At 46.0% G+C, this 121657-nt stretch overlaps 10 protein-coding genes and 2 long non-coding RNA genes across 29 annotated transcripts; 7 read left to right on the top strand and 5 right to left on the bottom strand.

The window, feature by feature from the left end:
- The first annotated feature begins 2825 nt into the window (after positions 1-2825).
- LOC118667755 (olfactory receptor 1J4-like) lies at positions 2826-3812 on the top strand. The gene has a single exon (XM_036331518.1). The coding sequence runs from the start codon at positions 2826-2828 to the stop codon at positions 3810-3812; it is 987 nt and encodes a 328-aa protein (XP_036187411.1).
- Positions 3813-11188: 7376 nt separating this feature from the next.
- On the top strand, positions 11189-13434 carry LOC118667756 (olfactory receptor 1G1-like). The gene is made up of 2 exons (XM_036331519.1): positions 11189-12097; positions 13420-13434. The coding sequence occupies exons 1-2, from the start codon at positions 11189-11191 to the stop codon at positions 13432-13434; spliced, it is 924 nt and encodes a 307-aa protein (XP_036187412.1).
- Positions 13435-22139: 8705 nt separating this feature from the next.
- LOC118667688 (olfactory receptor 5C1) lies at positions 22140-23144 on the top strand. The gene has a single exon (XM_036331474.1). It carries the CDS (start codon positions 22140-22142, stop codon positions 23142-23144), a length of 1005 nt encoding a protein of 334 aa, XP_036187367.1.
- A 5685-nt stretch (positions 23145-28829) lies between these two features.
- Positions 28830-43903, bottom strand: CUNH9orf43 (chromosome unknown C9orf43 homolog). 2 transcript variants are annotated; one of them, XM_036329945.1, is made up of 14 exons: positions 43330-43903; positions 41591-41790; positions 41338-41488; positions 38569-38647; positions 36654-36754; positions 34996-35059; positions 34158-34321; positions 33373-33520; positions 32923-33013; positions 32580-32650; positions 32254-32341; positions 30977-31056; positions 30235-30301; positions 28830-30021 (listed from the first exon to the last, which is right to left on the bottom strand). In XM_036329945.1, exons 1-14 carry the CDS (start codon positions 43335-43337, stop codon positions 29798-29800), a joined length of 1536 nt encoding a protein of 511 aa, XP_036185838.1. In that variant the 5' UTR covers positions 43338-43903; the 3' UTR covers positions 28830-29797. The 2 variants fall into 2 exon arrangements, with proteins under 2 accessions (XP_036185838.1, XP_036185839.1); XM_036329946.1 differs by having other exon boundaries at positions 28831-30021; positions 32281-32341.
- Positions 43904-44022: 119 nt separating this feature from the next.
- On the top strand, positions 44023-46753 carry POLE3 (DNA polymerase epsilon 3, accessory subunit). The gene is made up of 4 exons (XM_036329947.1): positions 44023-44199; positions 44301-44386; positions 44759-44877; positions 45177-46753. Exons 1-4 carry the CDS (start codon positions 44134-44136, stop codon positions 45347-45349), a joined length of 444 nt encoding a protein of 147 aa, XP_036185840.1. The 5' UTR covers positions 44023-44133; the 3' UTR covers positions 45350-46753.
- A 3946-nt stretch (positions 46754-50699) lies between these two features.
- On the bottom strand, positions 50700-51925 carry LOC118667161. The gene is made up of 2 exons (XR_004971171.1): positions 51548-51925; positions 50700-50829 (listed from the first exon to the last, which is right to left on the bottom strand). It is a non-coding gene; the product is annotated as an uncharacterized LOC118667161 (long non-coding RNA).
- Positions 51926-52014: 89 nt separating this feature from the next.
- ALAD (aminolevulinate dehydratase) lies at positions 52015-63979 on the top strand. 7 transcript variants are annotated; one of them, XM_036329957.1, is made up of 13 exons: positions 52020-52223; positions 58057-58097; positions 58203-58388; positions 59931-59981; positions 60465-60561; positions 60831-60966; positions 61078-61161; positions 61262-61350; positions 61625-61680; positions 61768-61855; positions 61944-62030; positions 62350-62479; positions 63128-63979. In XM_036329957.1, the coding sequence occupies exons 3-13, from the start codon at positions 58276-58278 to the stop codon at positions 63184-63186; spliced, it is 990 nt and encodes a 329-aa protein (XP_036185850.1). In that variant the 5' UTR covers positions 52020-52223; positions 58057-58097; positions 58203-58275; the 3' UTR covers positions 63187-63979. The 7 variants fall into 7 exon arrangements, with proteins under 7 accessions (XP_036185854.1, XP_036185850.1, XP_036185851.1 ...); XM_036329958.1 differs by having other exon boundaries at positions 52020-52218; XM_036329959.1 differs by lacking the exon at positions 52020-52223 and adding an exon at positions 55388-56386.
- Positions 52677-55160, bottom strand: LOC118667162. Its single transcript, XR_004971172.1, has 2 exons — positions 53995-55160; positions 52677-53093 (listed from the first exon to the last, which is right to left on the bottom strand). It is a non-coding gene; the product is annotated as an uncharacterized LOC118667162 (long non-coding RNA).
- Positions 63980-64971: 992 nt separating the features above from the next.
- Positions 64972-67855, top strand: HDHD3 (haloacid dehalogenase like hydrolase domain containing 3). The gene is made up of 3 exons (XM_036329962.1): positions 64972-65083; positions 66777-66884; positions 66921-67855. The coding sequence occupies exon 3, from the start codon at positions 66942-66944 to the stop codon at positions 67695-67697; it is 756 nt and encodes a 251-aa protein (XP_036185855.1). The 5' UTR covers positions 64972-65083; positions 66777-66884; positions 66921-66941; the 3' UTR covers positions 67698-67855.
- On the bottom strand, positions 65724-89338 carry BSPRY (B-box and SPRY domain containing). Of its 6 annotated transcripts, none has more exons than XM_036329950.1 (7): positions 89086-89337; positions 85531-85629; positions 79710-79940; positions 78497-78522; positions 73026-73150; positions 71127-71311; positions 65724-65858 (listed from the first exon to the last, which is right to left on the bottom strand). In XM_036329950.1, exons 1-7 carry the CDS (start codon positions 89284-89286, stop codon positions 65739-65741), a joined length of 987 nt encoding a protein of 328 aa, XP_036185843.1. In that variant the 5' UTR covers positions 89287-89337; the 3' UTR covers positions 65724-65738. The 6 variants fall into 6 exon arrangements, with proteins under 6 accessions (XP_036185843.1, XP_036185844.1, XP_036185842.1 ...); XM_036329951.1 differs by lacking the exon at positions 65724-65858 and adding an exon at positions 69808-70054 and having other exon boundaries at positions 89086-89336; XM_036329949.1 differs by lacking the exon at positions 65724-65858 and having other exon boundaries at positions 70603-71311; positions 78497-78519; positions 89086-89335.
- A 6060-nt stretch (positions 89339-95398) lies between these two features.
- WDR31 (WD repeat domain 31) lies at positions 95399-112552 on the top strand. 6 transcript variants are annotated; one of them, XM_036329966.1, is made up of 12 exons: positions 95399-95526; positions 98074-98167; positions 100086-100229; positions 100955-101087; positions 102571-102645; positions 103739-103883; positions 103981-104081; positions 105450-105517; positions 106697-106838; positions 108878-109040; positions 110670-110909; positions 111666-112552. In XM_036329966.1, the coding sequence occupies exons 3-12, from the start codon at positions 100114-100116 to the stop codon at positions 111758-111760; spliced, it is 1278 nt and encodes a 425-aa protein (XP_036185859.1). In that variant the 5' UTR covers positions 95399-95526; positions 98074-98167; positions 100086-100113; the 3' UTR covers positions 111761-112552. The 6 variants fall into 6 exon arrangements, 5 of the variants coding, with proteins under 5 accessions (XP_036185859.1, XP_036185856.1, XP_036185860.1 ...); XR_004971173.1 differs by having other exon boundaries at positions 95400-95526; positions 110698-110909; XM_036329963.1 differs by having other exon boundaries at positions 110670-112552.
- Positions 112553-119207: 6655 nt separating this feature from the next.
- Positions 119208-120892, bottom strand: RNF183 (ring finger protein 183; the record flags this gene model as incomplete). The annotated part of the gene is given in 3 exon segments (XM_036329972.1): positions 119208-119475; positions 119477-119669; positions 120566-120892. Coding segments are annotated over 2 exon segments (438 nt in total), but the record flags the coding sequence as incomplete, so codon positions are not given.
- Positions 120893-121657: the final 765 nt, after the last annotated feature.

Genomic DNA, 121657 nt, shown 5'->3' on the forward strand with positions numbered 1-121657 from the left:
TCATTTGTGGACTCATTTCTCTGGAGCCGGATAAGATAAAGGAAAGTCTGTAGAACTGCCAAGTCCCAAGATATTTTCTCTGTGTGTCTGATGTTAGGTCTCCTGAAGAAAACCTGAGAAGATGGGTGATAATCTGGAGCAGAAGGTGTCTGAACTCACCAATGAGGAGCCCAGGTGAGAGGAGCTGGAAATCTGCCTTTGCCGATGGACCTGCCTGTGTGCTACTGGGTTCATGTGTGAGGTTCTGTGTCCATGACCCTGTTTGTGTGCACGTATTGGATATGCTTGTATATGTGCTGTTTGATAGTTGTATGTATATGTGCTATGAATCTGACTCACAGTCTCATTTTAGCGTATGTAGACCAAGTTCTCAGCCTCCTGGTGTGTGGTTGGGACTCCTGATTCATGTCTGTGACTGTAAACACGGGCATCACAGCTGAACATCAGGAGTAACACTGTTGTCTCTGCTGCTGGACAAGAAGATGCCGACCTCACCAGGAACTAAGGTCAGCTCAGAGAGAGCTCAGACCTCTGCTCAGCAGTGTGTCGTGGTGCACATGTGAGCTGTGCCTGTGGGTGACACCTCGTGTATGAGAGCTGGAAGTTATGTTACTGGATTTCCTCTGTGTGTATGTGATCATGTGTGTGTGACCATATGCATGGGTGATGGTGGTGGTTTAATGAATGTGCCTGTGACTGAATAGACTTAACTGCCCCATGCTGACTGCCCTTCCCCAGCAAGGGGAAGGTCAGAAGAAAGGAAGCTCATTAATACATTCTCATTAATAGGAGAGTGTATACTTTTTGTTGTAGTGAGTGTGGCTGGGTGTACATATGTGTTGTGTTGTGTGTTTCTTGTAAAATTTTTGAATTATTTGTGGTCTTGTGTGCTTTTGATGAAGTGTGTATAGTGTCTGAGTTATGTATATGTAGTGAGGTGAGTGTTCACCAGGTACATCATGAAACAGGAGTATTGATGTGCATTGTGAGTGTGTTTTGGGCTGAGAGGTGTATTACTGTGTGTGAGTTTGTCCAACTTTCTGTTAATTCTAACTTGTATGTATGCATATGAGTGTTTATGAGATGAACCACATATTGGCTATTCTTCCTTTACGATGGATATTTGGTCAGCGGTGATGTACATTCTCAAAGCAGCTGTGTGTGTGTGTGTGTGTGTGTGTGTGTGTATGTGTGTGTGTGTGTGTGTGTGATCTGTATCGATGACTCAAGTATTTCCTAAAGTGTCTTCACTCTGGGGCACCATTACCTATGATACTCAAATTCTAAGTAACACCCTGGTTCTTGAAATGGATTTGCTATCATTTTTATGTACATGAGTGTGATTGAGCTGCTCAGAATTTTCCAACCTTTCTTTATTTTTACTAAACATCCCAGGGAAACAAACACACTAACTAACCTTAAACTCCAGGCATCATGCTGTGTGAAGGTGTTGGGCAGAATTACCATTAAATAGTGATGAGACCTTGGGGAAATTATATAAAACATATGTCTCACTTTCACGTCTATAAACTGGAAATAATGACACTAGTTTTGTGAATATTGCAGAGGCCCTCAGTAAAGAGTTATTGCATAAATACATCTTAATGTATTTGAGAATTTTTTGTCACTTGGAAAGTAAATAAATATGAAGGAATAAAATTATCTAGTAAAGGGAATAAAAAAATTTTGGACAACTCTGGGTCCTCACAGCTCTAAAATAATATATTGTGCTTTGCTCCTAAGCAAGAAAAGGGAAGTTCCCCTGTGTAACAGTTAAGAGCATGGTTTCTGATCACACAGACATATTAGACAGAATCCCATAAAGTAGCTAACACTTGATTTTTAATTTATAGAAAATGGTAATATACATATATATGTATATATCAAGTTATAAACAGTACATATCACATATGTAATAGATACTAATATACACACGTGTATTTGTGCGCCATTCTGTCCCTGCTGTACTGCTGTGTGCCTACAGAATTTGTGTCATTTATGTTTCTATTTCGTAAAAACTAAAATAGTACAAAGAATACAAATCCTTACAGCAGCTGTGAAGAGGTTTTAAAATCTGGCAATGTAAGGCTGATGTGTGGATTTAATTGGGAAATGTAGGTAAAGTCCTTAGCCTGGTACCCAAATGTTCATCAAAATGTTCAGCATTATTATGAAAGATACTTTGTGGACTATTCTGGTTTTGGAGATATTCTGGCCTCAACTGGGTTTCAATGGCCACCCAATTCCAGAGTGTCCCTGAGTTTACAGCTGAGGGTCAATGGGAGCCGGAAGGCTCACAGGAGGTCTGACAATGCTCCAACAACACTCGCTCAGCACTGGAGTCTCACATGACTTTTAGGCAGAAATGACTGACACCACTTTGCAGGGGCTCACCTTCTATTCCTGCCACAGTGAATTATTATGGTTTGGCTCTGGCCTGGTGTAGAAATGATCCCTCCGGGTTCATCAAGATGTAAACTCATAGAGGTGGGCACCTGGCTTTTCTTGCTCACTGCTGCAGTGCAGTCCTCAGTAGAGGTCCCGACTCAGTCATGATGTTAAAAGTAATATTTGAATCAACAGTGAACCCTCTTATTTCTATGTGATGAGGTCTGTGACTACGTTGGAGGTTCAATGTTTTCCTTGAGCCAGACTGGGAGAGAGGAAAGAGGCACACCTCCACAGGTGTGAGAAATTAATATGAAACTATTTAAAATTTAATGGTTTTCCCAATAATAACAGTATGAGATGAAATGTCCTGTTCATCCTTTCTAGGATCCTGAGACTCCCAAGCCTTCTTCATCCCCAGCAGACAGAAGAGAAGCATGAGGCCTGAGAACCAGAGCAGCGTGTCCCAGTTCCTCCTCCTGGGACTCCCCATCCCGCCAGGGCAGCAGGGCATGTTCTTCACCCTGTTCCTGGGCATGTACCTGACCACGGTGCTGGGCAACCTGCTCATCATCCTGCTCATCAGGCTGGACTCTCGCCTGCACACGCCCATGTACTTCTTCCTCAGCCACTTGGCCTTCTCTGACCTTTCTCTCTCCTCTGTCACTGTCCCTAAGATGCTCATGAACATGCAGACTCAGCAACAATCCATCTCCTATGGGGGATGTATTTCTCAGTTGTATTTTTTCATGCTTTTTATTGATCTTGACAATTTTCTTCTCACTGTGATGGCATATGACAGGTATGTGGCCATCTGTCACCCTCTGCACTACACCACCATCATGAGGGAAGGGCTGTGTCTGCTGCTGGTGGCTGGCTCCTGGATTCTCTCCTGTGTCATTGCCCTTGTGCACACCCTCCTGTTGGTCCGACTGTCTTTCTGTGCTGACAATGCCATCATCCACTTCTTCTGTGACCTTGCTGCACTCCTGAAGCTGAGCTGTTCAGACACCTTCCTCAATGAGCTGGTCATATTCACTGAGGGAGGAATGATTTCCTTTTTGTGTATTGGTATTATTTTGTGCTCCTATATCCGTATAGGGACCATCATCCTGAGGGTGCCCTCCACTAAGAGACTCTATAAAGCCTTTTCTACCTGTGGCTCCCATCTCTCTGTGGTGTCTTTATACTACGGGACAGCTACTGGTGTTTACCTTTTCTCCTCATCATCGGGGTCAAAAGAAGTAATTGCTTCGGTCATGTACATGGTAGTTACCCCCATGCTGAACCCCTTCATCTACAGCCTGAGGAACAGAGATATCAAACAGGCCTTAGAGATGTGTGTCAATAGGATTAAGTTCTTTAAGTGGCAATCACTAAATCCTCTGGTTGCAGTCTGGAGCACAGGGAAATATATCTCCTAAAATTACTGAATAATCAACATCTCCATATAACTTCAATGGAATATGCATTCTGTTGTCATGTACAGTGTGGTTAATATGTAAACTAGGTCAAGTTTGCCACATGGATTGTTAATAATGTTATATTCCCAATTAGTAATTTTTGCTTGTTCATCATCTCATAAGATATATGCAAAATCTTATGCAAAATATATTGCACAATTACAGATGTGGATTTGTCTTTTTCTCCTTTGAGATGTGTCAGCTTTTGCTTATGTATTTTTTATGCTATGTTATTGCTGACATCCTGATTTAGCCTCATGATTTGATTCTGGTGAAATTTTTTTCTACCTGATTCTTTAATGCTGGCTTTTGATGGCTTCAAGTTGATTGTGAGGATCTCTTCCCAACTGACATTCAGTGACATCATGTTGGTAGATTGCAATCAGCCATGATAATAAAATTACACTATGAAAAATGGCATATGCTACAAAATAAGGCTCTTCAAACAAGAGGGCCAGACATTTTTAAAATACAATCAAAACCACACCACTGCATTTATGATTAGGAGATGTTTCTAGAAATGGGCTTTACCTTAACTACTCATCTACTTCTAATATTACTATAGGTACTTTATATCTATTACTATGGATATAGGTACACATACAGATATACAAACAGACATATAGGTATAAATATACAGATAGAGATATTCATACTAGTATAGAATAGGTAGTAAAATGCAGCTTTCTTGCGCTTAGAGTTTAAATGGTATATTTTTCCCATCACTTTAAACTTTTCTTTTTCCTTATACTTCTGAGGTGCCCATTATTAACAATGTAATGCTGGATATGGGTCATTTATGTAGAGCAACAATTATTGTATTTCTGCAGGATTTTGTCTCTTGACATCTAATCCTATATAACAAAGAGGTAATATGCAAATTAACCCTCATACCCTCACAAGATGGCTGCCTACGACCAGGCTGGCAGTGGGGTTAGTGAGGGACGACCAAATGACTGAAGAGCAGGCTGTGTGAGGTGACCAGGCCAGCAGGGCATTTAGTGAGGGACACCCAAACAACTGAACAGCAGGCTAAATGGGGCAACCAGACAAGCATGGGGGCCTGAGGGGCGATTAGGCCAGCAGAGGAGGGGGCAGTTAGGAGCAACGAGTATGGCAGGGAGACTGTTAGGAGTGACCAGGCTGGCAGAGGGGGGCAGTTGGCGGTGACCAGGCCGGCAGGGGTGCAGTTAGGAGTGAGCAGGCTGACAGGGGGGGAAGTTAGGTGCAACCAGGCCAGCAGGGGGGGTGGGGCAGTTAGGAACAACCACGCTGGCAGAGGGGGGAAGTTGGGGGTGACCAGGCCAGCAAAAGGGGCAGTTGGGGGCAATTAGGCTGGCGGGGGGGATCAGTGAGGGGAACTAGGCTGGTGGAGAGGGGGAAGTTGGAGGAGACCAGGCAGGCAGAGAGGGGCAGTTGGAGGCAACCAGGCTGGCAGGGGGGGCAGTTAGGAGCAACCAGGCCAGCAGAGAGGGATAGTTGGGGGCAACCAGGCTGGTGGGGAGGGGCAGTTAGAAGTGACCAGGCCAGCAGGGAGGGAGCAGTTGGGGGCGACCTGGCCAGCAGGTGAGTGATTAGGAGCCAGCGGTCCAGGATTGTGAGAGGGACATCCGACTGCCGGTTTAGGCCCGATCCCAAGGATGGGGCCTAAACTGGCAGTCAGACATCCCCCAAGGGGTCCCGGATTGGAGAGGGTTCAGGCTGGGCTGAGGGGACCCCCACACACACACACAAATTTCATGCACTGGTCCTCTAGTGTAATCATAATACATTTGAATTTATATTTTCCATGTAACTATGTTTTTTATTTGATACATGATTCACATCTCTCTCTTATCTTCCTCCCTTTTGATTAAATCTATATTTTAATCCATTTCCCTCTACAGTAGGTCCTCAGGTTACATCGGAGATCTGTTCTTACAGCAAAGAACCCACCTATATAAGCACCTATGTCACTCACATGGAGCACATACACAGCAGTAATGAAGTGAAATAGTAAAAATAATTTAAAAGAAAGATAACAATTCCTGACCTTTATTTGTGGTAAATAAATAATAAAAACCATAAAGCACATATGTACATACGTCGAAATGACAGAACTTTTTTTTTATATAAATAAATGGGAGATGGCGATGTAACCATGAAACGACATATGTCGAGTCCGACATAACCCAAGGACTGTCTGTATTAACTTAATCATACATTATTATTATTTTTTTATGATTCTTCCCTGTGTTCTTAAGAGATCGCTTCTTAGACTCTCTTTAATTTTTAATTGTAGTTTGATATACAAAACATAACATTTACCATTCTAGCCATTTGAACCATTTAGGAAACTCATCAGCAAGATCTCATTTTACGACCACTAAAGTAGTCTTCACAGAATATCAATTGAGTATTTTGCAACTGTGAAAAAAAATAAGAACAAGGATATCTATGAATTAATACGAAGAAATAGTAAGATATATGGCTAAATGGAAAAAAAGCAATGTGTAAAAGAGCATTTATAGCGTGCTACTTCTCATGTAAAAATGAAGGGAAATAAAATATCCAACTGTCTGCCCATTGAGCAAAAAGAAGCACAGGAAGAATAAATCAGAAACTTATAGGATTTTTTATCTATAGGAGTTAGGGCAGAAGCAATGGGAAGATGGGGAGAATTATTTGTGTAGTTTTGACTATGTTGCTCTTGCAAGTAAAACATGAATAGAAAAGATGGCTAGTAAAGCAAAATAGACTAAAACAAATCAAATGAACATAACAAAATTTAAATTAACACCACAATTACACTAAAAGGGAAAATAAAATCAATAACCTAAGTAGTTCTTGAACCCAGAATTTTGTCTATATACGTTCACAATTTTAGAAAAAACAAACTCAAAACAAAGTTTTAAGTTGTGGTATGTTATTAACTGTGGTATGAGTTCAAGATTCTGAAACAACTCACCATGTATCCAAAGATTCAGAAAATAAGTAAACACTGAGGAAAAGATAGTGACTCTCACTCTCAGGGAAACGAGCTCTGTACATGGAAAAGGAGATGCTGGGGGGGAGGGGAAACTCTATGGTGTCAAACTAGAATTGGAGATATCAATTCAAACTCATGGGTTTTAAAATGTATAAACAGGTTGCAAATTATTTTTTATTTATTGTTTGTATATCAACAGCTATATTGTCCATCCCCCATTATTTGTGTCCCACTCCTGACCCACCTGCTGTGGGTAAACTTCTCTTCAGTTTCTTAGTTTCTAGTTTTTACTCCTTTTGTTTCTGTTATAAGTATTTCCCAGTTGGCTTCTCTGAGATCATTTAGAATCCTTGCAACCAATAAAAGCACCTAAAGCTACAAAATAAATAGTGGTAATGGATTATAACTCAAGAGAATAAGTAAGCATCCATGAGACCATAATGATATGAATGAATGAATGAATGAATGAATGAATAAATAAATGTGGGAAATAGGGTAAGTCCCTTCTTATAGGAGAATACTAGTATACCTAATAAACATACAAGAAATAATAGAAGAATCATCATTTGGCCACCACATTTGCAATAATTTTGTCATATAAGAATCACCAATAAATTTTTACAGAGAATTCCTTATGACCTCAGCATATTTTTATAGATGAGCCATATCTCTACCCTCTCGTATTCCAGGGAACAAGTTTGTTCACTTTTTCAACATACAGAACTATAGGAATTTGAAGACAATGATTGTGTGGACCACCCTATACCAAATCTGTTCAATTCAGTTATTTCTACTTATTTTCTGGTAAATAACAGATTTTCTTCTTTTTTCAATAATATTTCCTTTCAATATTATTTTTTTGTTGGTTTCAGGTATACAGCATAGTCATTAGACTGGAAATACGAGAAGAACACTATGTAAAGTATATGATTAGCTAAATAGTACGATAGGTTTTCTTTCAATTTTTTTATTTTTTTACTTTAAATAATATTTTCCAATTATAGTTAACATACAATATTGTATTAGTTTAGGTGTACAACCCAGTGATTAGACATTATATAACATACTAAATGATCATCCCGATAAATCTCATAAGCCATGTGATACCATACATAGGTTTTCTTTATGAGGACTAGAATCTGACTTGGAGAGCATAGACTCCATAGCAGGTTAGGGTAGGGGGAGATGGAGCCCTCCCACTCCCATGCCCAGGAAGGGGGTACCAAGAGCAGTGCTCTCAGGATTCCCATGCCTGGTCACACTGAAACAAAGGTGCTCCTCACACTGCTAGGACTCAGGGATCCTGGGCCCAAAGGGGACAGCTGAATGTTGGACATTTGCTGCATCTTGTCTCTAACTAGGAGGTCTGGGATTGGGTCCCCAGAGACACTGCCTTTGAAAAGTCCACAGCTCTTCCTGGCTCCTATGCCTGAGCACTGGTTTCTCCAGCCCGGGTCTTCAGTCCTGTGCTGCTGTTACAGGGAAAAAAGAAAACTGCGTCTTGTAGGGAACTAGGAAAGAAAAACCAAAGAGAAGAGCAGACCCAACACCTGGTGATGGTGATGGGATCTGAGGATGGTGTGAGGATGATCAGAATTTCCAGGTAAGACCTGAGGAGAGTAGATATGGGAGATACTGGTCTCTATACTGGTCTCTCTCTCTCTCTCTCTCTCTCTCTCTCTCTCTCTCTCTTTCTCTCTCTCTCTCTCTCTCTCACACACACACACACACACACACACACACACACACACATCTCCTATCTGATTTCTCCCTCCTTTCCTGCCCCTTCCTCTCTCTCAGCCAGGCATAACCTGGCTCTCTGAACCACCATGAAGAGGGTCTTGATTTAATATTCATGAACTCTATAAAATTCCAGCCTGAAGTCAATGCTGATCAGTCATCCCCAAGGACTTTCTTTGGCCACTGCATTAGAACTGTACAACAACAGTGCTCAGGACCCCTGTGCTATGCATGGACAACTCACTCTCAGCCCATTTGATCATGAGTGGCTTTCAGAGTCATTCTATGCCACCACCCAAGAGTAACAATCGCCACAAAAATCCACAGTTCAGCAAGCCCTGTTCCATGTTTTTAACTTGAGCCTCAGAATTATTTGAGGTAGATTCATTTAAGCTCATTTTACAATTGAGATTCTGAGAAGTTAAACGATTTGATCAAGATAACCCAGCTAGGACTCAAACCTGGGTCTGCACATATCAAAGTGAATACTTTATCTTAGTCCCACCAGGTCAGAGCCTTTGCCACACAAGGGTCATGATGATGATATTGGTGACAATGGCACTTACAATTCTATATATGAAACTTAACGGTTTTCAAAGCCCAATCTCCCACAGATGGTGACCAAGAGTCCAGTTTACCCAGGGCTGAGAAATGTCCAGTTTTAAAAGCAAGAAAGTCCTAGGCCAGTGGTTCTCAACCTTCTGGCCCTTTAAATACAGTTCCTCATGTTGTGACCCAACCATAAAATTATTTTCGTTGCTACTTCATAACTGTAATGTTGCTACTGTTATGAATTGTAATATAAATATCTGATATGCAGGATGGTCTTAGGCGACCCCTGTGAAAGGGTCGTTTGACCGCCAAAGGGGTCGTGACCCACAGGTTGAGAACCGCTGTCCTAGGCAAACACAGAGGATTATTTGGTCATTCCAGAAAGCACCCTCTTTTTGTTAACACCATCAAGAAAAGACAATAATGGCAGAAAAAAACTAGTATCGGACCAGCATTGGATATAAACTAGTTCTAGTTCTGTACAATCCTTATCTGATTTAATTCTCACAACAATGTTACGAGTTAGGTATTGTTCTTATACCCTTCAAGCAGATGCAGAAACTGAGGCCAAAAACACTGAGCAAATTTGTTCAATGTTCCAGCACACAGGGGGCTGGTGGACAAATGAGGGTTTGTCAGACCCAGAGGGAGTGTGTTTTATCACCGCATCAAAGAGCATGACATCAGTAGGCTGACACTGCCCGTGTGTTCATCCTTCCACACCACCCAAATGCATAAAATCTCCCATTTTGATTTTCTATCACAGAGTCTGAAATAAACCTTTAATTGATTGCGGCATTTTCATGCTTTCATCAGTCCTCTACTGTAGGTTTATGTCCACATCTCACCAATTAAGAAAATGAGGTAGAGAGGAAGTAAATAATTTACCCAACATATAAAAAGCAATGAGGATTTAGAGCTGTTCTCTGACAACGTCCAGCGCATCAGGAAGCCCAGGTTCCATTTTGTCTACCTAGCAATATTAATAACTGTTTTCACAATTTATTGAAAGCCTGCTCTATGCTAGTGTTTTAAATATGTCATATCCTTGATTATCTACAATAAGTGTACAAAGTAAGCACATAATTACAGGCCAGGAAACTGAAGCTCAGGATAAGAGGATGTGTAAGTTGCTGAGGCTAACACAGCCAGAAAGGGTTCCCATCTATTCTACAGGACACCAAAGCCAACACTCCAAAGAACTGATGACGATGACAGAAACTTTCATTTGCAAATGCCTTTGAGTTTATAAGGCAATTTTATCCACATTAACTCATTTCATGGGTCTTCAAAAGAAAAAGAGGGAAGATACTCCCATCATACCCAGAATATCTGAGTCTCGGCTATGACTTATCTATGTAATTAGTTATTTCTTTTCTAACCTTACACATGAGACAGAGAGTCAGAAAGAGAGAGAGAGAGAGAAACAGAGACACAGAGAGACATAGAAAGAAACCTGTGCTTAATAATTTTCTAGTAAATAAATATCCCCAAGATAACTTTTTTTTAAATCTGCACCCAAGGATATTTTCCATTGATTTTTTTTTAAGAGAGTAGAAAAAATAGGGAAAGATAGAGAGAAATATCGATGTGAGAGAAACACATCAATTGGTTGCCTTCTGCATGCGCCCCGACAGTAATCGAACCCAGGACCCTTAGGTCTGCAGGCCGAAGCTCTATCCACTGAGCAAAACCAGCTAGGCCAGATATCTTATTTTTCAGATTTCACAAGCCTATCAAATTGATAGCTTGCCTATTAGAAAAGGGGCAGGTGGGGAAGACCAAAACTTAGGAAGTTTCTTTCCATTTAATCTCCAGTTGGACCTCATCCAGGCGGTCTACAGGACAACGTACTAGAGAGCTAAAATGTGAAGGTCACGCTCAAAAAGATCTCCCGTTATCACTGTCCATAGACCTCACCTCTGTACATGTTTACATGCCTGCTGCCAAGAGACATCAGTGCATCTCTGTGACCTCTGAAAAGAATGCAGAAAACAGATGAAAGACTTTGAATGATATAACTTTTTGGAGTCTATGTATATTTAAGCAAGGTTTTCCTCCAAATGTTTTACTTTAAATGGGGATTAGAAACCAAACCAGTGTCTCTGACTTCCTGCTCCTGGGCTTCTCTGAACACCCAGAGCAGCAGCCCCTCCTGTTCGGGCTCTTCCTGGGCATGTACCTGGTCACCCTGGTGGGGAACCTGCTCATCATCCTGGCCATAGCTTCTGACCAGCACCTCCACACCCCCATGTACTTCTTCCTGGCCAACCTGTCCTTCATCGACACCTGCTTCTCCTGCTCCATTGTCCCCAAGGTGCTGATCAACATCCAGACCCAGCACCACACCATCTCCCACGCTGGGTGCCTCATGCAGATGTATTTCTTCATGGCATTGGCCCTGCTGGACGACTTCCTGCTGGCTGTGATGGCATATGACCGCTATGTGGCCATCTGTCTTCCTCTACACTACACCACGATCATGTGTCCCCAACGCTGCCTGGGGCTGGTCGCTATATCCTGGCTCTGCTCCCACCTCCTGGCCTTCTCACTCACTCTCCTGATGTCTCAGTTCTCTTTCTGTGCCTCCCATTCCATCCCACACTTCTTCTGTGATCTTCTCCCACTCCTCAAACTGGCCTGTTCAGACACCCATATCTTTCAGGCCATGATGTTCACTGAAGCAGCCCTTTCGGGTGTGGTCCCTCTCACATGTGTCCTGGTCTCTTATGCCCACATCATCCACACTATCCTCAGGGTCCCCTCTGCTGGAGGGAAACACAGAGTCTTCTCTACCTGTGGCTCTCACCTGTCAGTGGTCACTCTCTTCTATGGGACAGTCTTTCTAGTGTATTTCCAGCCCTCATCCTCCTACTCAGCAGACACTGGAAAGGTGGCGTCTGTGCTATACACAATGGTGACTCCCATGCTGAACCCCTTTATCTATAGCCTGAGGAACAGGGACATGAAGGGGGCTTTGTGGAGACTCTCGGGCTGGGGAAGATGTTCCACCCCATAAAAATCTTTCCCCAGAGTAGAAGCCCAGACTTTGCAGCAGGCCTTCTTTGCTGGACTTGACCATTATAAATTCGAAAGACTCGCATTCAAAACAGGATGGATGCTGAGTCTTACAAGCAGATGCAAGGAAATGAAGATTCTGATTTTGCAGGACTGCAACTGGGCCAACAGGCCAAGGACAGAGCTGCAGCCTGGAGAGAATGAGTGACCAGCAGTCCCTAAGGGGTGACTTGATGAGTGGGTATATGTGTCCAAGCAGATTCTATCCAGAGTTGGAAAAACCAAAAATGCCAGCAAACCCTTGGCTTCTAGAAGGAAACCCAATAGGAGTATCATGTAGGACTGCGAATTCTTCCCCGACACAAGAAATGAAGTCAAGACGGGGCAGGTCAGGACCTCAGTCAAGTCACTGGGCTTCAGGGACCAATTCTGACCTGGCCTTGGAAGAAACTCACTCATTGGTCTTAATGTGGAGAATATGATACCAAGTACACAGAAACTATGTGTGGCCTGAAAGGGCAAGAAGATTCTAGAAAAGGATGCTGGGCACAAAAAAGATTAAGAAATTTATCTACAGTCACATATCTGGGATTGGATCTCTGCTTCTGACAGGTGATTTCATTTATTTGTTAGCTGTGACCAGCCTTTATTCTTTACTTTTTAAACTCTGTTTTTGTTTTTCTCCAACTGAGAAATCATTTGTGTCATTACAGTGAATGTTTAAATTATAAAGAAAAAAATGTAAATCCCTTCTTTTAAAAGAAAAACACTGTAAATACTTTACACAAACTCTTATGGCCTTTGCTCTATATGTTTATCTGATATTGTGAAGATGCTGATTTTTTCACATGATCTTATAAGATTAATGTTTCCACACTATTATTATTTAATCTTAATAAACATTTCACAATTAATATTATAGCAGAAGCAAGTGCCATATTGATATATAATCTTCCATTTTGAGTTATTAACTTTTTCTAATTATTCTTACTATTATAAGTAATAACACAATGGAAATCATTGTAAATAAACCATCCATATAGACTTCCCCGGGTGCTTACCATAAATTTTCAGACGTGAAGTTGCTGGGTGGAACATTTTTCTGGCTCATGTTGCCAAGAGTTTATTAACTGTTAAAGATTTACATTCCAGTTGACATTCTGTGAGAGTCCTTCTTTCTCTGCATCCTACCAGTACTTTCTGTTTTAATTGTTGACTTAATTGCTGCAAATATAATAAGCCAAGAAATGTACCTCTTTTTTGTTTAATTTTTTTACTTACTAATTAATTGTTGTCTGTAAATAAATGTTATTCTTCTGTTAATTATTTCTTCATGTCATTTGATTACCTTAAAGACTTGTCTAAGTCTTCTCTGTATTAAAATTACACTTTCTTACATATGGTGCAAACTTTGTCCAATAACCTTTCATTCCTCAGTTTCTTTTTGATTTTTTGACGTACATAAGTTTTCAATTTAAATAGATTAAACCAATTTTTAAAATCTCGTGATTCTTCTGCCAGGGTTATCATTAGAAAATCCTTCTCTATGCAGAGTTTATATGAATTTTTTTCCTTTCAGTGTGATGTGTTATTTTTATTGTTTTATTGAGATATAATTCTTATACCATAAAATTCGCCCTTTTGTTGTCATTTTTTTAATTCGTCCTTTTAAAGTATACAATTCAGGGGTTTTTAGTATGCAATGTGTTTCTTTTTTACTGAAATAATATGTGACTTTTAGAATAATATCAAATATTAAAGTGATTCTCTCCCTCACATCTCTCATTTTCTACAAGAGTTTCCTCCCCATTTCAAGTCACATAATTATTTAAAAATGGGATGCTGACTGCGTCTGAACTCTTATTCACTCATATATACCATACACATATCTCCTCAGAGCCTTTTATTTGAATGCTATTTTCCCCTCTATGGCACCTTCCCCTACTCCAGGCCCACCCTATTTAAGTCCCACATCATCTGCAAAAAAGTACCTTCTCACACCAGTCCACTCTAACCACCTGGATATGATCATATAATCTACTTTTCTTGTGAGCGCCTCTATCCCTTTATCTAGCCTTCCTATTCCTTCCCTGATAAGATCAAGAATGACATAAAGATGACCACTCCTGTATATATATTACATATATATATGTTATATATATATTCCATTAGCAATAAAAAGTAATGAAATCTTGCCATTTGCAATGACATGGGTGGACATTGAGGGTATTATGCTAAGAGAAACAAGTCAGAGAAAAATAAATACTGTATGATTTCTCTTATACAGTATGTGGAATCTAAAAAAAAAAAAAATGAATAAGCAAAACAAAAACAGACCCATAGATATAAACAACAAGCTGATAGTTGCCAAAGGGGAGGGAAGTGGAGTGAAAAAAAACAATTTTAATTTAAAAAATAAAATATAATACTACATTTAAAAAGAACTCAGTTATTTAAAAAGATAATAAGAAAGATGTCCACTCTTGCCACTTCTATTCAACATTGTACTAGAGGTTCCAGCCAGAGCAGTTAAGTGAGAAAAAGAAACAAAAGGCATCCAAATTGTAAAGAAAGAAGTAAAATGATCTCTCTTTGCAGATGTCAGGTGTTATATAAAGATTGCTAAAAAAAAAAAAAAAAAAAAAAAAAAAAAAAAAAAAAAGATTGCTAATAAACACCAAAAAAACCCTATTAGAACTAATAAACAATTTAGATTTAATGCAATCCCCATCAAAAACTTTTTTGAAAATGACAGAATGATCCTACAATTCTATGTGAATGCAAGACACCCAGAATAGCCAAAACAGTCTTAAAAATAAACAGCAAAACTAGAAGACTCGCACTTTCTGATTTCAAAACTTACTGCAAAATTGTAATAATTAAGACAATGCTATACTGGCAAAAGGCTAGATGTATAGATCAAAGACATAGAATGAAGAGTCTACAAATAAACCTTCACATTTATGGCCAATTTATTTTCAACAAGGCTGCCAGGGATAAAGAGCAGTGTTGTCAACAAATGGTGCTGGGACAACTGGTTATCCAAAGGCAAAAGAATGAAGTGGGATCTTTACCTCACACCACATACAAAAATTAACTCAAAATGGATCATAGAATTCATGTAAGAACTAAAACTACACAACTCTTAGAAGAAAGCATGGGAGTAAGTTTTTGTGACCTATATTACACAATGGCTTCTTAGGTATGACACCAAAAGCACAAGCATTAATAGAAAAAGTGGATAAATGGGACATCATCAAAATCAATAGGCCTAGGCTTCAAAGATATCATTGAAAGAATGAATATCAACCCAAAGCAAGGTAGAAAATATATGCAAATCATATATCTGATAAGACATTTGTATTAATGTATAAAGAACTTTTACAACTCAATAAAAAGAAAACAATCTAATTTTTAAATGGACAAAAGAAAAGACATCTGTATGACACTTGCCAGTGCCTAGGAAATGGATATCAAGCATAAATCTATTAAATAGATATCATGAATTAAATGGTTCTTATTTTATAACATTAAAATAAATAAATAAGGACAAATGATTTGAATAGACATTTCTCCAAATAAAAAATACAAATGGCCATTTAGCACATGAAAAATGTTCAACATCCTTAGTCATTAGGAACATGCACATCAAAACCACAATGAGATACCACTTCACTTTCACTAGGATGGTTATAACAAAACAGCGAACAATATCAAAATGTTCGCAAGAAATGAGAGAAAGGTGAGCCCTTGCTATGTTGGTGAGATTGTAAAATAAAACAGCCACTTTGGAAAACACTTTGGCAGTTGCCCAAAACGTTAAACATAGAGTTACCATATGATCCAACAGTTCCATTCCTTGGTATAGAAACAAGAAACATAGGTCCACACAAAAGCTTGTACAGTAGCATTATTTGTAATAACCAAAGAACACAAAATTACAATAACCAAAGAAACAACCCAAAAAGCACACCACCATTGAAATTTTCTGTTGGCTATAGTATCAGTTCAGGTCCTACATTAAACAAAAGCCAAAACATAACTAGTTATAGGACATATATTGGTGGAAAGGCTTGTGAAAGGTAAAGGGAGCTTGGGTAGCTCAGTTGGTCGGAGCATTGTCCTGTACACCAAAAGGCTGCAGGTTCCATCCCGGGGGGGTGCGCACGGGAGGCAACCAATCTATGTTTCTCTCTCTCTCTCTCCTTCCCCTCTCTCTCTCTTTCTCTCTAATCAATAACAACATATCTTGTGGTGGGAAATAAAAAAAAAAAAAAAAAAAAAAAGGTAAAGGGAGCCCGACCACACTGGCTCAGCAGCTGGCTCAGTGGTGGAGCATCGACCTATGAACCAAGAGGTCACGGTTCAACTCCTGGTCCTGGCACAGACCCCGTGCGGGCTGGATCCCCAGGGCGGGGCGTGCAGGAGGCAGCCGGCCAATGGTTCCCTCTCATCGCTGATGTTTCCGGCTCCCTCTCCCTTCCTCCCTGGGCAATGGGAGGCTCCGCGCCCGCCCTTGGCCTTGGACTGGAAGTTCTCCCGGAGGTTCCCACTGAGGGAGCCATTACTTTCTGAAAACAATGCAAATTTTTTTTTTTTTTTTAAAGGAGGGGGAAGACACCCCCACACAAAACCGTCCACCTCCATAAAGCTGCCACAGAGGAGAGGAACAGAAAACCCACCTGTTGGTTCACAAACGGATTCCGGAACGCGGAGTTCAGGGGAGGTGAACAGGCACACGCGTCAGGTTGGTGGCGAGTGTAACAAGCGAGGCACTTACCTCGGGTCGGGCTCCTGCGCCGCCAGAGCCTTCACGTTTGCACAGAGGATCTGAAGGGTCCGTCGTGTGCATCTTCCAGGTGGTCTCAACACCAGGCAGTTCCCTCGAGGCCGCGTCCTTGAAAATGGCGCGCGCAGTGGGAACCGCGGGGAGAAGTGCGGTCCCAGGCCTGGGGCGGGGGGAGCCTCCCAGGGCCCGGAGGCAGCTCTGGGGTCAGCCTGCGGTCACGCCCGCCCAGTGACCTTGCTTACAATCTTATGTGCCCCCCACACGCTCTTCCACGGTGTGACCTGAGCGGTCGGCAAGGGGTGCCACTGGCATGAAGGGGATCGTTTGGCGGCTGACTGCACTGGAGGGAGATGCAACAGTAATAATATAGGCACATGCAAGAGAAAACACAGATGAAGATAATAATTCCCAAAATGAGTAACATTTTTTTCCACCTAGCGCCCCTTGGTCTGATCCAGTGGTTCTCAACCTTGGCTGCACATTAGAATCACCTGGGAATCTTTTTAAAATCCTGATTTCTGGGCCCTATCCTCTGGAAATTCTGTTTCTTTGTTACTAATGTTGTGGCCCCACCTCATAACAAAGAAACAGAATTTCCGGAGGATGAGGCCCAGAAATCAGGATTTTAAAAAGATTCACAAGTGATTCTAATGTGCAGCCAAGGTTGAGAACCAGTGGCTCTGATCACTGATTTATGAAGTCCCCCAGGCTGGGGGTCGGATTACTCAGGGTTTTCACCTGTGTCCCCATGTGATCTGCTAAAGAAGATGCATTCGCAGACTCATCAGGTCTGAACTCACAACACCCTGCTGGGATCCTGGCAGAGATGCCTCCTATTTGGAGGACACTTCTCTCATTTGAGACACCTGTGGAGACAGGCTTTGCTAACTATCCGGTAAGGCTTGGCGGGGGGTTTAGTAAGGGCTTCTATGTGTGCTATCATGCCCCCAGGCCCATAGAGAGAACAGAGCCGGCAGCCAGATGATTCTAAGTGGAAAACAGAATGTGTCCATCTGACCTTAAGGGGAGGGAGGTTGGCAATCTGTTACCATGGAATGAATGGCTTCTCCCCTGTATCCAGGGGAAAACCAGGATACGGCGACCCAACTACTTGGTTGGAAGCCATAGCCAAAGGTTGGATCATCTTTGCAGCTCCCCAATATATACCTGGGCAACACAACCAGTCAGTGCCAGACCTGTCACAGTCCTTTAATGTGAGAGAATGGCTACAGAGTTCTGATAATAGCCAACTCATATCCCTGGACAATTGGGTTGGCTTTGTTAGGAGTGATGTTTTTTTCTTTTTCGAACATATCGGTACCCAGGTGCTCAAATGTCCATAACTCAGGGTGAGCCACATGAACCCATCCCAAATCTGAGCATAGCCACCCATGGCTCAGATGGTAGTATTTTTTTTAATATATTTATTGATTTCAGAGAGGAAGGGAGAGGAAGAGAGAGATAGAAACATCAATGATGAGAGAGAATCATTGATCGGCTGCCTCCTGCACGCCCCCACTGGGGACCAAGCCCACAACCCAGGCATGTGCCCTTGACCTGAATCAAACCTGGGACCCTTCAGTCCATAGGCCAACGATTTAGCCACTGAGCCACACCAGCTAGGACTTCCCTGTGTTTTTATTTAGTTAATTCTGCCTCTTTCTCCCTATAAAAACCATGGGGGAGGGGGGGAGAGGGGGGGCGCAGGAGAGACCATGGCTATTTAATTCATCATTAAGATCTTAAGTTTAAGCCCAGAACATGGTAGAGTGCAATAAACATTAGTTATGTCAACTAATGAACACTCTGCTAACATGAATGACAGGTTGGCTATAAGATACAAATAGAAATGAGGGGATTTCAGGTTGCAACTTCCCACTCCATAACCATCTACTCCAATGATGGCGAACCTATGACACGCGTGTCAGAGGTGACACACGAACTCATTTTTTTGGTTGATTTTTCTTTGTTAAATTGCATTTAAATATATAAAATAAATATCAAAAATATAAGTCTTTGTTTTACTATGGTTGCAAATATCAAAAAATTTCTATATGTGACACGGCACCAGAGTTAAGTTAGGGTTTTTCAAAATGCTGACACGCGGAGTTCAAAAGGTTCGCCATCATTGACAGAGCAGCGGTTCTCAACCTGTGGGTCGTGACCCCTTTGGCAGTCAAACGACCCTTTCACAGGGGTCGCCTAAGACCATCCTGCATATCAGATATTTACATTACGATTCATAACAGTAGCAACATTACAGTTATGAAGTAGGAACGAAAATAATTTTATGGTTGGGTCACAACATGAGGAACTGTATTTAAAGGGCCAGAAGGTTGAGAACCACTGCCCTAGAGGCTAAGCCACACAGCCCTAACCTCAGGCTCAATTCCCATCTTTTGGGGAGCTGTTCTCAATCCTAGATGGACATCCTAAGGAGTTCTCAATCCTGGGAGCTTTTAAAAATTACCTCTGCCTGATGCCACCCCCAGGGGTTCTGATTTAATTTCCTGAGGGCTAACCTCATGCCTGGCCCTGGCCTCAGGTTTCTTCCAGTCTCCTGCAGCATCAGACTGTTACACTTCATTCCTGTTTCCAGCCAGGTGGTGGAGGCTGGGCCATGGCGGAGGTGGGTGGATGGGACATATTCCAACAATCGTGTCTCCTTGTCTGTGTTGGATCCATGCTCTATATGTATACGCACCTCCAAGATGCGCAGAGGAAAGAGTGGCTCTACCGTAGAGGCAGGAAGGCTTCAAGCTGAAGGTGACCTTTGAGCTGGTTCTGCAACAAACAGCCAGGGTTTTCCAGACAAGGAAGAGGCTGGACCTTTCAGCCGAGAGGAACTATGTAAAGGATTAGGAGAACCACCAGAACGCTTTGTGTTTGTATAGATCATAATGCATAATAAACGTATTGATTCCCAAAGAATGGGTGGAGAAGTGAGCCAAAGGGGCTCCTCTCATCAAGTAGCATGGCTGTCTTCCCCACACAGAGCCTGGGGACCCGCTCAGCCAAACTTCCCAGCCTCTCCAAGCACCAAAGAGTGAGTCATCCCCGGCATTCCCCTGCCACTAGCTGTCCCCAAAGGATGTGGGTAGAGAGTCTCCACGGCATCCCAAGAGCAGAGGAGAGGGAAGGAGGAGTCAGGAGGAAAACATTAAGAGGCCATTTCCTCAGGGACCAAGGAGAGGATAAGACCCCCCCCTGTTCCTACCTCTGGGATGAGACATGTCCCTGTTATCTCCCCTTGCCGTCCTCACCCTAAAAGCTGGCCCGGAGCTGCTCTGCCAGAAGAAGTCCCCACCCACCTCCGTCTTGTAGGTATGTCCTACCAACCCAATAACCACACACCATCATGGGGACAGCAGCTGGTGTCTGGACCAAAACATAGCAAATGTCTGTGTGCTGGGGAAGCATGAGCTAAGAACTCAAAGTTGACAGGAAATGGGCAAGCCACAGATTGAGAAATACCAGGTCAGCCTCCCCAGACTTAATTGTGCTCATGAGTAGAGTGGAGCCTGGAGAGAAAGGATCGCTCCAACCCAGACTGCAGCAGAGAGAAGGGCTGAGAGGCTAAGAGAACCTCCTAGAAAGCTAGAAACCTAAGGTGTCAGAGCTGGAAACGCTGTCCAATATAACCTAAAGCGTTGCTACTCAATCTGTGGTGCTCAAACCAACAGCAGCAGCAACACCTGGGAGTTTGCTAGAAATGCAGAAACTCGGGCCCCTGCCCAGTCCTTCTGAGACAGAATCTGCATTTAACAAGAGTCCCAGGTGATTCCTATGCACATTGAAGATTGAGACGCTCTGCTGCTCGGGGTCTCGAGTCAAAATGCACATCAGAATCACCAGGGGTGGGGGAGATGGGAGATATCTGTAATACTATCAAAAATAAAAAATGTGTGGGGTTTTTTTAAAAAAAGATTCACCTGGAAGATTTTTTTTCAAGTACAGTTTTCTGAGCCCTGCTGTAGACCAGCTGAATAAGAACTTCTGGACACTGTGCACTTTCTTTTTATAAAGCTCCACAGGTAATTCTAACAACAGGAGTCCACAGAGTAGACTGGGAACCACTGGCCTGGTGTGTTTTTCTCAATCTAAAGATGGGAGGACTGAGGCAAGACAGTGGCAACAACAGACTTAGTCTCTATTAAGAGACCTAAAATAGGGATTTTGCTTAGAGACAAAAAGAGTTCGATTTGGAGCCAGATCTGAGCTCAAGCCCTAATTCTACCCTTTCATCACTGTATATCTTGGGACAAGTCTCCTTCCTTCTTTGGAACTCAGTTTCTTACCTGCAAGGAAAGATACCCTAGATTGTCAGACTCACTCCTCCTGGGCAATAAGGAAACAGATAAATTAATGGAGAATTAACTCTATATGTTTTGTGTGTGCTCGCACACACACACACACACACACACACACACACACACACTTCATAACAGCTACTTAACTGAAGTTTGGAGGTCCTTGAGCTCAAATTTTCCATAGCAACTTAAAAGCCCTGAAGTCTAACTGTTCCCATTTTACAGATGGAGAAATGGAGAGGTGCTCAAACAGCTCCATTCATCACTTTGTGAAGGTGAGTAGTGTTTGCTTTCCATGTGGACAGACAGAAACACACAGGGGTTTGCCACCAACTGACTTCTGGATGCAGAATTCCAGCCAGTCGGCTGGCATCACTCCTGGAGAACATGTAGTTGGGTGGAGCTGGAACCCCAAAGTTTTCTCTTCCCCTAGAGGTTGTCTGAACTCCACTAGGGACAACCCCTCCACCCCCACCCCGCCACAAGGAAGAGGGGAAGACCCCTAAAATTCTGTGTTCCTAAGTATAGAGGAAAGAATTAGGCTTGGCCCAAAATGCTCGATGAGGTGAGGGACAAACACTTCCTTCATGTAACAAATACGTATTGAACACCTACTACGTGCCAGGCAGTGTCCTCAGAACTAATTCACTTTGGAATGCTTTAAAAGTAAAGCAGACAGACAGGGCTCCTGCGCTTATGAAGGTCAAATAGTGTGATGTCTCAGCATTAGAAACTAAAGTTTTAAGAGGTGATATGCTTGTGGAAGGTCACACAGCAATTTTGTTGCACAATGAAGACTGAAACGCAAGTGCAGCTGACTCCCACACGAAGTGCTTTCCTCCTCCAAGATGGTCATGACCTTTCTCTCCTTTCCCTCTTGCTGTGCCTCCCTTTCGTCTCTGTCCAGCAGGATGACTCCAGAGAATGTCACCGGGGCCAGGGTGGTCCCCGCTGAATTCATCCTCCTGGGCATCACAGGTCGCTGGGACCTGCGCCTGACCCTCTTCCTGGTCTTCCTGCCCGTCTACCTGATGAGCCTGCTGGGGAATGTGGGCATGGTGCTGCTGATCCGCGTGGATGCCCGGCTGCACACGCCTATGTACTTCTTCCTGGCCAACCTCTCCCTGCTGGACGCCTGCTATTCCTCTGCCATCGGCCCCAAGATGCTCGTGGACCTGCTGTTGCCCCGCGCCACCATCCCTTACACGGCCTGTGCCTTCCAGATGTTTGTGTTTGCAGGGCTGGCTGATGCCGAGTGTTGCCTGTTGGCGGCCATGGCCTATGACCGCTACGTGGCCATCGGAAACCCTCTTCTCTACACCACGGCCATGTCACGGCGTCTGTGTCTGACCCTGCTGGGAGCCTCGGGCCTGGGGGGCGCAGTGAGCGCCTTGGTCCACACGACCTTCACCTTCCGCCTGAGCTTCTGCCGCTCCCGGGAGGTCAACAGCTTCTTCTGCGACATCCCTCCGCTGCTGGCCATCTCCTGCGATGACACCAGCCTCAATGAACTCCTCCTCTTCGCCCTCTGTGGCTGCATCCAGACGGCCACGGTGCTGGCCATCGTCGTGTCTTACGGTTGCATCGCCGGGGCCGTGATCCGCATGCGCTCGGCCGAGGGCCGGTGGCGGGCGGCCTCCACCTGCGGCTCCCACCTCGCGGCTGTGGCCATGCTTTACGGGACGCTCACGTTCATGTACCTGCGCCCCAGCTCCAGCTACGCCCTGGACACCGACAAGATGGCATCTGTGTTCTACACCCTCGTCATCCCAGCTCTCAACCCGCTCATCTACAGCCTCCGCAACAAGGAGGTCAAGGAGGCCCTCGGACGGACCTGGACCCGATTCTGCTGCCCCTGGCGGGGTCCCCGGGGACAGGCCCGAGGGCGCTGTGTAGGACGGACTGTGACCAGATGAGGAGGACACTTTCTCGCCCCTGTCACTGTGAGTAAAGGCAGATGTTCCTCTGGCCTGAGTGTCCCTTGTCCTTATTTGAGGGACTGAAAAGGGAGAGAAAAGGAAGCTTACAGAAGGGAGGCAGGAACCTGGGGGGTGACCCAGGGCTACCCCTAGAGCCAGGACCAACACCATGTTAATGCTGCCGCTGAGCTGCCTCGGGTTCCTTGGTGTTCAAAAGCTCCCCGATGAGCAGTGACAGGTTTGCCACTGTACTTGTGTCTGGTTCCAAGAAATACCAGCGAAGAGCTGGGTTGGAAGCAGGTGTGTCTAGAGCAGCCATGGGCAAACTACGGCCCGCGGGCTGGATCCGGCCCGTTTGAAATGAATAAAACTAAAAAAAAAAAAAAAAAAAAAAGACCGTACCCTTTTATGTAATGATGTTTGCTTTGAATTTATATTAGTTCACACAAACACTCCATCCATGCTTTTGTTCCGGCCCTCCGGTCCAGTTTAAGAACCCATTGTGGCCCTCGGGTCAAAAAGTTTGCCCACCCCTGAGAGTCTCGTCCTTTTAAGGTTCTTCGTGACCAGTGGGTCTCTCCTGCCCTCTCTGACCCCAAGAAAACATCTCCAGAACCCACCTGCCAAAGAATGGGACTGACTCCGATGAGGCAGACATCCCTCCTGGTTAGTCTGTCTTGCATCTCTCGGGGAAATGGCTGAACAGCACCCAAACACACACAAGCTCCTTCCTAAAATCCCAACAGTTGGTTTAGGATTTGGCCCAGGTTAGATAAGCTCAGGCCTAATGCAGAGGTCAGGACAGCATCAGAATCATGGGTGTAGTGAGAATAGGGTTAGGATTTAGGGTTGAGGTGATGGCTATGACTAGGGTTAGGGTTAGAGTGGAGCCAGGGTTAGGTTTAGAATTTAAAAGCAATTGGGAAAATTTAGGATTGGGCTGACATTGTGAACATGTTGGGATTTGGGTTGATTTTCATTCATACTAGGTTTGAGGTACATTTAGGAGTCACCGTTTGGATAAACTTGAGCTCCTATTAGAAATATTTTAGGGTTAGTGTTAGAGTGCAGGACTAATTAAGGTTGGAGTTCAGGTTTTAGTTTTATTGCTAGATTAAATTTCAGCTAGAGTTTAGTTCGTGTTAGTTCCATTAGGCTTAAGTTAAGTTGGCATGTGGATAATGTTTGTGATAAGTTTAAATCAGAGTCTAGTTATTGTGATGGTCACCCTAGTTCAGAACTAGATGAGAGTTGGGCATACAAAGAGCATTTTAAGTGTCAAATTGACATGTTTGGAGCCTTAACTCAACAATTATGTAAAATTATGGATAATGGTTCATGTTTCCTCATGCTTAGGGTGGAGTTGGTTCCCTGTGGGTTTCAGTTTCGGCATTATGAGCATGCTTACATGCGCGTGTGCTCAGGTAGGGTAAACTGCACGTGTGAGGATGACAACACCCTGAGGCAGAGGTGGGGTTGGGAGAGGGAATGCCACAACACCGGCCTCTTGGGCAAAGTGCCCAAGCCTGAGGCCACACTGGACCTTTCAGACCCACTGCTCTTGCACCTTTCATCCCCAAGTTCACAATTTTGACAGATTGTGTTTCTGAGTCAGTTACATACAAATGGGCCCAAGGCCCTGCATTCTGCCTGAGAAGCCCTTCCATGTGGGACAGGATGGACCCTGGGAGTTAACGGCAGGCTTTTCCAAGGGGATGTGGAGCATGGCCAGAGCCAGAGGTCAGCTCCTGCCTGGTCCCCTGTTCGGTTCTCCAGATGGTAACTGAGATGAGGCTAATTCTGATATGGATTTCCCATTTAAACCTCCTTGAATACCACTTACGAAGACAGGCAATAAAGACAAAAGCAGTTTGGGTGGGGAAGATGGGAGTCTGATTTGGGGTACTTGCCCCTGTAGTGTGGGTGGACTTTAGGGAAGAGGCATTCCATGGATGAAGGACCACACACACAAGGGCATGGAGGGCAGATGAGCTCGGCTTGTGCAGCAGACAAGGGAAACCCACTTAACTGGCTTGAGACGGAAAGAAGTGGAAGGAAGTTTGAGGATGGAGGATCTGGGAACAGGAGGACAGCACATGGGTTGGATATCAAGTAGTGGATTTTGGACTCTATTCAGGAGGCAATAGGGAACCATGGAAAGTTCATATGGTAAGAATTCCTTCTTTTTTACTGCAATGTAGTATTCCATTGTGTAGATGTACCACAGTTTTTTAATCTACTCATCTGATGGGCACTTAGGCTGTTTCCAAATCTTAGCTATGGTAAACTGTGCTGCTATGAACATAGGGGTGCATATATCCTTTCTGATTGGTGTTTCTAGTTTCTTGGGATATATTCCTAGAAGTGGGATTACTGGGAGTTCCATTTTTCTTACCATTTGCAACAGCATGGATGGAACTGGAGAGCATTATGTTAAGCGAAATAAGCCAGTCAGAGAATGATAAATATCACATGATCTCACTCATTTGTGGACTATAATGAACATAAACTGATGAACAAAAACAGATCCAGAGACAGAGAAGCATCTATCAGACCGTCAAACCTCAGAGGGAAGGTAGGGAAGGATGGGGGTAAGTCGGGGAGAGCAACCAAAGGACTTGTATGCATACATATAGGCCTAACCAATGGACACAGACACCAGGGGGTGAGAGCATGAGTGTGGGGAGCGTGTGTGTGGGGCCAGTGGGGGGATAAGGACACATATGTAATACCTTAATCAATAAAGAAAAAACGGAAGCTCACATGTTCAAAATCAGCCTTCATGCTTGTTCTGACACTGTGTCAGGCAAAGCCGTGCCCACTCACAATGCTACACACAGGCACATTCCCTTACGCCACAGTGCACACACAGAAACACCCCCTCCAACACAGATCCAGTCCCCTGTCAGAAACACTCATGCACAGAGAAATACTATCATAGGGACAGCCACCCACACAGACACAGCTGCACACGTGGACACTTGCTCAAGCTCGTGGATATATTAGGTTGTAGTGACATGATCACTCTCTCTACACCAAGAATACAATTTTACAAACAGGCACAGTCACACACATAGTCAGTCACAGACACAGTCACAGTCACGCACACACATAGTCACTGACACAGTCACAGTCACGCACAGTCACACACACACACAGTCACAGACACAGTGACAGTCACGCACAGTCACACACACACACACAGTCACAGACACAGTCACAGTCACGCACAGTCACACACACATAGTCAATCACAGACACAGTCACAGTCACGCACAGTCACACACACACACACACACAGTCACAGACACAGTGACAGTCACGCACAGTCACACACAGTCACTCACACAGTCACAGTCACGCACAGTCACACACACAGTCACAGTCACAGACACAGTGACAGTCTCAGACACACAGTCACAGTCACACACACAGTCACACACACAGTCAGTCACACACACACACACACACACAGTCATACATATTGCCACCGTCACCAGAGGCACAATCCCTCCCACATTCCTACACTTCCAATAAGTCAGCAAAAGCTGAGGGACAGGAGGGCTGGCCCCAGAAGCTACTGCTATAGACCCTGGGCTCCAGTCCCTCTACTTAGGGCAGTGGTTCCCAACATGGGGCACACGCCCCACAGGGGGAGCAATTTGATTTTTAAGAGGGGCAATTAGAGAATGAGTTATTAACAGTGAATTTTTTGCATTTCTTATGGTTCTAGGGGCCTCATATACAGTATACAAATATATATTGTGACATATTTATGCATTTCAGTTCTCTATTATATGTTTTGAAACTTTATTTGCTAATTTTTCATATCACTTCATATTATTATTTTTTAACAATTTCTTGGTGATTTCTTCCTCAGTACTTCAACTGTCCTTTCGTTCTTTTCTTTTTCTCTTTCATGGATGCCATGTTCTTTGGAAGCTTGTTTTAGACCACGTGAATGGCCTTTTAGGCTTCCTCTATGTGAATAGTTCACTTTCTGAATAATAAGAATTATATGTCAGGGGGGTGGGGGCAGCATTAGGATTTTAGAGATGCTTAGGTGGGGCATGGCCAAAAAAAGGTCGGGAACCACTGACTAGGGTTAAGCCTGACACTCACTCTACACTTCACAAGGAGTCAGTCTGACACTCTCTCTCGACTTCACAAGACTTGAGGAGCAACTGCCTCACCATGCATTGGTCTCTTACATGTCCCCTGAGTTGTAAGCAGCACCAACCACCCTCTCCCCCATCAAATTGGGCCCTAGAGAGGAAGATAACAGCCCAGCTGTCTCCTGCCCCAGGGGTGAGGGCCAGGGGAAGGGGGATGTTGCCTCTGCACAGAAGGTGCTCCCCAGGTCCTCAAACCCCTAAGTGTGGCCAATAACTCCCTCCTTGGACCCTCCAGTGACAGGCTACACCTGCCCCCTCCTGCTGTCACCTCCTGTGATGTGGAAAGGCCACCAAGTACACTTGGAGCCAAGAGCCAGGCTTGAGAGTCTGCAGATCTGTCTTCCTGTGTCTGACTGAGAGCAGGAGTCATATGTGTGAGTGTGAGAGTATGTGCTGCTTGTGTGAGGCTGCGATTGTGTGTACAATGATGCCTTTGAGGGGGTAGGACCATGTGAAACGGATGTGCCTCCCTCTAGGGTGGCACTTCTCTGTTTGATCCATCATGAGCCTATGTGAGGGTAGCCATGTGCATAAAGGTGCAAGGCTGTGGGCCCCCAAGGCTTTGCACGAAGATGTGATGTTGTGACCAGAGAGAGGATTGGGCATGACTAGTTTGCATGAATTAGCATGGAGAGAGTGTTTAACAGCCTACATGGTCACTGAAAGCATGAATGTGCATGACAGGTCGCAGTAGCTGTCATGGTGCTGTGAGCTTCCTTAAACAGGGGTATGTGAATGATCGTCACCCTCTGACCTCAGGGATATTTTGTTTGCAGTTGACCATCTGATTATGTGTGTGATGAGCTGGGTCTGTGGGTCTATGGTTATGCTGTCTGCCTACTTAGGGGTGAATGCTTGTACTGGGTCCACACTTCCGTATTTGATTGCTCGTGCCCATGTATTTGCAGAGACCATCTTGAAGCTGCACAGGTTTGCATGCCCACGTGGATGTGTTTGTGATTACATAGGAATGTCCTGCAAACAGCTCAGGGAATTTGAATGATTATTGGAACCAATTTAGACACGGGTCAGAGCAGGTACAGTTTCCAAAAGCCATTTTACAAGCAGGCTTCCCCCACGCATCCTACCCACTCACCTTGATCCTCTTTCCCTCCTGGAAGGTGGAGCACAGTTGGGAATTTCAAAAAAGATGTTCTACTGCAGCGGTTCTCAACCTGTGGGTCGTGACCCCTTTGGCGGTCAAACGACCCTTTCACAGGGGTCGCCTAAGACCATCCTGCATATCAGATATTTACATTATGATTCATAACAGTAGCAACATTACAGTTATGAAGTAGAAACGAAAATAATTTTATGGTTGGGTCACAACATGAGGAACTGTATTTAAAGGGCCAGAAGGTTGAGAACCACTGTTCTACTGGGAGCCAAAGTCAGAGGATTCTTCTTACCCAATGGAGGCAGAAAAGGAAGATACTAGAGTAGGAAGGGCATTTATATTTTTAATAGAGAAGGACATGGAAAGAAATTAGGAAATTATTCCCCTGTAGGGATGGCCTCAGCATAGCCTTCAGCAAATCGGTGTCTTAAAACCCCTCTCCTTTTAAGAACCCCTGTTGGAGAATTGTCCAAGATTTCTGCAATGAGACCCAGACAGAAAAAAATGGAGGCATTGAAACAAGGTGCCTTGTTAACTCCTTAGGAGTTAACACTATTGCAACTCCTCCCTTACTAGGGTGCTATTCTCAGAATGTCCACAACAGTGCGCTATTGCAACGCTTGCCTTCAAAGGCGAGTGTCAATTGGCTTTCTTTTCAGACTCCCAGAAATGTTTCCATATTAAAAAGTTTAAGGACAAAAATATGAAAAACCTCTTTGCAAAAATCAAGTTCAAGCAATTCTGAGACTCTGAAATTCTGAGTTTTTGTGAGTATCAGGGAAACGTTCCTGCAGGTTCAGTAACTTAGAAACTGGAGCTTTCAGACTCTTTCTGGTTAATTGGAGTCCTGTCCACATACTAGTACACAGGAATATTACACATAACACAACAAAGATTACTGGATGATTTCGTGGGTGCCATCCTCAAAAGCAACCATTTCCAGAGACTGACAGGGAAAACTAGGGGCACAGCAGGGGTTCCCTCAGGTCAACCGCTTCCTACAACTGGAAATCTTTCAGAGCTTCCGAGGGGAGATAAAGTGACCCAGAAAAAGTACCAAGAAATATTTCTCCCCGTCCCAGAAACAGAGAGTTGTTCTTTTGATTAAGCAGCAACTATGTTTAATTATGAAATTATTCCGGTCCTAACGGAAGAGAAACAATCCAAGTTTAAAAGGAGTGACGCTCTTTCTTCCTCACTTATCTTAGAGGCAAGTAAAGGTAAATGAAGAATACAGAATCCCTAAGCCCAGGCCCTGGTAAAGGCCCCAGGGAGAAGTCCCCACTCCTTTCAGCCCTGTGTCCAAGGTCACAGCCCTAAGATCTCTAAGCATCCTGCTGTGGAATAAGGCTGCCCACCTATGTCTCCGGAGTCACTTTATTCTGCAACCCAGAGAGTTGGTTCTCCTCAGCCTCATTATCAGCAGTCTGAAAAATCCTCATTATATGGAGCTCAGGATTCCAACTTGCTCTAGATATACTGGATGAAAGGTCCTTGGAGGGCTCCTCTTGGGCTACTGGCACTTCCTCCATCTGAGGACCGAAGTCCTTGTTACTGGATTCTGTCTTGGATAACTCAGGATCTAAAAGAAGACCAGCCATTAATTGTATCTGTAGCCTTCTCCCAATTAGCTGTGACAAATGGAGGACAGAAAAGGAAGGACTTGGATGTCTTCGGGACCCTTCTGAAGGATGAGAACTGTGTCATCCAGGAATGTGAACCATCCTGGTCAACACAGGTTCAGCTCTCCCTGTCCTCAGACACTTCCTAAAGTTCCTCCACGCTAGTAACTCACTCTGCTTACTGGAGAAGGAATCCAGGTCGTTCTCAGCATTGCCCACCTGTGGTCTCTCTGTGGAATCCTGAAATTCATTGGAGTAAATATAAGGAAACTTGAAACTTTAGGAAACAAATGATTTTTTTCTAAGTGAGGCTTTCCTTAGAAAAATTAACATCTAATACAGGACAAAATCCCACCTCCTGAGACTAGAGAAGCTTGCATCGCATGTTCTTTGCCCTCCAGACTAACCAGATGAAGCCAGAACCTACTTTTACCCATTCCCAGTTGTCAGTTAAGAGGAGATTGCCTCCAAAGGTGGCTGCCACAATTCCTCCCATTCCTGTAGGCACATACTGTTCCTTCCATCAAGAGAGGAAGTCTATTTCCTCTCCTCTTGAATCTGGGCTAGACTTGTGATTTTTTGACCAGTAAAATGTGGCACTATGACACCGATCCAGTTCCAGGTCCATCCCTTAAGCAAGTGCTCACATGAGATTATGATGCTGTCAAGAAGCCCAAACTAGCTACATGTAGAGAACTCATTACGAGAACCAAGGCCATTTGGCCAACAGTCCCAGCCCAGCCTCCGGCTGAATGTGGCTCCATGAGTGACATCAAGCAAGACTACACAAACTATCCAGTCAACCCACAGAATCATGAGAAATAACAAACGACTAAGGTTTCAGCTTTGGGGTGGTTTGTTAAACAGCAGATAACTTAAACCCGGGTCCTAGCAGAAGAGCGCTCAGACACTCACCTGTTTCAAGATGGGCCCATTCTTCTCCATCTGCAGCTGCTGATTGTTGTCACTTTCCCCGCCCGGTAGAGTTCTGTGACCTAGTGACCACAAAGACAGCTCATTTCTCTTCTTATTTGTATTGCATATCCTATTATTGGGCCTCTAGTTGGACCCCTAGTCTACAAGTGACTCCCTATCCAGGACAAGACAGGACCTCAGAGGCAGCTAACAGGGAGTTAGGCTTCCTGAGTTCTAGCTGTGATTCTGCTCACCTGTGACTGCCCATAGCTATTACAGAAGTAGAGATTAAGGTAAAGTGAAAGACCCAGGATTCCTCCAAGAAACCTAAGGGGCAGCTATCTGCACAGCACAGCAGCAAGAGTCCCTAGCTCTACCTTTCCGTTTATGAATACTCCTCTGACCTTCTTGCACCATACCTAATGTACCCATATTGGCTTTTGAAAATGAAACCCCACCCCCCAAAAAGCTCAAGTTCCACAAGTCTTTTGCATCAGCTTTATCCCCAGCTAGTCCTGAAATGTCTTCTTTCCAGTGAACACCTCACCTGAGCCCTCCCAGTGCCTCAGGTTGGAGAGTGAATTCTAATGGTTAAACAATTATTTTCGCATTACAGTTGGTAGTGTCCAGGTTTAGGGGGATTCTTCCTCCCTCCTTCCCTCCCATTCTGCACTCAAGCTGAGAAATGCCAGAGGGACAGGGGTAAGTATATCTTTCAGCTCAGATGTAAGAAATCCAAAAAAGATGAGATACACATTCTATCACCAGCATGAACACTAGAGGAGAAAGACCGCCTGTCAAGAATCTGCTAACTGCCTCCTGGGGAGTGTGTGTGTGTGTGGGGGGGGGGGGTTAGATAATATGTTGATCTCAACCTGAGGCTGCAGAGACTAACTTGTGGCAGAGGGAGCAGAGGGCCCTGGACTCCGCTTCCTTAGAACTCTCTTGGGGCTTCAGCGAGGGGCCCCGGATCTCTGCTTCATCGACCAGTTGACCCACAGAGGTCTTCTCTCCAGTAACGTGGGCTTGCTCATCCTCCTCACACCACTCTGCCTTTTCTAAAGCAGGACCTGAGAGATGGCTCTGACTCATGCTCACGGCCCTCTCTCAAATCCCATGGGAAGCAGACACCTGGCCCAGCTTGCTTGCTTAGTAAATATTTGATGGAAGGGTGATAGCCAAGCCAAAGGCAGGTTCCCAAATGACAAACACAGTCAGCTTTTCCTGCCCTTGCCTTTATCCTCGGATCTGTCACTCTCAACCCATATTCTCCTTACCATAGCATGGGTCACAACCCACAGTACCTAAAGATTTATGCGAAGTGCTCTGGCTCCTTGGATCTTTCTTGGATTTCTTTTTAGCCTCCTGAAATCCACATGAGGACTGAATTAGAACTTTTAGAAGTGAAGAAAGCGTTTCAAAAAAAAGTCTAAAAGAAGGAAGTTAATATCCACAACCAAATAGGAACTTTGTATCTACAAAGTTCTACCACCAGACAGAGAACAGGGAGAATCCCGCCTCTCATACATCCCTGCCCGTTCCAGGCTGCACCCACGTATCGCAGTCCCAGCAAGCCCTAGGTGTCCCCCCACTGCCACTCTACCGGTTTCTTCGGTTTCTTCGTAGGTGTCTTCAACTTCCTCTGCGGCTGCCTCTGCTGCTGCTTCCGAAGACCTGGAGGTCAGAGAGCCCGCTCAATGCTCTTCTCCCTGAGAGCTCCCACCTCCCGCTGGGCTGCTGGCTGTGCCCTGCTTTACAATGGCGACTCTCTCTCCCTGGTCAGGACCAAGCCAAGGCCGGGGTAGTGGTGGTGGTGGTGGTAGTGGCTGCTTCTTGAAATTGCCGTTTCCTGAGTTCTACATGTGACCCTGTATGACTGGCCACAAACATAACTGAATTTGGCCCAAGAACAAGTATGAGAATTGTGGGCTGAGGAGGAATGGTACCTGGAGATCTGGCAGCACTAGAAAGCCTATCTTCTATGTTCAGGTTATAATATAATTTCTTCAAATGTGCAGGATATTTCAATGATGGTCTCTGGAGAGAAAAAGGAAAACACAGGTCTTTCCCCAAATGGATCCCCCAAATTCATTTATCTGTCTAATCATCATGCAGTGTTTGAGAACCTGGTGTGTGCGGCATTGTGCCAGGGGCTCTGGAGAGAAGAAAGGTACAGGAAAGGAAGTGCAGAAGAAATAGAGACCATTGCTCTTCTCAGACCCCTCCCCATACACTTGCTTCCACCTATAGAGAGCCCAGCCCTTCTGTGGGGCTTGGGTCCAGAGTGGAAGGATAGGAGGGAAAGCAGAAAACAAAAGCCAACTGTTCCCGCCTTGCAGATGGATGCACTTGGGTTTGCACGTAGACATCGTGCTCTGAGGCTCCCCAACTCTTACTTGCAGGGTGAGGCGGTGCACAGATAGAAACATCTGGGCAGAAATGGAGCTCTCGGGTCGGCTCTTTTTCAGGGGGTTCTTTTTCCTCGTGGCCAATCGTGTCTTCGTCTCCAGACAAGGCGACCTTTCCCCTTCATCTAACAAAAGACTGAAGGGCACAGAGACAGCCGGGCAATCAGCAACAGCTTTTCTGGAGAGTGTGGCTGAGGTGAAACATGAAAAGGGCTCCAAATTTGAAGAAATGTCCGCTTTGGGTCTGAATGGTCTGTACCAACAGGTACTCATTCACTAACAGCTTTCCGATGCGGCTATGATCATTACAGCTACATGGATGAAGTGTTTGCAGTTGGTCAGGCTCGTGTGCCTTATACCAGTGCATCTTCACGACACCCTCAGGACAAGTGTTATTGTCCCCATTTTGCAAATGAGGAAAACGAAGCTTAAAGAGGCTAAATAAAGTACAAAAAAATTCACAGAGCCGGTAAGTTTTCCATCCTGCCTCCCATTTATCCATAACTCATCTACAAAAAGAGAAGAGTAACTGGTCTACCTCCAGTGGGGGGTTAAATGAGAGACTATATGTGATGTGCTTGCTTAGCACAGGGCCTGGCAGACGGTAAGCACTTGATTAATGGTGGCGAGTGCTGTCACCACTGCGTCCCGGGAAGTCTAAGGACGCAGTGAACAAGTAGGCTGACGGTTTCCCCCCTCCCTACTCAGAAGGAGCACACGGCTTCGACCCTTCACAGCCTCAAACAGCAGGCAGGTGCTCACATCATACTTACTCGTTCAGGAGATCCTGAGGTAATGCGTCAAACTGGTTCAAGAAAGGTAGGATTTCTGGACTTAGTTGCTCAAAAAAGCGTACTGGGGACGGGGGAGGCACAGTTATCCCTGGAGTGCTCAGCTTTGTTTCTCTGTCCTGCTTTCCCGAGAGAACCACAGACGACTGGAGAAGAGACAATGGAAAGAGCTCCCTGAAGCACTCAGGGCCGCTCTTCCCACCCACCTCCCAGCCTCCCAACACAACCGGCACATGGAACACCTTGTTAGCAGGCCTCGTCCAGCAGCAGCCCCCTTCCCAGTCCGCACTATGAGGGCCACCACATGCTTCCCTCTGGCTCCCAACCCTGTTACCAAATTCAGATCATTTGGGAATTAGTTGTTTTGTTTGGTTTTTCCCCAACATGGTTATTCACTTATTCACTGAACAAACCGAACAAATATTTATTGGCAAACTATGCGCAGGCACAGGGCTAGGACCAGGGTTCAGCATTGGACAAAATGGACCAAGGCTTTATTCTCATGGACATAGCAACCTTCTAGCTCTGGCTCTTCAAAGCTACCTTTACCTAATAAATGGTAGAATTAGAAGTGCAAGCCCAGACCCATTGTAACTCTAGGCCCCTGAATACCCAGCAGTTCCTCCTAACATCTCTTCAAGGGAGGAGGTTTGGGAAATGAGTCTCTGAATACAAAATGATTTGGTAGTTATTTCTTAAGGGTTTCTTTTACAAATTTTTATTCATTTAAAGAGAGAACAGGGGAAGGGGGAAGATATCTGAAAGGAAATGAACTCTTCAGAGTAATATCATAAAGCTTTAGCCAAAACTTCACACTTACCACTGTAGATGTCTTTCTTTTCTTCTTCCCATCCTGGCTGGGAGCAACATACTGCTCCGCTGGACTTGAAATAAGAATAACCAAAACTTATTTGTAGACATCTTAAACAAGAGGACCAAGGATATTTATGAAGGATGTCGATAAAGATTTCTAGTCTATTCAGTATTCAAAGATGGTCATTAGGAGCCCAGAAACTGCTAAAAAAAATACCTCCATCCTCACATCTAAATTAGGTTCCCCACCATTCATTCTCTCACACAATCCAGTTATTTACTTTTACTGCATTAATCCAATTAGCAATTATATGCCCAGAGTTGGTGGTGCTGATAATGTCTGAATGCCTACCCCATAAGACTGCAGAAGAGCAGGGACTAAATCTATCTGGTTCTCCACTAAATTCTCACTGCTTAGCATGAGGAGGTGCTCAAGTATTTTTGCTCTCTTGTCTTCCTCCTCCTTTTTACCTGAAACATGGAGATGATGACTGGATCCCTAGCAGTCACGTAGACCTTAAAATCCCCCATGCAGCATCTTAGAAGATGGAAGCCATGGATGAGGATGATGACCCAGAAAGCTAGAAGGAACTCTGGTTTCTGATTACCTCATGGACCTGACAAACTAGCCCTGGCTCACCTACATCTGAGCTTCTTTTATATTAAAGGAAATGAGCTCCTATGTATTTTTGCTTGTTTACACCATACACACAACACACACATACACACACACACACACACACACACACACACACACAATGCATATGTAAAGAAGCATTTACAGGATCAATTTTTTAAAAAGAAAATGAAATTAAAATAAATTCTTAAGTTTTATCATCTCTAAACAATCGCTTAACAAGAATCTGAAAGCCTCAACAGTCATGAAAGAAAAAGCACTTTCTTCCAAAGTTTAAATATTAGCCAGGCTTCAGGCCTTTGCCAAGTGATCTTTGTCATGCTCTGTTTTGTACACAAGTTCTATATGCTAGGCCTTGAAGCTGAGACCAAAGATTCATGTGCTTCACTGTAAACTTTTTCACTCGTTGCTGATGGCTATAAGTATAACTAAACTCAGAAGAATTTGTTTCTTTTCTTTTTTCTTTTTTAATCCGCACCTGAGGATATGCTTTTCATTGATTCTGGAGAGGAGAGGAGGAGATGGGAGTGGAGGAGAGGGGATGGAAGGAGAAGAGAGGAGAGAAAAACTTTGATGTGAGAGAGAAACATCGATTGGTTGCCGTCCAAATGTGCCGCAACCTGGGATCAAACCTGCAAACCTGGGTATGGACCCTGACTGGGAACTGAAACCACCATCTTTTCATGCATGGGACAATGTTCCAACCAACTGAATCCCACTGACCAGGGCAAGCGTTTGTTTCTTAATCAAACCTCACAAATACAATGGGCCCTATCTTGTATGCTATTTACTGCCACCTAGAATTTGATGTAGAGAAATCCCAGGACACGAATCTCAAATTGCACTAAAACAGAATTTCAGTGTAGCAAGAGGCAGAGGTAAGAGACTATGCCCTTCTCTGCTTGGCCTCCTGCTACTTGCATGGAGGCTGCTAAAAAGAAGATCACAGGAAGGAGGCCTGCAGAGAACAGTAGGGCTTTGTAGAATGTAAGAGCTGAAGACCCCCAAGTTCTAGACATGACACTCACCTCACAGACGCCCCTGGTTCTTTTGGGATCCAGACTACAACCATATTGCTAACACCTTGAGGGCGAGGAATGTGTGTCTCATTCAAATTTAGCACTGCAAGCTAAGAGAAAAATATAAAGCCTATGTATGGTTTGAAGATACCGGCTCCTGATGGTACTCAGTATAAGACCAAGGACTAAATCATCTTATTAACCAAAAGGGTACAGTGGCTCACAAGATAATAAATACAGTGCTCCAACCCCCAAAACATCTTTATAATATTCCAAGAAACCAGGTATCAGTACAGGTACTGGAAGAGTGCACATTTATAAGTGAATAGTGTCCCCTGCTTCCCTGGGACATGAGGGTGGCATTTAGCAACTCCCAACCCCATCCCATAGGAGGGTACCTAGGGGCTTACCTAAAGGAATACTACTCATTCTGGCCATTCCGCTCCAAAGACTTAGGTCCTCTGGGGATATTACAATATAATGTGGGAGCAGGGAGGGAACTGACAGAGACAGAGCAAGTGTTCTACTTCTACAGCCTGTCTACTAATATAGGCATCTACACAACAGTGAAAGTCCTAACTCTTTTCACATTTAGCTACTTAAGATACTAGAACACTGATGATGCTCAAGGAAACCTCGTAAGTCATCTAGTCCATATCCCTAGTAGGAAAAAGGGGGTGGTTCAAAGTAAGGTTGTCCCCATGAAAATGAACTGATTGACTCAGGGGAACAGGGGACACGTCTTTGTACTGTAAACCCTTTTCTGCCCTTTGTATTTGGAACCATACATGTGTATTATCTATTCAAACAGTTAATTTAAAACTAATTTAATCTAACCCTATTGTTCTGAAGTGGTCAAAGAGGTAAACGCTTTGTTCATTCATCCATTCAAACCTATCCCCCCTCTCTTAGTTCCTTACATTCTCCACCACATGACACTGAAAAGTGAAGTATCTCATAAGAAAGGGGGTGGGCATCAATAGGACTGCAAAGAATAGCAAATTTCTGCCCTAGCCGGTTTGGCTCAGTGGATAGAGCATCGGCCTGCGGACTGAAAGGTCCCAGGCTCGATTCCGGACAAGGGCATGTACCTTGGTTGCGGGCACATCTCTAATAGGAGGTGTGCAGGAGGCAGCTGATTGATGTTTCTCTCTCATCAATGTTTCTAACTCTCTATCCCTCTCCTTTCCTCTCTGTGAAAAATCAATAAAATATATTTTTTAAAAAAGAATAGCAAATCTCTCTTATTGTAGATAAGTAAAAGGGATTCTCTTCCTAAACTCTAATTTAGTTCTGCCCCTAACTAGTGTGCTTTAGCAAATCACTTCCTATCTGGCTCTCAGTTTCCTCAACTGTAAAATGTATAAGATAGACCATAGTAATATTCTCCAAACTGTAATTGCAACTAATTCATAGGTAATCTAATCAAACTTGAGTGAATTGCAGCCTACACTGTTTAAAGATGAAATAGAATAGGACAGAGGATATCAGAGTGCATCACCCTTCTCGAGGGTAAGGATTGTTCCATGATGTTTTTGTTGTAAAATGTATTTCTTTCTATAGGTGATAGCTAAAAATGTTTGAAAGGCATCAGAGTAGGTGATCTTAAGGCCCAATTTAGGTTTGCCATTCCAGCACCCTAATATCCTTGTATTATGAGATGACAGTGTTTACTTAGTAGCTAAACACGTTCTATGTAGGATAAAGACAAAATTCTCACCTATGCCCAACTGCCACAAATCAAACCCACTTGTATCTGGGATTTCTGAAAACAGTATAGCATGTAAAGCCATTAGCACAGAGCCTAGTATATAGTAAGGGCCCAACGATAGTTATCATCATTATTGCAGTCATGCCAAGGAACAATGCAAAATAAAGGCAAATATTGTATTCTCATTAGTGAAGAAAGATGCAGAGGAAGTACCTTTTTCAATATGTGACTTCCTTTAGGAGATCCATTAGTATAGTTGATCAAATCTTTGTCAGGTAAATCCTTGCAAGGCCTGAAAATGAGAGTTTATGAACATGAGACAGAGACACAAAAGACTTCTTGGGCTGATAAAATGAATGCTATGAGGAAAAGCCTTCTTCTTAGGTATAGAAAGCCTTGGGCTGAATACTTACTGAATAAACGTAGGATCTCGCCATCTCCTTAAGTTTTGTTTGTTTTTCCTGAGAACCACTCCCAGACAGACATTGAACATTGCAAACACTTTACAACTATTTGTTGGATCAAACTGAATGCTTAGCCTATCCTCCTCTCTCTCCAGCTATACATCACCGTTAATAAAGTTTATTAAGTACCTATGGCATATATGTCCAAAAACATGACAAATAAATAAAATGTGGTACATATACACAAAAGAATATTTTTTAAAGGAATGAAATTTTGACATATGCTATAACACAGATGAACCTTGAAAACATTATGCTAGATGAATAAGTCAGACACAAAAGGACAAATATTGTATGATTCCGCTTATATGAGGTACCTAGAATAGGTAAATTCATAGACAGAAAATGTAATACAGATTATCAGGAGCTGGAGGGAGGAGGAAATAAGTACAGATTTCCTGTCTGAGATGATGAAAAAGTTCTAGAAATGGATAGTGGTGATGGTTGTACAGTACAGTGAATGTACTTAATACTACTGAATTGTAGATTTAAAAATACTTAAAGTGGCCCTAACCGGTTTGGCTCAGTGGATAGAGCGTCAGCCTGCAGACTGAAAGGTCCCAGGTTCGATTCCGGCCAAGGGCATGTACCTTGGTTGCGGACACATCCCCAGTAGGAGGTGTGCAGGAGGCAGCTGATCGATGTTTCTCTCTCATCGATGTTTCTAACTCTCTATTCCTCTTCCTTCTTCTCTATAAAAAAATCAATAAAATATATATAAAAAAATAGTTAAAGTGGTAAATTTTATGTCATCTATATTTTATACAACAAAAAAAATACTATCCTCTTACATTTTCATATCACTTGCTACTTTACTTTTTAACATATTAAATGTATAAATGAGTAAATATAAAATATAAGATAAAGACCCAAGTCCTTCACCTGACCTATAAAGTCCTACATAATGCAGGCCCCTGCCTTTTACTCCCACTCCCCCATTGGCCATCTCCCATTTCTGCTCTATGTTCCAAACACACTGAATTTTTTTCCTGATACCTAGATTTCCTCTTGCCTTCTGGATTTTGCATGTGCTATTTCTGTAGTCTAGAACTCTCTTCCTGTCCTCCTTCCAACTAAAGCCCCCCCACTTCACTCAACTGCTCTAATTTCAGAGGGCAGTGCCCTGGGTTAGGAGTCTTTCATGTGTGCTGCGACTCACCTAGGGGGCACTCTTCTTACCACATGCATCACCATCAATGGTTCTTTGCCTCCTCAACTAGGCTGAAGGCCCTTCTCTATTCTAACATTGTATCCCCGGTGCCCAGGAAAGTGGACCCCACTGTGATATATCTGTGAACTTTAATGAGTGACTAAGCAAATGATGCCACAGGCTTTGCCTTGACTGGGAGAAGCTGCTGTTTCCCCAGGGTTTGAGTCCTAGAGAACCTGAAAGTAGTCCTATCTTTTTCTATACTATCTTCAGCCTAAGAGAAATCAACAGCTGCTTAAATCAAACAGGAGACAGGAAATCACTGCAAGGGCACCAGTGCTTTGATTCCAGGCAACAGGGTCTTCACATTTTAAAAATCTAAGTTTTCCAGATACCTTTCCCTTTAGCTTCATATATCAGCGAGCGCTATTTAAGTACCTAAACTTTGTAAGATATTCATAAGGAAAAGCCGTTGCTTCTTCCTTCAGGAGCTTATAATGTCATACCTAAACATAAAAGATAAGAAAGAAAAGTATGTGTGAACAGTCTTCTGATGACCCACAGAAGTTAGTGAGATATTCCCTGATATGGGCTGAATTGTGTCTCCCAAAATTAATTTGTACCTCAGATTTTGACCGTATTTGGAGACAGGGTCTTTAAAAAGATAATTAAGGTAAAATGAGGTGATATAGGTGGGCCAGCATCCAGTATGACTGGTGTGCTTCTAGGAAGAGGATATTAGGACACAGACACATGCCGAGGGAAGACCATGTTAAAACATAGGGTGAAGATGGCCATCAACAGCCAAGGAGAAAGGGCTTAGGAGAAAGCAGCTCTGCCAACACCTTAATCTTGAACTCCTAGCCTCTAGTCTAGAATGTTGAGAAGATAAATTTCTGTTGTGGAAGCCACTCAGTCTGTGGTACTCTGTATGTATGGCACCTTAGCAAACTGCCCATTTTAACAAATTCTTAGACCACAAATAAGCATGCTTTGTTTTTTCCTAGCTGGCGTTGCTCAGTGGTTAAGTGTCGACTTATGAACCAATCAAGGTTCAATTCCCGGTCAGGGCACATGCCCAGGTTGTAGGCTAGATTCTCAGTGTGGGGCGTGCAGGAGGCAGCCAGTCAATGATTCTCTCTCATCATTGATGTTTCTATCTCTCCCTCCCTCTCCCTTCCTCTTTGAAATTATATATATATATATATGCTTTGTTTTCGTTTCCCACTGCCTATTTACCACTTCTTTATCTGAATTGGAGTTTTTATTTTGAACCCAGCTTTCTCCAAATCTTCTACACGGGAAAAGGAAGTCAACCCAGAATTTTGAGATAGCAAGCTCTTAAAGGTGTATTCCATGATAATTTACCTGCCTTGAAATTTGGAGTCAAACTTTGAACGCTGAGACAATAAAGGGTGAGGCTTAGTGAAGGTAAGTCCTGGTAAATGACCATGAGGACGCCTCCTGGCCTGGAAGCAGGAATCTGAGAGGTTTACAATGGTGAGCACGGGGAGTTTGTCTGAGAAAGCAAACACGATGAAAACATGTGACATATTAGAAGGGAGCCAAACAGAAACAGTTCAAAGATCTTGTGAGGGAGGAGACGGGCTGGCTAATTCACCGTTAACGTCCAGAGAAGTTTTGTAGGATGAGCCCAGGATTCGAGGGTGGCCCCTCTCAATGCGGCGGATAGTAGCCCAGCATTGCGGGTGCTGACAAGCAGCCAAGTTGCAAGTCGTTTCATCCCACTGGCTCTCATCCGGCAAGTCCATAGTTATAAATGGTTTAGGATAAAAGTCAATCTTGCAGCTTTCTTGCCCTCTGGAGAAACAACCACATAATTAGTGAGTATTATATACGAGCCAGATCTTAATTTGGACTCAAAGCATCAAATGTGTCTACTGAACTCTTATAGGTAAATGGTGGTCATAGAGTAAAACTTGGGTAACAAATAAGTATGAAAATATATAGTGTGAAGTCAAGTAGCAGGAGTTTGGGAGCAGGCTAACTTCAGGTCTCCTAATTTCACTATTAAAAGATGGATTAATCCGAGCTTCATTTCCTCATCTGCAAAATGAGGACAAGCCTATTTCACAGGGTCATTACAAAAATTAGTTAATGGATTTTAAAAGGTCTGGCAGAGAGTTCAGAATAAACATCAGCATCCTTCCCTTTTCCCCTTTATTAATCACTAGGGAAAACATATCACCGTCTCCAAAAAGCCTTATCAAATTACAAATACAGACACAGAAGTGCTTTAGGTGGCTCAAAACTTTAAAAGACAAGCTTCATTTTTCAATATACTCCAATTCTCAGACAGGCAGCTAAACTATGCACTGAAAATTAATGGGTTTGCTCAAAAAGCAAATCAGTAAACTTAAACTTGCATCAGAGGCCATTGGCTTTTCATTTACTGTCTGTAAGGTCTTGGGCAAGGGATTTAATCTGTTTTAGCCTGTTCCTTCATATAACGTAGAGGAGGGGGAATCCCTAAGTAGGACTGTAGAAGCATTAAATGAGAAAATGTACTTTTACGTGTGGTAATATAACAGGTGCTCAATGAATATTATCATCTCTCTCTAGAAATGTCTTATGCAATCACCACCACTTGATCCATAATTTTGTAAGGAGACACTTTCTTTTACTCAACACATTTATTGACGACCAAATATGTGAGGGAACCTGCTATAAGCATGGAGAACAGTAGTAACAAAATAAGGCCCTATTCTAAAAGACTTTTTAGACCAAAGATAGCAAAATATTGGCCGAAGATTGCACCAGGCCTGTAACTTGCTTTGTTTAGCCTGTCCTTTGAGCCATTATTTTAAATGGAAATAGTCCGTAATGTCCAGATTTCTGGGTCATTTTAGAGATCAAAATATCTGACAACGCGGGCCCAATTCTAACAGGACAGCCATTGACTGAAGCTGAGCATCTCCTGACATCTTGAAACCAAGTCTGTTCCATCCACGTGGAGTTTTCCCACCAGACCCTACAGTTTACCATTGAAGCCGTTTCATTTGCTTTTTTTTTTTATCCTCAAATTGCTGTAGCTTTTCTCATAATACAGAAATATTTCTCTGAACTCGTTATCAAAAGCGGGAAAACCAAAGGGTGGCGTGAAACGTTTCAAGAAGCAGCATTAGTACTGAGTGGCAGGGAGGATAATTTCTAGGTACGTAATGTGATACCCCTTAAAAAGCCCCCCGTAAAGCTGTGGTGATGTTTTTGCCTGGGAAAGATGCTCGACGGACCATTTTATGAACTAAAAAATACGTATACAATTTTAAGAGGGTTTGTTTTTGAATGACAAAGTGACGTTGCCTTATTCTGACAATCGGCTCGCCGCCCTTTCATTACCTGACCATCCCGAATGGAGTCCCGACCTCTGGTCATGCCCATCTCTATGGCACTGGCGCTTAGGCGGGCAAAGTAATGTGCGTTCGAAAATTCTAGGGAACAGCTTTCCTGAATACTATTACCAAGCTGGGAGGAAGGGGGTGTAATTATTAAGGACAGACATCAGCTCCGGTGAGAGCTGAAAAAGCATTCCCCGCTTCGTTCTGAAAAGGGGAAGTGGGAGAATCCGGCCTCGGGGGCCGCGGTTGCGAGAGGTCCAAGCAGACGCCCCGGCCTCGAGGCCGAAGCCCTCGGGGCAGAGGTCGGTCTGAGCTGGGCCGGGAGGCGGTCTGCAGACCCCGCACACCAGGCCCCGCCTCGCCGCCTCCGTCGCCTTCTTCGTTCCCCAGGCAACGCGCCGCGCCACGCCTCGCCGGGCAGCAGCGCACAGCACTATGGGGAAGAAACGGAAGCCCCAGCGAGCCCAACTTAATGTGGTGCGAAAGCTCCAGACGTGGTGGAGACGTAAAGCAGACAGACGAGCTCGGGAAAGGGCACCGGGTGTCGGTGGGGCAGAACGGGAGCCCAGGAGGGCCGAAACCATCGCGGCGTGGAACGTCGGGCGCTCCGGCCACTAGAGGCGGAGGCGGGGCTGGTGGCGGAGGAGGAGGCCCTAGCGCGCGGGGCAGTATGGGACACCACCGGCAACGTGGGGCGGGACGGAAGCCTCCTTGGGTCAGACGGTGGCGACGCGGGAAGTCCGGACGCTGAAGCTGCCTGAAGAGGAGGCCTGAGTGAGGCGCAGGTCGGGCCCCGGCGGCGGCCATGGCGGAGCGGCCCGAGGACCTGAACCTGCCCAATGCCGTGATCACCAGGATCATCAAGGAGGCGGTGAGCAGCTAGACTGGCGGACGGGCCCGGGGCGGGCGAGCGGGCCGCGGGGGAAGCCGGACCTGGGCCGGCGGCTGGGCTCACCCCCGCCCTTCTCACAGCTCCCGGACGGCGTCAACATCTCCAAGGAGGCCCGGAGCGCCATCTCCCGCGCCGCCAGCGTCTTCGTGCTGTACGCCACATCCTGGTGAGGCGGGCGGGCGGGCTCGCCGGAACTGAGCTGGGACTGTGGCCTGAGGGAGGCGCCGGGAGGACCCCTCGGAGGTCGTGGCTCGGAACCCACACACCCCAGTAACTTCCTCGGGGAGGAAGGTTCACATCCCTCACCCCATGTTTGCAAATGATGAGACAGCAGAATCACTTGGCTTTAACCCTGTGTTACAGGGAAGTGGAACGGGGGGCGAGGCGGGGGGGTGAGAGTTACCTTATCACAGACACCCGTGCGTCTCAGATGTGGGCGTTCCCATCCATCCCACCCCCGGGTGCCCCCTTCTTCCGCACCCACCGTCGGCGATAGAGGGTCTGACGGCCCCTCCTCTTTCTTCTCGCCACGTGTCAGTGCCAACAACTTCGCGATGAAAGGGAAACGCAAGACCCTGAATGCCAGTGATGTGCTCTCGGCCATGGAGGAGATGGAGTTTCAGCGGTTCGTGGCGCCGTTAAAGGAAGCTCTGGAAGGTGGTGACCTTTTTCTCTTTTCTCAGCCAAGTAGATGCTTGTCCTGCATGACCTGTCTACACCCCCCCCCCCACCCACCCCCGGTCCTGTGTCTCTCTCCGCGGGGGTCCCTTCAAGTCCAGCAGGCAGGCGTGGGGTGTGATGCAGACACGGGTCCGTGGGCGCCGCCCGAGGTCTGTTCTGTGCTTCCCCGCGGGGGGTGTTTCCCCTGCGCCCCGGTTTTCCCCGATACACCTTCCCGGTGGAATGAGCTGCGGGTGGAATGAGCTGCCTCCTAACCCCGCCTCCTCCCCCCGCAGCTTACAGGAGGGAGCAGAGAGGCAAGAAGGAGGCCTCGGAGCAGAAGAAGAAGGACAAGGACAGAAAAACGGATTCGGAAGAGCAAGACAAGAGCCGAGAGGAGGACAATGACGAAGAGGAGGAAAGGCTGGAGGAAGAAGAACCGAATGAGGAGGAGGAGGTGGACAACTGAAGGAGCCGGGAGGAGACGGACGCCGCGGAAGGGACCACTCTGAGCTGCAGTCTGGGGCCGTGGGCGCCTTCCCCCCCTCCCGGGCAGAGCAGTCTTAGGCCGAAGAGCCGAGGAGATCGAACATGACTTCTGGCTAGAAGTTAGCAAAGCCGGCGCCTGCCAGGCTCAGAGCATCTGAGGAGCAGAGCCCTGTGTCGCTTAGCCGGTCTGAAGGTTATGTATGGCTTTTTTTGGACAAGAGGGGCTCTGAACTGATCATTCAATCAGCCAGTGTATCTCATTTGCTTGTGTGTACGATTAGGCCGTTTTTGACTCCCGGGTCCCTCCCACCCCCACCAAAAATAGTCACTTCCATGCCCCCTGCTGTGTTCCAGGTCACGGGAGGCCGTGGAGGCTCAGGAAAAACGGGGGCTTAGATCGCGGGCCGCCTGTTTGTACAGTATTTGGCAATACTGGCTCATTCCAGTGATCAAAGCGGCTTCGTTTTAGGAAACGGCCGAAAGGCTGTGGAAGAACAATGAAGTCTGTGGTCTCTCCACGTGACAGTAACGTTAATTCTGGCTTCTACCAGCCCGCTTGGCTTGGGGCCCTTCTGTATGGTTGCCTGTAGGCATTTGACCTGTTAGGGGCTGCCCTCCACACATAGGCTGGTGAAGTCCTCAGGACAGCGTGGACGGAGTCAAGCAAGTATGCCAGTGCCTCATCTCACACAACAGGTGGTTTAGCCTTCGGTGCACCTCCCTGTCTGCCACTGCACAGCTTTAGGATCTGTTGTCACCTCCTGGAAGGTATAAAATCCCAGGCTTTCTCTTCTTGTGGTCCGTGTCCCAGACCTGTGACTGCGGCTTTTCGTTCTTCCAATTCATGACAAGTTCCAAACTTTATTTCTAGGCACAGCTTTCTCCTTCTGTGCGTCTCACTTCCTGTCTCGCCTCTGCTCCCCATCCCCATTCTCCCTCCTTTTCTCCCTCTGCCAGTCCAGAAACTTGGATAGCCTAATCTCGAATCTTTGGTGTGTGTGTTTTCTATTCTTTTTTTTTAATCTCATGTCTTTTAAAAATGGTTTTGTAAACCTCTGTGAAACGTAAAGGAAATCTGATGGTGCTCAGGAATCTAATCCTCTCCCTCCCCTGTCTCGCCCTCCTCCCACCCCGCTTTTAACTGCTTCTGAAGTACCTCTGTTGACCTTTCTTCAGTTTGGGGAGTTTTTTCTCTCTTTCCATTTAGTGCTCCAAGCACTTTTTTGCTTGTCTCTAAGGCAGCTGACAGGTAGTGAAGTGTAGTTTGACACTGTTAATTTGTTAAATGAATACAGTGAAAAATTTGTTGATAAATGAGAGAAGAATGTTGAGAAAATTATAAGGCTTTGTACAAATAAAAGAGCACTCTTGTTAAATGTGATGACTCCTGTTTCATCCTCCTTTCTTGTAGCGTGCTTTTGCGGAATACCTCCCGGTCACGCCTTACACAGTTTTGGGGCTGTGGACTGAGCCTGACCTTTGCAAATACGGGATCGTTCATTGCCTTGGACGACCAGCAGATGCTGCTCGTTCGCAGGCCAGGGAGCTGCTCTTCAGCCACCGCAGGAGCTTTCATGGCTCTGCTGACCCCTTTACATCAGGGGTTCCCGACGTGGGGCACACGCCCCACAGGGGGGCAATTTGATTTTTAAGGGGGGCAGTTTGAGAATGAGTTATGAACAGTGACTTTTTTGCATTTCTTATGGTTCTAGGGGCCTCATATACAGTATATAAATATATATTGTGACATTTGTGCATTTCAGTTCTCTCTTGTTTTGAAACTTTATTTGCTATTTTTTATATCACTTCATGTTACTATTTTTAACAATAGTACTTCAGCTGTTCTTTACTTTTCTCTTTCATGGATGCCATGTTCTTCGGAAGCTTGTTTAGACCAAGTGAATGGTCTTTTAGGCTTTCTCCACGTGAAGAGGAATTCACTTTTTGAATAATAAGAATTATATGTCATGGCGGGGGTGGGGGGGCATAGGATTTAGAGATGCTTAGGTGGGGCATGGCCAAAAAAAGATTGGGAACCACTGCTTTACATAATAGATGCTTAACAACTCCAAAATGTTTATTGAGTGCTGTGTGTCTGGTGTTGTATTACCTAATCTACATAGTTTTCTCAAATCATGAATTTATAAATAACATTTCACAAAGATACAACCCCAAAAGTCATTAGATCCAGTGTGTTTTTTTTTCCCTTCTCCACAGCAGAAATATCACTTATTAATTCCCATGAGCACCACTTGGCTAAGACCTCAAGTCCCATCTGGACTCCTGTGACTTCCTTTGAGTTCAGTTTCCTGCCTCGTCTCAGCTTCCCCTGTATACTGCTTGCCAAGTGGATCTTCCTAGAACATTGCTATTACAGTCACTTGATGTTTCCTATTAAATCCATACTGAAATGTTATTTCATAGCCTGCTTAAAGAAGGCTCACCTTACCATCTATTCTAATCTTCTACTCCAACAGAAGGCCGCAGTCAAAAATGAATCCCCAAAAGAACCCCACTTCCACATGGCTTTAGTTCTTACCAAACTTTACCTAAGAAAAGTCATGTTTCCTGAGAGTAAGGACTATGACTTAAAACTAGAATTTAAGAAGTGGGAAGAATACTTGAGGTAATCCATCAGTTTTTCTCATCTCTTATCATTCCTGTAGTGGTATCTGGATTTTGAAGATTCCTTACTAGGCTAAGGTAATGTTGCTCTCTCTTTTCTTCATATATATATATATATATATATATATATATATATATATATTGATTTCAGAGAGGAAGTGAAAGGGAGAATGATAGAAACATCAGTGATGAGAGAACCATTGATTGGCTACCACCTGCCCCACACTGGGGATCAAGCCCACAATCCCCAGACATGTACCCCAACTGGGAATTGAAAATCAACTTCCTGGTTCATAGGTCTACCCTCAACCACTGAGCCATGACAAACCGGGCTCTCTTCTTTCTTCTTTTTTTTTAACCACAGCCCTTCATGCCTAAAGATTCTAACCTGGATTTGGAGGGTGAGAGGGTTACCATCCTTATCCATGCAAAATTACTTTTGCAGCCTAGTCTATTTTTTAAAAAAATATATATTTTATTGATTTTTTACAGAGAGGAAGAGAGAGGGATAGAGAGTTAGAAACATCGATGAGAGAGAAACATCGACCAGCTGCCTCCTGCACATCTCCCACTGGGGATGTGCCCACAACCAAGGTACATGCCCTTGACTGGAATCAAACCCGGGACCTTTCAGTCCGCAGGCCAACGCTCTATCCACTGAGCCAAATTGGTTTGGCCTATTTTTTTATTTACAGAAAAATTGCAGAGTACAGAGAGGTCCCATTAAATTGGCCAAACTAGTTTGTATTTCATCTGTTTTTCCACTAACATTCTTTGTCTGTTCCAGGATCCAAACCAAAATACCACATTGCATTTGGTGAACCAATTTATTTTTTTAATCCTTACCTGGGAATATGGGCTTTGTTTTGTTTTTAATTGATTTTAGAGAGAGGAAGGAAGAGAGAGAAAACCATTAATGTGAGAGAGACACATCAATCAGTTGCCTCCCATACTCACCCCAACCAGGGATTGAACCTGCAACCTGGGTATGTGCCCTGACTGGGAATTGAACCCTCAACCCTTCCATGCACAGGATGACACTCTGACCAACTGAGCCACACTGGCCAAGGCACCAATTTTTTTTACATTGAAATTCACAGAACATACAATTAACCATGTTAAATATATATTTTATTGATTTTTTTTACAGAGAGGAAGGGAGAGGGATAGAGAGTTAGAAACATCGATGAGAGAGAAACATCGATCAGCTGCCTCCTGCACCCCCCCTACTGGGGATGTGCCCACAACCAAGGTACATGCCCTTGACCAGAATCAAACCCAGGACCCTTCAGTCCTCAGGCTGATGCTCTATCCACTGAGCCAAACCGGTCAGGGCAAAATTAACCATTTTAAAATGAGCAATTCAGTGGCATTTAGCAGATTTAAAATGTTGTGCAACCACTTTTATCTAGTTCCAAAACATTTTCATCAATCCAAAATAAAAACCCTTACCAATCAAGCAGTTACTCCCCATGTTTCCCTCTCCCAGCCCTTGGCAACCACTAATCTCTATTTCTTTAATGGTCTTCACAGCATTTAGCACAATGCCACGTACCTTCCTAGGAAGTACAATAGTGTAGGGGGTGGGGGGGGGGGGGCGCGGGTTGTGGGGTATTTTTATTTTTTAAAAAAATTATACATACTAAAAGATGCAGATAAATTTAGAGGTTGATGAATTTTCACAAACTGAACACATCCATGTAACATACTTAGATCAATAAACAACATGACCAGCACCCTAAAAAAAAGCCCCTTTGGTCTCCCAGTCACTATCTCCCCAGTAGTAATAGCTATACTGACTTAAAACAGCACAGATTAATTTTGCCTGGGTTTGTATTTCATATAAACGAAATCATAATATGTACTCCTGTTTGACTACTTCTGTTCAATATTATGTTTAATATTTATTCATATTGTTGCATTCACAATACTTTTTTATAGATCAGAGTGAAAGATTAAGGTAAAATTTGCAGAGGGTGAGGGTGGGAATAGGTCTTCCAGGCAAAAAAAAAAAAAAGAGAGACACATGGGAAAAATAGATAACACCAAACAGCAACATTTTAAAATTGTCACCCTGTTTGGGCTCCTAGAGGTAAGGTAGATGGTCCTAATTATTTTTAGTTATCAAACTCAGAGTTGAAACAGGTGTCATGAAAGAAATGTTGGGCAGGGGGTCAAATTAAGGGGGAGGAGGGAGCAGTAATTATCCCTATGAGTTGAGGAGTATGTTTAGCAAACATTGCAAAGTAAGCTGTGTGTGGTGGGGCGAATTTTTTAATCTCCCTGGAAATTGTTTTCCCAGTTTGTAAAATGAGGATAGTAACTGTTGTCAAAATCAGATAAGTGAATATAAAATGTATGGTACTGTTTCTGACTCTAATGCACACACACACACACACACACACACACACAAAAACACATTACTTCCTGTCAACTGGACGCAAATGAATCAGGAGGCTTTGCTAAAATAAATTTTTATTCAAGTGTCTAGGTTTGCGAACCTGAAACACAACTAACACAATAACGAGTTTTGCCCTGGGGCACATACCTAGGTTTCCAGTTAAGTCTGGGTCCGCAAAGGATTTCTATCTATCTATCTATCTATCTATCTATCTATCTATCTATCTTCTCCCCTCCCCCCCCCATCAATTTTTTTTTTAAAAGCTTGAGTTTTTGAGTAAAAAGCACATTTTTATTTTTTTTTTACAAGAGTCAGTTCTGCATTCTTAGCCTCTGGGTTGATCCAAGATGGTAATCTTCCAGGTCTGGTTTATTAACTGAGTTGCTCAGATGGTTATCTATGGAGGTCATGTATATCCAGGCATGGATGCACAACTAAAAAGTTTTAAGTTCCCAGGCTAGTTAGCAAGAATAGAACCGTTTCCCTATGCCTCAGCCTACTTGATTTTAATAATTTAGCAGCTTGACCACACTGATTCCATTTTATTTCTTCACTCTTCCTCATTCCTTTCTACCACCTTCCTTATTTGAACACAAATCAGAACTCTAGTAGCTAGGAACTAAACGATGTCCTATTTCCTTAGCATTAAGCCTCTCTACCTCTTTAGCTTGAAGTATAAAACAGGTTTGGGTTACAGATTATGAGAAGCAAAATTTGAGTGTAAGTGTAGTACAATCGACTGGCATCTTCACGATTCAAAGTTAGCTTTTCCATGATCCCTGATTCACCTTTATAAAAGCATTCCTTTGCCCTAACCGGTTTGGCTCAGTGGATAGAGCATCCTCCAGCAGCGGACTCAAGGGTCCCGGGTGCGATTCCGGTCAAGGGCATGTACCTTGGTTGTGGGCACATCCCCAGTGGGGAGTGTGCAGGAGGCTGCTGATCGATGTTCCTAACTCTCTATCCCTCTCCCTTCCTCTCTGTAAAAAAATCAATAAAACGTATTTTTTATTAAAAAAAAAAAAAGCATTCCTTTGCTAGGGTATTGGTCCCGACCACCGCTTCACCCCAGCCCACAAAGCCTCACTAGATTCCTCCCGCCCTGCACGTACTCTGTACCAACTCCCCCCCAACCCGTGCCCACACACACACCTTTGGTCAGATCTCCCATTGTACTCCTCCTAATGCCTTAAGTGCCCATGTCATTCAAATCCCATCTCCCAAGCCACGGCACAGAGTAGATCCTCGGCAACTACGATGGATTACATTTTCTCTTAAAACTTGCAAGGCGGCTGGTGCTGAAATAAAAAACTTTCAAATGCTCAGTCCGCAAAAACGAACTTAGCAATTGCGTTGGGCATCACGGTGTTGTCCTTGACGTCGCACTATGTCAACAAATAATTAACCAGCGCCAAGTATGCTGTGCATTGCGAAGACGAGGACTGCAAAGAGCCCCTCGGGGCTGTCACCGCTCCGGAGAAAGAAAGGTTCACTCGCCGACACCCCTGAGCCTCCCCCGCGCTGCCCAGCAGCCTCCCCCGCGGCGATCCCCGCCCACGCGCTGGTCCCGCCCCACACGCACGTGAGCCCCGACGCCTAGCCAATCGGATGTGCCGGAGGGTTGGCGAGCCCGCCCGCCCTCGCGGGGCTGCAGCTGGTCAGCCCTCCAGCCAAGAGCCCCCGGGGGTGTGGCCTGCACGCTGGCGGGGCGGGGTGTGAGTTGGCCGCCGCTTCCGGGAAGCAGCCCGCCCCTCGTGCACCGGGGAGACTAGATTGAGAGCGACGGAGCGGTGGCGGGAGCGTAGGCTCGCAGCTCCGAGGAGGTAAGGTAAGCGGGGGCCGGACGCGGGGAGATGGCGGAGGCGGAGGTGGAGGCGGAGGCTGTGGCACCGCGTCCCTAGACCCACAGTGTGCTGTGCGCCTGGAGCGCTGGCAGCGCAGCCGGGGATCCGTCCTTTGGGGCCGGTGTTTGGGCTCTTAGAGGTGGATTGCCCGGCTGCAGCCGGGGTAGCGTCTCCGCGGGGCCATAGTCCTGGAGGGCACGTGTCCAGCCCTTAGGGTTTACTCCCTTGGACACCCCTGGAGCAGACTCTCAGTGCAGAGAGCGCGAGGTACTTCGCCGATGTGGGAGGATGGTGGAACTGTATCAGCCGTCTTGTGTTAGGCTTGTACGTACGTGCATTGGCCCATTGAGTCTTTACAACAGTCCATTGAGGGCGATTCAAGTCCGCATTTACCAGATGAGGCAACTGAAGTCACACAGCTGGGAGTGACAGCTAGAACAGACTCCAAAATCCACACACTTTATTATCGTGCTGCCAGCTGCATCCAGGTCCAGAGTCACGGGTCGGCTTCCCTTCGCCACCCAGAGTTCTCCACAGCCCAAGTCTGCTGTGGGCTTTGAAATCTGAACTTAAAGTATCAAGGGGTAATAGCGGGCATTGAAAACTGGGCTGCTGGAGATCTGAATTCTAGCCCTAAATTTGCCACTACCCCCTGCATGATCTTGGGCCTGTGCCTGTCCTTCCTTGAACCCAGTTTCGCCATCATTTCGATGATGTAATCAACAAGCTTTAAGGACCCTCTTAGCCAAGATGTCTTAGGAGCCTGTGGACCTGGCTAATTCTCTTCAAAGCTCTAGGTCATGGCCCAGGTCTCATTCTTCTCTTTAATTCCTGTGTGTAGCACTGGGACAGGCCTAGAGTAGACATTCAGGAAATGTGAGTTGAATAAACAAGTCGGTCCCTTGTCATAACTGCCTAACAGCTGCTGTCCTGGGCCCCTCAGGGGCTTTGGATTTTTCAGTCCTGGCCACCTTCTACCTAGCTGGCCCCTGACTGCCTCCTCCCCAGCTGGTGGCAGAGGCTGCCGGAGCTGGCAGTAGCTCCCAGCCCTCTGTGCCAAGACCATAACCTCTGGAATCCTCCCCTGAGCACAACACGGGGGGCTCAGACCCTGCAGCTCTTTCTCAGTCCCTCCTGGTAGCAGCTCTTAGGGCCCACCTTAACTTACTCCCAGGTTGGGGAAGCTGCCTTCTAAGAAAGGAGATACCTTTACAACCAGTTTGAAAAGCTACTTATTCCTCAATGTCCCCTCTTCCCTGAAGCCATCCTTGACTCCCAGAGAACACAGATCCCTCCCACAGCACCTGGTCCACCCCTCGGTTGTAACATCTGTGTGGTGATTATTTCTCCTCCCTCCCCCCCTCCCCTACACTGCTGGAAAGCAGCGATCCCACCCCCACCCCCACCTGGGATGCCTTGGAAGACCTTGGAGCCCACACAGGTTTGAATGAAAGTTCTCCCTTCTGGGTGTGTGCAGAGGCATCGATGTGATGGCAAGCCTGGAAATCTAGTTCCAGATCAGACCTGTTCCTAATATAAAAGTAGCTACGTGTTTACTGTGAGACTAGGCACATACCTGTTCACTATCTCTAATCTCTGCAGCTTTGCCAGTTTGATTAACTCCCATTTTATAGAATCTGAAAGGCTAGCAACCTTTCAGAGTCACACATTGAGCACAGACCAGACCTGGGGCTCTTTGACCCTGAAATGTAGTTTTTTTGGACCACCCTATACTGTCTTCTAGTTAAAGCTAACCTGTTCTAATATGGCTGAGCGTAGGTGCTGGGTCCCATGGTGACTTGCTCTTGACTTCAGTGAGGTGTGACAGGATTTAAGCAGTGACTTGCAAGCTCCCTTGATTTGAGAGAAGTGCCCTCCCAAGTGTATGAAAATCTCCCAAACCTCCACCTGGCTTTTGCTCTGCAAACAGAGATGCAACTCTGTTGCTCAGGGATGTTTTTCTACCCCACACATATTGATTCAGCACCTGTTGTGACAGAATGACCATGTGTGGTGCAGGGTATGGCACTGGACTAGAAGCCAGGAGATCCCGTGCTCAAGCCCAGCTCTGTACCTGACTCACTGTGTGATATCAGACAGGCCCTGTTGCCTCTGCATCCAATTTCCACATCAGAATGAAAGCGATAAACAGGATTGGTGATTTTCAACTTAATTTTTTTATTACTGATACCCATTTCTCAAATCAAATCTCCCTCAACCCTAAAATTAAAATACAACAACACACAGATATTAAAGCGGAACTGCCCTAGTGAGGCCTCTCCTTCGACACTCTCACCCTCCCTTGTCCCCCACCTCCTGCAAAGCTCCTAGGCAGCCCTGCCCTGTTGCTGCTGATAAACAGAAGGCATTTATTTGCTCCCTCAGCCTTCTAAAGTAGAAGTGAGAATGAAGCCAGTGGAATGCAGCTCTGGATTCCAGAAGCTGGGAGCTGCCACAGAGGTTGCTGCTATCTGAGACGTGTGTAGACCCAGCTTCAGAATCTGATTTGACTCCAGAATGACATTGAGCAAGTTAAAGTTACTTAACCTCTCTGAGCCTACATTTCCTTATCTCAATTCTTGTTTCCTTGTTTTCTCAGCTCTCCAGCCACCAAAGCAAAGCAAAGCAAAGATAGTCGAGGCGGAGAGGTGCCTGCTGAATCAAGTGTTTACCAGGACTAGTAGATAAAACCGAGCACTCGTCTAGAACAAATTCAAATTCTGGCTGTTACTAACTAGCTGTGTAGTCTTGGGCAAGTGACAACCTTTCTGAGCTAGGCTAATCCCTGGCAGACCTGGGAGCAAAATCTTTTTTTTTAAATATTTTTTTTAAAATATATTTTATTGATTTTTTACAGAGAGGAAGGGAAAGAGATAGAGAGCCAGAAACATCGATGAGAGAGAAACATCGATCAGCTGCCTCCCGCACATCTCCTACTGGGGATATGCCCGCAACCCAGGTACATGCCCTTGACCGGAATCGAACCGGGGACCCCCCAGTCCGCAGGCCGACGCTCCATCCACTGAGCCAAACCGGCCTCGGCTTTAAAATATTTTTTATTGATTTTATAGAGAGTGGGAGCGGGAGGTAGAAACAGCAATGAGAGAGAATCATTGATAGGCTGCCTCCTGCACGCCCCCCACTGGGGATCAAGCCCACAACCTGGACATGTAACCTGACTGGGAATCAAACTTTGGACTTCTTGGTACACAGAACAACACTCAACCAACTGAGCCACACTGGCCAGGCTGAGAGCAAAATCTTGCACAAAATGGTCACTCGGGACTTTGTAACTGCTGAATGATTGCTCATTTGGGAGTTGGGACATTTCGGGGAGGCCTGGCTTGCTCCTGTGTCAGATGAGATATGGTGGTTCAAGGGTGGGGTGGTAGGATGGGTCCCCGTGTGGCTCCTGATAACCCCAATCCTGACAGGAAGGCGGGTCAGATAAAAAGAGGCCTGGGAGACTGGGGAGAAAGGCATCATCTGTGTACTAAAGGACTCCCCAGGCCAAGGGAATGTGTAACTTCCGATAAGTCCCTGCCTTTCTCTGAGCCTTGAGATCCCATTCACACAAGGAGAGAGGAATGGCTCTTGATATTTTTTTCTTCCCTACTTGGCTACTGAGTGTCCCCTCAGGCACCTTGCCTGAAGGTGGAGTGCAAGTACATTAACCACCAATCTGTAGAAGCAGGCAAGTTCATTGACTATAACAGAATTTATTATAGGGTCATTTACTTACTGAAGTTTGGGTCAGAGCAGAAGAGACAACCCATCCGACCCTGCAGATTATTAGCTAGACTAATAAACCTTTTGTAGTATAGCTGAACTACTAATGATTGACAAGACTAAAGGACAAAGGATGCAATGAGACAGGTCTTATGATTGCCAACGCATAGTTTGATATTTATCTTGTTTGCTGTGCCATTTTGGTCACTTACTGACAGGAATCTATGGTTACACTATGTGAATTTATAGGACACAGCTAATCATTAACTGTGAGGCTTTGGTGCTGGCTGATCAGAGTTCTCAGCATGGAAAAACAAAAGCAGGGATGCAAAGATGAAGTCACTTTTGTTCACATCGACATCTGTACACGCCTCCAAAAGGACGGCTCTAAAACGGAGCTCTCCACCTTCTCTCCAAGGTCTGCTCCCCACTACCCTCTTCCTGCCTGGTCCCTGTCTCCATTGCCCTCCAGGTCAGGAAAGCGTCCCCCCCACGAGACTGCCTCTTGGCCGCCTTATGATGGCCCTTCCTTCTCCACCCCTCTGGCTCCACATCCTCTGTGCACCTCTGCTTCCCACCTGCTGTGCTCAGGCTGTCAGGATTTTCTTCCTAAAGCCAGGCTCTGACCAGGCCACCCCACCCACCCCCATTAGAAACCTTCCTGTCCCCAATCCGCCCCTCTCCCCTGCATACACACCTGGTTCCATTGATTGCCTCCTTAGGTCCTAAGAACAGTCCATAGCCATCCCTCCTTCCCTACCTTTACTCCTTTCTTCTCTTCCTGAGGGAATATTCTCCCCTTTCCTTCTAACTAGCTGAACCCACTCATTCTGCAAAACGAGTTCAAGTCTTCATCTTCTTTCAACAAGCTTTTTCTGACCTCCAAACTCACATTGGAACTCATAGTTCTTTTAGGGTAGGTTCCACCTCTCCAAGATGCACTCAATCAGCCCTACCTCCCAGGACTGTAGTGCCAACTCAATGAGAAACCATGTGTGCAAGTGCCCAGTGTGGCCTGGCACACAGTAGGTGCTCAAGAAACAAATGCTACTGCCCCAGCTTCCTTCTAGCTTACATTTCTTTAGCATTTAGGACATATTGTCTGGTATTTCATGTAATATTTACTCTATGGCAGAATGTGTGGGGAAGACAAAAAAATGAACTCACTATAAACCTGAGAAGCTCTGTCTACTGGGACAAGATAAGATATAGTCACAAAGACCTGTTATATGAGAGAAAGTGTGACCTGGGCAAGAAGAGAGGCTTTAGTAGGAGAGGGAAGGAAGGAGTGCCTTGTGGACAGCCAGGAAGGATTTGGGGCTGGAGGAGTGGAGAGAGCACAAGCCTTCTAGATAAAGGGAACGGGGTGAGCAGAGCCAGAAGCTAGCCACATGTGGCTTGTGCTTGGGGAGTAGCAGGAAGTTTGAGGGCTGGAAAAGACGACATCAATGGCCACTCTACAGGGTGTGTGTGTGTGTGTTGGGAACCACTATTTAATCCTCTTAGTGTGTGTCCTGCCTGTCAAGTCTACGTATGAAGGGTAGAATTACAGGGAATTTTTTACTTCGGTTTATCTAAACTTTCTGCCAAGTACATGGACATTTTTCATGGAATAAACAAAGTATAAATGTTGGCTAGATCAGTGTTCCTCATACTAATTTTCATCCAGCCCAGATTGATTTTTTTTATAAAGTAAAAATGAATTACTAGAAAAATATTATTTAAAAAGAAAAAGAGAGGCCCTAACCGGTTTGGCTCAGTGGCTAGAGCATCAGCCTGCGGACTCAAGGGTCCCAGGTTCGATTCCGGTCAAGGGCATGTACCTTGGTTGCGGGCACATCCCCAGTGGGGAGTGTGCAGGAGGCAGCTCATCAATGTTTCTCTCTCATCAATGTTTCTAATTCTCTCTCCCTCTCCCTTCCTCTCTGTAAAAAATCAATAAAATATATTTAAAAAAAAAAAAAAAGAAAAGAAAAGAAAAAGAAAAAGAGAGACCATATAAGTATGAGCCCAAATTTTGTATTACTGGGTTCAAATTGCTATGAAAGTTTCTTAAGGCCTACTTTCATTTCTCTACTTATCTTATAGACCAGCAAGGACTGGTGAACCACACTCAGAGGAACATTGAGGTAGAGAGCAGATGCATGCAGGAATCCAGAAGAGCTTGGGAGGTATATGACCACCTCCTGGGGACGGGGACCATGTCTCACCTTCCTCCTGTTGTCCCCACATAGCTGAACACCCAGCAGATACCCCAGGAGCCCTCAGTTCCAACCAGCTGGCTACCCTGTACCCTGACTGCTCACCATGCAGCCTCAGTCTGTTCTCCACAGCGGCTACTTCCACCCACTGCTTCGGACCTGGCAGGCAGCCGCCACTACATTCAGTGCCTCCAACCTCATCTACCCCATCTTTGTCACGTGAGTCCCCAGAATGAGCCGGGTCTCGGATCCACAGGGTGTGGGTGGGACCAGAGCAGGCATCTGTTTGCGGGTGATAAAGTGAGATGTCAGTTTGGAGCTCAAGGTATGGGTTAAGGACAGCTGTCTTAAGAATGAAACAAACCTTGAGAAGAATTCAATCTTCCCATTTGGAAAATAAGAATAAGTCTTACCTGCCATCCTGAGCTTTTGCAGTATGACAGAAGCTGGGAAGGTATTCTGTAGATTGCAAAGTGCTATGTACATGTAAGAGGTGGTAGTCATGATTATAAATAACTAGAGGCCTGGTGCATGACATTTGTGCACTGGGGAGGAGGGGGGTCCCTCAGCCTGGCCTGCACCCTTTCACAGTCCAGAAGCCCTCGGGGGATGTCCTGGCTCACGTGGGAAGCAGACTTAAGCCGTCAGTCTTAGTCCTGCCTTCTGGCTGAGCGCACTGACCACCAGGGGGCAGCTCCTGCGTTGAGCTTCTGCCCCCTGGTGGTCAGTGCGCATCATAGGGACCTGCCCTTCAGTCGATTTGCATATTACCCTTTTATTATATAGCATAGCAACAGCTGACATTTATTGAGAACTCACTGTGTACCAGGTACTATGCTAAGCATCTACATCTGTTATCTTTCGGTCCTGACAGCATCCATATGAGGAAAGTATGAATATTATCCCCTAGATCAAGGGTGGGGAACATCCAGCCTGCAGGCCTACGAGACCTGCAAAATCATTTGATCTGGCCCTGCTAAGGCATTAGGGGTGAGTTAATTAACACCCCTAATTAACATTAGGTTAACATTTAATTAAATGTTTGACCAAATATAGCAGGCTAATTTTTAAGTTGATAATTGTTTATGGCCTGCAAATGATCTTATAAATATCCAAATGGCCCTTGGCAGAAAAAAGGTTCCCACTCCCACCCTAGAATGTTATCTCCTTGAGGGCAGGGATTTTTGTCTGCTTTGTTTGCTGTTATACTGTCAGAGCCTAGAACAGCACCTGGCACATAATAAGTACTCAATAAATATTTGTTGCATGAATGAATGAATGAATGAATGAATGAATGAATGAATCCACCCAGGATATAAAAAAAGGGCCTGAGGCTCAAAGAGATGGTACACCCTCATTTAGGCCTTGTGCTGGCCCTGGGGCCACAGGCGAAGGGACATGGCACCCATGTAAGGTCAAGAAGCTAAGAAGGTCACCCAGTCAGTACTAGTAAGTGACTGTGATAGTAAGTGAGGACCTTCTGACTTCAGAGTCCAAGTTCTTAACCACTTGAGTGTTTCCTTTGATTGCTTGTCTTTTAGTAAGGTTGCTCTTGCTGTCACTGTTATCCTTGTTGTTCCTATTATTATTTCAGGCCCTGGGCTTGGCCAGGCAGGGCGACCAGACACTGGACCCTATCCTCCTCCCAACATCTCCACTTCCATATTCCTTCCCAGCTCCCCAACCATCCCCCCTCGTCACCCCCCTCACCACTGGCCCTTTCCACAGCTACCAATCCATAGCCCACCCCCACTCTTGCAGGGATGTTCCTGATGATGTACAGCCTGTTGCCAGCCTTCCAGGAGTGGCCAGGTAGGAGACATGGTGGGGAGGGAGGGGGAGGATGGAGGGAGAGATTTTACAGGTGGAGATGCCAGGAAGCAGAAGCAGAGCCAGGAGGTAGAAGATCCGGAGAGTCTGACTTCAGCTCAGTAGAGAGAAGGGTTTTGTCAGGGCCAAAGTCGTTCTACAACAGGAGAGGCAGCCTTGTAAAGTAATGGGCTACCCATCACCAGAGGCATCCTAGCAGAGTCTTGGAGAGGAGAGCTTAACTTCAAATGGGAGTTCAATAAAAGAACCTTGGAGGGGCCTTTTGCAGCTTAATCCCATAGTCTGCCACTTGGTGCCTCAGTTTACCCATCTATTTGTTGGGTACGTTTCTGCCCCCACCCCCTGTACTATGGGGCTTGAGCCCTCCTAGTACCAAGTGCCACTTGGCTCTTAGTAGAGGCACAGTGTGGCAGGGTGGGGAGGACCCTTGCCCGGGGCCTGCCTCACTGCAGCCCCTCCTTGCAGGTATGGTGTGAACCGGCTAGAAGAGATGCTGAGGCCCCTGGTGGAAGAGGGCCTGCGCTGTGTCCTGGTCTTTGGTGTCCCCAGCAGAGTTCCCAAGGTGAGGAATCGGGGGAGGTGTTAGAGGGGAGGTGAAGGGGAGGTTGGGTGAAGGTGAGCTGAGGATCCACGCTGACCACACCCTCATTTCGGCCTTGTGCTGGCCCTGGGGCCACAGGCAAATGGACATGGCCCCTGTTATTAAGACAGCACCCATGTAAGGCCAAGAAGCTAAGTAGCACTATGACACCCTGACTGGGCAAGTCTAGTCCCCTGTGCAAAATGGGGAGAGTCCTCACTGTGCCTCCTTTGTCCTTTCCCTGTCACTAGGATGAGCGGGGCTCTGCAGCAGACGCTGAGGACTCCCCGACTGTCGAAGCAGTTCGTCTGTTGCGCAAGACCTTCCCCAGCCTGCTGGTGGCCTGCGACGTCTGCCTGTGCCCCTACACCTCCCATGGTCACTGTGGTGAGTTCCCTCCCTCCACCAGCCCTGCTGCCACCTGCACTCCCACTGCCCAGTTCTCCCCACAATGGGACAGGCCAGGGGCTCCCTAAAATCCAGCTGTCTGACATGCAGGGCTTCTGAGCGAGAATGGGGCTTTCCAGGCCAAGGAGAGCCGCCAGCGGCTAGCAGAGGTGGCTCTGGCCTATGCCAAGGCAGGTGAGTAAGCCACCAGCAGGGATGAGAACCTCTGGGTCAGGGAGGTGGTGGAGTAGACAGGAGGGTCCCAGAGTCCTGAAGGCCATCCTCCCTCCCTCAGGATGTCAGGTGGTAGCCCCGTCGGACATGATGGATGGACGCGTGGAAGCCATCAAGGAGGCTCTGATGGCACATGGATTTGGCAACAGGGTAGGAGCAGGGGGTGAGGGGAGAAGGGGGGATGTGAGGAGAGGAGAGAGGCCTGCCCCCACATCTGCCAAGAATCACAGAACTGAAGATGGACAGTACAAGGTCTTTGGGATTGTCTCACCCTCTGCTCCTGAGATAGGGAAATCAAGGCCCAGAGCTCCAATGGGACTAGAACGCAGGCACTCTGCTTCCCAGCCTAGGTCCCTTTCCTGTACGTGACCCTCGAACAACTGGAAAGGGCTGACTGAGCGCAATCCCCACGTTCTCTCCACAGGTATCGGTGATGAGCTATAGCGCCAAATTTGCTTCCTGTTTCTATGGGCCTTTCCGGTGAGTGGGGATGGGCTAGGGTCTGCTGTTAGAGCCCTGACCCGTTAGCCCAAAGCTGAAGCCCTCCCTGATGTTGCTGCTTCCCAGGGACGCAGCTCAGTCAAGCCCAGCTTTTGGAGACCGCCGCTGCTACCAGCTGCCACCGGGAGCACGAGGCCTGGCGCTCCGAGCAGTGGTGAGTGACCAGAGCTTGAGCCCCAGCCAGCCTGTTCCCCTCTCCCCCCGCCTCCCAGGCACTGCCCACACCCTACCTCATCCCTTAGGACCGGGATGTCCGGGAAGGAGCCGACATGGTCATGGTGAAGCCGGGATTGCCCTACCTGGATATTGTGCGGGAGGTGAAGAACAAGGTGAGCACAGAGCAGAGACAAGGGGGGCTCAGGGAAATGAGAGAGTGTGTCCGCGGGCTCTGGGACCTTAGATTGATGGACTGCAGAATCTCAGAGTTGGAAGCAATCTGCCCCTGAACAGGAATCCTCCCCTGTCCCTGTCCAGGAGCCTCCAGTGGGCAGAAGCCTTTGAACAGCTCTGCTCTAACAGTTTAAGAAGGGGTCCGCAGCAGTGCCTCAGGGCATGGGGCTCAAGATGGTCAAAGGTTGGGCAGGGAACAAGGGACACTCCCAGGGGTACACCCACCCTCCACTTCTGCCTACTGCTGCTTCTCTGCAGCACCCAGAGCTCCCTCTGGCCGTGTACCACGTTTCTGGAGAGTTTGCTATGCTGTGGCACGGAGCCCAGGCTGGGGCGTTTGATCTCAAGGCCGCTGTACTGGAGGTCATGACTGCCTTCCGCAGAGCTGGTAAGCTGGCAGGGCTGGGGCTTTTGACCTGTGACACAGACTAATAGGCAGCTTGCCCAGAAATGGAAATGAAGTCCTGAAACAGCCTGGAGTCTTAGGCCCAGAGGTAACAGTGATCTAAACAGACACAGGCTGAGAGGCAAAGACATGACTGTAGAACAGAACATGGAACAGTGAAGCAAGCAGAGCTCTCTATTATTTTTTGGTTGTGAGACCTTGGCCTAGCCACTTCTCTGAACCTCAGTCCTGTCTATAGTAGAGATAAGATACCTGGTAGGTGGTTGTCGTGTGGGCTAAATGAGATGATACGTGTAATTGGCATGTGTTCATCACTCCATAAATGCGAGCTGGTTTTATTGGTATGGCACACAGTGTGGAAGGGAACTTACAGCTTATCTGCTTCCCCACTGTGCATTTTATTCATTGGCAAATTGAGGTCCAGAAAGAGAAAATGACTTGTCCACAGTCACACAATCTAGAGAGCTAGGATTGACTAGCACTGGGCTCGGTCTTACGTTGTGTCGCCCACTAACTGTGCCTCTTCATAGTAGCTGCCTTCTTCCCCGCTGGCCCTCATTTCCCAGAAGGTATGCCCAGAGCTGATGCCCCCCCCCCCCCCCCCCCGTTTCCTGTTTCTCTCCCACAAAGGTGCCGACATCATCATCACCTACTACACACCTCAGCTTTTGCAGTGGCTGAAGGCATGATGGAGAGAGTGTGCACGACCCAAGAACTAGAACTTTACAGAGGCCCCAGGGCCTTGGAGAAGTGAAAACCAAAGTAAATGCTGCTTTTAGAACTGTGCCCTTGTGCCCTTTTCCTGCCAAATCTTACCACTGTCAGCCACATCTTCCAGGGCTCCGCCAAGCTTCTCCACCCTCCCCTGTGTCAGCCCTGAGGCCACCTCTGCCACCCTAGCTCCTTCCTCTGGCGTTGCTTCCGTTTGAAAGCTCTCGTGGGCACAGGTTTCTGGGGCCTGTGAGAGGAGTTTGGAGCATTAGGCGAAGAGGAAGACAGTTGGATCGTGGATCCTCAGAAGCTGTGGAAAGCCTAAGGCCTCTGGAACCATGCCACATCTGCTGGACATTGGGCCTGGGGGCTAGACTGACATTCCTGAGTTCAAAGTTGAGACTTGCTGCGATTCCACAGGAAGGCGATTCCCACACAGACCAGCGGTTGCCAGGCTGCCTGCGATCTGCTCTACTCTGAGCCATAAACCCCAGACAAGAATTACTCATTAACGAGCAGAAACATTGCCAGGGGATCAAAATTCAGAAGCAAAGAGAAAGTTCCTGATTGTTGGAGATGCCACCCATCCAAAAGGCTTTTTATTAAAGAGATATTTTTTGAGAGCGTGTTTTCTGTGCCCAGGCACTGTGCTGGGTACTGAGGATCTAGCCGGACAGCCCTCAGCTTGTCTCTCTGCATGGAAACAATTCCAATAGAATGGGAGAGACAGGCCACAAGAAAACAGACAAATAAAGCAGTTACAAATTCTAATAAGTGCCTGGAAGAAAATGAAGGGTCTGAGACAGAGAATAACAGATGGGGGAAGAGGGGCCTCCCTGAGGTCCAGGGAAAAGGAAGGGTCCTTACAGAGCAGAGGGACGCGCCAGAAGCTGTGAGGATAACACCAAGTGTGCAAAGATCCCGCAGTGAGGAGCGTGGCAGCACTGCTGGGAGCTGGGCGCTGAGAAGGGTGGTGACAGGGCTAGAGGTGAGAAAGGTGGGTCCCGCACTTTTGGGAAGCTTGGGTTGTATTTTGCATCTGATCCAAAGACAACTAAAGCAGCTTAACCTATTATGTATGGTCCAGTTTCCCACATTCTGCTGCTATGGGAAAAACGGAAGGGTGCGAGAAAAAGTGCCTTGTCAGGCCACTGCAAACCCCAGGGAGCCGGTGACCTGGACCACGGTGATGGTGGAGAGGGGAGGAAGCCAATGTATTTGGGATACATTCTAAAGATGAGCATGGATACCTTCTTTTCTTTCACTAAAAAAAAAAAAGGCGGGGGGGGGGGCAGTTAAGTTACTGCAGAGGACTCTGTCCTCAGCAAATTGTCCTGAGTTAGATAAGTTTCCAACTGAAAGCAATTCCTTCCTGGTGCCGACAGGGGACCCAGAGCAGAGGAGCTTTGCCTTGCCCAAGTCCATACGGCACTCAGCAAGCCTCCCGGGACCCACAGCCCCTCTTCCCTAGTCAGCCTGAGCCCCTCCCGGGCGTGTCCCAACCCCAGGAAGGCGGAGGGGCTGGGAAAGGGGAGGGCGGGGGGCAGAGGCACAGAGGGTGCAAGGTGACGGTGAGACGCGGTTGGGGGCGGAAAGGCTTAAGGTGGGGATCGGAGAGGGTGTGGGAGCTTCCTAGGGGCGGAGAGGGGACCTAGGAGCACGGTGGGGGGGGGGGGGCGGGGGGGCGGAGGATTCAGCGGGAGGGGGGCGGGGCCGGAGGGGCGGAGGGTTCAGCGGGAGGGGGGCAGGAAGGAGGGGGAAGGGGCGGGGCCGGAGGGGGCTCGGCCGAGGAGAGGGCCCAGCGCCGGGCAGAGCTGCGCGCCTCCCACGCCGGCAGGGCCTGCGGTTTCCCTCCTGCGCTTCCTTTCGGAGCAGGTGAGTCCTGAGCCCCGGGGACGCGCTCCGCGCTGGAGCTGAGCAGGGGCCCCAGATTGCCGCCGCAGGAGCGGCCTGCGTCCCTAAGTCCCTGCAGATGGCTGCTTAGAGGTCTCGCTCTAACGGCTGGCACACCTGTAATTTGCCGCCACCGAGCCCGAGAGTTGGGGAGGAAGGGTGAGCAGTTCATGCCTGTAGCCCAGAGTCCCCAGCTCCGGCTTCCAGAAATGCAAGACGCTGTGGGTCGGGAGCCAGAGCCTTTGTTCTCGGCTCAGCTGTGCCAGTGCCCCTCGCTGGGCCTTCATCTCCCTTCCCGCAAAGTGAGCAGGGTCTTTCGGTGGGTCTCCCTGAGTTCCAGACAGGCTTAAAGCCATGTCCTTGACCAGCTTCCTCTAAGGCATGTCCCAGATTCACCAGCCACGACCCTTCCTCGGCAAACACGTGGCTGCACTCTGAATTCTGGACCCTCAGATCCCTGCAGGAACCCTGACTCCGCTCTGGGGAAAGAAGCTGCGTCCAGCCTGTGGACGACAGGCGGAGGAGTTTGTTTCCTGTGCGTTAAGGCAGTAGTTCTTTCACTGCCGTCCACCCAGGCAGGTGTTACCTCCATTAAAGATGAAGCTGGGCCCAGCCGGTGTGGCTCAGTGGTTGAGCATCATCCTATGAACCTGGAGGTCAGCCGGCATTGCTGGCTCAATCCCCAGTAGGGGCCATGCAGGAGGGAGTCCATTGATGTTTCTCTCATTAATGTTTCTTTCGCTCTCCCTTCCTCTCTCTGAAATCAATAAAAACATATTAAAAAAAAAAGATGAAGCTGGGGCTCAGAGAGGCTTAAAGGCAGGTAGGACCAGGCAGCTCTGGTCTGCTTTTTGTCCTATGCTGTACAGGTTTGCCAAAAAGATTTTCTTTTTAATTCAATATGCCTAAGCAGTGGAAGGAAGCACTGGCCAAAGAGTGAAAGTTTGGGTTGTAGTCCTGGCTATGCTGCTGACTCACTGTGATCTTAGGTAAATATCTGCTCCTCTCTGGCTCAGTCTTCCCTGCTGAACAGCCAAGGGTTTGGTCAGATGGTCTGCAAGGACCCTTCTGTCTTTGGAATTGCTAACAATAGGAATAGCAATCATAATTGTTTCCTTATCTTGACCTACACAGCCCTGCCTGAGCTGGCCCCTCTCTACCCCAAGCACCAGACTCCTTGCCCTGCCTCAGGACCTTTGCACTTGCTGTTTTCAGTGCCAGGAACACTTAACCACCTCTCTTTCTTCAATAGTCATTCTTCAGATCCCCACTGAAACTTCACTTGCCTAGGAGGTTCTCTGACAAAGACCAGATAAGGTCCTTGGATTTATAACTTCACGGTTCATGCTGCATTCATTAAGCCCAAGTGTCTGTGTAGTTCTTTGTATAACATCTGTATCCCCTATTATTTAATGCTATAAATGCCATGAGATCCGGAACCCTGTCCGGTTCCCAGCATCTAGCACATAATCAGTGTTCAGAAAATTGTTGTGCAATGAACGGATAATCTCATTTAGTCCAATAATCTTGTGAGGTTGGGTCCTTGTATTCTTCCCCATGAAGAGACAGGGCTTCCAAGAGTGATATGCCCAAGGCCACACACTGAGTTGGCAGCACCAGAATTTGAATCCAGTCTAAAACCTGAACTCCCACTTTACTTGCTGTCTCATTCCAGGATCTTCTGCTGTGAAGACATTCCCCAAGTACCAGAAATTCTGACCCACGCAGCCCAGAAAGAGACAACCATTAGGTTGTAGAAGGGTGTAGTCCAACTCAGTTTCCCCTTGGCCCTTGGAACTTAAGGTGGATCTGGAGTAGACTTGGCCCGTCCTGCAGACCCATGACGCACCAGCTACAGATCCGACTGCTGACGTGGGACGTGAAGGACACGCTGCTCAGGCTCCGCCGGCCCGTGGGGGAGCAATATGCCTCCAGCGCTCGGGCCCACGGGCTGAAGGTGGAGGCCCCAGTCCTGGAACAAGCCTTTGGGCAGGTGATCAGGGCTCAGAACCACAGCTTCCCCAACTATGGCTTGAGCCAGGGTCTCACCTGCCGCCAGTGGTGGCAGGATGTGGTCCTGCAGACCTTCCACCTGGCGGGTGCTCGGGATGCCCAGGCTGTGGCCCCCATCGCTGACCAGCTGTACAAAGACTTCAGCAGACCCTGTACCTGGCAGGTGTTGGAGGGAGCCGAGGACACCCTGAGGGGGTGCCGAAAACGAGGTCTGAGGCTGGCAGTGGTCTCCAACTTTGACGAGCGACTAGAGGGTATCCTGATGGGTCTCGGTTTGCGGGAACATTTCGACTTTGTGCTGACCTCTGGGGCTACTGGCTGGTGCAAGCCGGACCCCCGCATTTTCCAGGAAGCCTTGCGGCTTGCTCATGTAGAACCAGCAGTGGCGGCCCATATTGGGGACAGTTACCACAATGATTATAAGGGGGCCCGGGCTGTAGGCATGCACAGCTTTCTAGTAGTTGGCCCGGGGCCTTTGGACCCTGCGGTCAAAGATTCTGTACCCCAAGAACATATCCTCCCCTCACTGCCCCATCTCCTGCCTGCCCTTGACCGCCTGGAGAACTCATCCACAGGGCTGTGAGTCTGGTGAGGGAAGCGGCTGGGCCCAACAAACATTACAGACAGGAAGCCCTTTCCTTCCCAAGATCTGACCTTTACCCCCTCCCTGTAGACTCCATCATGCATTCTGACTATAAAGCAGTGAGTTGTGAGGCTTTCAGCCCTGCCCCACTAACCAGCTCCTGGTCTCTGAGATGGTTCATTCATCACACCTGCGTCCCTTTTTTCACAAATCTGCCTCATCTCCAACAAGATTTACTAAAGGCCCAACTAGCTTCAAAGTCAGGTATCTTGAAACTTGGTTATAGCAGCAGGGTCCTTTTGTCATGGGAGATCCTATGTGGAACCCCAATATGCAAAACAGGCAAAAAGGAGACACTGCGAGGGTGAAGCAAAGGTCCTAGGACCCCTCATTCAGGCCCTGAAGCCAGTGGTTCTCAACCTTCTGGCCCTTTAAATACAGTTCCTCATGTTGTGATCCAACCATAAAATTATTTTCGTTGCTACTTCATAACTGTAATGTTGCTACTGTTATGAATCGTCATGTAAATATCTGATATGCAGGATGGTCTTGGGCGACCTCTGTGAAAGGGTCGTTCGACCGCCAAAGGGGTCGCGACCCACAGGTTGAGAACCGCTGCTCTACAACTTCCCCCACCTGCAAAGTCTAAGGTCAGAGGAGCTTAATTTGAAAATCAGGGTGCTAAGCTGTGCTTAAGGACATGTCCTCTAAGACGACATAGTCTAGTCAGATGTTAGACAAAGAACGCCATAATCCCAGCCATGAGAAGAAGCTTGATCCCCACACACACACACACACACACCTCCATGTATTAGGTACTCTGCTCGTCCTTGATAGGCATATAGAACCCTCAAAGCCACCTAGTGGGCTTAAGCAGTATGTCTTCCACTTGACAAGGGATTCAGAGGTTTAGCCTGCCTGAGGTCACAGCTAGTACATGAGGGAGCCAGGGTTCCAGTCTAGGCCTGTCTGACTCCAAAGCCCATTCGTTGGCTTGACCACTAGTTTGCAAGTAGAAAGGGATCCATGTCCCATGAGACATAGTGCAGCTGAGGTCCTGGAAGAATAGGGACGGTGACCTAAAGGGTGTCATTCTTAAAGGACACCCCAGTCATAGGGGGTAACAAGGGGTAGGAAAGCACAGGGGACAGGCACCAGAGCACAGGTGGCAGGAGTGTAAATGTGGGGAGAATTACTGGGAATTGAAGAAGTTGCGTTTTAAAAATTTCATGTCTCTTCATGCCTCTCCCTCTTCACACACCTCTCTACTTGGTATTTACTGGACACCTCTGTGCCTCAACCAGTGCCAAGCACAGGGGATACCACAGGTGAAGAGCATGTAGATGGGCACATGCACGTTATGTTCTAGTGCCAACAGCCAGGGAGGGCTCTGGAGTGGACCCTGAACTGGGACTGGCATTTAGGTGGGCAGAATAGGGAATCCCTAGCAGCAGGCCCATGAACTGTGGACTGAGGGCTGCTACGGGGAGTTAGATTGGTGATTTGGGGAGTGTGGTGTAAGGGCCTTCGGGTGCCATCTAGAAGAATCTGGCCTTGACCCAGGTTTGGAGGCAGGAAAGCTCTTCTCAGACACCTTCCCGAGTGTCCGGCGGTGAGGACAGGGTCATGAGCTGTAGTCTCAGAGCCATAGGGGCCTCAGAAGTCACTGCAGTCATAAAAGTTGCCAGTAGGTCTGTGGACTGACTGGATTTGATCCACCCAGTGTTTCAAGTAAATTATTGAGCAAACTGGGGAGGGCTCTGGCCTCATCTTTGAGCCCAGGAGCCTGAAGTTGTAGGTAAAATTGCCTTTGAACTATGTTCCCCAAAGAAACAAAAATGTGAGGAATACTGCTCTAATGTGACCTCCTTAAAGATCAAAAAAAGACCTGCCCTTGGTCCCAGCAGTGCAGGGCACAGAACCGACTCCAGGCCCTTTTAGGGTGTGTATGCTGACCTCAGCCACCCCCTTATATCTGAGAACATGAAATGAGGAAGACATCAAATTTCCAGTAAACACACCTCTAAGATTTGAGCTGGCCCTTGGGGGGAGGGAGGCGGGGCGGGGCGGGTGTTGCCCAATTACCAACAAAGAACATGGAAGAAAATTGTCAATCTTTTAAAACCTTTAATAATGTACACGTTCTCTAAGGCTGGCCCTCTTACCCCCTCAGCTCTTTCTGACTTGAGGTTCTCCCCCCAGGTCCCCACATTATGTCAGAAGGGGCCACCAGGCGGGGGCACTCATCAGCTGCAGCTGGGGGAAAATTAATCCCAGTTACCGCAGTGGGCACAGGCTGGAGGTCAGCCGCCAGGTCCAAGGCAGAGCTGCTGACGGGTGTGTTGCAGTCAGGTTACCTGGAGACAGGATTTTCTCAGTCTTCCGAGTGGCCAGGTAGGCCCTGGTTTAGGACACAGCCCCCCAGCCAGAGTCCTCTGACCAGGAGCAGCTGACAGGAGTTCTAGGCCCCTTCCAGGTTGTCCTTGTGTGCTAGAAAAATTCTTTCCCTGTGTGTCATGTCATGGGAAGGACTGAAAGCACTCAATCGAGATGAAAGGACTTCAGCCACAGGCTTTTCTGCCAGAAAACCACTTCTACACGCTCAGAGCTGGGGGCAGGGGACTGAAAGGCAGTGCTTCTCCAGAAGAGTCTACCCACATGGACCCATCCACCCGTCCATCCACCCATCCATCCATCCATCCATCCATCTATCCATCCACCCACCTGTCCATCCACCCATCCATCCATCCACCCATCCACCCACCCGTCCATCCACCCATCTCTCCATCCATCTATCCATCCACCCATTCGCTTGCCAAATATTTGCTCACCAGGCACCATGCTGGATGCCAGAGATAAAATGGTGAACAAGACACCCTTAGAGGGTGAATTTGGGAGACTAAGGCCCAGGGAATGGCAGGTTCCCCACAGATACAGCATTTAATGGTTATACCGGATCTGAAATGGATCCTACCCCTCCTAAAGCTGCCCGGTGGGCATGGGCAACATTTGGGAAAAGGATACTAGGTAGAAATGTGGCCTAAAAGGATGGTGGGCAGGCAGATCTAGCCTCCCCAGTGCCGAAGGTCAGTGGACAATGGAAATGGTCTGGTCAGCCACAGCAAAGACTGGGAAGAGGGGCCCAGGGAAGGACGCATGGTGGGTGTGGAGCACTGTGCCCGAGGTTGGATCGTAAAATAGCAGCTCCTGGGCCTGCAAGTCCAACAGCACACCCAGCTGTGCTGGGCAGCGCAGCAGCCCCAGGGGAACATGCTGCCCGCCGTGTGAGAAACAGAACTCTTGGTCGTAGCGGGAGAAGACCCAGGAGTAGGCATTGTGGCCCAGACGAGAGTCACTGCCAGAACCCTTACGGGGCAGCTGGCCTAAGGCCACGCCCACCTTGTAGGCACAACTGTTCTGCACATTTACCATCCACGCGTGCAGCCCAGACTGGAAAGAGGTGGCGGCCAGGGCGTTGGGCCAGTGGTCAAAGCGCTCTGGGCCATCTGCACAGGCTTTGGACTTCTTGGCGTTGAAGGTCAGAGTCCTTCCATCATCTGACAATTGCAGGAAGGGGCTGACAGTCCTCTCATCGATGCGCACATCCTCTGTGCCTGCCAGAAAGAATCTCAGAGTTGCCCAAGGTCCACACTCAGCCCTACCCTGGTCCTGTCAGGTAGTGAAGGGCTTCCTTATCACTCAATGGCAGCCATTTACTCTCTCTAAGCCTCAGTTTCCTCATCTGTAAAATGGGGATCAAAATAGGACTTATCACAGGATAGATGTAAGGATCAAACGAAATGATACATGGAAAGTACCCAGCAATAATATGTGTTCAATAAATTGTGGTCATAACAGTCGTTATTACTATTTGTAAACTCTGATAGAAATAAGGCCCAGAGAAGCAAATTGCCCAAGGTCACACACGAAGTTGGTGGCAGGGACAAAATTAAGACCCAGCATGTTGTTCCTACATCTAGCATCTAGCACTGGTCATACTGCATTCCAGTTGGGCAAATCTGCAGCCTCCAGATCAGACTTGTCCTAGGGACACCGTGCCCCTGGAAGCTGGGAAGCATCAGGTATGCAGTTTCCAACAACTAACTACATGGGACTGCCAGCAAATTGGGTAATATTTGACACCAGACTCTAGAGCAGTGGTTCTCAACCTTAGAATCAGCTGGGATGATGAACTAAAGTACCAGAAATTCTGACCCACGAAGCCCAGAAAGAGACAACCATTAGGTTGTAGAAGGGTGTGGTCCAACTCGGTTTCCCCTTGGCCCTTGGAACGTAAGGTGGATCTGGAGTAGACTTGGCCTACTTGAACTAAAGTACCAGAAATTCTGAAGGTTTTAAGTCCCTATTCTAATGTGCAGAAGGTTTTAAGCACTTTCTTGTGTTCCAGCACAACATAATGTCCCGGGCTCACCTTGTTCTTTTCCTGCCTCAGCCCTGGAACCAGCTAGAATCACCTGGGAATCTTTTAAAAATCCTGATTTCTGGGCCTCATCCTCCGGAAATTCTGTTTCTTTGTTACTAATGTTGTGGCCCCACCCCATAACAAAGAAACAGAATTTCCAGAGGATGAGGCCCAGAAATCAGGATTTTAAAAAGATTCCCAGGTGATTCTAATGTGCAGCCAAGGTTGAGAACTACTGCTCTAGAGAATTCTAGTGTGTACTAGCATTTTAAGGAGAATGGGGAATGGGAAATTGGAAGGTGGGGAGGGTTAAAATTGAGAAAAATGTCAATTCATTAATTAACCTGTGAATTGTGCAACTACCACAACTGGGAGAATGGAAACTTCCAGCCTGCTCTGAGAAACCCCGCACTAAGTGGGACTCTGTGGAGGCAGGAGACTGTGTCACATTCACCTCTGTGGCCCCCGCATGCAGCACAAGGCCAGGTTCACAGTCAGCCTGAGTCAATGTTTGTTAAGTGAGATGAATCCAGGAAGCTCAATTCTCACTCCCAGTTGGCCATCAATTACCTCTCTTCTTAAAGAGAAACCAGGTTTCCAAGAAATAATACTGAGCTGTCTCAGTAGGGCAGGGCATAAGGAGGACGTGGTTTACCAGAACAAGATTTATCCTAGACCCAACTACAGAGCAGGTCGGTCTGCTAACGGGCAGGACCTGGCCCAGGTGCCCCAGGCCTTTCCAGAACCTTGGCTCCATTGACAAACCTGCACCCAGTATCACTGGTTGTTTAAGCTACCATCCCGAATGCACCAGGCCCCAGTGTTGGCCACAGCAAACCACAGACAGACAGACAGACAGACAGATGCCCAGTTGCTCCAACAGGTGCTGGGCTCGAGCTTCTAACCTGAGAGGGAGCCGAGAGCTGCTGTTGCCCAGAGCTGGGTCAGAAGTGGGCTCCAAGCACACGTCTCATTAAAGTTTAACTTTTTCGACTCCTGGGGATCCAAAATGCCCTCTGCTTCCTCAGCCCTTGTAAGAAAGAAAACAAAACAGATTCAGAAAGGTTCTGGAAATGTATCTGGATCAATACAGGGTGAAGGGGGTGGGGTGGAAGGAATGTGGCAGAAAATCCTCTTCCCACAAGGGTGACACCAAGATTGGCCGCCAGCCTCAGACAGGAGCTGCCTAAAGGGGGCTGGAGCCAAAGGGAAGGTGGACGTTCCCCCTGTGCACCCTCCACTCCCCCAAGCCTTAATTACGCAAGGCAGATGATTGACAAGGTGGTAACTACTTGGTGCCAGTATCATAACTTGGAGTCATTCTGCTCTGTGGACGAAGCTACTCACTCGTCCAAGGATCTGGTACTGGGCAGAGCCGGGGTTAGGACTTGGGCACCTTGGACCTCTGTGCAGCAGTCTTCGCATGCCACCTTCCTGCCCAGAGAAAATTTCACCTCCCTCCAAAACCAATTGCAGCAGTAATGCTGCCCTCGGTTTGATTAGCTGGTACAGCCAACTCCTCTGCTCTTAAAATGCCAACACCCCTGTGGGGTCACACAGGAAGGGACTATCGGTTATTTCCCCAATCACAAATTATTCACAGCACTTTGCTCCCAATAACTACCTCTCCTCAGCTCAGGGCCGGGGACTGAGTTTGGTTGGAGAGGGAATTTGGGAACAAGGAGAACCGCCACTTATTAAGCAGCCAGGCTCTGGGCCTGCTCCTTTCTATACAGAATCTCACGTCATCTTTGGTGTAACCTGGGAGGTACTTGTTACCCACTTGACAGGAGAGAAGAGAGAAGACACTCAGCTAAAACGGGGATCTGATTCAAGTCCTACCTCCAGGCACCGTTCAACGTAATTCTTTCCTTGACCAGAAGTGAAGTCTCAAAGGGAATAGAGCAAAGTGGGGATTTGCAGCCTTTTGAACTGGGTTCTGAGAAAGAACTTCCCACTGCCTCTAATCCTGGTGGCTCTGAGATCAGGCAGCAGTTCTGAGAGTATACACTCTCTGCCCCAAATCTCCCAGCTCTGCTCATTAATGAAGGGGGGGGGGGATGTCTCATGGATGCCTGCTCTTGGCAAGACTGTCACTGACTATCCTGGCTTGGGAAGAACGAGGTAAGCAGAGCCCTAGAAAAGCTGAGTGCTGGCTCTAGTAACAAAGAGTCTTTGTGGTCAGGACAACAGAGGGTCTGATGCCTCTTCTCACAGCAGTGAGGCTGGGGCTTCAGGGACCCCAGCCATCAGGTGGGGAGGAAAGAGGACCAGTGTCTGCATGGCTAAGCCATCATCCCAGGGCAAATCTGAGGCCAATCATAGTCATCAGAATCTAGAAAATCAGCTGGTCCATGTGCCTTCTGGTACAGAAGGGAAAATTCCTGGGAGTGAATTGGGGTCCGGACACAGCAGGGCCCTGGCTGGGATCTGAAGGCCCGGTCTCTGCACAGGACCTGCTGCCATGTGACAGGCTGCAGCTGAACCCAGCCGGGGATGTGGAAACAAAATTAGATCCAAAAAAGGCATTTCTCAGATAAGTGAGTTCCCAGCTAGAAGGTGCTTGACAACTTTTGAACACAGTACTTTCTAAAGGCACAAGGAACCGCAAATAAATTTTGACTTCTACGAATGGGTTTGTCAGTAGTATTTTTTTTCCTAAATATATTTTTATTGATTTCAGAGAGGAAGGGAGGGAGAGAGAGAGAGAATCATCAATGATGAGAAAGACTCATTGATTGGCTGCCTCCTGCACACCCCCTACGGGGGATCAAGCCCACAACCGGGCATATGCCCTTGACCAGAATCAAACCTGGGACCCCTCAGTCCGCAAGCCGACGCTCTATCCACTGAGCCAAACCGGCGAGGGCTGTCAGTAGTATTTTGTTTAAGCAATTCTCAAACAACCCTGTATGTATTATAGGACCAAACAAATGAATGACTATATTGCTGTTGTGGGATGCCAAGGTTCTCACTGTGAAAAAAGAAAGATATAAACATAGAATGGGCGAAATCAAAGGAAAAATGCTGTAGTGTTCCCTTGGAATTAGAAGTTGTAATACAAACTCATAAATAAAAAAAAACACTCACACTTCCCAGCTCTGTCTGCTGTCTACTGAGAAGGCCTGGAAGCAATGATGCATCGGCAACAAGGCACATCTCCTGCCCAGATCTCAGTTTTTAAATACCACTCCCCACTACAAGGAACCAAGAGTTCCTGGAGAAATAGCTGGTTCCAGGGCTGAGGCAGGAAAAGAACAAGGTGAGCCCGGGGCCATTACGTTGTGCTGGAACACAAGAAAGTTCTTAAAGAATGATGGGGCCCAGCCGGCGTGACTCAGTAGTTGTGTCCACCTATGAACCAGGAGGTCATGATCCGATTCCCGGTCAGGGCACATGCCCGGGCTGTGGGCTTGGTCCCCAGTGTGGGACATGCAGTAGACAGCTGATCAATGATTCTCTCTCATTACTGATGTTTCTATTTCTCTCTTCCTCTTTGAAATCAATAAAAATATGTTTAATTTTTTAGAAAAGAATAATGGGGACTTGTCAAAAGGATCCAGGATCCAGCCCCAAGGGACTAAAACTGGCCAAATCTAGGACAGTTTGAAGATCAAAATTAGTAATAGTAGCAGTAGTATCAGATTATAATACACTGAATAAAAAAAGAATTCGCAAGTCTATATTTATACTAAATAAATGAATGAACAAGCAAATAAATAAGTGAATAATTCAGGAATTTAGCATCAATGGAGACTAAAATTATGGGATGAAGTTTGAAGGTAAAGAGGTTATTTATACAAAATGCACCTCCTCACATTGCTTATTCATTACAAAAGTAAAGATATAACTTTATAATGAAGAAACCTGATAGACACAATTTTATCCATGTGATCAAAATTGACATTACTGATAAGGGACAAAGTGACATCACGTGCCCTCTGACTTGACAGACTGAGAACACATCACTTATGAGATATTCTTGCCAAAAATGCATAACCTGAACCCAATCATGAGGTAACATCAGATGAACTCAAATTGAGGAATGTTCTACAAAACAACTGTCCTAGACTCATTAAAAATGTTTTTCTTTTTTTAAAAAATGGCTGTTACCGGTTTGGCTCAGTGGATAGAGCGTCGGCCTGCGGACTGAAGGGTCCCAGGTTCGATTCCGGTCAAGGGCATGTACCTTGGTTGCGGGCACATCCCCAGTGTGGGGTGTGCGGGAGGCAGCTGATCAATGTTTCTCTCTCATCGATGTTTCTGACTCTCTATCCCTCTCCCTTCCTCTCTGTAAAAAATCAATAAAATATATTAAAAAAAAAAATGAAGGAAGAAGTCCAGATTAAAAGAGAACAGATGGACCAGGAAAAAAACAACAACAACAAAAAGAAACCACTAAACACTGTTAAGAACTTTTTTGGTACAATTGGCTGTAGATTTGGATATAGACTGTATATTAGATTATAGTATTATAGCAACATTAAGTTTCTGAACTTGATAATTATACTGTGGTTATGTAAGAGAATGTCTTTGTTCTTAGGAGATAAATGCTGAAGTATTTAGGAATAAAATATATTTTCTACAACTTACTCTCAAATAGTTGAGAAAAAAAGGTGTTTTTTTTAAAATGTATTTTTATTGATTTCAGAGAGAAAGGGAGAGGGAGAAAAAAAAACATCAATGATGAGAATCATTGATCAGCTGCCTCCTGCATGCCCCCTACTGGGGATCAAGCCCACAACCCAGTCATGTATGCCTTGACCGAGAATCAAACTGTAACCTCCTGGTTCTTAGGTCGATGCTCAGCCACTGAGACACACTGGCCGGGCTATAATTTTTTTAAAAGATACTATGCTAGTACAGAGGAGCAATCATCTTGATAGATAGGAAAAAAGAGAGAGTGAGAAAGAGCAAACATGGCAAAATGTTAACACAATTAGTATTTCTAGGCAAAGGTCATTGTGATACTTTTTCTAACTTTTCTGAGTTAAAAATATTCAAAACAAAAAATTTGAAGATCAAAATTTTTTTCAATAATCACATCAACTTGATATTGCAGACAGACTGACTGTATTAGAGGAAGATGATAAAGATAGAGAAAAAAGAGAAGACCAGCAGAAATGTGGGAAGATTACAGGAGGAAAAAAGTAGGAACAAGCCAAATACACATGAAAAGGAGACAGAAACCTGGCCGGTGTGGCTCAGTGGCTGAGTGTCAACCTATGAACCAGGAGGTTACAGTTTGATTCCCAGTCAGGGCACATGCGTGGGTTGCAGACTCGATCCCCAGTGTGGGGCATGCAGGAGGCAACTGATCAATGATTCTCTCTCATCTTTGATGTTTCTATCTCTCCCTCTCCTTTTCTCTCTCTGAAAATATACTTAATAAAAATGTACATTTTAAAAAAATAAAAGGAGACAGTAAGATGAATGTGGTGCATCCATACTGTGGAATACTTCACAGACTTTCCAAAAAGTGAAGTAAGTCTACATGTATTCACATGGAAAGATCCCAAATTAGCCTGATAAATTATAGAACAGCAATTATAAAAATGATCCCATCTGTGTTTAAAAAAATATTTTTTAAGGAGGCAAAAATTCTCCTATGATTATATATAGGAAAGTCCCAAAGACATACAACTAACTGTTAAAACTGATCACCTCTAGAGAATGGTGTTGGAAAGAGATGACTCATTTTTAATTTGAATAGTTTTATATTGGTGGATTTTTTTTTCTTTCTCTCATACATATGTATTGCTATTGAACTTAAATACAAAAATAGATAAGAATAATGGGCTGTGCTCCTCAAGTACAGCTCTGAAATCTTGCACTGATTAAGAATTTAATTTCCTTGCCTGGCAATTTACATCCTTTTAGCCACTCCTCAGAATCTTGGTTCCCAGCCTTTTGGGACCTAGGCAGGGCCTGGTGAAATTCTTTTCATATTGCACACTTCACATGCAAATTTGAGGAGACAGTCCTGAGACAGGTGTCAGGTGTGGGTCCCAGTCCCAGCTCTGGGGCTTGGGCAAGTCCCTTCCCCTCTTTGAGCCTCAGCATTCGCATCTGGAGATGGGCTGATAAAACCCTCCAACAGGGTGACAGTACAGTTTTTAATGGGATGATGTTAGACTGTGGCAAGCCTCTGGTTAATAAGTGATTATCTCACTCCCTTACACATGGGTCTAAAGCAGTTCTCCACGCAAGGAGCAGAAAGGCCCCGTCCATCAAGCCTGGCGCCAGAGAAGCCACTCACAGCTGCACACCCTGGGCTTTCCCCCAGGAGCAGCGGAGCCTGAACGCAGTGAACTATTTAGAGGCCTGAAGGCCACGGTTTCCATGATTGCCCAAGCAAATCAGGGACCATACTCACCTCTCAAAAATCTCCTGCTCCTTCTGCTGTGAGAAAAGAAAACAGAATCAGGCTTGGCACCAGAAACCCAGCAGGCAGTCAAGATCTGAATAGATTCAACTGGCGTGGAGGGCTCCGCGGAGACGGAGACCCTAGGATAAAAATTTCTACTCCTTCTCTAAGACAAAGCACAAAGCTGCACGGGTTCCTCGAATACCTTCCCACCCCCCACTCAGAATGAATCACTCTGCCCCCTGTGCCCCATGGTGTCCTGAGTTTCCTGCACTTACACTTCAGGACAGGTGCATATTTACCCAACACTTCGTCCCCCATCAAGACTGTCAGCAACTAGATGACTGGGACCCTTTCCTGAATCTTCTATTGTGACTGTCACAGTGTTTGGGACAGAACGTGCTCTGTCTGTGGAAGCTGTGTGACTAAATGGATGCACAATCTAGGGCAGTCATGGAAGCTGTCCTACTTGAACTGCAGTGGTACAGACAGCTCAGTTGTTCTACATTCTCATTTCTCTGCTTGGCATATTTATTCAGATGTCACAATGTCCCTTAAAACTGCAGATATCTGCATATCTATATAAAAGACTTTGAAAGGATAGGTACCAAAATAGTAACCATAGTGATTTCTAGATGGTAGCATTAAAGATGAGCTGACTATTTTCATATTGGACTCCTTGTCAATTCTTCAGATATGGAGTTATCTCTCCACCTCCCATTTCCTTTAACATAGTTGCAATTCTTATCTTTCAGGCATCAGCTTCTAAGTCACTTCATCCAGGAAGCCTTCCCTGACCCCCTCGAGTTTGGCTTGTGGGGTCCCTCGCTCCCAGGAATGTCATCTACCACAGCACACATCCTCCATATCCTAATGATCAGTCTCTGTATTTGTCTCGTCCATAAGGCTGTGAGTCACTGACAGCTGTATACTGCAACTCCACCCCACAGCACAATGCTTAGCACATAGTAGGCATTCCATGAATTTTGCTCACTATTCAAAGAATAGTTACCAGGTGCAAAAAATACATATATCTCATGTTTCTATCTCTCTCTCCCTCTCTGGAATCAATAAAAATATATTTCTAAAAATCTATATAATTGTATTCCCCTGACTCATCCCTGCTTCAAATTATCATTATCCACCCACCTCCGACCAATGAACATTCTCGATGTTTTCAGACTTTTGGGAGAGACATGCCCTCAGACCTCGCCTGACTTACAATCAGCTGGAGGTCATCCGTATGGGTGAGCATGTCCACCAGGCTAGTGCGGATGGTGTCGAGCTTCTGCAAAGCCTCAGCCCAGTGTACTCGCTGCGTCAGGATGCTCTGGTGGGCCCGCTCCTCTTCGCCGTGCACCCGTTCCAGCAACCGCTGCTCCTCGGTCTCACACAGACTCCTCACCAGCCCCAGCCGCTGGATGACCAGTTCCCGCGCTGCGCTGGCCATGCTCTAGCGAGGGATAAAAACAGTCAGATCCTGGCCCAGCCCCAGTCAAGATTAGGAGGGTTTCGCCCTAGCTGGTTTGGCTCAGTGGCTAGAGCGTCAGCCTGCAGACTGAAGGGTTCTGGGTTCAATTCCAGTCCAGGGCACATGCCCAGGTTGCGGGCTCGGTCCCCAGTAGAGGGCGTGCAGGAGGCAGCTGATTCTCTCTCATCATTGATGTTTCTATCTTTCTCTCCCTCTCCCTTCACCTCTGAAATCAATAAAAAATATATTTTAAAAAAAAAAAGCTTAGGAGGATTTGGGCACAGCCCAAAGGGGTACCGAAATTGATCAGCAATGTCTGTCATGGGCACTGTAGTGGCAGTAACAGTGCTTACTTAAGCCATCCCAGCCCTAAGAGTTCCCAAGTATGGTTTAGGATAAAGAAATGTGAAATCCAGACATCCAGGCTATATCTCACAGAACCAGGTTCCCAGAATGGAAGAGGTGGGCAGGGCGTAGAGATCAACTAGAGTCACCTACTTATTTCACAGGTGGGAATACCAAGGCCAAGGGACCAAGGTCAGAGATCACAGAACTGCAGAACAGAAGGGCCTACAAAGTCATCCCCATCAACAGGATCTGTACCAACAGTGGTCCAGTTGATATTTTTGATGATGTCTGAGAACAAAAACCTTATTATTCCCTAACTGTCCATTCCAACTGCTTCCATGGTAGAATTCTTTCCTGCCACACAGGAGGCCTGAAGTCAGTTCTCAGCCAATAAAGTTAATGTGTGTCTCCTAGCAACTAGCACGGTGCCTGCCACGTAGTAGGCACTCAAATATTTACTGAATGACTGCTAGGAAATTTGTTCCCAACTTAGTCAAAAATCTCTTGATAGCACTCACATGCTGAGTCAGTGACAGAGCTGGGACTAGAACCCAGTTCTCTTGACTTTCAGTCCAACACTATCCCCCTACTCTAGTGCCATCTGGGAATCAGTCCTACCCAAAGGTACCTGTTGCATGAAGCGAGAGGAGAACAGTCTCCTTCATGCCAAGGTCAGAGATAGCCAACAGCTTCCCGTGTCCTGCCCCTGAAGACCTGCTTTGTACAGTGCAGACGACAATTATCCCTGTTGAACAGAAGAAACTGAGGCAATAATTTGCCCAGTGGGGAAAAGGGAGTGGCTCAGTGTACAGTCCAGTGAATCTGGGAGTTCAGAGCCCTCAGTGTTCTCATGAGGCAATGCGACATAGGGGTTGGGAAATTGGGTTTTGGAGGCAGTTCCGCAGTTTAAATCTTAGCTGTTGCACTTATTATATGTGGAACTTTAATCACGTTACTTATCATCCCTATGCCTCAGTTTTCAACTGAAGACAATACCTCATAAGGCTATTGTGAGGATTAAATGACTTAATACATGTAAAACAAATAGAACAAAGCTGGCACGTGAGTGCTCAGTAACATCAGCTATTGCTCTTCTCTTTGTCCCACTCTGATGCCCACAGTGTCCTGAGTCTCTGCAGCTGTGTTTATACTGTGTGATCAGGATCAAGAACAGACCCTGACCCAAGAGACATCAGATACTCCCTGAGTAGAAGGTGGCAATCAATTTCAACACCCTTCTTGAGTCATTCCCAGAAATGAATAGCCCTGGAAAAAAGCTTCCCTTTCCGAAGATATGACAGGGTAAACGAAAACCCTCCTAGAACACAGAAATGCTGGAAAAATAACCCAAAGTGAAGCTGCCTTGGCAGCTAATTAAAGGAAATAACCTGGAGTCCAAAAGTAGAAAGGAAACTGGAAACCAGTGTAATCAGGAGCTGAGGACTCAGTTGCCTAGGGTTGGGCTTGTGATTCGCTTTAGAATTTTATACTCATCTAAACCATCATACAGGGGCACACAAGGTCACTATAAAGTGATAAAGGAACGGTTTACCAAGAATATATAACCAATCTAAATTATATACATTTAATATAAAAGGAATAGTTGACAGAATCATAAAGAAAACTAGACAAGTCCACAGCATGATATAAAAATGTAAATAAATGCCCTTTGCCAGTAATCAATAAATCTGACAGATAAAAAATTAGTAATTAGAGAGAAGATTTGACCCAATTAATAAACTTAATTAGTAGACATATATAGAACCCTATATATTTTTTCGAGTGAACATGAAATGCTCACCTAAACTGATAATGTTTTAGGGCATGAAGCAAGTCCCAACAAATTTCAAACAATTGATATCATACAGATTACAATGCAGTTAAGTTAGAAATTAGTAAAAAAAAAAAAAAAAAAAAAAAAAGAATGATGATAATTTAAAGAGTAAAACCATACACTTGAATATTTAAAAACCTATTTCTAATAACTCATAGTGAAAGAACAAATTATAGTGGAAATTTAAAAATACTTGTAACTGGCCCTAACAGGTTTGGCTCAGTGAATAGAGCATCAGCCTGTGGACTGAAGGGTCCCAGGTTTGATTCCGGTCAAGGGCATGCACCTTGGTTTTGGGCACATCCCCAGTAGGGTGTGTATAGGAGGCAGCTGATAGATGTTTCTCTCTCATTGATGTTTCTAACTCTCTATCCCTCTCCCCTCCTCTCCGTAAAAAATCAATAAAATATATTTTAAAAATACTTGTAACTGAATGCAAGTACACCAAGTTTGTGGGAGGTACCTATATCAACACCTAAAAGGTTTAAATGCTCACCTTGAGAAATAAGAAAAACTAAAATGATAGACTGTTCAACTCAGTAAGTTAAAAAAACATAGTATGTAAAAAAACAAATAAAAGAAAAAAATTATAGCCTGGCTGGTATGGCTCAGAGGTTGAGCATCGACCTATGAACCAGGAGGTCACAGTTTGATTCCTGGTCAGGGCACATGCTCCTGGTTTGATTCCTGGTTGCAGGCTCAATCCCCAGTGGGAGACATTTTTCTCACCATTGCTGTTTCTATCTCTTCCTCCCTATCTCAACCTCTCTGAAATCAATAAAAATATATTTTAAAATAAATAAATAATAGAAAAATTATAAAGATAGAAGGATATAATATTTTTACTTTTTATATATTTGTATTGATTTCAGAAAGGAAGGGAGAGGGAGAGAGAGACAGAAACATCAATGAGAGATAATCATTGATCGGCTGCCTCCTGCACACCCTCTACTGAGGATTGAGCCTGAAACCTGGGCACGTGCCTTGACCAGGAATCGAACCCTGACCTCCTGGTTTATAGGTCAACACTCAACCACTGAGCCATGCCAGCTGGGCAATATATTTTTTAAAAAGAGATAAAAGAGAGAATTAAAATACTAAAAGTTGGTTTTTTGAAGACTAACATGATAGGCAAACCTGTGACAACTTGATCAATATTAAGAATAATTTTATGCATTTAAATTCAACAACAGAAAAAATAAAAATAAAATTAAAAATAAATTCAACAACAGAGAAAGTGGATAATTTTTCCAGAAAGAATTTACTAAAACCAAAGAAAAAGAAAACAGAACAGGAAAAAGTCTGTAGTTATGATGGGAAATGAATCAGTAGTTAAAAATCTACCAGCAAAATACCACCAGGCCCTGATAGTGTTACAGAGTCTGTCACCAAACATTCAAGGCACAGATAATTCCAATCTTATATAAGCTCCTCCGGTGAAAATAGAGAGTTCTGTTTCCCAACCCATTGAATAAGAATTATATAATCTCGATAACACAATCTGATAAGGACTATACAAGAAATGAAACTCATAGGCTAGTCTCACTCCTGAGCATAGATGCAAAAATGCTTTTTAGAAAGCTGTACTAAGGGATCCTTATGATGGAACTGTTCTGTATCTCAGTTGTGGTGGAAGTCACATGAATCTATAGATGTGATACAACTGCATAGAATTAAAGTCACACACAGAAATGAATTGGTGTAAAACTGGTAAAATCTGAAAAGGTGAGCTGTATTAATGTCAATTTCCAGATTATGATATTCTACCACAGTTAGGAAAGATGTTAACATTGTATGTGAATCTATAGTGATCTCAAAATTAAAAGTTAATATATATATTAACTTTATATATAATATATATAAACTTAATATATAATATATAGATAATATATTATAGATAAGATAGATAGATAGATAGATAGATAGATAGATAGATAGATAGATATAGATATAGATCAAGTTACGTTGGTTTTCCCCAGGAACTCAAGGATGGCTTAGCGTTAGAAACTCTATTAATGTGTTACCATATAAACAGATGATGGAGAACAAAACATCCATAAACTGACAAGTGGCATCTTTAAGAGCCTACAGGGAAGGTGGTAAGTAATGGAAAATAGAAGCAATCAGAAGAGAACTTCGACAAGGTCTGCCCATCACCTAACCATCTACCTGCACCTGTGCTCACTCTGTCTTCTCTGTTCTGTGAATGAACTGCCCATGCTTTTACCTACAACCAATCTTTCCACTTGTTTACTAGAGCCCACCCCTCTTTGCTGTACCCAATTTTCCTTTCTCTTGCATCACTAATTTTCCCCTTTCTACTGGGAAATTCCCATCAGCATACACAATAAAGTAACTTCTCTCATCTTAAAAAGAAAATAAAAAACTGCGTTGATCCCTTATCTCTCTCCAGGATCATCCAATTTGTCAGCTCCCTTCTACAGCAACACTCAAGAGTTACCTGTATTAACTATCCCAAATTGCTCTCTGAAACCCACTCCAATCAGGCTTTCACCCACCACTCTACAAAATTCCTCTTATAAGGATCTTCAGTACTGTGCATGTTACTAAACCCAATGGTCCATTCTCATGTGCTACTATGGGGGAATAAGAGGGAGGAAGAGCCCGGCCGCGTGGCTCAGTGGTTGAGCGTCGACCTATGAACCAGGAGGTCAGGGTTCAATTCCCGGTCAGGGCACATGCCCAGGTTGTGGGCTCCATCCCCAGTGTGGGGCGTGCAGGAGGCAGCGAATCCATGATTCTCTCCCATCATCGATGTTTCTACCTCTCTCTCCCTCTCCCTTCCTCTCTGAAATCAATATATACGTAAGAGGGAGGAAGAAATTCAGAGCCCCTGCCCTTGAAAAGCATACTTGAGAGATGGAGGTGTGGCAACGAGTCACAAGGACCAGCAGTGCGGTGCAGCAGAAGGAGCACTGGCTGCAGAGTCAGAAGATCCAGGTCATAGAACTGACTCTGACAGGAGGATGTGGGACCTTGGTCCAGTCCATTAACCGTCTGGTAAATAGGGATGTTACTGCCACCTACTGCATAGGACAATGATAAAGAATATCCAACATACAAGCCCCTAGGTTATCTGATAATTAATTCTGGGGCTGCGCACAAAATAATTAGATGTTAGGAAAATGCTACCCTCCCTGATCCCTTCCCCTGAAAACAGTCTTTGCACTAGTGTGCAACTCTGCCCAGATGGTAAAACCGAGGCTTAGAGAGAGAAGAAACCATCCTTCCTGGGTATCCAGCTTTGTGCTATAGCACAATGACTTAGTGAGGTTAGGAAGGGCCTCTAGACTGGCTCAAGCCCCTAAGGCTGGGGTCTTACCCTAGGAGAGGGCCCAGAATAGAGGGGGAAAGGGAAGAATTACCTACCACTGCTCTCTGGTTCTTCCCTGGTAGGACCTCAGCCATGTACTTGGTGATGCCAGCACTCTGTAACTGCAGTCTCTCACACTGGTCCACAATCTTGTTCTGCAACACAAACAACACCCATGGCATCTTGATCTATGTTGATCCATTCATTCCATTCCATTGATTTGTTTTTCTTTTTACCCCTCCTCTGCCACCCACTCCCCTGGTTATATCCCAGATCTCACCATTATGGAAAGCTATTCCGCCTCCAAAATCTTCATCTCAAATATCCCATCCCCTGCCTACCACTTCCCATCCTTCCAGATCACTACCTCTAGAATTTCCATTCCAACAATTTCTTCAGCTCAGTTGGAGCTGTCTTACCTCTTTTCACTGTCCATCACCTCTTATTGTGGCCTTGCTTCTCTCTTTATCCTGAAATCTCATCTGTCCATTATTATAATCACTTTCCTGCATACAATCTCAATCTTTCTTCATACCCAGGTACCTGACTCTTTACACATGCACCCAAGTAGAAGAACATGGCTTCTCAAACTGCAGTATCCCCACCCCCACTTATTAAACAGCACCATCAGTGATCAACCTTATTGCCCAGAAAAAATAAAAATAAAAAACCTGCAACCTCACATCTAATCCATCAGTGAGTCCTACCAGCCCCATCTCCAAAGTCTCTCTCTCTCTCTCTCTTTCCTCTGGCCACTTCCGGTCACATCCACTCCTGCCATTCTACCCAGATCACCATTATCTCTCACAGGAACCACTGTTAGAGCCTCCTAACTGGGCTTCCATTCTTGAACCCCCAAGTTAGACACTGCCACCTTCTGTAAGGAAATCAGATCAGGTCATTCACTGTCCCTGCTCAGAACTCTCCAATGACTTTCCAATACACCCACAGTAAGATGAGATTAAGCTTCTTATCTCAGCCAACAAGGCCCTACCTTACGTGACTCTGTGTAATCTCCTCTGTGCTACCGCCTACCACTCTCTACACTGGCCTTCTTTCTGTTCCGTAGACACACCAAATGTGTCCTGACCTCAGTGCCTCTCACCTGTTGTTTCTTCTGTCTCTAGCTCTCTTCACCCATATACCACTATGTCTCGCTCCCTGACATGTCACTTTTCCAGAAGCCTTCCCTGACGATCCACATCTCTATTCCCTTACTTTGCTTACTTTTCTCCTTTGTACTATCGTTCTCTGACTGTATACTGTTTGTTTAACTTTTTTGTATCTTTCCCCCCACCACTGGCCATATCTCCTTGGGCAAGTCCCAAGGTAATAGGCACTATAAGCACCATGACTTTGACTTATTTTCTATGCCCAACTACCTAGAAGACAGTTCCTACACAGAGGAGGCCCTGAATAAATATCTGTTGAATGAATGAAACCCATTTCCTTGACGACTGAAGTTCAGCAGTTTACAGCTCCTAAGCCAGTGATGGCGAACCTATGACACGCGTGTCAGAGGTGACACGCGAGCTCATTTTTTTTGGTTGATTTTTCTTTGTTAAATGGCATTTAAATATATAAAATAAATATCAAAAATATAAGTCTTTGTTTTACTATGGTTGCAAATATCAAAAAATTTCTATATATGACACGGCACCAGAGTTAAGTTAGGGTTTTTCAAAATGCTGACACACCGAGCTCAAAAGGTTCACCATCACTGTCCTAAGCTGTGAGCATCACCCATGAGAGCAGGGGAGAGTTTTAGAGGTGCAACTGAGGCCCACAGAGAAGGATCTTGCCCAAAAGATATAGCCAGACCCCTGCTTTCCCTCTCCATTTCTCCACATAACAGTGGGAACCCTTCCAAGCAGCCCTTCCACTCTTTCCCCAAGAGCATTGATTGCCTCAGTTCCATCTTCCAGAAGGGAACTCAGCAACCTCTTCTAGGAGGAAGCTGTGATCACCATGCACCACAGGACTAAGGGAACAGAGACTAGCCGCTGAAAAGCTACAGGGACAGGAACCCAGAAAGTAAGTGAAAAGTGGTTTGGACTCGTGGTATTTTTGCCCACTTCAGGAATAATCTTGCCCTGGAGTGAAATTTCTTTGCTGGCTGGAGGAATAGAAGAAAAATCTAACCAAAATTGGAGGGATAAAATGGCAAGAAACCCCTCTCTCCAGGCAAAAAAAAAAAAAATGAATATACCTAGTGCCTCTGGAGGGTTCAGGGAAAGAATCCCAGGCAAAATATATTCCAAAACAAGCATCAGGCTGCCACCCTGCCCCAGCCTTCGCCCTTTCCACCACTCAAATTCAGGCCTGATGGCAAATTTTAAAAAAGGTTTTCATTAAATTCTCACTCCCATTAACGTCACTTCCTCCCTCCAACCACTGAAGCAAAGAGGTGGTTTCCTCTGGTCAATGACTGCCCTAGTCCAGCCCTGAACAGTAGAAACCTGGGAGGATTTACTGTCCATTCTGGGCCTGGGTTTCCTCATCTATAAAATGTTGGTAGGACCACCACTTCAAAGGGGCTTGTTCTGGATGGAATCAGATGGTGAATATTTAAGTGCTTTGAAACTTGCAAAGTGTCTAGGCTTTATGGAAGTGTATTCAACTACACTATCCGAGTTTATTTTCATCATCACTATCATGGATAGTGGTGACAAGTAGGACCCGCCAGGAGCTTTCGGGTGTCACTGAATAACTGAATCCCTTCTGGCCTCAGCACCCTGTCCAAGGTGTTCGTTACAGTCCAGTCTGAGGAGGCAAGTCTTCAACCAGAGCCCTCAGCCTCACAGCTGGGCAGAACTCCAGGGAGCGGTTGGAAGAATCAAATCTTTTAATCAGATTGCAAGGAAATCCCCAGGGGCCACACCCGTAGGCTGTAAAGGGGGAAGAAGCCCCAGGGTGAGTTCGACTCCCCAATCTCAGCAGCCCAGGGAGGGGTGGTGACAGGAAGGTGGCCAGCCGGGAGCCAAGGGGAGGTGGAGGGTGGGGAGAAACCTAGGGGAAGGGTTCCAGCAGGAACCTCCAGATACCTGCCCGCCCCTTCCCTTCACGCTGGTGGAACCAGCTTGACGTCCAGTCAAGGCCAAACCTGCAAGGGAAGAAATCACCTCCCCAGGAAGCCTGAGCGGGGGACGAGGGGAGGGGTCGGGAGTCCCGAGGTTGAGGAGTGAGGAGGGGCTGGGTTTTCTCACCCATCAGCTTCCACCTGGGCGGTGGGACTTGGAGCCGCTGAGCCCTTTCGTGCCCCAGGCCAGGTCCGATTCCCAGCCTCTGCAACAGGGACCCCATTATCTTATTTATGTGGCGCAATAACTCTAATAAGTGCGCGCTGTTACTGCCCCCGAGCGACAGATGGGGACACTGAGTCTCCGAGGATTGTGAGAGTCGCCGGGAGGACGCACGGAGGTGACACTCGTACTCAGGTATGCCCGACTCCGGGGCCACACCCTCAACCGCCTCTTTCTACAGCCAGTACCTCTGCGGAGCCCGGGCTCCGGGCCGGGCCGGGCCGGGGTCAGCCCAGCCCCGGCCCCCGGGTCCCCGCCCCGGCGCGCCTCCCTCCGAGCCCCCGCCTTCCGGCTCCCTCGCCCGCTCACCCGCAGCTCTTCGGCGCGCTCCCCCGCCGGGCGGATGCGGTGGCCCCGGCAGCGGCCGCCGAGCTCCGTGCAGGCGGCGCACACCGGCCTTCGCTCGGAGCAGCAGAACCACTTGAGAGCCTGGCCGTGCTCCGGGCAGAGGGGCCCCGGCTCCGGTCCTGGCCCCGGTCCTGGAACCGGTCCCGCGCTCTCCGCGGACATGGCCGAGAGACCGGCCGGCGCCGCGCGCTCCACCTGTCGCAGGTGCCTGTGGGCGGGGCCTCCCTGACCCCGCCCCGTCCCAACGGGCGGCCCCGCGCCGCCTCCCGCCCCGCGCCCACCGCTCCTAGGCGCCTGCCCCGCACCCTTGACCGGACCCTGGTCCAGGTCCCACCCGCTTCAGCAGCCTCTTCCCCCGCTTCCCGCCGCCCCCGGAATTAAGTTGCGTTATATGCGTGATTGTTTTACAACAAACATGAAACACCAACTATTAATGTGACTGTCGGAAACCTGATTGAGCAATTACAAGTGCCAGGCTTTTGCTAAGCGCTTTGCAAGTGTGCTATCCTGTAATACAACAGCCTTGTTGGAGACGTAGCTTTAGACAAGTGCCAGCTTAAAACGAGGTTCTGGTATCAGACTGCCTGGGCTCAAGTACCACCAGGGCCTCCTCTGTAACGTGGGGATAAGGAGGGCACCTACTCCACAGACTTGTGCTGAGGAGCAAATGAGTTAGAACACTTCCAACGGTATCTGGAGCCCAGGCAGAGGCTGCAACTGCTAAGCACCTGCCATCGGTACCAGGAAAGTGTGAGGATCCCTATTTTTACGGAGGTTGCGTAACTTGCCAGGGGTCACAGTCACTAACTGGTAGCAGTGAGATTGGGACCCAGGCAGTTCGACTTATGGTTAACATGTTTAAGAATTTTAATTGCGTATTAAGATCCAATGAGGAACATTTTTGTTAGGCTGATTTCCCCAACGTATTTATATCTAAATTTTCTTAATTTGAAAACTAGTATTGAAAAAAAATCAATGCATGTTTATTAAATATACTATGCAAATAAGCACGTGGATGAAGACCCCATCCCATGGACCTGAGCTGTTTTGCGGCTTTTTTCTTAGGATCTGATAAAAATCATTCTAAGCCCAAATTAAACCCTCTGTGGGCACGCAAGAAGAGCACTGCTCCCCAACCCCCAAACTTCATTTTAGGAGGTCTTGGCAGAGGGCTGAGGAGAGAACTCAGCCAACAGGAGGAGGAGCCAGGCCTTGGGTGCCAGAGGACATTCTCAGTTCATCAGAACTGGACACTGAGAGCAAAGTCGGAAAGAGAAACGTCACTACATCCTGCGGCATGTTGGGATGCAGGCACCTACTTCTTCCCTGAGGCACCTCTAACAGCTACTGCACAAATGGAAGAGAACCCTTCCTTCTCTCAGCTCCTGGGGGTAAGGCAGCTACCAGCTCCAGAGCTATGCCTCTTATGGGACCTTGGTCAGATTATTTAATCCGGCTGTGCCTAGTTTCCTCATTGCTAAAATGGGGGTGAGAATAGACTCTATCTCTGAGGGCTGCTTTCAGAATTAAATGAGATCATGTCTGCAAAGAACTGCTAGCTGGAGTATATGGCATACACTTAGGGGCTAATAAATGTTTTATTGTAGGTGTGGGGATCAATAAATATACTTGTGCCCTGGCCAAGTAGCTCAGTTGGTTAGAGCATCGTCCCAATATGCCAAGGTTGTGGGTTTGATCCACGGTCAGGGCACATGTTTCTCTCTCTCTCTCTCTCTCTCTCTCTCTCTCTCTCTCTCTCTCTCTCTCATCAATAAGTGAAAAAAATACTTGTAGCAGGTTTTCATAATGTAAATTCTGTGACATTCTTTGGTGGGAGGGTGCAACGTTCTTGGCATCAAAAGAAGTTTCTAATGCAATCCCAATGGGTGGGTGAAGACATAACAGCGTTTACCCTCTTCCAAGAGTGGGGAAGGAAATAGGCCACCATCATTTGAGACTGTGGTTAGAATTTTTTTGTTCTAAGAGCTGAGGTGGGGAGGGCTGTTAACCCTTATGGTAAAGAGGGGAAAAAAAGCAGAAGGTGATTTTGTGTGACAGGGAAAAGAGACTGTGGAGAGCAAGGAGAGGAAGAAGGGGTTAAGGTTCTGGGGAAAAGTGGGGCCTCTTCATTGGGTGTGGCCCTGGGAGGGCTGGAGTTGGGAAAACAGCCAAATCACCAGAAATTCTTCCAGGCAGAGGGATTAGAGAGTGCAAGGGGCTTCTGTGGGAATATATTTACTTTTATAACATGGGAATCATCCGTCCCCCCATTCAGGGGCTGAGTTGGACCAGAACTGGAAAATCAGCCCCTTCCCTTAAAGTGCATCAGGCCCTGCCCAACGCATGTCCCCACAAGAGACCGCGGGACACTCAGAAACTCCTAACTGACCCTCACGCTTTATCAGGCTTCAGAATCAACTGGGGTGGTTGGGGAGAGGGGCTGTGAAGCACGTAGACTTTCCAGTATGACTCTCATTCACTAAGTCTGGGGTGGACCAGGAATCTGCATTTGTAGCAGTTACACTGAAACTAGGGCACCAATGAGACCTCTGACTATTCCCACAGACACTGGCATTGGCCACCCATTAGTAGGTGGCAAACTCAATTCAAGGGGTAGAGACCAGTGTCATAAAAATTAGAAAATAAAGAAAAAATAGAAAATGTTGTGTGTAGTAAGAGTTTTTTGTTTGTTGCAGTTAAATATAGTACATATAAGACTGGGGATTGAATGTATTTCTTCCTGGGGGTCATGGTCCATAAAAAGGTTCGAAAACTGATGCCCTAAGGTGACCTCTGGAGCACTGGTGGGAGTGGGGAGAGCTGTCCTTGAACTTTAGGGTTTGCCTAGGCAAGGCACCCTGATCTGGGAACAGAGAAGAATGGACACCTTTGTTACATTTTAGTCATTCAGTTGATTTAATCAGCACCTACCTATGTCCCGGGTCATATTGAAGAAATGAGAATACAACCATAAGGAAGAACAAAGTCTACTCTCCTGGATAAATAAAACAAATGGAAATGTAACAGAATGTTGGTAGTGGGAAGAGCTAGGAAAAAGGCAGGCAGGATAGGAAAAGAAGCTGGACGGGGGTGCTGATCAGCAGCAGCTGATCTAGGAGGTCTCTCACAGGCGTGGGACTGGGACTGTGCCCTGGATAAACAGCAAGCATACCTGCAGAGTAGCTGGAGTTTTCCAGACCGAGGGACCAGCAAGGGCCTGAACTCTGCTCCCTGTTCCCCCCTCACCAAAGAACAGGGCACAATTTATTTTTTTTAATATATTTTATTGATTTTTTACAGAGAGGAAGGGAGAGAGATAGAGAGTTAGAAACATCAATGAGAGAGAAACATCGATCAGCTGCCTCCTGCACATCTCCTACTGGGGATATGCCCGCAACCAAGGTACATGCCCTTGACCGGAATCGAACCTGGGACCTTTCAGTCCGCAGGCCGACGCTCTATCCACTGAACCAAACCGGTTTCGGCAGAACAGGGCACAATTTACACAGTTCTTTCTGCAAAAGGTGCCACAGGTATATTTATACACTCTCACATAATAAAATATTCATTAGTCCCTTACCGTATGACACAGGTGGTAATATACTTATTTTTATAAAATTGGAATTATCTGTAAATTCTGCTCTGTAACCTGCCTTTTCACTTGCTCATTTATGACATTTGGTTTTGGACATTTTAAAATTGTTTTGATAGTATTTGGGAAAGTCTATTGGAAAGAACTGTTATTTCTGGCCTTTACTGTCTCTCAGGCCTGCTCTTCAACCCTGACCCAGCCCTTGTCTGCCTGCCTGGCCTGGGCCCAGGTCTGTTGCTGCCCCCCCCTCGCCTCATCGGGTTCCCCATGCCTCCTTCCTCTTCAGACCCTGATCCAACCAACGTCTCTGAAGTCAGGGATAGAAGTCATCTGACTGGGGTTTGCACAGTTTCCAGGAGTGGCAAGAAGACTGTCAATGCTATGACTTCTTTTCTCCTGTGATGTTTTCACAGCACAACCAGTATCAACTGCCACCAATAAGAAAAACTTGGCAGCCTGCCCGTGCAGACAAACTTATACCACATGGGTCCCTGTGCAGTCCAGGACCCTGAGGAGAGAGAGTCCTTCCTGCTCTTGCCAGACAAGACCAAACTGGATGAGACCAGATCTCATCCTCAGAGGACTCTTAGGACCCATACACTTCAGAGGATGGACTCTATCAAACTAGGCAAGTCCAGAGGAGAAAAATCAGTTCAGGCAGCAAAGAGCCGTGAACTGGGATTATATTTCTATAAGACAGAATTCGAGGCATTGGTAGTGTTAGGTTGAGGGGATGAAAGGTAAAGGGAAAGAAGAGAGCACAAAAAGTATGTGGACTGCATCCATAGCATTCTACCTTGTGTCCTAATTGGCTGTTCATGACCACCTTCCCCTTTCATTCTTTACTCAAAACTACTTATTGAGGATCAATTACGGTATGTGCTAGACCTGTGCTGTCTAATGCCATAGCCATTAGCCACCTGTGGCTCCTTAAATTTAAAGTTAAATACAATTTAAAATTCAGTTCTTCAGTTGCAAACTAGCCACATTTCAGGTGTTCAATAGCCACAGGTGACCTGGGGCTAACATATTGGACAGAGGAAATATAGAACAGTTCCATCAGAGTAGAATGTTCTAGACACTATGTTGGACACCAGCAATAAATACAGGTGTAAATAAGACTCAGTCACTGTCCACATGGAGCTCACAGGCAAGCGAGAGAGCCCAGTAAAAGAAAAATCACGCTGTGTTGCAGAAAGCATGAGGGGCTTTGGAAGCGCACGGGAAGGATAACTAATTCAGTCTGGAGGAGGAAGAGAGGGTGAAGTCACAAATGACTCCTAGAGCCCTGCCATGGTTGATTGGTGAATGGCAATGCCCCTGCACTTAGAAAGAAAAGAGGAAGAACAGGTTTGGGGGGAAGATAATGTTTCCAGTGTGATTCATGTCGAGGATTGATGATTTTACATAGCCAAGTGTGGATGGGCAAGAAGCAGGTGGATACACAGGTCTAGGAGAAGTCTGGCTAGAGATACCAGTTTTGAAGTTTCAGGTGCCTTGAACCAAAGGGGAGGGGGGGGGGGGAGAGTTTTATATCCCCAGAACTGATGCATCTGGAGGGCAGGGATCTGGTAAGTCAACTGTTGCTACACCAAGCCTAGCCCAGGGCCCCAGGCGCAAAGCCATCACTCTCTCCTGGTTGCCAGGCTGTTATGGGGAAGAGGGACTAAGTTTGTAGGGAAAGCCCTCAGCTCTGAACTACAATCAGTGTTGCAAGTGACATGGGGTAGATCCCAGCTCCTGACAGGAGGAAGTCTAACAACAAGCCACTGACTCAGAAAGTAATGAATGCATCATCAAGGGAGTGTCAACAGGGCTAGAGGAACCCCATCAGGGATACTGGAGAGGGGACGCCCTCTCTGGGGAAGACAGACCCAATCACCAGCTTGATATTCTGTAAAGGAACATTTCCCTCACCACCCCCAACCCCGTTTCCACAGGCGCCCAACTTTCAGAAACTTCACAAATCTTCATTGAAGGCAGTTCTGCTGGGAGATCAACACTACAGGAGGCAGCTCCTGTGGTGTAAAAGAAATGTTGGCTAGGACCTCTGCATTCATTCATTCATTCATTTATTAATTAATTAATTCAACAAATGTTCAACAAGCCACTACTGTACACCAAGCCCTGTGCTATGTGCTAGGAATACAGACAGGAATGGACTCTAGTCTGAAAGCAATGGATTGGAGCCGTAAAAACTTAGTCTAGAAGCTGCTGTTGGTTTCCGAACTGTCTTACCATTCATTGGCTCTCTAGATTTGAGTCTAGATTGGGGGGTCTCTTTGCTATGGTGGTGGGCCATAAATGTTTGATGAAAGGAATAGGGGAATGAGGAACCTGGGGAAGTGTCCAAAGGAGGGCTCTCTGCCTGGGTGGAATCAGGGAAAACTCCAAAGAAATAAAGCAACACCTCTATCTAGACGAGTAGCAATTTAAAAGGTGACATTTTTAAGGGTTTCCTCCGTTACTCTTATGGTAATAACAGCTTTCCTTGCATGATATAGATTCTCTGGTCTGGGCACATCGGTCCTCCTCTCAGGAACCTCATCAACCCATTGTTACGGTAAGAAAGCAGGGCGGGGTGGTGTCGGCTGGGTTCCTGGGAGACGTCAGGAGAGCGGAACCACGGTTTAGTAGCCGGCGAAGCTGTCCGGAGGCTTTTCGGCAGAACTCCCACCCTAGCGACGCGCGCCTCGTTGCTAGGGGCGGCGGCATGGGCCTTGGAGCGCGGAGGTTGCAGACGCTGTCGGGCTCGGCTCGGCTCGGCGCCCCAGCCAGCCTCACCTCCCTGCTGGGCAGCCGGCCGATGGGTATGGAGGCTGAGGGGGCGCGGACGGGATAGGAAGGGGCTCAGCGGGTGCGCGGGAAAGTGGGAGCCCTCGTGTTTTCCCGACTGCTGGCCCACCTGGCCGAAGCGAGGAGAGAATTCCGAGGGCCGGGCTTGGGTTGGGTGGCGCTGGATTCCCATCTTGGGCGTCCCCAGGCCCCTTCCCCCACAAGCACACATCAAAAATAAGCTTTGGCCGTTCGCATAGATTGGATGAGGGCCTTTGTGAACTGAAGAACCAGAAAGGAAAAACTGCACACAGTGTCCTTAAAGCTTGAGGCAACCTTGGGATTCTGGCCTAGTGCTGACTTCTTGTGTGAGTCTGGGTAAGACCCTCCTATTCTCTGGGCCTCGGTTTCCTCTATTTGTACTATTAGAGGGTTGAATCAGACCACCTCCCACATGCTTCTACCGTGATTTTGTGTTTGAGCTTTGGTTTCCATGTCTTGGTCTCCCGGAGTGTAAGGTTAGATGTGTACAGCGGGAGATACGAAATCACCATTTATGTAAACAGTGGACCAAGAGTCTAGGGAAATGAGGTCCTGTTCCCCAGCTCTGCTCCTGCAAGACACAATTCTCTGTGTCCCAGTTTCTTCATGAAAAACAATAGTTGGATATATGCTGCATTATATCAAGGAATATGGCACTAGAAAGCTAAAAGAGGGTTCTCTGAGTTATGTTTAGGGTGACCATTGGGTATCTCAGGGTCTTTGGAAGGCATATTGGAGCAGAAATGGATGCTGGGATTCAGATTTAGTCCATCAGGAGCCAACAGGGACATCCAGAGCCATGTTGAGTTTATGGCTTTCCCAAGTTCTGCCATCTTTTCTGGGCCTGCAGTTGAATTAAGCAGAGTAACTGCTTCCTGAAGGATTTGCTGTTGGCAATTTTAAAGAACCCTTAGATTATTGGATCTTTAAAAAGCTTTTTGCCAAACAGACTCTTCACCTTAGTATTTCATTCATTCATTCATTCATTCATTCATTCATCCATTTATTCAACAGATCATTGCCTTGCATCCATTCTTCCATGCTATGCTTAAAGCACAGATACAAAAATGAACAAGGCACCGTCCCTTCTCTCAAGTACATTACATGTTCACAGTATAAACAGGAAGATAACTGAATAGTATTTTAATTTCTTAGGTTAGTCAACTCAATAAATTACAACATGGACATTGTCTAAGTACATATACTTTGTTTTTGAGATTTTTAAGTTGCCTTGGTATATCATGCAATAAATTCTTAGCCTTAGTGTGATCAATCACTCTGGTCAGAGGACAAAGTTGGCTTCAGTTTAAAATCCTCCAGGCTCATATATCCATTTGTATCTATTCTCTGAGTATATTTATGTATGTTTAATATATGTGTATTAAGGGCAGTCGTAATAAGGGCGAAATTGCTACTTTCAGCAATGCTATCAATCATGTTAGTAGCCATCCTTTACTCTCAACCATTTGCCTGGTTGAACTGAGGGCTTTATATGTACTACCTTTATAGAGATGAAGTAGAGTATGCTGCTCAAGAACAAGGCTTCTGGAGCAAGACTGCCAGATTCAAATTTCAGCTCTGCTACTTATTTGAAATGTATTTGTAAACTTGGGCAAGTTATTTAACATCTTTGTGCTTCACTTTTCTCATCTGCAAAATGAGGAAGGTAACTATTCCAGAGGCTTGTGGAATAGACTAAATGAGCTAGTAAGTATAAGCACTTAAAATAGTCCTTGGCACATCCCGAGTGCTAGTTTTCATCTTCACAAAAGCCCAATTGTAGAGTTATCCCATTTTACACTTAGGAAACTGAGACTTCGGCTCAACAGGTTGCCCAGACCTAGTCCTAAAACTGATGCCCGTGCGCTCAGTCAAATGTTGTTCTGACTGTTCTGTGCTGCTCTTCATTATTAGACACTGTCAACCGATCATTGGAATTTGTTTATTTGAATCCTTACAATGGATTGTTAAAATGCAATCAAACTGGTTTCTTCTTGGTAGATTTTTATAATGGAAATTCTGGACTAGAGTAAATGATAGCTACTAACATGGCTACTGGACTAGAAGTCAGTTATACCTAGTTATAATTTTGAGTAAATAATTCTCCAGATCTTTAAATAAATAAAGGGTTTTATGTGATTTTGAAAAGCTCTTTCATCTAAACGTCTATGACCGACCCATACTTATTAAAGTATTATTTTAAACAGGAGAAATTGCCTTTCTCACAAAAACACTAAGCTCTGAAGTAAGCAGTCACCTCTGAAGATTTTTTATGAACTATGAGTAAAATAAAAATGTTTAATGGTGCATTTAAGTAGATGCTATTTTGCATATTTAAACAGATATATTTTTAATATTATGGTATGCTTTCCCCCCAAATATTGGAATTTTGTAATATCTTTTTCTTTGTGAGGGAAAACTACACTTAACAATCTCTTTAGTTAACAAAGTCCTTAATTTACCTTGTAAATATCCTTTCGGTACAAACATATGCTTAGACGGAGAAGGGATTAATTTAAGCATCTTTTCACTACTTACAGAGATTAGGAAGTGGCTGCCTGAAGTATTTTCCAAAGAATAAACATTACAAAGCATTGAATACCGAAGTTCACAAGAAGATCCTATTGATTTGGGGTAATGTAAAAGTTATTTTTTTTCCTTAGAATGTTCCATGAATATTCTTCAGGTGAGAAGTATAAGAAGATACCAGCTACGAATCTAATCAGTTTAAGCAGAGCCAGTCCATTTATAGCACCTGCAGTTTCCAGTGACCTAGATCTCTGAATGGCATCTGTCCTTAGTTTGATGACAATGTTGAAAAATGGGTTAGGCTGGCAGTTAGGATGCCTTGCAACCTCTACCAATCTACAAGCGACACAACAATATCCTGGAATATTTCCTGTCAGCACATCTTGTGCTTATTAGAGAGAACTCTACAAGGTCTGAACTGGAAGGGACCTTAGATTCGCTAATTCACCAATGTTTTATCACACTGAGCAAGCCACTTAAGGTACAAAGATGAATATGACAGAGTCCTTCCTCTTAGGGAGCAGATAGTCTAAAAAGCGTTTAATGTGAAGTCACATTTTATAGATGGGAGGCTGAGGCGTAGAGTGGGGAATGGAGGAACTTAGCCAAGGACACACAGTGAGATGAGGTAGAGCTGGGGCTGGAGCTCAGGGCTCTTGATGCCACAAACACTGTTCTCTGCACTGTGTTGTGCTTCTATACTGGTTACCAACTCTTTTCAGGAGGTCAATTCTGGCAGCTTCTCAAAATGGTGGCTTAAATTCTTCTGGAAAACTCTATTTGTTAATGGTAATGAGATGATTGAGAATACTTGGTGAGTTTTAGCTGCTACTCCTTGTACACTCTTCTTCCTAGAACTAGGCTTACTGTGCCCATAAGAAGCTCATCTAGAACTTCTTTTAGCAGAAACCCAGAAGAGAGGAGGACACCCTCCCAATTACTTCCTTTACCCGTCAGTGTCTCAGGGAGCAGCTAGCTGCAGAGGACAACAGAGCAGCTGAGATTAGCCCCTAGTCACATGCCTTTAGTCCCAGCCCATGTCCACAGTGGCCACATCTGCTTGCTTTCTCTTCGTTCTCCAGTATAGGATCTGCACAAATTAGGTGCTTAAGAGGTATTTCCTGAATGAGTGTATGGATGAGCATCTGTCTCTCTCTTTAAATCTAGCCTTGTTAGTTACTGGGGACAATACAAGTACATCTGGAAAACATTTAGTAATTTTTTATTATAACATAGTATATCATCCATTATTGGCATTAATTAAGTTCTAGGTCAGTGGCTCTCAAACTTTTTGGCCTCAGGACTTCCTTTCACTCTTAAAAATCATTGGGGACTTCAAAGAGCTTTTGTATTAGTTTTGTTTGGTTTTTATCTGCTAGTGCTTTATTGTAGGGTGTGTTCCCAGGGCCATAAGAGTGAGTCAGGGAAAGTAGGAAAAGCAGAAGCATACAATTAATTAGTCCTTTTCAAAAAAAAAAAAAAAAAAATGTCTTTATATGACCATTATGGGGGAGGAACAAATTTCTCTCTACTCTCAAGGTTCTTTGGCTGGTCTCATAATCAAAAGACATCATGCATATTAGAAAGAGAAAATAACCAAATTTAATACATATGTTTGGGAACCCCACGTACATGAGAGAGTCAGAGACTGCACATGCACCAGAGGTTCAGAGATAGAGGGGGGTCAGGGGTATAAGACATCCTGAGCTAGGGTGAGGTAGTACACCGTGGGGACTTCACAGGGTCATTGAAAGATGATAAGAAGAGCAGATGTTTAGTAAATAAGAGTTTGCCTGACATATAGGTGGGTCAAAAAGGTTATTGCTGATAATACCTTATCATGGCAAGGCCTCTAATTCAAGTTCTAGGTAGTTAAGGGGAGCCATATAGAAGTTTTCCTTTAGCTCAAAACAATCTGCATACCACAGAAGCACACCTTGGGGTGCTCGCTCTGAATCCCTATACCATACACCATCACTGTGCCTAACAAAATTAACTGTGTATTGTTCTTTTTACTGAACAGGGAACACAACGTCCAGCAGCCACAAGGGATGCTGCCCCTCAGGTGCCATCTGAAACGAGCTCCTCCTCAGAAGATTTTGTGTAGGTTCTGTGCCATGATGGGGAAACTGCAAAGCAAACTCAAACACAGCACTTATAAATACAGGTACGGCAGCCCTACCTGGGCTCCCAGGTTTTGTCATGCCCATTACAGTTCTCCACTGAAGAAAGAGAAGGCCCAGAGCAAGTATTGATGACCTTCTCTGACCTGTCCATTTGATCGGTTTTCTTTTGGATAAGAAACAGTCTAGCTTGGTAGCTAGTGTCTACGGCCACACAGAGAGGGGCCCTACATCTTTGAAATAAGCTCTAGAGCAGCGGTTCTCAACCTGTGGATCGCGACCCCTTTGGCGGTCAAATGACCCTTTCACGGGTCGCCTAAGACTATTGGAAAACACATATATAATTACATATTGTTTTTGTGATTAATCACGATGCTTTAGTTATGTTCAATTTGTAACAATGAAAATACATCCTGCATATCAGATATTTACATTACGATTCACAACAGTAGCAACATTACAGTTATGAAGTAGCAACGAAAATAATTTTATGGTTGGGTCACAACATGAGGAACTGTATTTAAAGGGCCAGAAGGTTGAGAACCACTGCTCTAGAGTGAGAAAGACCCCTGGCTTCTTGGCTTCAGGATTCCCCTTTGTCAGATTCAGTCATTCTGAGCATCTACGAACTGGCAATGTCAGTGGATCTCCTTTCCCTCCTTCCTCCTCCGTTGGGCCTGAGTTGCTGCTTTCGCTCACACTCTTCTTCCCCTTGCTCCTCTGTGCACTCGCACGCCATTGGGCCTCTCATCCTCCATCGTCTCTTTAGCAGGCCCGATGCAATTATAGAAGAGAGAATTCAAACTACAGCTTTTCATGAGTATAGCCCCGCTCACGTGGACACCGTCTCTGTTGTTGCTGCTCTGAACTCAGACCTCTGTGTCTCCGGAGGAAAAGATAAGGTGGGATTTGCAGTGCTTCCCAGGGAACCAACTTATCGCAGAGAAGGGAAGATGTTTGGGAAGCAAACACTGGTTTTTTCATTTCTGGGAGCAGTGTTGGGTAGTGTAAAATACGGTTTTAGAATTAGAAAGACTGGGCTTAAATCCCTTCTCTGCCACTTCCTCTTACTTTGAGCAAGTCTTTTAATTTTCTTGAGCTTTAGTCTATTATCTATTAAATGGGAATAATAATGCCAACCTCACAGCACTGTTGTGAGGAGTAAATGGTAAGATCTTTAGCACTATGCCTCCCGTGTGCTTTTTATAAATGACAAATATTATTATTCCAACCAATCCATTTTTACACCTACACACAGACACAGGAGCTATTTGTCAGCAAAAGGAAGCTTCTAGTCTCTTAACTGCTCTTTTGCCAAAATCTCTACATTGGTGTTGTGATTCCTCCCTTCTCTGGTTTTGTGCTTCCTCCCACTGTCACTTTGAATCTGGTTGCTTTCTCTCCCTCAGATGTGGCTCTCTCATAGCACTTACAGCCAGGATATTGGTAGCAAAAATGTTGATTCGTTTACGGTAAATGCCTCTCATTTTCAATAGCCTTTTAGAATCTTCAAATTCCATTTTCACACTGTATTTCACTGACTTTCAGATCCACACGCTTTCACATTTTAACATCTCTGAAATCAGTATGCATTTGAAAATTGATAGCATAATTTAATTGACAGCATTTGTCTTAATATCTATATTATCTTAGACGTGAAATTTTTATTGATATGAGCCTCACCTGTGAGGAATAGATGGGCAAGGATTAACATCCCATTGTGCAGATTACAAAACTGAGATTTAGGTCAAGTGCTAACATGCTCTTTACTCTCTAGCAATGAACTACAGAGACTGGGCCAGGGAATGCTTTTGAAAACCTATTTTTTGTGGGGGGGATTGCTTACAAAAAATATTATATACCTGGAAAAAAGATGGAAAGAGATTGTTAGCAATGATTCTTTCTGGCAGGCGGGATAAGAATGAGGTTTTCTGAAATTTAAAAAAGTGCAGTCTGTTTTGCAATAAATGGGAATATACTTAACACTAGTGAATGGTACACCTACAAATCATTAAGAAGATGATAAATTTAACTAAAATAAAAATACAGTACAGTTAGGGGGGAAAATCTAGTCCTATGTAGAATTCTCCTTCAGTACCTACAACCAGAACCTCAATCTGAATCCGTTTCCCTTAGGGAGTGTTATCCCCAACCCATCAGTAAGGCTCAGAGGGGTGGCCCAGGAGCTGGGGAGAGACAGGACAGATCAGGAGGAAAGATAGACACTCAAAGTAGGGGCCCTGAGGAGGGACACAATAGAACCCTAATGCTTGTCCAAGTCCCTGGACAGAGAGGAAGAAGTCAGGTAGAGGATGAAGTAAAGGCTTGTTGTTTCAGTTAAACACACATTCAGTTAAACTAAACTGTGCGAATGACTCTCTGCAGACAGTTGTGGCCTATAACTGGAAAACCGGAAATGTGGTGAAAAGGTTCAGAGGACATGAACATGACATCACCAAGGTAAAATTGTCAAGTGGTTATTATCATGGAGGGAATTTGGAACTGAATAAAGGAAACACCTAATCGCTCTAGATCAGTGGTTCTCAACCTTCCTGATGCCGCGACCCTTTAATACAGTTCCTCATGTTGTGGTGACCCCCAACCATAAAATTATTTTCGTTGCTACTTCATAACTGTAATTTTGCTACTGTTGTGAATCGTAATGTAAATATCTGATATGCAGGATGTATTTTCATTGTTACAAATTGAACATAATTAAAGCATAGTGATTAATCACAAAAACAATATGTAATTATATATGTGTTTTCCGATGGTCTTAGGCGACCCCTGCGAAAGGGTCGTTCGACCCCCAAAGGGGTCGCGACCCACAGGTTGAGAACCGCTGCTCTAGATGGTAAGAGTGATTGAATATTCTTAAAGGAACATGCAAGGGCTTTGTATCTGGTGCCGTGAAGCCCTACTCCAGGAAAAGCAGAGCAAACCATTCACTTAGCTATTGGTACAGGGATATTTGACATAATTTTTCTTTTGTTATTAAGCCCTTAATAGCTCAGGTGGTAAAAAGAGAGTAGCTCTCCCTAGCTGATCCTCACTCAACAGGGACATGCATTGAAGGTTTCCTGTGTGCTTGCTATAGTTAGAAAAATGATATAATCTCGACTTAGTTGGAGAAATTTTTAAAAAGCCAACAATAGTTAAAAATTAATTTGTTTAATAGCTTCACAGAGTAGAGTGTGTTTCCAGCAAAAATGACAGAGAATACCAACTTATATAACTCCCCTCTCTGAAGTTCACCTGAATGGGCCAAAATTGGGATGCTAACTGTCATAATGAAACTCAGCATCAGCCACAATCCCATAGCACGGAACAGGGTATTTTCCTGTCAGATACAGTGCATTATGAACCAGACTGAGAGAGAAGATCAGGCTGTAACCTTCTTATCCCCAGGTCTTTTCTACTTTAACACGTTAAGCGCCCTGTCAGTCACCAGTGACTGATACTATACTTTCCGTCCCGAAGACAAAACAGGCTGGGCTCTTAACGTATTAAAATCCCATCAAACAAGCACACCAAAGCTTGCTTTCTCGAGCAGATAGCCTGTCTTCACAAATCAAACCAGTTCTTCAGCGCCTCTCGGGACAGGATGGTCATGATGTGGGACTTGCACGGCTCCTCACAACCCAGGCAGCAGTTCTCGGGCCATGCCATGGTGGTCACTGGATTAGCTGTGAGTCCTGGTAAGTAAAGCAGAGCCCTTCCCAGGGCCTTTGTACTTTCTGAAAAGCCTGTTCCAAGTCTGTCTCATGGACTGTCTTCTTGCCATTGTTTCCAAAGACTCAACACAGCTGTGCACTGGCTCTCGGGACAACACCCTAGTCCTGTGGGATGTGGGGACCGGACAGTGTGTGGAGAGAGCTTCGGTCTCCAGGAACCTGGTACGAACTCTAACTGCTATGCAGCAGGAGAGCAGAAGGGAGGATGGGGGGAGGGAAAGGGCCTGGGCGAGGGATCAGGAGACCCACGACCAGGCTTTAGAGGCTTGGTCCTCATTGCTCCCCACCCCTACCTCTCTGTCAAACCCCAGCCTCTCAGGGTTATCGGATTAGATGATCTCTTAAGGTCTTTTGCTCCAGAAAACAATTTCACTAGTTTATATTGGAATCTTAAATGGTGTCCTCACTTACTCCTTCAAAACACAGTTATTTTATTTCTTCTGTGGGCCAGACACTGAGCTTAGAGCAGGGTCAGTGACTAAGGGCACAGTCTGTGTCCTCCAGGAGCTCACAGTCATGCTCTGTGTTCTGTGTCTATAACATTATGCAGAGAAATAAGAATGACGTTGCTTTCTGTATAATTTGCTCTGTCTATGAAGACCAGCGTTTCCTGGTAGCAGACTAGTATATAAACTCCACAGCCTTGGGGGTCAGTCATACCTGAGTTCAAACCATCAATCCACCACTTTTTAGCTGTGTTACCCTAAGAAACTTACTTGGAGTCTCAGTGTCTTCATTAATGAAATGGGGAGAATTATATCACCCGACATGGTAGATGTTCCTTTAGTGGTCATCAAATGTCAATCATAGTTATCTTTTCCAATTTTGAAAACAACTGTCAATGGCAAGATGTGCTTGCCCTATGCCAGGCGTCCTCAAACTACGGCCCGCGGGCCACATGCGGCCCGCCGAAAACATTTGTCCTTTCCGCCGGGTGTTTTTGCCGCCGCTGCCTGTCCTGCTTAGCAGCCGACTCGTCCCGGCCGCAGTGCGCACGTGTGGGATGTCTGAGGGACAGCGAACTGGCCCCGTTTAACCAGTTTGAGGACCTCTGCCCTGTGCCTTGTGTATTTGTGGAGGTTCCTGGGGAAAAAGAAAATCCTGTTACCTTGGGTTGTTTTGAAAAGTCCTGCATGCCTGCCCGCCAGAGGGCTCAGAGATAAAGTGCAAGGAGAGCCCTTCGTCAACCCTCCGTGGCCTACACTGTGGTTTCAGTGGCCCCGCTTTACAGCAGGGACTGCTCCCCTGGCTGCCACAGATGTTTGGGTTCAGGCATTCTAAGAGCGCCTGCATGCATGTGGGTACTCACAACTGGCCCAGCTGCGACTGTTGATGCTGCTAGCCAAGGAGATGCAAGGAGAACATGACTGATGGGTGTCTGCAAAACATGAAACCCCTTCCTCCAAGTCAGATTCCCTCGTTCAGCGTCCTTGAGAAGTGGTACAGAGATGCTATTTAGCACTGTTTACAGGAATTCCAGCAGAGGAATGACTTGGTCTGGAGACATTTTGAAAATTGTGCTTCTTCCAGGTCACTCACCTGTGTTGGGTCCCCAGAGAACCATATGTACTACAGGCTTCTGAAGATAAAACCATCAGGTGGGCTCACTGAGCAGCAGTGACAGTGTTTCTGGTGCAGATTTGTGGCTCCCGCGCTTACACGACTCCATTCCCACTCTGCTTCTCTGCATTGCTGTGCCCTTGCGAGGGCATTCTGCCCCTTTGCCCCTCCCTGGTCCTGGGGCCTCTCTGATCTGGCCCCATGGAATCCTCTGTATAGAGGCTGAATGCTAGTCAGGCCAGGAAAAACCCAAAGCAGCTGATTCCACCCGCCCTGGCTGTGTAGCTGGTGAACAGTCAGGTTAACCTCAGGATCAGTCACTTGCTCCTCCCCCTCCTTCGAACAGCCTGGCTTTGTTTGCTGGCCCTGCTCAGGCCCTCACCTTCCCAGTCACCAGCCCTCAAGCGAGGCCCTCGCTGAGAAAGCAGAGTAAGAATCGCCATCAGGGGAATCAAATGAAGTCAACTGTTCTCAGACTAGAGAGCGTGACTAGAAACTGGCTGTCAGAAGAGATTCTACTTAGAAAATGGTAGGAACGAGACAAGAGCTAAATAAAATACTCCCCAGTGAACCCCATAGCCAAGGTTGACCAACTCTAAATCTTTTGTTTATGAATCTGGAAAGATGATTGCTCCTCTGTACTATCATAAGTATCTTTTTTAAAAAATTATAGCCCAGCCGGTGTGGTTCAGTGATTGAGTGTCGACCTATGAACCAGGAGGTCATGGTTCGATTCCCGGTCAGGGCACATACCCAGGTTGCAGGCTCAATCCCCAGTGTGGGGTGTGCAGGAGGCAGCCGGTCAATGATTCTCTCTCATCATTGATGTTTCTATCTCTTCCTCCCTCTCCCTTCCTCTCTGAAATCAATAAAAATATATTTTTAAGAATTATAAATCACAGGCACAGAAATATCTTCTTTCCATTGAAGGCAGCACCCCAAAAGACCAAATTAGCTTATATAATTAAGTTGCTTGGTCTAAATTTCTATTAACTAAATCTCAAAATAGAAAGAACTCAGATGTCATTTTGTTATTTCCTGCCAGCTTGGAGTCCCCGAGATTGATCTGGTTCAAGCTGCTATTTTTAGGTATATTATGACTCCATTCTGACTGGCCGAAGCAGCAAAGAGCCAAGACTTTTATGATTGCAGGTGATTATGGTATATTTCAGACTCATTTACTATAAACTCATTTTTTTTGCTGTAATTTCTTTCAGATTATGGGACAGTCGGGGGCTCCAGGTGGCTCATATATTCCCTGCAAAGCAACACATTCAGACCTACTGCGAGGTCAGTGAGGACGGACACAGGTGTCTCTCCTGCAGCAGTGGCTTTGGAGGAGAAGGCTGTGAAGCCACGGTGAGGGGTCATGTCCAGTCCAGGTGTCTGGTTGTTGATGAGCAAATAACTTGTACTGGGCTGCACAGCAGGTCTAATGGCTCAGGCCTATTCCGAGGGCAGTCTGTAAGTGATCCTTTGCATTCCAAATACTTCTTTCAAGAAAGGCCCATCAGCCGAGGGCTTTCTGAGTTGGTTTGGGAAAGAGGGATGGGATGAGAGTCAAGAAGCCTATGTCCTAGAACTGGCCTGCTGATGTCCGTCCTCCCAGCAGAGCTTAGAAAGGAGAAGGACTGTGTGAAGAACTAAGTGTTTTCATTGTACTTGTGGTCACAGTAAAGGAGGTTCAAGCTCTTTAGGAAGTCGGAGTTTCAGTGTTGATCAAGGGCCCACCCCATCCCTTAACCATTTAGCCTTCCTTTAATTAATTTCAGGATAGGCTCCTCCAAAGTACGTTGGATTCCTAATAGTAGAATACCAGTTAAAGGGGTCATCTAGTATCTAAATAGAATAATTATAGCTCCCATTTTATCAAACATTTCTTTCTAAAAAAATATATTTTATTGATTTTTTACAGAGAGGAAGGGAGAGGGATAGAGAGTAAGAAACATTGATGAGACAGAAACATCGATCAGCTGCCTCCTGCACACCTCCCGCTGGGGATGTGCCCGCAACCCAGGTACATGCCCTTGACCAGAATCGAAACCAGGACCCTTCAGTCCGCAGGCCGATGCTCTATCCACTGAGCCAAACTGGTCAGGACTATCAAACATTTCTTACAGCCTAGGCCAGTGATGGCGAACCTATGACACGCGTGTCAGAGGTGACACGCGAACTCACCTTTTTGGTTGATTTTTCTTTGTTAAGTAGCATTTAAATATATAAAATAAATATCAAAAATATAAGTCTTTGTTTTACTATGGTTGCAAATATCAAAAAATTTCTATATGTCACATGGCGCCAGAGTTAAGTTAGGGTTTTTCAAAATGCTGACACGCTGAGCTCAAAAGGTTCGCCATCACTGGACTAGGCATTGGGCTGAGCACATTACATGTATTATCTCATTTAATCCTTAAAACAACCATGTGAGCCCTAGCCGGTTTGGTTCAGTGGATAGAGCGCCAACCTGTGGACTGAAGGATCCCATGTTTAATTCTAATCAAGAACACATGCCCGGGTTGCGGGCTCGATCCCCAGTTGGGGGCATGCAGGAGGCAGCCAATCAATGATTCCCTCTCATCATTGATGTTTCTATCTTTCTCTCCCTCTCCCTTCCTCTCTGAAATCAATAGAAATATATTTTAAAAAAACAACCACCACATGAGTCAAGTAGTATAATTCCCATTTTACAGATGAGGAAATAGAGACACGGCAAGTTGTACAACACACACCTCTGGAAAGTGTTGGGTCAGGATTTTCCATCCCAGGCTGCTGATGTGGCATCTTTCTTCAAGCTGAATGTTTCCAGCTCCTGCACTGTCCCTCAGAGGACATGGTGTCCAGCGATTTCATTGTTTTTTGGACACAATTCAGTTTGCGCTCTTACCTGAACATTATTCTCCAGGTGTGGTCTGATCTGTATCAGCAAAGAATGGGACTGGCAGGACTGGCGCCTCATTGTAGTCAAGCTTTAGTGACTGCATTAAATCAGCTCTGTGCCTGCATGTACTTATGAGAAGGTGCTCCTGACTGTGGGGTCCCCATAAGACCCGCAGATACCAAGAGGCTGATAGAAGGTAGTTCTTGAGTTATCATAGAACGTCAGTAACCTCATACTCTCTCATGCTGTAGGACTTGGAGCTTCGCTTTCCTAACCAGTATGTTAATGAGGAAGGCAACAGCCCTTCAGGCACATTCTTAACCAGGGTTGTTTGAGACATAGTTGGTGCTTAAAATAATCACTGGGTGGATGGAGTGGATGGGGTGGATGAAGGTAAGGGGAGCTACAGAAGTAGGTAAGTGGGGAACAGGTGGGCCATGAGATGGAGAGGCGATAGACATCAGTGACTGAAGCTGGGGAAATGTATACATCTGAGGTAGCCTGTGTCATTGCTTTGCAGTTGTGGGACCTAAGACAGACGCGGGACAGAATCTGTGAGTATAAGGGGCATTTCCAGACGGTGGCATCCTGTGTCTTTCTACCGAGAGCATTGGCCTTGATGCCTGTAATCGCTACCTCATCACATGACTGCAAGGTGAAGATTTGGAACCAAGATACTGGCGGTAAGGACCCTACTATTAGTGCTTCTTAAAGATATGTGAAGTCTCAAAGGCTTCCTTAAAGCTTCCCTTCCATTTCTCAGCACACCACGCTTGTCCTGCCACTGTTCAGCCCCCTGGTGGTTAAGACCTGACACCAGATACCGGAATCTCTGTTCAGCCTCGGCTAGAGGCTACATAGCTGTTGCTATCATATTGTACAGACTCATCCCTAAGAGCTCAAATATATTTGGCTTTTATATTCTTTCTATTTAAAATTCCTCGTCAGGTTTTAACTTGTGTTGCTCAAAATGTCTGGAAAAGAGAACAGAAATTGCCATTTTAAAATTTATTTTTCAAGGACTAAAATGAGCCTCAGCTCTTGGTGGGGTGAGGTGGAGTAAAGATAGTTTCAGGAAGACTGTGCCCCGTTTTGACTCTGCAGCTAAGGTCTTTAAAATCGTCATGACACTTTAAAGCACCAGAGAAAATAGTGTCTTAGGGCACCCAGCTCCCTGGAGTTGTCGATGCAGGGGCGTGCCGATCCAGCTCCTCATGGCTGATCGTTAAGCATTCAGGGATATTTAATACGGTCATAGTGGGAGTATTTTTGCCACAAGATTTGGCAAATGCTATGAATAAAGCTTGTGTTTCCTTCCACCCTGCTGCCTCCATGCTATTCTGTCCTGGACACAGGGTTCTGCTAAACACAAGAATAGCATTACTTTAGAGAACCTCAAACCAAGTCCCTCCTACAGTAACCTTCCAGAAATCCGGGTCCCATCAACGGAGGGTAGGGTAGCTCCCTCAGAGAAGGAGGTGAGATCGTGTCAAGGGGCACACAAGCTAAACTACACAGTAAGGACAGCCCGCTGTGCCCGCCCCGGGAGTTGCCTTCTCCGTCACCTCGGTCACCTCCATGTGGGAAGTGGGAGAAACAGCTTTTTAGCTTCATTAGCATAAACCTGAGACCAGGGGGAACGAGACCTGAGGTGCTGCCCTGCCCACCCGATGTGTGAGAAGGCTTTGAAGTGCAGGTGGAGGGAGACTGGCTCCGCTGGAAGCCCCTGACTGCCCTTCAGGTTCCCCAGTTATCTGTTGTCTTGAAGGGAGGAGAGCCTGGGAAGCCTAACTGAAACCCAGTGTCCCTGTCTGTTTTCCTTCGTCCTGACCCTGCTTTGTTCTCAGGGCAGGTAACTGAGGGCAACTTTTTTTTTTCTTTTTCCCAGACAGAGAGAGAGGAAGGGAGAGAAAGACAGAAGCATTGATTTGTGGTTATACTTGTTTATATATTCATTGGTTGCTTCTCATATGTGTTCTGATTGGGGATCGAACCCACAGCCTTGGCATATCGGGACAACACTCTAACCAGATGAGCTACCGGGCCAGGGCTGAGGACAACTTTTTAACATGTCCTTGCCAGGGAGGCCCCACGTGTCTGAACACACTTCTCAGTGGCAGAGAGCCATCCTGTTTGGTTTGTGTGCCATTCTCAATAGTCGAAGTCTTGGGGTTGACCGACTTCCCTGCTAGTGCATGTTCCTCTAAAGCATGGGGTGCCTCTGTTGTGTGGGTTGGAGACATAGCACTTGCTTTCATTACGTGGAATTCTTACAGACACAGCATTTCATGATATTGCACTCTTGGCCTAAGTGGCTGGTTTCCCACTTCCTCCCCCCAGCCTGCCTGTTCACCTTGTCTTTGGATGGATCAGGACCTTTGACCTCCCTGGCCGTTGGCGACACCATCTCCTTATTATGTGCAAGTTTCCGCAGAGGAATTCACTTGCTCAGAGTGGACCACAGCTCAGGGCTGGAACTGCGGGAAGTGGCAGTATTCTGAGGCCAAGAGACGTTTGCTGGACAAAATCAAGCCATGGCCTCTCCTTTCCCAGTATGGCTTTGTTTTCCCATGTTATCTTCAGGGGATGGCAATGTGCGGTTGGTGTTCTTTGTTTAGGTTCACTTGTCTTAGAAGGTATATCAGTGTTAGAAGTCAATGTGAAGCCAGTGGTTCAAAATCAGGTACAGAGTTTAGAGACATGGGTTAAACATAAGGTTCTCAATCTACGTTAAATCCAGATGCAAGTTTTAGCGAGCTCTTGGAACTGCTCTTCAGAAAAAATATTTATGGCTCAAATGGTGACCTGTTAGGCCTCTGTCATAGGCCTCTGTGAAATTCAAGACACACACTCTGAGTCTGTTGAACTGACTTGTTCCATGTCTCCACAAAAGAAAGAAAAGCAAGGGGGAGAGACACTCTGCTTTGCTTGCCTCAAACTTATCCACACGGGAAAGAACAGTGCAGCTCCATAGAGGAAGTAGACTGCAGACATGAGATTCAGCTCCAGGCACTGCTCCTCGGCAATGTGAAGAAGCAAAGTGAGGGCAAGAAAGCAAAAACCTTGGCTTCTACTCAAAATAGTAGAAGAGAGGGTGGCAGATCCCTGCCAGATCAGCACGGAGGTTACATGAAAATCAGACCCGAGATGGCTTGAAGAGGCCGACAACCCCAAGGACCTTGTCAGAATTGTAGGAGTTATCAAACTGCGTCTGTGGATAAGAAAATGGAGAGGTTGCGAGATTAATGCTGAAAAATTTTTATTTGTACATTTTAATATATTTATTGTTTTATGTAAACTCTTTCCAGGGAATGGCCAGAGTGAGGCAAAGGGAATATCTGCAATGACAATAGGACATATAGGAAAAAGTAGAGGCATGGACTCAACCGTGTGCTCCCACTGAGCCCTGCAGCGAGGAAGGGCAGGGTGCTCAGATCTGCCTGTGTGGCCCCAGGAGATCAGTCTCACCTGGTACTCACAAGCCCACTTTCCTCCAGGGAAAATAGAGTCCCTCCTGCCTTCAGGTAAGCCCACGCCTGAGGCACCTGCCACCGGGGGATTCCCTTTCTGACGAAAGAAAGATTGTGCATTTGTCTCTGTGGCCCCTGCCAGCCCCTGATGCCCGTGGCTGACAGCCATCTTCCTGTCTCCCTCCTGCTCCTCTGTAAGTCCAGCTCCCTCAAGCTGTCCCCACTGCCTGGGCAGGAGAATCTTAAGCTCCTGCAAAGCGTCAAATCTGAGTTTGACTCTCCAGTTCTCCATTTAGCTGGATCTTGGGCAAGTTATGAAATCCTCACTTGTTATATGGGGCCATAATCATGGGTTCCTCACGTGGCTGTTCTGAGGACTGAATAGAACTATATTAATGCCAAGCAAGGTACCAGGTGCTTATAAATGGTAGCCATTGGTATTTATTGCCCTCTGTCCAGACCAAATGCTCTTTTCCACACATTTACCAGTCATCTATCCTCCATAGATCTTATTTTCTAAGACTTTAGCCATTGTTCAGCTTCCCCTTTGATTCCTTAAGTTATGGCCCTTGGCACTCTGGAAACACAAAGGGATAGTGAGCACGGAAACTGCTCTATTGAGCACCTAAAGATTTATTCTCACCTTCTTTAAAAAAAAAAAAAAAAGATTTATTCTCACTCTGATTCTTATTGTTATCCCCATTTCACAGATGAGGACGCTGAGGCCCAGGGACATCTAGTCCTTTGCCCAAGGTTACACATGAGTAGGAAGGGGAAGAACTTAAATTTGAACCTGGGTCAGCCTGACTCAAAGCCAGATTACTTCCCTCTCTTTCCCTTTCCCTTTGCCTTTGCCTTTGCATGATGTCATAAAGTTCGCTTTAGAAATGCACAGACCATGACATTGTGTATTTTCTAGACCAGTTATTAACTTTTTGGCTCCAAAAAGATCTTCCTGGCCAGATGCCTAGGAGCAATAGACAGATGTCTCAGGGAAAGTTCTAGAGCACCTATCAGTGCTACAGTTGACCCTTTCTTCTAGAAGGAAGACAAGCAGTAAATCAGAAAACCCAAGGGAGTGGATTGGGAGGGGGTCCCAGGGCTGCTGTGAGAGGGAGCATACCTGTGAGGAAATAGGCCTCTGATGGACTCACAGGGTTTTATTACCGATAAAATCGTTTCCCTAAACTCTACACATGTGCTTGATGTATAAATTCCTTATCTGTGCATTTTAAGTAGAAAATAGATTAATAAATGTAAATGTTTTTATAAAAAAATTCAGTGTTATATGCGCTAAACAGGTTCTCTCAGCACCTATTATACAGGCTGCTGAAATGTATTCATTCATTCACTGGACTCTTCATTTCAGAGGCTGCCCCTCTGAAATCATAGTAAGGAATTTTCCAAAGACAATTGACCTTTTTCCACTGGGAAAGTATATAAGCTCTTGGAATCTGACCAGTTCTATAGTCAGTATTTAAATACATCTGTGTCTTTGCTTACATATTTATAATTTAAGTATATTTATATATTGAAGGAAAGGAGTGGTGATTATTATTGGCCTTCATTTTGACACAGGAAATACAAGAATAAAACTCAGGGCACTTGGTGTTTTTAACCTTTTAACACTGAGAAAAAGGAAGCTTAGCTATTTCTGAGTAACCTTTGAAACATAATTATTAAAGAACAGCTTCATCATAAAAAATAAACAGACTACTAGTTGTTTCCTTAAATTGGCACTTCTGGGTACAGGCTGTCAAGCTCAGACTACATTCCTAGCTAGGTGTGGCCATGAGAATAAGTTCTTGTCAGTGGGTGGTGAGTGGAAGTGATGTGTGTAATTTCCACCTTATAGCTTGAAAGAAACACATTTGTCCACTAGCTAGAAGCAGACTGCCAGTAACAGCTCAACTATTCGGGCGAGGACAAGATGATGAACCAGCAAAGAAGAAGGAACCTGGGCCCACAAATCACCTCAAGGAGCTGAGCTGCTCCAACAACCTGACCAGCCGGACTGTGACTTGGAAGAGAAATGAACTTTATTCTTTTTAAGCCGTTACATATATATTTTTTAACTTTTAATTCACGTATACAATCATAAACCATTTCAGAATCTTAAGTTTTTATAAACGTAACACACTAGTAACCAGTACCTAGATGAAGAAGCATAATATATCCAGGAACCTTGATAGCCCTCATACCACCCTCCGGGCACATCTGATAAGGGATTTATAACAACAAACCGGTTCTACTTTATAGAAATGGCATCAGACTGTTTTGTAGTAGATGGTAAGTGTGGCCACAGATTTCTCCCCTCCCTGTGTGATGACCCTTTCAATGTGAGTTGCTCTCCTCAGTGGGTAGGACCTATTTCCCCACCCCTGGAACCTGCACTGGTCTCTTCACTTGGTTTGACTGACAGGAAAACAAACGCTGTGCAGCTTGTGCGGCTGTGGCTTCAGAGGCCTCGCAGCTTCACTTCCACCCTCTTGGAATGCTGCCCTGAGGTCTGTCAGGAAGGTGGCCGAGGCCACGTGGAGAAGAACCAAGCACCACCAGATACGTGAATGAGGACGCCTCGGACCTTCCAACCTCACCAAATCTGCAGCCACGTTCAGATGACATCAGAAAAACCACAGCTATTCCACACAATCATGAAAAATAGTAAAACATTGTTTTGAGACACTAAATTTGTTACGCAGCAATAGAGTCAAGTGAAACAGGCATATGACCTTATTTTGGTCATGCTTCTTTTGCTCCACATGTTTGTGAGACTGATGCATACCTTTGCGTATAGGGGGATATTATTCCTTCCCATTGCTGTATAGTATTCTAATGTGGGGCAATATTGTAATTTATCCATTTCACTACTGATGGGCTAGCTAGCTTCTGGTTTGGGGCTCTTACAGTGCTGCTATGAACAGTCTAATAACATGTCATTTGGTGGACATGCAAGCATTTGTGTTCATTATTTAATTAGCGGAGGCCTTTCTGGGCTGTCGTGTAACTTGCATTATTAGCTTTAGTAGATACCACCTCTTTTCCAAAAAGGTTGTTCTAGTTCATATTCCACCCACTGTGCAGGAGAGCTAGCAGAGTTTCAGTTGTTCCTTGCCAGCACTCTGGGCTCTTAAACTTTGCGACCCTCAGTTTTAAAGATGAGCGCATTGCCCAGCCGGGTGTGGCTCAGCGGTTGAGCGTTGACCCAGGAACCAGGTCACCAGTTCAATTCCCGGTCAGGCCATGTGCCTGGGTGCGGGCTTGATCCCTAGTGTCGGGTGTGCGGGAAGCAGCCAATCAATGATTCTCTCTCATCATTGATGCTTCTGTCTCTCCCTCTCCCTTCCTCTCTGAAATCAATAAAAATATATTAAAAAAAAAAAAAAAGATGAGCGCATAGAAGTTGAAGATGACGAGGGAAGAGTTAGCTTTAGGAGCCGATGTTAGAAAGAAGCTGGACCCACTAGTTTTGATGTCTACCTTTCCTTCTGACACTTCAGGTTAAATGGGCAGAATTTAACAATACAAACTCATATGTACACAGTGTACTATATTTTAATACTACTTTCACAACCATAATTTCATCTGAGTCTTCCAATAAAATAACACTGTGAAATAGGCAGCCTGGGGAATATCACTTCTACAGAGAGGGAAGTGACTTGCCAAGTATCACACAGCATGTGGCAGAGCCCGGATGGGAGCCCAGGTCTTTGGACATGCGGACTGGTTCTTCCCACCAAACCCTCTACTTCCAATGGCATTGTCTTGGTGGTGGTGAATGTGAAAGCTGAGGGGAGGGAGCAGCTAGGAGGTATTGGTAGCTATGGAATAAGTGACATAGGTTAAACATCACGGGCAGGAGGAAAGTTTAATCCATTCCCACACGTTCTCTCCCCAGGGTCTGGAATGCAGCGTCCTGCTTGGTCAAGGTCTTTATGCAATAAATTAAAAAGCCCTGATTTGCCCTGGTCGAGTGGCTCAGTTGCTTGGAGCATCGTCCCCATACACCAAAAAGTTGCCGGTTCAATTCCTGGTGAGGGCACATTCCTAGGTTGTGGGTTCGATCCCCAGTTGGGGCGTGTACTGGAGGCAACCACTCAATGTTTCTTTCTCATAGTGATGTTTCTCTCTCATACTGATGTTTCTTTCCCTTCCTCTCTCTCTAAAATCAATAAAAACATATCCTCCCATGAGAATTAAAAAATAATGAAAGTTAAAAATTACATTCAATTAAAAGCCCAGATTTGGCGTGGTTGGAGATTGGTGTCAGCTAGCACTGCATGTCCCACATGCTGGACACTCTCAGTCCATCCAGAAATAGCCTTTTGCAAACTGGCCAACTTCACGTGACTGTAATCCTGCAGCATGAGGCTGCACAGAATGTTGTCCTTAGTTCACCCCAAGTGAAAAACACAGGTAACGAAACAGCACCATGCAGCATCGTCCCATTTTGGTAAAAATATGTCTGTGCATATGTCTATACATTCATAGGTAAAGATCTGGAAGAAACAGAGCAAAAATGTTAACAGTGTTATCTCTGGTATTAACTTTAAAGATCAATTTCTTTATTTCTGTATTTTTTTGCAATGAAGATTAATGTTTCATTTTTTAAAACTTCCATATTTTTGAAATAGATAATGCATTCACATAGTCACAATCAAAAGTACAAAAGGTTATACCATCAAGTCTCCCTCTTACCCATGTCTGCCTTTCATCTGGCTCCCTCCAGCAGTAACCAGTGTTACCAGCACCTAGTGTATCCTTTCCAAGATGTTTTACAAGCAAATGCATACATTTGTTTCCTTTATCACTTTTACAATAAAAAGGCAAGACTTTCACTTAAAAAGCATTTTAGAAATGTCAGTTATAGTTGACATTCAATATTATATTCAGGTATACAGCATAGAAAAATTTCATTTTGAAGAAAAGGTTGTAGAAGACAATTTTATGATATAGAAAGGTAAGTGAAAAAAGGCTACAAAACAGCATAGAGTATGACATATCCTATATAATAAAAGTCTAATATGCATATCGACCAAACAGCAGAACCACCGGTGGAACAACTGGTTGCTATGATGCACACTGACCACCAGGGGGCAGACGCTCAATGCAGGTACTGCCCCCAGCCCACAGGCTGGCCAAGGCAGGTGCCAGCAGGGGCCCCTAATCGCCCTGCCAGTCCCCCCACAGATTGGCCCTGATCAGTGGCCAGGCCTAGGGACCCTACCCATGCATGAATCTTGTGCATTGGCCTCTAGTGTTTAATAATTTATGAAAAAAAAAAATACTTAAAATACTACACTTATAAGTAAAAGACTGAACAGCTGTTTCCCAAATGTGTCAGTGGTTCTCTCTCAATGTAGGGTTTTCTCTGGCACCAGGCTGCCTGATTCAAATCCCAGGCTGCTACTTCCTAGCCCTGTGATCTTGGGCAAGTGACTTAATCTTTCTGTGTCTTAGTGTCCTTATCTGTAAAATGGAGATGAAGTCCTAGCCAGTTTGGCTCAATGGATAGAGCGTCGGCCTGCAGGCTGAAGGGTCCCGGGTTCGATTCCGGTCCAGGGCACATAGCTCTGTGGCAGGCTCCTCCCAGCCGGGCGTTGGTCAGGGCTCGTGCAGGAGGCAACCAATCTATGTGCTTCTCTCACATTGATATTTCTCTCTGTCTTTCCCTCTCTCTTCCACTCTCTCTAAAAATCAATGGAAAGGCCGAGACCGGTTTGGCTCAGTGGATGGAGCGTCGGCCTGCTGACTGAGGGGTCCCGGGTTCAATTCCGGTCAGGGGCATGTGCCTGGGTTGCGGGCATATCCCCAGTGGGGGATGTGCAGGGGGTGGCTGATCGATGTTTCTCTCTCATCGATGTCTTTGACTCTCTATCTCTCTCCCTTCCTCTCTGTAAAAAAATCAATAAAATATATTTTTAAAAAAATCGATGGAAAGATATCCTTGGGTGAGGATTAAAAAACAAAATAAAATGGAGATGATGATGATGATTATGTCTACCCATACAGTGGAGTTGTCATCAGGGAAAAGTTATGAAATTCAAGTAGAGCCCTTAGAAGGGTGTGTCAGCAATTATTACATACATCTGAGTCTCCTAATTTTTCTATACTGGACATGTATTACAATAAAAGTTCAATAACAAACTCCCACAAGAGAAGGGGAACTATACAGATACAGAGAGGAGCACAGAAGGGAGAGAGTGGCCATAGAGAAGAGAAGAGAGAGAGACCCCGAGGGCCCAGGAGGAGCAGAAATGAGACCTTGCAGACCCAGAGAGGAGGGAGCTCTCTGGCTTCCTGGCTTTAACCCAGAGAGGAGGGAGCTCTCTGACTTCCTGGCTTTGACCCGGGAAAGGGCCCTTTGCCAGTGTTGCCCACTGAGCATTACAAGAGCACAGATGGACCCTGGCCCAGGAGCTTTCTCCCTGGCATTTGGAGATGGCCATTGGGATCTTCCGAGAAACGCCCTGGACCTCCCCTGTACAAACAGCCTTCAGGCAACACTCTGCCACTCTTCCTGGCAGAGCTCACGTGGAGAAAGGCTTCAGAATAAGAGCGAGGACTCCCTGGTTGTGCCTGAACCAACTCACACCAAGGACCTCCTGAGGGTCAATTACTGCCACCTTGACGTGGTTGAAAGTCTAGCTGTGGTCGGCAAACTGCGGCCCCTTGAGTGTGACTCTTCCACAAAATACCACATGCGGGTGCGCACGAACAGTGTGATTGAAACTTTGTGGCCACACTCAAGGGGCCAAAGAGCCGCATGTGCATTAGCCTCTAGTGTTTAATAATTTATGAAAAAAAAATATACTTAAAATACTACACTTATAAGTAAAAGACTGAACAGCTGTTTCCCAAATGTGTCAGTGGTTCTCTCTCAATGAGTGTGGCTCTTCCTAAGCCTTAGGAATACCCTAATTAAGTTAATAACAATGTACCTACCTATATAGTTTAAGTTTAAAAAATTTGGCTCTCAAAAGAAATTTCAGTCATTGTACTGTTGATATTTGGCTCTGTTGACTGAGTTTGCTGACCACAGGTCTAGGGGGTGGAAGGCGAGACGCTTCATTCACAGCCCATCTGGAGAAGGAGATGTCCAATTGTAGGATCATGTTTCTAAACCACACGGCATGTGCAGGAAGCAGCCACACTCAAGGGGCCAAATCCATCCTCCCAATACTTGGCCTCCCCTTTAACATCTTTTTTTTTTTTTTTACAGAGAGGAAGGGAGAGAGATAGAGAGTTAGAAACATCGATGAGAGAGAAACATTGATCAGCTGCCTCCTGCACATCTCCCACTAGGGATGTGCCCGCAACCAAGGTACATGCCCCTGACCAGAATCGAACCTGGGATCCTTTAGTCCGCAGGCTGACGCTCTGTCCACTGAGCCAAACTGGTTTCGGCCCCTTTAATATCTTTAACATCATTCTAAACTCTTTATCAGGTAAGTTACTTATCTCTTCTGGGCCTACGTCCAGCGTGTAGACCTGGAGCTGGCACAGGAAGTAGCAGCTCTTGTGCTGGTCCTTGAGACAGAGCTGATGGCCTTCCAGGATGATGTGGTGGGGCTCCAGGCGGAACAAAGTAAGTTTGGCAGTATCTGTGGGCAAGTCAGTGACAGGCTGTCCGAAGCCAGCACAGTGGACTGAGTGGGCACATCAACTGGCGCTGGGCTGGAGTCACCAGGCTGAGGCGGGCCAGGCATTCCACACAGAAGGAGTGGCCGCAGTCCAGCACTTTGGGGGTGTGGAACGTGTTGCTGAAGGGGTTACAGCAGACAGGGCACTCAGGCTCCCCGCCCTGCTGCTCAGCCATCCTCGGACCAGATGCCAGGAGGCCTGGCAAGAGACATCCGGGCAGAAAGAGAAAAGAAGCAAAGGAACACACATTAAGCTTTGCCCCTGTGCTCGGTCCTAGGGTAAAAGTGGTCTGTGGGTTGTTAGAAAGTATTATCACCCATATTTCACAGATGAAAACACTTGGGTTCAAAGAGAGGAAGCGATCTGTTCCAGATCACCCAGTCCTAACCCGTAGTTAAGTCTGGTGCTTCCATAGTGTCCCCTCTATCGGGGCGAAGGCCTGAGCCACCTCATTATTAATGAGCTGCCACCAGAGGAGACTGCACCCCAGCTTTGGAAATGGATAAAAATGCCCCTATGCTCCATGTGATTGCCCTTGGCTTCTGGGACTCCAGGGAGAAGGAGGGGAGCCGCAGTCAGGGGTTGGTGCTAGAGAGCAACTACATTCTTCCCTGCGGCCTCAACTCCCTGACTAGAGCAGCCTGGCCCTCCTCTGGGAACAAATCCCAGGCCTCTTTCCCTCCTCCCACCTTGGGGTACAGGGCCAACCCCCGCTCTTCTGTGCAGGGGTCTGGCAAGGCTTTTCCCCTGGACCAGGAGGCTTAGAGGCTCCCCTGCACAGGCCCCTAGATCAGCCCTTGCAGAGCCTCCTCCCAATACTTGGCCTCCCCTGGCTCCTGCTCCCTCCCTTTGTCCTGGAAAAAACCCCAGGGCACCCACCTGGACTTCAGTTGGCACTAGAGTGGTCAGCAGACTACCCTGAAGGGCCTGCGGCTCCAGTCTCTCTTCTCCTGAACCCACAAAGCTTTGGGAGCCCGGAAGCCAGACTGAGGACCCCCAGGCCATGGCCCCCCCCCACGCCTCAGGCCAACCCCATCCCCACCTTCGACTCCCTGAGGGAGTGTTTACAGGACCCTGAGCTCCCGGAGGCCTACCTGAAGGTGGCCATCCTCAGTGTCACTCTGTTGTTCATCTTCTGCATCGTGTGGGTCATACAGTTCTGTGGAGCATGAGGTGAGCATCGGCTCCAGACAAGGTATAAGCCTATCTCAGCTGCTGCGGACGTGGGGACTGCAGAGCCTCATGTCTTCCTGGGTCATATTGTTCATTTTTACAGCCCACATGGATCAGGTGGGCCATGTGTTTGCTTCTGGAACAGAGTCCTACTATACTGAGAATCTCTGAAAGCTCAAGGACTGGGAAAAGATGCGAGGAGACCTCTGGGTGTGAGCCACGGGGTCTTGAAAGGGCAGAGAGGCAGGTCTGTGATTACAGAGCGACAGCTGTCTCCAGGAGCCCGACTCGCCCAAAGAGTAAGCTGCAACTCTCACTGGAGCTGCTTTGAACTCATCCACTTTTTTTTTTTTTTTTTAAATTGAATTGTTCTCTTTATTGTGTTGCTAAAAAATTAGGAAAGTGAGCTTCAATTCTGTGAGCAAACGTGTGTCTCAGTTTTCTCTTTATCTTGCCACCAGTCCCAGTAAAAAATGGTCTGCGTTCATTCATTTATTCACTTATTTCGCTGATGCTATGTCCGAACTAGAGAAAGAGAAAGGTAGGGCTATGCGGGGGTGGCAGAGAGCTCTCTCCAGCAGGGAGGATGTGCTCATTACCTGCTTCTGGCGCAAGGCAACCTCCTGTGGGTATGTGGTTTATGGAATGTTAGGAGTCTGAAAGTTTAAAGGTGAAAGCAGGTTCAAAAGAAATCTGGGATTTAGAGGAAAGAGTTTTTATTCCTCTTAGTAGGTGCAGAGATCCTGACGAGAACACTGGGTGCAAGATGGAACTGACCCCCTCCAGCACGCCCTGAAATTCTGGCCTCAAGAGGTAAGGCAGAAACCCTGGATAGAGTGAAAACCTTAGCTCCCATCCCAGGCTGTGAGGCTGAGCACCCTAATTTTCATTTTACATGACAGAATCTAGGAACCAAAGAAAACGAGGTAGAATTCATTTAGAGAACAGCACCCTAGTAGGAAATTAGGCTCAATAGCGTCCTCTTGAGGGCATTTTGACAGCAGCACTCTAGT

Source organism: Myotis myotis, unplaced genomic scaffold (assembly GCF_014108235.1).
Source record: "Myotis myotis isolate mMyoMyo1 unplaced genomic scaffold, mMyoMyo1.p scaffold_m19_p_12, whole genome shotgun sequence".
Taxonomy (NCBI): domain Eukaryota; kingdom Metazoa; phylum Chordata; class Mammalia; order Chiroptera; family Vespertilionidae; genus Myotis; species Myotis myotis.

Coding starts and splice junctions, on each gene's coding strand:
- LOC118667755 (XM_036331518.1), top strand. CDS start 2,826: ATGAGGCCTGAGAACCAGAGCAGCGTGTCCCAGTTCCTCCTCCTGGGA.
- CUNH9orf43 (XM_036329945.1), bottom strand. Junction 33,521..34,157: donor CCTCAGGATCTCCTGAACGA/GTAAGTATGATG, acceptor TGTGCCCTTCAG/TCTTTTGTTAGATGAAGGGG. Junction 30,302..30,976: donor ATGGGCCCATCTTGAAACAG/GTGAGTGTCTGA, acceptor AATGAATTTCAG/GATTCCACAGAGAGACCACA.
- HDHD3 (XM_036329962.1), top strand. CDS start 66,942: ATGACGCACCAGCTACAGATCCGACTGCTGACGTGGGACGTGAAGGAC.
- POLE3 (XM_036329947.1), top strand. CDS start 44,134: ATGGCGGAGCGGCCCGAGGACCTGAACCTGCCCAATGCCGTGATCACC. Junction 44,387..44,758: donor GTGCTGTACGCCACATCCTG/GTGAGGCGGGCG, acceptor GCCACGTGTCAG/TGCCAACAACTTCGCGATGA. Junction 44,878..45,176: donor GTTAAAGGAAGCTCTGGAAG/GTGGTGACCTTT, acceptor CTCCCCCCGCAG/CTTACAGGAGGGAGCAGAGA.
- LOC118667756 (XM_036331519.1), top strand. CDS start 11,189: ATGGGGATTAGAAACCAAACCAGTGTCTCTGACTTCCTGCTCCTGGGC.
- WDR31 (XM_036329963.1), top strand. CDS start 100,114: ATGCTGCCCCTCAGGTGCCATCTGAAACGAGCTCCTCCTCAGAAGATT. Junction 104,082..105,449: donor CTTCGGTCTCCAGGAACCTG/GTACGAACTCTA, acceptor TGCTTCTTCCAG/GTCACTCACCTGTGTTGGGT. Junction 105,518..106,696: donor TCTGAAGATAAAACCATCAG/GTGGGCTCACTG, acceptor AATTTCTTTCAG/ATTATGGGACAGTCGGGGGC.
- LOC118667688 (XM_036331474.1), top strand. CDS start 22,140: ATGACTCCAGAGAATGTCACCGGGGCCAGGGTGGTCCCCGCTGAATTC.
- ALAD (XM_036329957.1), top strand. CDS start 58,276: ATGCAGCCTCAGTCTGTTCTCCACAGCGGCTACTTCCACCCACTGCTT. Junction 60,562..60,830: donor TCCCCAGCAGAGTTCCCAAG/GTGAGGAATCGG, acceptor CCCTGTCACTAG/GATGAGCGGGGCTCTGCAGC. Junction 61,681..61,767: donor TGTTTCTATGGGCCTTTCCG/GTGAGTGGGGAT, acceptor GCTGCTTCCCAG/GGACGCAGCTCAGTCAAGCC.
- BSPRY (XM_036329948.1), bottom strand. CDS start 89,286: ATGTCCGCGGAGAGCGCGGGACCGGTTCCAGGACCGGGGCCAGGACCG. Junction 85,630..89,085: donor AGCGCGCCGAAGAGCTGCGG/GTGAGCGGGCGA, acceptor TTTGTGTTGCAG/AACAAGATTGTGGACCAGTG. Junction 73,151..78,496: donor GAGCAGGAGATTTTTGAGAG/GTGAGTATGGTC, acceptor CTTTCTTACAAG/GGCTGAGGAAGCAGAGGGCA.